Genomic DNA, 111,663 nt, shown 5'->3' with positions numbered 1-111,663 from the left:
GAATTTGTGTAATCAAACTCAAAGTAATCAAACTTTTTCAAATTCAAATTTAAATTCAAATTACTCACATTTTTTCAAATTTTAATTTGGTTTTTTCAAATTTTTTCAAATTATTAACGAAAATACTCGAAATTTTTTTTTTTAGGTAAACTACCCAGTATAGGTTAAGGGTGGATTTTATGACTTGCAAAGAGTGGGGGTGGGAAGGTCTAACAGAAGAGGCGACTGAACAAGTGCAAATTTTATACTTGCAAATCTACATAAAGGCGAATGTTGTAACTGCGAACTGACGAATCTACGTAAGAGTAAAGCACTTGCAAACACTGTATAAGTGTAAAGTGGCATAAATGCAAACTGGTATAAGTGCCTTTAAGTAGTTTGTTAACTTTGGCCTAAGTGGAAATCAATTGCAAAAACAGACATAAGTGCAAATTGGCATCAGTGTGAAATGACATAAGTGAGTCGAGTTTGCAAAGACTGACATAAGTGTGAACTTGCATATCTGCAAAACAGTTTTAAAAACAGGCATAAGTGCGATTCAGCATATGCGCACCGAATCTGAAGATTCACTCATAAAAAATTTAAATTTTTTTTTTTTTTAGGTTAATACGGAAAAAGATGAGACGAATTTACAAACCTTTAAAATCGAAATACAGAACGGGGGGGGGGGATGTAGAATAGGTTTCAAAGACTGGAAAAAAGTTTTTTAATTTGTTTAATTTTTAATATATTTGCAAGCGCAAATATAATCTAAGGGCTTTAAATCATTATTTTTTAATGGTCGTCATTCTTTCTAAGTGAATTGCAAGCATTTATATCTTTAAACAATACAACTTTGAGATCGAAGATTTATGAAATAACGAGTGAGAAAATAAAACTTATATGGGAATAGATTGAAAAAAACGTCGATGGACGGTTTAAACAAGTTAAAAAAGTTATTTCTGATTTTAAACAATATTTTTACATATAAATTTGACAAAAGGAACAAAAATGGAAAATTTTCCACATTTTTTATATAAAACCAATCACTGTCAGCGCATTGTATAATAATAGTTGATGAATTTCTATCTCTGTTGCTTAAAGAGGTTCCGGCTCATATGCTTGAAAATACTGTAGTTTGAAGGTTGGATAGACTTTGAGGACTGACAACCAACTTTCTTTTATTTCCTTTACCCGCTACCTCACCAAAATGAATTTTGACTTATTCTACAACCAAGACATCAGTTGTTTTATCCTAAAGAAGTTCCTTAGCATTCCTCTTTGCTTCACCCTCGTAAAACATTGCGGAAATTTTAACCTTTAGCAAGTTGTCTTTATAGTATACTAGCATTTGGACATTTTCTATATCAAGCTTTGTCCTTCTGTAGGTTATAATTGCACTTCCATATGAGAACACTCGCTCAGACTAGCAGACGATGTCTGAAAAATGAAACAAATTTAATATTTTCTCAAATGTTCAAACAAATTAAATAAAAATGGACTGGGAAAAATTTTCGAACGGCTAAAGTTCAAATTTAAATTTGATTAACCAAAGTTTAAAAATACGGTTTTAAAAAATCAAAGTATTTCAAAGTAAAACTTGTTTTATTTATAAAAAATATATCTTCAAAATAGTTTTTATTTTACCTGAATACAAAGGTATTTTCTGGTACACTTGGCAATAAGAGGATACTCCCAATGATGATTTCTCCACCCTTGTAGTACATCAACATCGGTTAGAGGAGGATCTGTTAAGTTGCGGTAACTGTTCTTTTTTAACTGCATGGGGCTAATGGCTGTCTCTAACAGTGACCGGGTGAGCTTGACCAGTGACCGGCTAAGAAGACCTCATCTTAGCTCTGAAAACAAAAAAAATTAAAAAAAGAATTTTTAACTTAAAATATTCGAATTTTAAATTTGACTAACTAATCTTTTCTTTAAGGCTATAGTCTTCCTCGTCTACTTCCTCAAACTCCGTGATTCAAGTCATGTACTAGCTCAACTTCATTCTCCTTGATCATCGACTCAATAATTTTCCTGTAATTTAAAATTTTATGTTGCACAAGTGTGAATCCTTTGTAAAATTAGTGGAGCATGGCTCCGTAAGTATCGAGCTTGTGTTTGGTCCCACACACAGAGAATCTCTTATCCAACTTTGACTGTGGGATTTTGCAGAATACTTTGGTCTCCTCGTTGATTGTTGGTTTATTGAGTTAAGAATTTAGATAATCATTGATAAAATAAATTTTTGATACCACATAGCAGATGGTTGGTTTTTGGTCAGAAGAAAAGAATAAAGACATCTCTTCAATCTTGGTGAGTCAATGATGGCAAAAATCTGAAAATAGAAAATTATTACAGTTATTGACAATTATTAACCAGGCCCCTATTCCTCCTAAAAATTGTGTAGGCAATATTTAAATTTTGAGGCGCTTTGGGACTAAAAAAAGGCTCTCAATTTCAATGTGAAGTCCAGTTTTAATGCCTACCAAACCCAAAAAGTCCTCTTTATCTCTGAGATAGGATCTAAACCTCAATAACTAAATACTCAAAGAAAAACTAATTTAAGAAACATTTTCAATGTTCGAAATTATCGGTAATGACGAATTTTAATAACTCGGAAAAAAATCAGACTCATTCACCTGTTTAAATCTCTGATCTAGGGATTTTTTCTCTTATCTGGGAATCAGTTCCCTTGCAGTTGGCCTTAACTTTAGAATGGATTCCACCATCATCAAGCAGGATAACCTGACCTGACATTACGGATAACCTGACGAAACCAGCGGTTTCATCAGGTTATCCTTAATGTCAGGTCAGGTTATCCTACTTATGTTATGCTACTGGTAACATGTAACTCAGTACAATCAGCTTCATGTCCTGCTCCCTTGTAGGATACGCTTTTTTAGGTAAAGGCTAGGAGATGCTAACTCCGACTTAAAACACCCCCTGCCTGGGGTCCTTTGGTTGAGTAAAGGCTGGAGATGGTGTCTCGATAAAAATACTCATCTTGGGCAAATATTAAATGTATCCGGCTGTCTTATAGAAAGCCTCCTAAGCAAAGACTTGAGGGGTAAACAGATTCTATCTGTGGACCAGCCTCGCACCCCTTCTTCATCTATTAGGCTGGCGCAGATGTATTTATAATACATTGTTTCCAGTTTAGGATGTTGAATGCTGGATCTTCTTGACTCAATGCATAAGTTTTGCTTGTGTCTTTGTTTTTATGACTAGGCAACTCATTCTATTATCTCCTAATGAGGGTACAGCTCTAAAACTCAGTTTTATGGTTCTGAGGCCGGCTGATAGTCAGGTTTCCCGAACTCTGTGTTAGCTCTCAGAGAGATTAATTCCATCAGCAGCTAAAAAATATCAAAGTATTAACAATGCCATGTTGCGTATGGATGGTGTCCCTGTTTGTACTTTTGGTGTGCATTGCGGAGGCCACATTTGAAGCCCTTTGTTACGGCTTAGGGTTTATTAATTGTAATGAGGCAATTGCTTGGGCTATTAAACAGTGTTCTGAGTACTATCTATGCTTTAAGTCAAGTTCTTCAATCTAATTTTAAAATGAATAAAGTACCAAAAACTATATCACACAAAAAACCATCATCATCACCAAGTTCTCTAAACCTATCATTCACTAATATTCGTGGTCTTCGAAGTAACTTCTCTTCTGTTGAGTCTTATCTCTTGCAAAGTTCACCAGACCTACTTGCTCTTTGTGAGACTAATTTGAGTTCAGCTGTCTCATCTTGCAATCTTAGTGTTGATGGTTATCTTCCTCTAATTAATAAAGACTCCAATAGTCAAATGTTTGGCCTGGGCATTTACATTCGTAAGAATTCACCCATTTGTCGTGAAACTAGGTTTGAATCCGCAGACTATTTTTTTATGTGGTTTCGTTTAGCACCGCTTTACTCTACTGCCTTTCTCTTTGTTTTATATAGCTCTCCTTCATCTCTGCACTCTTCTCGATATTATTTCTGCACTCTTCTCGATATTATTTCTGATCAAATTGACCAAGCCCTCTCTCTTTATCTATCTGCCAATATTGTGGTTGTTGGTGACGTTAATGCTCACCACTCTGAATGGCTTGGCTCTAGTGTCAGTGACTCTGCCTACAACTTTTGCCTTTCTCAATCCCTAACTCAAATAGTCAACTTTCCAACTCGCTTTCCAGACAAACCGAATCATTTACCTTCTCTACTCGACTTATGTCTTGTTTTTGATCCTAGTCAGTGCTCAGTTTCTCCACATTCACCCTTAGATGCTTCTGATCACAGCTTAATCTCTCTCTAAAACTATTATCTCATTCTTCTTCATCACCTGAATCCCCCTATTATCGTACCTCTTACAACTACCTTAAAGCTGACTGAGACTCTATCCGTGATTTTCTTCGTGATGGCCCTTGGGTAGAAATCTTTCGTCTTCCTATCAACAAATGTGCTTATTACATAACTTCTTACTTAACAGGCTGGCATGGAATCTTTTATTTCCTCTCGACGATTCCAGATCAAGCCTCACTCTCCTCCATGGTTTTCCTCACATTGTGCTGCTGTGATTGCCAATTGAAACCGTTATCTCCATATCTATCAGCAAAACAATTCTCCAGAAAACAGACGTCTGTTTATTACTGCCAGAAACCATTTTAAAAAAGTTTTGTCTAACGCCAAAGCCCGCTATTCTCAGGTCATGAAATCTCGTATCTCATCTTGAAAATTAGGCTCTCGTGAATTCTGGAGAATCTTTAATAGTATTAATAATAAGGGAAAATCTGTAATTCCACCTCTCTTGTATGGTTTAGACTTTGTCACCTCACCTAAAGACAAAGCTGATTTGTTTACTAAAAACTTTTCATCAATATAATCTCTTGATTCCACTAGTTGCTTTCTACCATTTATTGCCAACAAACATTTTGATCCATTGCTTGACATTCGTATCACTCTAGCTTCTGTATCGAAAGTGATTTCCTGCCTAGACTCTTTTACAGCTTGTGGCCCGGACAACATACCTTTTATTGTCTTGCAGAAGTGTTCTCCGGAGCTGTCATCTATACTCTCAAAACTATTCAACAAGTGCTTATCAGAGTCTTGTTTTCCAGCCTGCTGGAAAGCGGCATCTGTTATCCCGATTTTCAAAAATTCTGGAGAACGATCTGATTCGTATAACTACCGTCCCATTAGTCTTCCTATCATAAGCAAGGTTTTTGAATCTTTAATTAGCAAACACTTAATCTCTCATCTTGAATTTAATAACTTACTTTCTGACCATCAATATGGATTTCAATCTTCTCATTCTACAGCTGATTTGCTAACAGTAATAACCAATAGGTTTTATCGTACATTAGATAAAGGTAAAGAGGTTAAGGTCATCACTCTTGACATTTCAAAAGCTTTTGATAAAGTTTGGCATGCTGGTCTTCTCCATAAGCTTTCTTCTCATAGTGTATCTGGCAACATCTTTAAGATTATTGCATCTATCCTTTCCAATCGTAGTATAAAAATTGTCCTCGATGGACAGCACTCTTCTTCTTATTCCGTTACTTCAGGGGTTCCTCAAAGTTCTATCCTTGGCCCTATACTCTTTTTGATATACATTAACAATCTTCCAGATTTTCTCACATCTAAGGTGGCATTGTTTGCTGATGATACCATTTATTCTTGTCGTGATAAGAAAGCAACACTCTCTGATTGCTTGGAGGGGGCCTTTGAGCTTGAAAAGGATCTCACTTCTGCTATAGCATGGGGCTCACAGTGGCTAGTGAACTTTAATTCAGATAAAACTCAACTTTTTTCAGCCAATTGTTGTCGCAATAATTTAGATCTTCCTATGTTTATGACGGTGATGTACTCGATGAGTCATTTACCCTCCATCTTCTAGGATTAACTCTTACTTTTGATCTTTTTTGAAACCCATTTATCAAATCAGTTGCAAAGTTAGCATCTGCTAAAGTTGCATCTCTTTATTGAGCTCGACACTTTTTTACTCTGGATTCTATTCTATAAATCTCACCTCCGGCCTTGTATGGAATACTGTTGCCATATCTGGGGCGGATCTTTAAATGATGGCCTTTCTCTTTTAGACAAAGTGCAAAAACGCATTTTAAACATAGTTGGACCTGCTTTTGCAGCCAACCTCTAACCACTATCACATCGTAATGTTGCTTCTCTTTCTCTTTTCTACAAATATTATAATGGGCACTGCTCTAAAAAGCTAGCGTCTCTGGTGCCATCTACTAAAATTCGTTCTCGTGTAACTCGTCATTTAATTAAGTCTCATCTTTTTTCTGTGACTGTTCCTAAGTGCTCCAAAAACTCTTATTCCTCTAGTTTTTTTCTTCGAACATCAGTTCTTTGGACTTCGCTTCTTTCATCTTGCTTTCCTGATTCATATAATATGCAATTCTTTAAGTCGTCCGACAATCGCTATCTTGCTCTACAATCTTCATCTTTTCGTTTCCAGTAACTTCCAACTTTATTTAGTGGTTGTTTGCAGCCTTGTTGGAAGCAAAGATATTAAAAAAAAAAAAAAGTGCAATGATTTTGACAAATTCAACTAAAAGAAATACTGGAAAAATATGGTTTAAAACTAGTCAAACTAGGTTATACCAAACGCAACTTCTTTAAAACAGTGAAATTAATAGTCTTATACTATACAATATACAATAATATCAGCGCTGGATTAAGGGGGCCATGGGGGTAAAGCCCAAAGCTCCGCACATTTAGAGACCCTAACCTTTTTAGCTGCGCTTTTTTTTAATAGAATTTTTTAGTTTTCAAAGAGTGCAACTTTGCCATAAAAAGAGCCACTTTTTTAAAATAGCTCCGGACCAACAACAAAAGTCTTATTCCGGCATGTTACATCCAATTTTCATATAATAACTAAATACAAGCATAAATAAATGATATATAATATAATAATATATATATATATAATATATGTATAATCCAAACATAATATTGAAAAGTTTTAAAAGTTTTAAGAAATGAATTACCAGTTTCAATGTTTGAATTATCCTTACATTGATTATCCTGACACACTCTTTCTTGATTCTCTGTTGGTCAATGCTGCTTTTGTGAGTTCTGTATGACAATTTCCTAAATGCATTAACAGCATTCTTTACTTTGAGGATGCCGGGATCTTCAGTCACCACAAGATTAAGTATATTTGGGATGTCTGCTAGCATATTAGCACCATTATCACTATTGCTGGTCTTATGGACATTTTAAGGAAGGTCACCAATCTCACTAATTTCCTTGTCAAGAAGTTAAGCAATGTTTTAAGATGTATGTTTACCCTCTGCATTTCCACAATAAACCAGCAGCTTCTCTAGGGTCTAGTTCTTTGAGATATAGTAAAATGTCGATCCAAGGAATGGATTAAAGTTTCTAAACAAGAAAATAAATTTATTTTATATCAAATTTTATTACTAACAGGTCATACTATGTTAATCACAAGGCCAGATTTATCTACAGTCTGACTATGCCGCGGCCTCCACGAATTTCAAGATATTGTCATTTCTCGTTTTATATACAAAGTTATCAAAACTATTGTATGTTTAATAAATCAAAACATATCTAAATAAATTTAAAAAAATTTAATTACTATTTAAAATAAAAATAATTCAAGTTAATAAAACAGGCCCGTAGCAACCGGGTGGCACCAGGGTCATTTGCCCCCCCCCCCCCTAATAATTTCTCAACTAAATAATTTTGAAGAAATTGACTGAAAAAATGACTTAAAAAAAAAAAGGTCCTTAAAACTATTTCGGGGTAGTACTACCCCCCAGAATAATTTTTGTTCCTACGGCCCTGTAAAATAAAAAAATTGTAGTTTTATGTTTAAATTCATTCCTAAGAGGACGCACAAAAAAATATATAATGAAAAAAAATATTGAAAAAGTTACCAAAATCCTGTTTTATAACGTATTAATAGTTTTTTTCAAATGACTTACTTTGATGACCTAAAATCAGTTGTGAAAGCCACTCCAACGGCATTTTCTTTTAGATCTGTTACAATTTTGTTCGTCACTGCTTTTTTGACCACTAGGTTGAAAAAAGGAACTTTTGCTCTAACCATAGCTCTGACGGACTTCACGTGGAACCTTGCCTCATTGCTGTCTCATTGACATGGTTATAGGCAAGATTACGTATTTGATTATCGATTGATCAAATTTAAGTTGAACAGTTGACCTGACATTTTGCTTGACAATCCTCAGAAAGTATGGTGGTGTTTGAAGTATGTAGACTTCCAAAAAAAGTTTCTTTCTAGCTTGCTTTTTGTTGAGGTATATTGATATACTTATATAAAATAATTTAATGATAAAAAACATTAAATATTTAAATTTGATAACAAACTTAAAAAGCCTAATAAAAAAGTCTGTTTTTTGCCGAGTAAGACCTAGAAAAAAATTTATTTATTGTCTTGTTTATATTTTGATGTATAAAAGTTTCAAACTTGCAAAAGGTTCTGATGATAAGATCATTATGAATCATAATGATCTTGTCATCAGAACCTTTTGCAAGTTTAAAGCTTCTGGAAGAAGATCATAATATGAACTTCTTTTAGAAGCTTTGAAAAATAATTTAAAAAATGTAAGTTAAAATTAAGATATTGTTTCAAGAACGTCTTGAATAAATGCTTATAATATATTATTTTTAGTTCGTTTTTACAATATAATTTTCATAAATAAAAGTTAATACAGTTTATAAAGCTAACAAATACTACTAACATTTGAAAAACTAGGTACCTGAAAGTAGATCAGTTAGATCTTTATGGATGACAACACGGGTTTTGAAGTGGAGGGGCACATCGTCATATTATAAAAAAGGTCCTCTATATCTAGAAGTTTCTTAATAAAAAAAAGGCTCTTAAGTAAAAAAGCGGTAGAGCCAGTGCCCCCCTGGTCCCCTTCCTCTGGTGTTGTTGGCACTGGATCTTGATGTCAGAATCATATACTAGTGTAAACAAAATGATAGGTTATAAAGTAACTATAAGTATAACATAATAAAATAATATATGCATAAAATAAAATAATATATGCATGCACGTATTACTTTTAAACATAGGTGATAAAGTTTAATAATTATTTCCCTTAGACAAATAGTAATAATCCCTTACATAAATAGTATTTTCAAGTTTTTATAATATGAGAGAGTAAAAGATTTTTCAGCCTAATTTTAAAAAATAAAGCAGTTGGTCCAGATGATGTCAATGGGAATGTTATTATAAACTGTTTTGACGTTTTAAAAGACATACTTTTCCAAATTTTTAAATGCTCTATTAATCAGGGAGTTTTTCCTGATGATTTAAAAATAGCAAAAATTATTCCTATTTTTAAAGAAGGAGAAAAAACTAATGTTAAACACTATCGTCCAGTTTCTATCCTCTCTGTTTTTTCTAAAATTTTTGAAAGAATTTTGTACAACAGAATATACAATCACCTTCTTTCAAACAAATTATTATATAACATGCAATATGGATTTAAAAAAAAAAATTCAACAGAGCATGCAATTATTCAGCTTACAAGAAGTATATCAGACTCATTTAATAATTCTAAATTCACATGGGGAGTATTTATTGATTTAGCGAAAGAGTTTGATACCATTAATCATAAAATTATTGCTAAAAAATTAAAATGTTGTGGTATAACAGACAATGTTTTAAAATTGTTAAAATGTTATTTAACTAATCGCAAACAATTTGTTTACGCCAATGAAACATTATCATCAAATTTGTTAAATATTACATGTAGATATTACCTCTAGGATCCATGTTAGGACCTCTTCTTTTCCTTATTTATATTAATGATTTATACAAAGCCTCGGATTTAATAACAATTATTTTTGTTGATGACACCAATTTATTTACGTCACACAAAAGCATTCCTTCTTTTTTAGTTGCTTGAACATCGAGTTAATCAAAATATCTGACTGGTTTAAGACTAACAAATTATCTCTTAACATTGATAAAACTAAATGGGTTCTTTTCCATTCTCTTATCAAAAAACATAAACTGCCAATTGAAGAGCAGTTTTCCAAAACTGGTCCAGTCAAAAAATGAAAAAAATGAGATAACTCATTTTTCTGGAAATTCTCTCTGATGTCTATTTAATGAATAAAACCGTTTCATGCAAAACTTGTTATATGGCAATATAAAGTAAGTACAAAATATTGACATTTTTCCAAAACTTGGTAAGTCATGATACAAATTCTTTCCAAAACTCGTTAGGTCCATGCGCATGCGCAGTGAAAGCATTTTGTTGCAATGGTGTCGAACGACAATGTAGATGTATCGGAGCTCCTTGATGAATTCGCTTCCCCAGTAACACCCGGTAGAGGACGAAAAAGAATTAAAGAATGGCAGAAAACAAAAGATAAGAGTACAAAATATAAAAAGATCGATAAAATGCCAATACTAAGCTGCCAACATCGTAATGGCCAGTGTAGGGCTGGTGACCTAGTTTTGAAAGATTTACAAGGTTGGTCTCTTCTAATATTAGTAGATCTACTATTAGACAGTAGTCTAATAGTTATAGTTATAGTAATATAATCGAGTCTAGTTATTATTGAAAAAAATAACTTTTTGTTTTGAGGATTAAATCTATATATTTTATTATTAATATAGGCTATATTTTATTAGTTTTTAATAAAGTACTATTGTTTATTATAAAAATGGTTTTATATTTTAATGTTATTATTTAAATTTAATATAATAAATTTGTAATATAATTTATATTATATTTAATTATATTTTCTTTTGTTTTTAGGATTTTTTGATGCATTTTACCAACGTGGAGAAAAGATTGAGCAAGACAAGTTCATTCAAAGGCATGTGTCGAGTAAAATGCCATCTAGAACAAGACATCGTAAGGCATTGCAGACTAAAACACGCCGGCAAATACTTAACTACACTGTGCGCAACAGTGCAGGTGACCTAGTGCCTGTATGTTCTAAATCATTTAGATCGATTACTAGTTGTTCTGCAGCTTCGTTATCAAAGTTTACTCGAGTGTGCATTTCCAAATTCAACTTAGGCTTTGGAAATCCTAGAACTGATGTCTACTCTTTTTGTGAGACAACGAAAATGGAAATTAAGAGTGCAAGCACACCAGCTGCTAAGCAAAAGCTTATAACTGACTTGCGAGTCCACAAACTGCGTGCTTCAAAGTTTTTTGATCTGTTAAGAAATACTCAGCCTGATACAATCACTTTTTCCTTTGATATGCAGCAAAATCAACAACTTCCCAAGCTTAGTGTAGGTGAAGTTTTACATTTGTAAGGCAGGGTGCAAAACAAGACAAACAAAATGTGGACATATACACATGGCTTGAGACTCAAAGTGGACGCGGAAGCAATCAAGTAGCTTCTGCATTATTGAACTACTTAGATAAGATTGAAGATGAGTGCAGTCAAAATGAAGTGAGTCCTAAAATTATACGTTTTTTTTCAGATGCTTACTCATCGCAAAATAAAAACTCTGTTGTAATGAGCACTCTGATGAATTTCATTAAAAAAATTGAAGTTTTTACAAAAATTGAACATTTTTTCCCTATTCGAGGGCATAGCTATATGCCTCCAGATAGAGTGTTTGGAAGAATAGAGAAAATGCTTCGGAAAAGAGAAAATATTCTATCCCCAGAGGAATATTATGATATTTTTTCTGAATTTGGCACTTTACACGTATTTGGAATAAACTGGGAAATGGTTTATTTTCAGTTGGTAACAAAAAATATTTTAAAATCAAAGCTACAATTCTTAATGAGAGAACAGCGAGTGTTAACCTATACTAAAACTGCACTGTTTGTTCAGACAACCTACAATGCTGAACCAACAATGGTAACAGTTTTGGCTAAGGGTAAGAGAAAATTTAGGCGCTTGAAAAGGCTGTTAAATTAACCCCAGAAAACAAAGTTAAAGCTGATGATGTGCGAAAACTTATGTCATTTTTTACTATTCCAGCTAATGCAGTTTCATTTTATAATAATGTATTGGGAGTGAATGTTGAAGGAGAAGGAGAGGAAGTTCAGTTCTATGATGATATCACTGAATCTTTTTTGTAAAAGTTTCCTATAACTGATGTTCTATTATCAATATTTTTTGTTATATTTTTTTGAAATGTAATGTATTTTTATTTTCTGTTCATTGTATCATTTAAATTTGCTTCATTTGACATAATCCACATAATAATATTATCACTTCACTATTAAGACGTGTGTCTTGTCAACTACTATTACATGTAGATACTTTATATTTTATTGCAACTGTTAGTGTTCTTGTTTAGTGTATTTTGGAAAATTTTTCAATAAAAAGCCAAAAATAATATATTGGAGATTTAAATTATTGCATATTGTTGTCATTAATGTTATTCTGTAACAATGTTGTTTAAAGTTAAGTATTTTGTAATCATATTAAGCTTTCAACCACTGCATTTGAAGAATAAATGACTGTAAATAAATACAAATAAAAAGTTTAATGTGATTATCTTCAATTAAGATTATCATTAGGGGCTTTAGTCTAAGTTCAGTTATTTTTTAAAGACAATACTTACTTTATGTAAAACTAAAAGATGTTACAACACAACAACCAACAGTTATAGAAGAGTTTTTTACCTAGTACATTTTATAGTTCAACCAAAACTTGTTAAGTCACATGGACTTACACAGTTTTGGAAAAATCAACACATTTTAAAGGGCTAAAAAAGTGGCTTATAATAAACAAAGATTTACCAAAGCTTAATTATAAATGAAGTGTAAGTAATTTGAATGTTTTCAACTTATAAAAATTTACATGTGAGTTTTAGTTTTTTCATAAACAAAAAAACCTAAATATCTCAAAACTACAAAAATGGACTTAACAAGTTTTGGAAAACTGCTCTTCAATTAACATGCCTCATCTTATTATTGACAATATAAAAATTAAACAAGTAACAGTAACCAACTTTCTAGGTGTTTGTATAGATAAAAATCTTACATGGAAAAGTCACATTAAAAACTTATCAAGTAAAATTTCAAAAAGTATAGGAATATTGTACAAAACAAAAAATGTTTTGAATAAACGTACTTTAGTACAATTATATCACTCATTTATTCATTGTCACATAAACTATGGAAACATTGCTTGGGGTAGTGCAAAGAAAATTAAACTTAAACCTCTTTATTGTCAGCAGAAGCATGTAGCACGTCTCATATATTTTAAAGACCGTTATACTCATGCCAAGCCTCTATTATTTGAAATGAAAGTTTTTAATATATATGAACTTAACATTTTTAATATTCTTTGTTTTATGTTTAAATGTAAAACCAATTCATCCCCTATTTCTTTCCATAATTTGTATTCATCGAAAGATAAAAATAAATATATTTTGCGGAATGATAATTTTATTAAGCAGCCCATTTTTCAAACAAATCTTTTTAAATTTTGTATTGATTATCGCGGACCATTCTTATGGAATAAAATAGTTTTTAAAAATTTTACTAAGGATTTTATTCATTATAGTAACCACTTTTCTTTTAAACGAAAGCTTAAAGAACTCATTTTTACAATTGAAGATGTAACAATATACTTTCGATTTTTTTTTTAGTGATCTTCCTTTTTACCCCCTATTTAACAATTGATTTATAAAAATTATATATGCATCATTAACAACTGTAATATATAATAATGTGTCATGTATTTGTAACGGAATATTTTAAGCTTCTTACTTCGTTAACTTATTTTTTATCTTGTAAACATCTTATAAATTTTAACACGATCATTTCTTAGCAGTACACGACGACAAGACCGTATATATATATATATATATATATATATATATATATATATATATATATATATATATATATATATATATATATATATATATATATATATATGTTTTTATTATTATATATATTTGTATTTTAAATATTGTAACGAAATGCTTATTTATAATGCAATAATAAAAAAAAAACAATAAAAAAAGATACAAAGAAGTAGGCAGATCACAATTAAAATAATAGGACAAAACATTTTTATTCCAAAAATGGGGTGCACGATAAACACTGCAAAATTGGTTAAACTTTGTTTAACAAAAAGGCTCTTAGAGAAGGTTGGTATTTCTCAGAGAGTATTTATTGGTAGATTTCAAGGTAAATTAGATCATTAAAAACGAAAAAAGATTATTTTTACATATTTTTACATATATATACAGAGCATAAAATATCGAAAATATTGAGTTCGTAAATATTTCGTATTACCATTTCAGAAAAAAGTCGTTTAGAGAAAAATGATCAGCAAAATTAGTTACACATATTCCATGTTCCTAATGACGATAGAGAGATTGTAACTTACATTTTTCTGTGCTTGCCAAGAAACTTTTGCATAATTCATATAGCTATGAATAAATGCATAATAAAGTTGGGATAAAACTTAGTATTTTTGGAAACTTTAGTACCAACATAATCAATATGTTGTTTCCATGTGATGTTCTCATCAAGGAATAGACCTAAAAGTTTTGTGACGCAACCTCTTTTAATTTCAATTTGGTCAATGAAAATATCAATTAGAGCTGGGGGTAAATAACGTTTTTTAGTTATCAAATGAAAAAAAATCCATTTTATCTTGTTAATATTTAGGGTAAGTTTATTGCATTCAAATCAGCTAGAAATATTTTGAATTCTTCATTCGTAGTATTAAGAGTTTTTTAATACTGTTATTAGACTAAAAAAAAAAAAATTAGTATCATCCACAAACATAATACTTAAAAGATTAGAAGCTTTATGCAAATTAATGAAGATTAAAAAAAGAAGTGGTGCCAAAATTTATTCTTGTGGAACACCACATGAAATGCCCAAAATTGATTCTTGTGGAACACCACATGAAACACCCAAAATTGATTTTTTTAGAACACCACTGAAATATGGATGATTACATGCTCAGTAGAACTATTTCTTTTAAAAGCAAACTGATTTTTATATAAAAAAAATTTTTCCCTTAAAATAAGTATCTATGGTACCTAATTCCTAAATTTTTAAAAAAATCAATAAAATAGAGAAAGGTCGGTGATTACTATATTAGTTCTGTCTCCTTTTTTGTAGAATATGATAGTTTTAACTGATCAGGGAAAACTCCCTGATGTATTGACGCTTTGAAAACTTTAAAGAGAATATCTTTTAATTGTTCAAAGCATTCTAAGACTGTTTCCGTTTATTTCATCAGCTCCAGGAGCTTTTTTTTTTTTTTTTAATAGATTTGAATGACACTTGAAACCATTAAAACGATAACTTAAAGGATAATGAACACAACTTGGGTATTAGGAATTATATTTGCCAGTTTGGAGCCGATGTCAATAAAGAATTAGTTGAACTCGTGAGCCATTAATCTAGGTTCAAAAACATCTTTGTTATTCACTCTAACCACTTGCGGAAAGGAAACAAGTTTTTGTTTTACGCCAATTTCTCTAATATTTTCCAAGTGCGTTTAGAGTTATTCTCAACATTTTCGAATAATTTTGAGTAGTTATTCTTTTTTAAGTTTTTACAAAAAGATATTTGCAATCTTTGTATAGTTTTTCATTTAAAGGTCTCTTTGTTTTTTAGGTCATTTATATATAATTTTCGTTTGATCTTAGATAAATTTTCAAAGCCCTAAATTAGTTCGTAGAGACAGTTTTAAACTAATACATTATTTATAAGTTATTTTTCGAGACTATTAGACCGGCTTTGAAACACGGACCTTCTGAAGCCAGAACTCTTATTACTTCGCCGCGGTAAATATTTCTTTGCTAAAATTAAAACACGGTCTAATTAGTCTCAAAATGTTACTAATAAATATTTTAGTTCTTTTGAATGTCTCTTTAAAAACAAGTGAATTAAAAAAAAAATTGTAATAAACTGTAATAAAAAAACTAAAAATGAAATCACGTTTGTATGGGTAATAAGATCACCATAAAATTATAATTAAAATAATTTTAGATTATTAAAGAACTGGAATTAAAAAGAAATGAAAAACACATTTGTATTAGATTTAAAATAATTAATTCATATCGTAAACTCCGCGTATTATTTTGTACTTAATCCCTGGGCAATCTTGCACTCGACCACCACGGAACAAAACGACGCCATGTTCTTGAAGATTTGCTTTTTCACCAGGTATGTAGGCAGTTATCAGCTTACCGTCATTTAGTCGAAGAACAGCGCACTTTCTCTGAGCAGAGTTTGGTTTTCTCGGTGCCCTCACAACAACTTTAACACAAATACCTTTCCTCTGGGGTCCGTACAAAATTCGTCGACTGTCTGGAACTTTAGGTTTTGGTCTTTTCTTTTTTGTACGGGGTTTTTGAAAACGAATTTGATTTAAACTAGGTAAGTGACGTCTCTGAAACAAATTAAAACCAAAGTTTGTTTTCAAAAGTAAGTTTTTCTTTAAAGTCGCGTTTTGTGGGGGAAATAATGAAAAGTAGGTTTTAGATGCTGGCTGTTTCAATAAGACGAATGAATTTATTAGGCTTCTTGAAAAAGATTTAAGTAAGTTTGTCATTTTCAAACTAAAGAGAAAAAACATAACTAAAATAGATAATTATAACAAATGTAAAGCTCCAGCGGCGTATCCAAGGAGAAAAAAGACCTAAAACAACCACGTCCCCTAATTATAAGAATTGCTATGTTGTTAGGAGATAAATATACCCTTCCCTCCACCTCAAAGATTCAGGATACACACTTAATAATAAGGATAAGTACTAACAATAAAATTACTAAATATACGTTTGTGCTTGTGTAATTTATTACACAATTACAAAAAATTACTGAATATGTGTGTGTTTGTAAAATTGTAACATTTTTTTAATATAATGTAATAATAACATTGTGCGGAAACCTATATATATATATATACATATATATATATATATATATATATATATATATATATATATATATATATATATATATATATATATATATATATGTATATATATATATATATATATATTTAAACAACTTTATATATATATATATATATATATATATATATATATATATATATATATATATATATATATATATATATATATATATATTTAAACAACTTTAAAATGTATTTTACAAAATAACAAAATAGAGTGCTCAATGTTCTTAAAAGAACAGAGCAATTATAAATTAGTAGAAAATCACTTAACACACGCACACACACACACATATATATTAAATAAAAAAATATAAAAAAACATTTTAAAATATAAAAAAATATAATATAAAAATACATTGGATTTTCTTCTAAAAAATTTTATAGTAACATGTTTTTATATAATGTAATAAAAACATAAAATGAAATATATTTCATTTTTTAATCAAATTATTGTTTGAAACTATATAAAACCTTGGTTTTTGTAATTTCATACAACAAATAAAATTTTAATATAATTAAAACTTAATATAATTAGACTCGTATTGTAATTGGACTTGTAAAGTATTTTTCCTGCGCAAATACTTTGTAACTACAGCATTGTTGCAAAATTAACTTTTTTTTTTTTAATTTCTATACGTGTATAACGTTTTTCATACGCAATGACGGCAAAAATTATCACTAAAACAAAACCGTTTCTGTACTTGTAAGTACACGTATCAATTATTGTTGGAGTTTTCCATAACCACAACCTGTGCAATATAAACATTACTTTACAAAAAATTTGCAGTACTCGATGAGAAATTTCCCTAATAGCACGGTTTTTTCCCTAATAACTGTTGTATGAAGTTTAACTGAAGTAAAACCAAAGATTTTTGACGAAAAAAATAAAATGATCAAATAAAAAAAAAAGATAAAAAAATTAGATATTTAAATATAAAAATAAGTTAACTAAATAAAAAAAACAAGAGAACTAAATTATAAACTTCAAATAGTATAATAGCCATTAAAACAATCAAATTTAAAATATAAAAAATATTGTTAATATAATGAATATGAAATTTGAATAATGTTAAAATATGAAGTAAAATAAATATAAAAAATTCAAAAAAATCGAACTTATTTAAAATATATATTTTATACATTATTTTTGGAACCAATTACTGACAATAAATACTGATATCAAGACTTTTTTAAAGTTTATCATTTTTCTAGATTTACAAAATAAGTATAAAATATCATTTATTAATACTATTTAAAAAATAAATTACACAAAAATAAAGATTTTTCAAAAAATAATATTTACCAATAAAACAAAAATACCATGAACTTATAAAATATTTTAATATTGTTTTTATATAAAAATTTTCTTACATTGCTTATTTATAATCTCTTTTGCTCGCATAAAAAATTGTGAATAGGCAATGCCAGAAAACCAGCAATTGTAATTCCATTAATATTTGCAACATTAGCCATACTCATAGAAAACTCTCTGTAATCTTCCTCTACCTCTTGAAATATCAAGTAAAATGTATTTACATAAACAGTACCTCCTAACAAACCTTCAAATAAGATAACAATCAATGTGATCCAAAAAGATGGGATAAAAACATAATAAACTTCTAAGAGTAAAAACAAGAGAACTAACCACTGGCAAAGTGCAGGAAAAATCACCTTTTTTATTTGAAATAAGTTTACCGACGATCTTGATATAAACACACCAATCTGATAATCAACTTGAAACCAGCGGTATTGGCTGGCTTGACTTAACCATATTTTGTAATAAAGCAATTCAAATAAACCTTGGTTAATTGTATATTCTGCCAAATACACAAGAAAGAGTGGAACCATATACTTAATCAAAGGCTTTATTAGACGCACTTTTGCAATAAATGACATTTGTTTTGTTTTATCAAAACAACCTGGTTGTTTATCATGTGACATGTATTCATTCTTTGTTTTTATGTCATATGGAAATTTCAAAACTATCCAAAATGTAAATGCAAATAAAGCTGGCACAACAAGTAAAACAAGTAGTGTGTCATGGCTGGATAAACCTATCTGTCTCAAAAATGCATAAGATAAAGAACCACATACGCCAGCCATTCCTGTACCAGAAGACCAGGTAGAAACAGTTGTTTTCTTAAAATGAACAGATAAACTTAAAAACGTTATTTCTCCAGCACCTGAACTGATGCTGGCAAAAACAACGCCTAATAAACTTAGAAAACGACTTGTTGAAAAAGATACAGTAAGAAAGCTAGCAGTTAACAAAATTATAACTACTGCAACTCGAAGAGGATAACTAAATCGATTAATATAAAAAGGAGCAGTCCAGTTTATAATAAGCGATGGAATTATATCAGCAAGCAAAACAGCACCAGTGGATATGGGATTGCAATGAAATCCATCAGTAGAATATGATTTAGTTGTGTTTGTATGAGTTTGCTCTTGCAAAATATCATAGGCTGCACTCAACATAACAACATAACCAAAATTATTGCACAGACCCAGTAACCAGAATCCAATAAGGTTTCTAAGCAACTCTTTGTCATTATTCTTAATTAGTAGTTCTGTGTCATTGTTTTCTTCATTTTGGAAAATATCTTTAGAATTGATTGTTTTTGCATCATCCACCATTATTGAAAAATCTTTGTTTAGTTTGTTGTATTATTTGTTCAAGTACTTTAACCTTTTAAAAGAAATTAGAATGTTCAATGATAAAATCACCTTAAATATTAAATGAAATTATAATGGATATTAAATCTATTTCGTTTTGACAAAATATTGTGACAACATAATATAAAAAAACAATTCTATTTATTAAAGTATGTTTTCACAAAAAACAACAAAAAACCATCATATACATGCACAAAAAAATTGCTTATATACACATATGTTGTTTTACATTTTTAAACAACACTTATATTTATTGGAATTTTTTAATGTTTAAAATAAGTAAAAATTAAAGTCATTCATTATCTATTTTATCTTCGTCATCATCATTTTTAATTATTTTTAACAATTTCACACCATTCTTTAGCAAAGGTTTTCCATCATCAGCTTTCATCACCTGATATTTGATGGAGAGAGTTGAACTTTTTTTTGACGTGTTAAATGTTAAAGTTTCGCATTGCTTTCCCAAAACCAAACAGTCTAGCTGAATTATAAGATGGTGTCCACTATCTTCAACTACAAATATAAGTGGAAGGTAATAAAAGCAATGATCAATAAATAGCATAAGACCACGACTATAATAATTGAAAAAACAAAAACTTCCAACATGTTTTGGGACAACCAACAACTACAAGTGTCATAAATATTCATTTATGACACATGTATTTATGCAGATTAGGTAGTTTAAAGTTTGTAGTTTCTCACGGTATTATAAACGTGCGTATATGTGTCAGTGTATATATATATGTGTATGTGTGTGTGTGTGTGTATATATTGCCTGGCAAAAGTTTGCAGTCACATTAAATTTTAATAGTTTTTCATTTATAATAACTGATATTAAATTATAAAATTGTTTAAAAGTCTAATAATAAAAGTTTAAAAGTCATTTAATAATCCAATTAAAATGTACTAATGCGTTTTTAAAATGAATAATGAAAAATATGTTTTTCTTATCTTTGTATAAATTTGCTCAAAATTTGTAAAATTTAGTTGATTGCAAAATTTGTATTTTTCAAAAAAATCCAATTTAATTGATTTTTTTTTACCAGTAATATAATAAATTGAACCAATAAATGAGCTAGTATTTTTCAAAGATAAATTAAATTTAATATTAGTTTCATTGAACTTTTTCACGCATAACATAATAAACCGAATCAACAAATTTCAAATATCAACGATAAAAAAATACTAAACAAGTTTAGTATTTTTTTATTGATGAATCAAATTTAATATAATTTTTTAATTTCTTATTTATAAATATAAATTTTTATTAGGGCAGGCAAAAACCGAAAAATTTCAAAAAATCATTTTTTGGTTTTTTTAATCATAAAACACGGTAATCAGTTTTACACCAAATTTTTTATGATAAAGCAAATTTTTATTATTGCTTTATAAATCCAGTCTTCTCTGTTTAACCACTATTTTTGCACTCGCCTATATGCCCGCAAAAACTTTGGCAAGCACATAAAAAAGCGCTTGCCAAAAAAATAAAAGAGCAACAAACCTTTTTTGCTCATTTGTTCAACTTTTATGAAATGTGGCCTTTTTCTAAAATTAGTATTTATTCAAAGTATTCTTTTTGCTATTTTTATTTTAATTTAAATAGCAGAAAAAAATGAATTTTTTAAATAGCGCAGACTAACTTAAGTATGACCATCCATGTTACTTGTTAGCTTGTTAAATCAAGAAATCTTAAAACTATTTATCTATTTAGTGAAAGTATAATTAAAGACCAGTTTTGTATTATTTTTAGAAAAAAAAAAGTTTTCGCTTTCTAATTTTGATTATTTTTAGATGTAAAGTAAGAAAATATTATAAAATGTCAAAGAAAAACAATTTGTCACTGGAAACATGTTCTGCAATTGTCACTTTAGCAAATAATGGTCATTCTACCAGATATATTCAAAAATTGTTGAAAATACAGCAACCAACAGTGAGTAATACTATTTGTCGGTTGAAATGTACTGGTTCAAATAAAGATAGGAAAAAAAGTGGACATCCCTACTAGGGATGGCAATCCCGGGATCCCGAAATCCTGGGATTACAGACAAATTCATGATCCCGAAATCCCGGGATTAGTCTCTAAAATTTCCCGGGATTTCGGGATTGTAATAAACAATAAATAAAAACAAAAATTGATTAAACTTAATTAATTTATTTAAAATGTCTAAATTTTCGCTATAAAATTTGTTGAGCTGCTTATTCTCCATGCAATGTTTTCCTTTTATTTTTTAAATTCTTAACGTTGGCGTGATTGTCACAAGTTCTTTAACATTAAAAGTTATCAAATACGGAAGGTATATTAAATAAACTTTATTTATTAATTCGAAGTATAATTGTTTTCACATAAGTTCATTTTGAATTATGAATAAAGATAATTAGTCAATAAATAGCTTAAAATATAACTTTTTTTTTTCAATAAGATAGAAATTAGCCTAATATCATGACTAACTACGCTGAATTCAACAGCATAAATCTCATATGGAAACATTTTTTAAAAGGAGCAGATGAAACAGCCTTATGCAAAGTAATTACATGCAAAAAAATATTAAAAATTGCTGGTGGTTCAACGAAAGGTCTTCATACCCATTTACTTTCCATACATAAAATTAAATTAACATCGCAGGAATCAAGTTTATCCACGACACCTTCAACTTCAAAAGAATTATTAGAACCGAAAAATAAAAAACCGAAAATCACAAGTTATTTTACAACAACATCGAAAAAAGATGAATGCCTACCTGAAGTATTTGCCCGTATGGCAGCAAAAGATGGTATATCATTTAATACAATTTGCAACTCTTCTGATATACGAGCTGGGTTAGTTGCACGAGGCTTTAAAAATGTCCCAAAATCACGAAACACTATTCGAAAAATGGTGTTAGACTACTATGAACAGGTTAAAGAACTAGTTATAAAGGAAATAATTGATCAAATATCAAGAGGCTTCAAGTTTTCCTTAACGCTTGATGAGTGGACTTCTTTTGGAAACTGCAGATACATGAATGTGAACGTACACGAGTTGAAAAGTTATTGGAATTTAGGTTTGATTCGCATTTTAGGATCTATGCCAGCAGAAAAGTGCGTTTCACTTCTAAACGAAAGACTCAACAATTTTAAAATAAAACTTGAGGACGATATTATTGGTATTACCACGGATGGTGCAAGCGTCATGAAGAAACTTGGAAAAATTATAGAAAGTGATCAACAACTATGCTTTGCCCACGCTCTACAGCTGGCAGTAATATCAGTTCTTTATAAAAATGACCCCAATTACTTGGAAATCGATGAAATTTTAGATGATGAGCACACTACCTTTGCAAGTTTAGAGAACCACAATGATGAAGAAAAAGATAATGATTGTATTAATGACTATGCTTCTGAAGAGGAAGATTATATTCAAGATTCAAATAATTCATTTTTGTTTAATGAAACCTCTGAGGTTACTATTAAACACCAAGTTTTTGGACCTGTTATAACAAAGGTCAGGAAAATTGTAAAAATCTTTAAAAAGTCCCCAACCAAAAATGAAAATTATTTACAAAAGTACGTAAAAATTGAGTTTGGAAAAGTCATCCATTTGATTATGGATTGTAAAACCCGATGGAGCAGCTTATTGCTTATGCTTGAAAGATTTGACAAATTAAAATATTGTGTTAAAAAGGCATTTTTAGATTTAGAATTGGATTCCAAAATTGACGATTCAATTAAGATGGACGAAAATGAATATAAAATTGTATCTGATTTAGTAGCACTTTTGACTCCTGTTAAAGCCACTGTGGAAGCACTTTGTCGACGAGACGCAACTTTAATTACAGCTGACATTGCATTAGAGTTTATGTTGACCAAAATAAAACAATAAAAATCTGAAATCGGGAATAAACTGTATGCTGCTTTGAGTCACCGAATTAAAGAGAGGAGAACACCATTAAGTAGCTTAGTTTATTATCTTCATAATGGCCAGGTTACATCAACGAAAATCACAGATGTTTTTGTACCAAATACAAGTAATCAAAATAAAAAGATTATAGTAAGCATGATAAAGCGTTTTCATCCCGCAGATATAGCATCAGCAGCAGACAGCAGTTGTGATGTTCAGCTAAACCAGGTTTTAAGAAGCGACGAAGGTGATAAGAAAGTCAAAACAATTAGTGAACAATTAAACGAAGTTATGGAAAAAGGATTGATAGCTATACGAACAACACCTATAAGGGTAGAAAGTATAACTTCTAAGATTGAAAAAGAAATGTTTTTATTTGAAAGTGGTGGCACAAGAGGTGATCACATTCAAAAAGTGTATAACTATATTCTATCTATACGACCAACAAGTGTAGAGTCTGAACGAGCATTCTCAGCCGCTGGGTTTTTATGCTCTAAAAATCGAACACGATTAAACGATGAAATGATGGACGCTTTGAGTTTTTTAAGGTGGAGCTTTCAAAACGAATTATAACTCTTTTATATTAATGTATACTTATATTATTTTAAAACATTGTTATTTTGTGTTATCGTTTAAAGGTGTTATTTATAGTTTAAATTACTTTACTTCATCAGTTAAATAATTCATATAATAGTGTTTGATAATTAAAAGTTCTTCGCAGGCTTTATCTTCTATGATTGTAAGTTTTTCGTTCAATCCCGGGATTTCCCGGGGACAAATTTGTAATCCCGAAATCCCGGGATTGAGAATTTCCGGGATTTTTGCCATCCCTAATCCCTACAAAACATTAAAGGCTGAAGATAATCAGTATCCTTCATTAACAACTCATTTGTGGTCAATTTTACAACATGTGTGAAAAGATATTTCCCAATTTATTTAGATAAACTAATCAAACTTATGCCAAAACTTGTATGTGCAGCAATGAAAGGGTCAATTTTTTAAAATAATATCAAAATATATATAATGCAAAAAAAATAATCATTTTATAATAAACATTAAAATAAATTTTTTTTAACAAAATTTTTTATAGAATTTCCTTTTTTACATATTTAGTTAAAAATATCATTTTCTTTGCAGTAAAGTCTCAAATTATGCATTTTTTTTAAATAAATGATAATATATTGTTTCCTTAGCAGAAAAGTCTAAAATGATAATTATTATCTTTTCTGCAAAGGAAATGATATATTATCATTTCTTTACAAAATTATTATTATTAATATATATATATATATATATATATATATATATATATATATATATATATATATATATATATATATATATATATATATATATATATATATATATATATATATATATATATATACAGTGTGGAAAATACCAGCCAATCAATGACGCTTAAAATGACTGAAATTGCTATTTTAACCTCCTAAAATGAATTAAAAAACATTTGGTTTGACAAGGTTTGACAAATAATTATTTGTCAAACCATGTCAAACCAAATAATTTGGAAATGCACACCGCCAGATGGGGTAATATGGCCACATTTTGACCATTTTTTTAAAATAATTTGAAAAATACAAGAACTATAAACTTATAGATTTTATTCAATTACTCCTACAAGATGCACATTATATGTGAAAATCAGCAATATAGCTTTAAAACTTTAACCACAACTTATTAATAAAAATCAGTTTTGAAAAATTCAAAAATGGGGTGATTTGTCCACTTAACAAAAAACCTAATTTGAACAAGAAAACATTGCAATAATTGTTTAAGAAATTAATGAAAGTCAAAAAACTAGATTATCAAATAAAATACAAAAAAAATAATAAGAGCTATAAATTTGTGAAATTTAAGAATTACTCATACAAGATGCACATTATATGTGAAAATCAGTAACGTGGCTTTAAAACTTTAACTAAAGTTTATTTAGTAAAATTTAGTTTTGAAAAATCAGAATATAGTGTAGTTAGGCCATTTAACAAAAAAACCTAATTTTAAAATAAAATTTAAACAACAAAACATTGTAATACATGTTTATGAAATTAAAGGAAGTATGTTTTAAATCCTAAAACTAGATTTTTTAAAACAAAGTTCAAAATATAAATACAATAAAATCCTAAAAAACTGCAAAGGCATCTCAATCTTTATAATGGCCTTAATAGTCTGGTACAATCGCTCTATGGGGTAGTTACTGTGTGCATAACCTTTCTTTGGTTTGTATGTGTATGGCATTTTGCAACCGATTTTTAAAAAAAATTTGACAAATTTGATAAATTGATCAACCAAATCAATAAGTGCAATATTACCCAAAAATTTAAAAAAGCCCATTTACCCTATTTACCTTAAAGGTAAATGCTTTGAGCTTAAAAATGCATTTACCTAAGTAGCTTATAGAGGTCTGGAATAAATTTTGGCTAAATACTTGCTTAGCAATAGTTAGCATTTTTTAAATCTGAGAAAACATTTAAAAACTGACGTGCAAAACAGAGTATAATTATTTTAATTTTTTTGTAACAGACATTAAAATGTCAGATTAACATTTACTATAAAAAGTAGAGTGTAGAAGATGCAGTGTCATAAAACTACTTTAAAAGCTTTTTCAAAATTTAATTAGTTTAATGAAATTTTAGTATACCGTCAGATGGGGTAATATGGCTACCGTGGGGTAATATGCCCAGTTTAGCATATTTATCAGTTTTTTGGTAAAATATGCTAAAGTTTTAAAGATGCAGTGTCCCACTCTACATTTATAGAGTGGGACACTGCATCTTTAAAACTATAGCATATTTTAGCAAAAAACTGATAAATATGCTAAACTGGGCATATTACCCCATGGTAGCCATATTACCCCATCTGAGGGTATACTAAAATTTCATTAAACTAATTAAATTTTGAAAAAGCTTTTAAATAGTTTTATGATATGTTGATGAATATTATAAATGACGTAAACTACAGATATTAAATCTATTCATTTTTTGCTTCACTTATTTATATTACTTCATTTTACTAGTGGTGAAAATCAAATAAGAACATTATCATAAATGATAATGTTCTTATTTGATTACTACTTTCATAAAAATAGTAATTGTAATATATAATAATTGCTGTATTTAACTAAAGAACATTTTTTCTTTCAATTGCATTAACACTTAGCTGCTTCATACACTGAAGAGGAAGTACATTTATTAGCTTTCTCAAACTTTTCCCACCACCCCAAGCTTATTAAGACCTCCTTAATTACTAAATTTTACTTTTTATCAATAAAAAAAAATATATTTTAAAACTAAAAAAAAAATGTTTAGAATTGTCACTGATAGAAATAAAAACTTTCAGTGTAATCAGGCTTTAAAAATCGTCAATCTTTTTTAAAATCTCAATTTGTCAATAATGAGATTTATTTCTCTTACTATTTATGATGAAATTTCTGTTAAAAAATGCGCATTTGACAGCAAGCCACACTAGAATTAAAACTTTTTTATTCGCGTTCTGCAAAAATATCCACCCACCCTTTTATTTAGACCTCCCCATTTATTAGATATAAACTAAAATCCCCCACACCCTGTTTATTACCAACCACCCATTCCCTTGTATTAGGCACCCGAGAGTAGTCTCTTTTTTTTTCTAAATTTTTTAATTTATTTTCTTGTAAGTTTTTGGTGCAAACTGCAATTAATGAATGAATGATTTATAAATAAATTTAAAATTACTAATTGCACGTTTGCACTTTTTTTTCTTTAAGAATTATATATAGATTGTATTATTATAAATATAAAAGTAACATTATACAGGAACTATTAAAAAATAAATATATTTTGTAAAAATCTTGTTTTATGTAACATTAATAATTTTTTAAGTAGTGTTTCATAAAACGATTGTCTAATAAAACTAATTACTAGCAGTTTTTAAAATGTTTTTAACAAGCAAATAAGAATGTAAAATCATTTTTCTTCTTTAAAACTTAAATTGTTAAAACTTAAACCTTAAAAATTTGATGAGGTTATTTTATTAATTTTTGAAATTGCTATAATTAACTAAGAATTCTTCTCTTCCAACTGTACCTTTTTCAGAGCCATATAAGGCTCTGAAAAAAAGTAATAGTTACCTCTCGGGTTAAATGATATGACTTTCAAAGTACTTTTATTTGCCAACACCACAGAAACACTGCCTTCTGACTGAAACTGTAAATCTATCTCAGACATGTATGAGTGATTAAGAGATAGAATTCCCAAGTTGACCTCTCCATGATTATTCTTAATCTGGCAACAAAGTAAATCAGTTTTTAAAGGCTTCACATCTTCTGTAAAATTAACTCTTCTTCCTTCATTTAAAAAAAGTAATATAAAACTAATCGTATATTTCATAAAAAAAAAAATACAACTATATGTTTATAAATGAATATATGTTATGCATACTATGTGTATATAAATCGAAAATAATGATCAAAAAATGAGATTAGATATATTATTACATTAAGTGAAAAAACTTGAATGTTATTTATCTATCAATCTCTGTCTCTCTCTCTCTCTCTTTATATATATATATATATATATATATATATATATATATATATATATATATATATATATATATATATATATATATATATATATATATATAGAGAGAGAGAGAGAGAGAGAGAGAGAGAGAGAGAGAGAGAGAGAGAGAGAGAGTTTGAACGACAATTATATAAAAAACTATATACAAATGTAATAAGTTAAGAAAAAACAAAAAAACTTTTATTTTTATTAAACTAACTTTTCCATCAAAAATGTTTAACAAAAAGAAAAAAAAAGATGTTTTATGACACATAAAAAAAAAAAAATCATAAAAGAAATTTAATAAAAAAACTTTTCTTTTTCATCTTGCAAGTGCAAGAATATTTATTTAGACAATTTCTCATAACAAACAATAACAAAAGTAATTGTAAAATTTATAAAATATAAATAAAAAACAAAACAAAAAAATATTAGCTAAAAAACAGAACACATTAAATTTTATTTAATATTAGCGCCACTTTTGATATTTTAATTTTTTGTTTGTTTGTTTTGTTATGATTGATTTTATCAACAACAACAAAAAAGAAAAACCATTAATTATTACAAACTTTGAATGACATTTTATAAAGAGTTCATTTTTTTATAAATAAAAAAACTTCTACGGATGTAACTCTATTATTATTTTTTTTTTAATAATATTTTGAGAGAGTTTAGATATGCCTTGTTATCAAGAATAAATATACTTGATAATTTATCTTCATATATTATAACAAGGTTATCAAAACTCCCTTGATATTGTATTGAGAAATTAGTAACAGAGTTATATCAATAGTAGTTTTTTATTTAATTAATTATAGCATTTATTTAATTAATTATTTAGCTTTGCGATGTCTTTTTAATTCTTATTTTCTTGTTTACATTTATAAGAAAAATAATAGTTAAGAAAAATAAAACTTTATAAAATTTAAATCAGCTTTATATGATTTACAGATTGAGCAATATCAAAAAAGTGAAAACAGAGATATTTTTATAATTTAGAAAAACTTTGATAAAAAAGTTATTTAAAATTCTTGTAAACATGTTATAACACAGCATCAAAAAAGTTTATAAAGCACATGTTTAACCTTTTTGTCATAAGGCAAGTGAAAGCGCAACGGTATATATTTTTTAACAAATGGTACATAAAAACTTAAATCTTAGTTTGTCACACAAAAAAGTGCTGGTAAAGTAATTAACTTGAAACTTTTTTTTTTTTTTTTTTTGCAACAAGTAATATATTTTGTTTGTAATATTTTTATTTTTGTTTAACTTTCTAAAAGTAAAAAATTATTATTGTTTGCAAATATATATATATATATATATATATATATATATATATATATATGCATAAGGGGAGACTGAAGCTAATTGCAACAGGATAAGTTGCAACAATGTCCTTTAAAGGATGAGTTTTATATAATATTTCTAAATTTATTTACATAAATTTAAATAAATATAATTTAATAACTAAAATTTATGTAATATATAATATATATTACATCAAATAACTAATAATAACACATTGAATATAAAAACTTATAGTAATAAATTAAAAATTTCAAAAGATATTTATAAATTTTTTTTCTATATAAAATTCTAATTTTTTTAAAGTTTTTTTGGGTTTTACTGTATGCTATGAAGTATGTTACTAAAATAATACAAAAAGCTAATGTTGAATCACAATATAACTGCAGGTTTTATTGATTTTACACGCTTTTCTAAAAATATTTCAAAATAATGGACTTTTTTATTATAAAAATGAAAAGAAAATGAATCAATGAAAACCTTAGACAAATTCTAATAACTATTTTATAATAATAAAGATAAATTTATCTACTGGGTCATTCCATATAGTTGCGGTTGTTACATTACCCCTATGTAAAGTTAAAAATATGCATACCCAATAAACATAATTTTTATGTGTATCTTGTTCAAGTACTACTATATGGAAAATTGATGATAACTTTTATGCTATAGTTGCATCACTATGCCAAAATAGAATTAGTTGCAGTAGTGACAGCCACAAAAAATAAAGCACAACTTGTTTAAGATACTTTGTCAAAAACTTTCAGCAATATGAAAATATTTTAAATTCTCTTACTTTTTAGAACGAGTTTTACTAACTATATTATAATTATTTTATCATTTTTTGTTCATGTTTTACATTAAAAGATAGCTGCAAAAAGTCACACATATATATTATTAAAATTTTTATGAACTAGACAATTGTAGGTTTTAAGAGAAATGTTTGACATGATCTGTCTTTTATCGGTGATTTTGGTAAAGCCAATTGAACATGATTTACACCACAAACCTTCAAAGAATTTGAATGACAGACTTATTCAGTTTAACTAAAAGAAGTTCAGGAAATATTATTAATATATTGAGATCTGGGTTGAAAAAAAACAGGGTTTTTTTTTAAAAGAACTGAAAATCATGTTATTATTTGTTGTTGTTGTTGTTGGGGAGGGGGTGATATATTTTTTTTTCTATTTTATTTCTATTTTATTTCTATTTCTTTAAAAGAAGCTATATTTAGCTGAAGTTTCATTTAACTATAAGCAATGTGTATCTTGAGTAAATTATCTTCCTTAGTCATTAAAAATTTCAAGGTTAAACAGCTTGCTTCAAGTTGGAATGAAGTGTTATATCAATTTAAACATTTTTGTTCATAATTTAAATTCATATTTAAAAATTTTGAATCCCTGTTATAATCTGTGTCACAACTTATTATGTTCACTGTTTTGACGTTGGGTAAGTTGCAACATTTTTACTTATATCTAAGTTTTATATTATACTTATCAATGCTGGAATAATATGTTACCAAGATCTTTTTATCAACCTTGCAAAACTTTTTGAAAAAATTAAAATTATTAGAAATAAATATAGTTTTACAAATTGTGTTGCAACTAGCCCTGATCTCCCCTAAATAAATTTTTGAATTTATTTTAATATTTATATATAACTTACATAAAAGTGCATAATTAATATAAATACTTATATAAACTCGTGTATTAATAAATACTTATTATATTATTAATTATAAACATGACTTAAAATATATATTTAAGTTAAATATATGTTTAAATTAAATTTTTTTTTAAATAACAACGTATAAACCAATACTTACTTTCCATGTTGCAACAAAATGAACTTCTGCTTTATATATACTTCAGTTATTAACAGTATTAACTGTATATAAATATATCTCAAATTATAGTGACTGATGTTGTCTAAAACATCTTGAATCAAATAAAAAAAATTTAATGCACAAATACCTCGCCATAACCTATTATTTTGTTTTAATTTTTTTTTATTAATGGTTGTAGTTTGCTTGTTTTTTCCACTAAAATAAACTCAATGTTTAAAATATATCGCCTAAAATATACTATTAAAATATATCGTGATAAAAATGAATTTAAAGTCTAACACAAATGACTCCACATTTAATCGCATTTCCCGGCATTTACGCAGCTCACTATTTGATCTTCATAAATCACGCAAGTTTACAACAAAAAACTTTTTTATTGACTTATCCTCAGCTAAGAACCAAGAGGTGCTGTATAGACATAGAGCCTCTTGGTTCTCAGTTAAAGTCCACATTATGTGTTTTTTATATTTTCTATCAATAAATGTTCATCAACCAGTGGGGCATGTGTCGACTAAATCTAAAAGCAAAATTAATAGAACTTTAGAAAATATTTCATTAGAAAGTTTAAAAGTAGAAGAACTTTCGACCCTTTTCATACTAAAATCTAAACCTCAATTTTTTCGGAAACACAAAAAATGGACGTTTTACTTCCTGGTTCTCGACTGACATTTAAGGTCGTCTATAACGTACATAGGCCAAAAGTTTAGAAATTTGACCCCCTCTTGCCATGCTTACTGCGTTTCTTGGCGTACCGAGCAAACATTTTATAGCGGAATTTCAGTGGACCTATATAGGCATTTTGAGCGGACTACTGTAGTTATGCTCATCGGTTACTTAGTGGACCATTAGTGACTGCGGCTAAATGTGATTAGCCGATGACTAACCACTATTAACACACCCGAAAGTTATCGGCTGGCCATTTATGGCCCACTTAGTAACCGATGAGCAAAACTTTAATAAACCGCTTAAAAATGCCTATATAGGTCCACAGCAAATCCACAAAAAAAAAATGTTTGCTGGGTGCAGTACTTTTCTCCCCTGTTGCCATGAGTACAGTGAGTGCATCGTGTACGATAAGATAGGTGGACAAGAAATATTTTGTTCTGCGATTTGTTTTCTTGATTAGTTTTTTATTAGATTATTTTTTAAACATTTTTATGCTTTAGGGAATTTTAGTATTGAGAAAGTTAATCATGTAATAAATATATAAATAAATACTTAATCTCAACACTTAAATAAATACTTAATCTAATACTTAATCTCAACACTTAATAAATTACGTAATAAAAATTTTACGTAAAATAAAACAATTACAAACTAAGACATGTTACCAGAAAAAATCTGCGCGGATATTTTAAAGGATATTTATTTAACTATTGTATTTCGATATTGAATGTTATATATATTTTGAAAGTACATATATCATTATTTTTAAATTTCACTTAAGAAAGTTTGTGAAGTTTCGTACGTGAGAACACACGCACTCTGCATTTTACACTCGACATAAACTTTTGCACAGTCGTCGGCTGAACTTTCTTGGTAGCTTTAATCCATTTATTTTTGAAATCTTTAATGTTTTTGGCTTCTTTTACTTTGAACCTTAGTTTTCTTTTGATAAGAGCCCAATATCTTTTGATAGGACGTAGTTTGGGACAATTTGGTGGATTGCAGTGTTTTTCAACGAAATCTACTTTATGTTCTCTAAGCCAGTTTAAAGTTGTCCCAGAGTAGTGACATGATGCTAAATCAGGCCAAAATAAAGAGTCACCCGTGTGTTCTTAAAAACGGCAAAAGACGTTTCTTGAGGCATTCTTTTATGTATATTTTGGTGTTAATTGTTCCCTTAGTCACAAAACAAGAGCTTCTTTCACCACATTCCAAATTGCTTGACAAACTAACGAATTTCACCGTCAATAATCAAACAAGATTATTTGGCACATAATTTTTTATAAAACGGCTTTGAACATCGAATTGCGAGATTTTCTTGCTTTTTTTTACAAAGAGGAACTTTTTCTTTTTATAAGATTTATAGCCACAATTTCTCTTCACTCTTTGTATAGTGGAAGCACTTGTCTTAAATTTATTCGCTAAAGTTTGAACAGAAATCTCCGGTTTTCTGTCTAAGGTATATTTCATTTTTTTTTACAAGATTTCCTCAAACAAAATATTTTTTTCTTCCACTTCCTGATTTTCTTTTGATTGTACAAGTGTCCTTAAATCGTTTCACAACGCTATGCACTGTTCTCAAAGCAATCTGCAACTCTTTAGAAATTGTTTTGTTTAATACACCAGGATTTTCAACGAGAAAATGCAAAGCTTTTTCTCGCTTCTTATCTTGATTTGATGGCATTTAAACTAAAACTAATTATTTTAATTACAGAGTTGTTTAAATTTTGAATAACACTAATACAATGACATTTTATAACAATTAGCTATTTATAACGATGGACGGTTTCCGCAAACACCACATCAGAACACGCGCAGAACACATCAGAACACGCGCAGATTTTTTCTGGTACATGTCTTATACTAACTATATTGTAGCTGATAATGTAAAATAAACAAATTAAAGAAAAAAACAACATTTTTTAAAAAAATCTTATTTTTATTTCTTTAAAAGAAGCTATATTTAGTAAAAGTTTCAATTACATATAATCAATGAGTACTTTACTTGGGTAAATTATCTTCCTTAGTCATTTGAAAATAGCTTTCAAGGTGGTTTATTTACAATTTTTTTTATCTACACTTTTACATTTTACTTATTTACACAATTACGCTTCTTTACACAATTACACTTACTTACACAATTACACTTATTTAGACTTCAAACAGGTACTTTATTTACACTTTTTTAAGTTGGAGTAAAGTGTTATATCACCAATTTTTATACTTAAATACACCCCTACAACCTTACCTCATGAAATCATTTTTTGAATTGATAATTAATTAATTTTGAATCCCTGTTACAACCTATGTCATAACTTATCATGTTCAATAATGCAGCTTTGTTTTGACGTTAGGTAAGTTGCAACGTTTTTATTTATATTTCACTATTGTGATTCCCGTCCCCCAAACGTGAGAGCGACAAGTTAAAAAAATAGTTAGTTTTTAATTTTCTCAACTTAGTTTGTATTCATCTATAAATTTTGAATTCAGAAAATTTTTAGCGTTTAAAACTTATGACTATATATAGTTTGAACAATTTGAAGATGGTGGTGGTAGGGGGAGGGGGTTGTTCATGATTTAAAAAATTAAATTACGCAAAATTGTGGACTGATATGGTTGAATAAACAGAAAAACTTATAATTTTCATAATTAACACCTTAAGTTGTTAAAATCCGGGACTGTAATTGTAAAAACACCATTATTTAGTAGATATCTTGAACTAACTTTTGTCCACTTATCTTGTATAAAGCAATACACTGTGTTCTGCCCCTTCCTTCCTATATAGTACGTACGCTTTTTAAATACACCCCCGCAACCCTACCTCGTAATTTATTAGAATAGTAGTGGTGGTGGATTTAAGTTAAAATGTAAAATTCTTTGGTGAATAAAACTTTGTGTAGAATAAACGTTCTTGTCAGTTTACCTAGTACCAAAAATCCTTAATACTTTTTTCAAGTTTAAGACTTAAATTATTTTTTGTTAAAATTTTTGTTAATGTTAAAATAACTTTATATTTAGCAAAAAAAAAATTTGATAATTACAGAGGGTTTAGAAAAAATGTTGAAAATTTTCGATGCCAAATAAAACGGGCTGGGACATTACTTGCAGCTCAGAGCTTTTGAAACATTTTATAAAAAGACGTCTGAGTTTATATCTCATGCTTGGTAACATTAACTCAAAATAGGGGACGTTTTTAGTGATATCGCACAAGTTTCACTTTCTTTGGAGGTAGTCAAAGTTTTGATAAAGTCATCATTTATACACTTCCTCAAAGTATTTCATGTCACAAAATCGCACCCATCTTATCACAAATATAACCAAAGTGATCTTTTTAACAATTATAATAAACTAGGAAACCTGATAAAACTGGAAAATAAAAATTTTTGGAAGGCATTTTACTTAAAAAAACAACACAAGCAATCAATTTAGAGGTTTAAATTTTCGACTATGAAAGTAAAAGTAACTGTGTAGTATATTTTTTGCACTAGTTTGCAATGGTTAAGAAATCGATTGCAATCGTTTTGCCTTGCTTTCATTGTGCATTACAAATAAGAAAAATTAAAAAAGACTTTTCGAAATAATTATCGATTTTCAAAAAAATAAAATAAAAGACAAATAAATAAAACACAAATATAAGTTTTATGGTGTTCAAAAAATTGTTTGGTATTTTATAAACAAATTAATAGAGTCTTTATTATTCAACTTTTAATGTAAATTATGTCAAAATGTTAATGTTATCATGATCTTCTGTTTTATTTATTTTAAGGATCTTTTAAATTTAAAACATTTTTCTCACAAGTTCTTCATGGTTAAACAGAAAACTTTCTGATTACCAAGTTTTTTTTACCACACCTCAGCGTTTTTGCAAGCGATATCAACTAACCATAGATTTATAGTAACCAAGTTTCGAAGCTACAATATGTTTCTATGAAGTAATTGAAATGGCTGCCAAGCTTATATCTTGTTCGCTGTAAGCGAAAAAAATATAAGCTTGTTGGCAGCCATTTCAATCGTTCCATTGATTTTATAAACAGAACACAATTGCCATATTTTATTTAAAATCGAGATTGTATTTTAATAATGGATAATTGTCGGTTTCATTATCGATCTGATTTTTTGAAAATATTAAGTGAGAACAACATTTTGTATAAATTTCTCCCACCTTGTTCCCATAAACTTCCCATTGAAGAACTTTTCGGTGTTTTAAAAAGCAGCTATAAAAACATTAGCTCAAAATCCTGGACAAATAAAAAACAGAGTTTGAGATTTAATAAACAGGCGGCAATGGAATTTTATTAATTATTATGATAGCACTTCTCGTCTATTACCTAACGCGTTGGCAAAGAATGAGTTTATTTAATAAGTAAATTACTTGATTAGTTATTTATATTGTTCATTTTATTCATGAATTAAATATAATTTTTTTTCGCTATATTTTATATTTTTCTTATTTCAGACTTTAAGGGTTGAGCGGGGCATGTAGTGACATTTAAGAAACAAATGTTAGTTGCAGATAAACTAATCATCGTTAACACTCATTTTTATAAGTTTCCTAAATATCATTGGTATAAGAAAATGAAAAAACAAAAAAGATTTTAAATAAGTTACGACAACCAAAGTAACAAAACTCTAGACGAGCAAAACTTTTACATTTTACAAGTGAGTAGGGCTAAACGGGACAGTTTAAAAGCAGGAGTTATCTTTTCATGTAAAGCTTTAAAAATAATTAAAAATGAAGGCTATCTATCGTCTAAATATGTTCAGACATTAAACTCTCAAAAAACTAACATACCCATAGAAACTACACGCCCTTACACCCATACACCACAAAAAAGAAATAACATCTAAAATAATTTTGTATGTGTGTGTTTTATTATAAAATACCTCCGTTCTACTCTAACCTATACATTATTATATTGGTTACTACTACTAAATTTGAAATTAAACAAAAAAATTTTATAAATCACACAAAAAATATCCTGAAACTATTTGACAACATTTTTGATTAGCTGGCTTATTAGCAATATGCCAATGTAGAGAAAACTTAAATATGCCATATGTTTCAGCAGTTTTTCTAGATTTAAGTTTTTTTCCACTCGCAGCTAAAACTGCACTTCATCCCATTTTGGATGATTGATTTTTCTTAAATCATTTCTTACCTTCTTTGTTTACATTAATAACTATTAACAATCAAAGTTCAGTTATAAAAATAAGAATTTTTTTGACTTTATTAAAAATTAAAAAATTGTTGTTTTAAATGAGAAAAATAATATTTTTGATTTAAAACAAAGTCATTAAACTGTAATCAGCCTCACCAAACGGTAGTAATATATTCAATTATATAAATAACTTGTTGTCCCGATATGCCCCACAAAAGTCATTTTACTAAAATTAATACTATTCAAAAAGTTCAATTCCAAATATCTTTTTAAAACCAGATTCTAAAAGAGGATAAAAAATAATGTTTGAAAAATATAAACTTTTTATAAATAAAGCAAATTCGCAATAGTCTTTTGTCGTTGTATTGCTTAAAAAAATACGCATATTTTGTTTTTCTAAAATAATTTTTTTTACAATAATAAATTTTTTTTTAAATTTTAAAATTTAAAAAAAAAATTTAAAAATTTTTTTAAAATTTTTATAAAAATTTTTTTAAAAATACGCAAATTTTGTTTTTCTAAAATAATTTTTTTTTTACAATAATAAACTTTTTTTGGCACTCTGGCTTTTGCGGAAGAAAGACGTGTTATTTAATAGCGAAAAGTTTTTACATAAAAAAATGGATATTACGATGAAAAACATCGAAAAAATGATTTCTAGTAAGCTTGAAGAACATAAAAAAAGTATTCTCAAAGAAACGGAACGCTTATTTAAAGACCAGGAAAAATCATTTACCTCAATTATCAGTGCAAATCTCAAAATTATCACAGATAGATTAGACATGCTAGAGAATGACATTATTAACAACAAATGTAAAATATCAAATATAGAAAAAGACCTACGTGACATTAAAGACAGCCTAAATTTTCAAGAAAATAACATCTCGGAAAAAATATCACAAATAAAGAAATACTACGACAAAGAAATCAATTCATTATATAAAAAATCCATCGAAAAAGCTGTTAAAGAAATTTTCAAAACAAAACTGAAAATACAAAGCGAAGTAGTGGTTGAACGAGCTCATCGTATCGGACAATTTGAAGACAACAAACCAAGAACATTAGTTATAAAACTTTTAAACTTCCAAGACAAAAACAAAATTCTCAATGCTGTAAAGTATCTTAAAGGAACTGACCTATACATAAATGAAGACTTCGCTCAAGAAACAATATATCATCGAAGAAAGCTCTGGGAAGAAGTTAAAAAACTAAGAAGCGAAGGTAAATACGCCATTTTAAAATACGATAAAATATTTACACGATATTTAAAAAAATAGCGCAACACACTTTTGTTTTACTGAGTAAACGCGTTCTAAATTTTACATTCTAAAATAATGGCAATAAAAAATAAAACAATAGATTTTGAAACGATGCGCTTTAATGTCTTTGAAACCGCGAATAATATACTCAATGACGCTGATACGCAAATTTTTCAAAAGTACAATTTTAACTCTCGTTATTTTGAAACAGAAACTTTCAAAACTGAACTTGAAGCTTATAAAAGTAATTTTACGGTAATTCACATAAATATAAGAAGCATAAATAAAAATTTTGACAAACTTAAACATTTCCTAATTGATTGCAATTATTCATTCAGTATGATTTGCCTAACAGAAACATGGTGTTCTGGTGAATCAATCCAAAATAACTCTAACTTTCAAATTCCAAATTATAAATTATTATCTTCTGAAAGGAAAGCATACAAAAAAGGAGGAGGGATTGCAACTAATGTTCGGAATGATCAAGTGATAAAAGTGAGAAAAGATCACTCCATTTCTAACCCCGATAGTGAGGTCTTTACAATAGAGATCATCAACTCCAAATTTAAAAATATTATAGTCTCTACCTGTTATAGGCCACCTGAAGGTAATATTAAAAAATGTTCTAATTATCTAAAAGAAATTTTTCTTAAAATCAATAAAGAGCAAAAAAAGTTGTTCTGTATCGGGGACTTAAACATAGATTGTTTAAAATACAAAGAGTGTCCGATCACTAAATTATTTTTTGATAACATGTTTCAACATTGTATTTTACCAATTATTAATAAACCCACACGGGTAACCTCGAATACTATTTCTGCTATAGATAACATACTAACAAACTCATTTCTAGATACCTCCTTAAAAGCAGGAATAATAAAAATTGATATAACAGATCATTTTCCAATTTACTTTACAATAAAATATGATACAAAAATAAATAATAACTCGAAAAAAAAAATTTATAAAAGAAAAATAAATAAAAATTCTATTAAATGTTTTAAAGACGCACTATCGGCAGTAGATTGGGTTAAAGTGTATCAAGAATGTAACCTTGGGAACACAAACTCTGCATATAATACTTTTACAGATATTTTTCTAAAACACTATAATAATCATTTTCCAATCAAAGAAAAAGAAATAAAAGCAAAACATTTGAGCTGTCCATGGATCACCAGCGGAATCAAAAAATCTTCAAAAACTAAACAAAGACTATATGTTAAATATTTGAAAAACAGAAATGAAGAAAACCTATCTACTTATAAACAATATAAAAATCTTTTCGAAAAAATCAGAAAACATTCTAAAAAAGTTTATTATTCTAAATTACTTCAAAAAACAAATGGAGATACCAAAAAAACATGGAACATCATGAAAGAAATAATAGGAAAAAAGTATATAAAAACAAACAGCTTACCAGATAGAATTATTATAAATGAAATAAAACACAACGATAAGAACTCTATTGCCGAACAATTCAACAATTTCTTCGCAAATATTGACCCTAACATGGCGTCTAAAATTCAAACCGCAAATAACTCCTTTGAAAATTATTTTACTGATCTAAATAGCGAACTAACGTTCAACGGATTAAGCTATGAAGAACTCGAAAATGCAAAAAAACTCTTTAAAAATCAAAAAAGCACCAGGAATTGATGAAATTTGTAGCAATATTGTAATGAGTATCTTTCCGATAATAAATAAACCCCTCTTCGAAATATTTAAATCTTCAATTACAACAGGAACCGTTCCAGAGAAATTGAAAATTGCAAAAATTGTACCAATATATAAAACTGGAGAACCATACTTACTAAACAATCATAGACCAATCTCAATTCTTCCTGTATTCTCAAAACTCCTCGAACGAATAATTTATAATAAATTATACCAATATATAACAAACAACAGCATCTTAAATACAAAACAGTTCGGCTTTCAAAAGCAACATGTAACCGAACATGCAATCGTAGATCTTGTAAATAGCATCAACTACTCATTTGTTAATAAAGAATTTGTTTTAGGAATCTTTATAGATGTATCGAAAGCATTCGATACTGTTGATCATGCTAACCTGCTAAAAAAATTGGAAAAATATGGCGTAAAAAATGTTGCATTACTCGGGTTTAAAATTTTTTTGCTAAACAGACAGCAATGCGTTAATACTGATGAAAATATCTGTTCAAAATTGCTTAAGATTAAATGTGGCGTTCCCCAAGGTTCCATTCTAGCTCCCTTATTGTTCTTAATATACATTAACGATCAAAAACATTGGCGTGCTATACAAAGCTAGACCAATGTTATCCCAAGAAAATCTAAAACATCATTATTTCTCATTTATACAGACCTATTATACATATGGTAATATAGCATGAGCAAGTACCAATAAATCCAATTTGAAATCACTTTATCGACGTCAAAAACATGCCGTTAGAATTGTCTATAAAAAAGACAAATTCACTCATGCTGAACCTTTGTTAAAACTCCTTAATGCACTAAACGTCTATAGAATAAACATTTATCAAAACTTATTGTTTATGCTGAAATATAAACTCGGGTTTGTCCCATCACATTTCTCAAATGATTTCTTTAAAAGCAATAGAAATAGATATGACACTCGAGAAGTAGGAAACTTTAATATACCGTTTAGAAAAACAAAACTATCGCGTTTTACAATTTCATATCGCGGTCCCTATCTCTATAATAAACTGATATCCGGAAATGCCATAATTACAAAATTAGATAACCTAAATTGTTTGAAAATCTTACTAAAAAAGTTCGTTTTAAATATAAACAATTATATGAACTTACACTAAACTAATACTGAAACTAGAGCCAAAATTAACGTTGAAACGAAAATCCCAAAAAACTTCAATAACAAATATTAATATAAAAAATATTTAAATCAAAAATAACTTTATTTATGCCTAACCATATATTTATGTGTACAAAATCTAGCATTTATAAAATATTTGTTATCTTACATTTTATTATATGTGAATCCAATATAAAAGGAACTACCATTATATTTTGTGAAACTAGAAACATGTAAAAACAAAAATACAAAAAGTATTACTAGTACAAGCGGTTTCTTGATGACAAGACCATCTGGTCTTCTGCAAGTTTCCCGCGTTCTTTTAATAATAATGATACCCTGCAGTTATATTTTTTGTATTCTATAAAGTTGTGAGATTTTATTTTTTCTCTTATCATTATATATTTTATAAACATTGTAAATTTGTATCAGTTATATGGATAGAATCACAACATTGTAAAGATAAAAAAACAAAAAAAAAAAAATAAAGCACAATAATTTAAAATGTTTTATCAAAAAAAAAATTTAAAAAAAAAAATTTTTTTTAGCTGAGATACAAGACTTCAGACATAACTGTCCCGCTATACCCCACTGTCCCGATATGCCCCGCTTTACCCTAATTTGTTATAGGGTTATGCGAAAATATAAATTAAAATAAGAAAACCAAAATAAGAAAATATAAATAAGAAAATATGAAATTAAAATAAGAAATTTAAAAAAACCCTGTAATTTATTAAATAAACTGATTCCTTGAGTTTGAAATGGCTGCCAACAAGCTTATATTTTAACTCTTTGAAAAAAAATTTAAAAATTCTTTGTTTTCTTATTTTGAAAAAAAATTTTAAAAATTTATGTTTTCTTAGTTTGATTTTTTTATTTTAGTTTATATTTCCGCATAAAATAATTTATTTTCCTCCATAACCCTGTTATACCAGCATATACTGATATTATCTTAAAAATGATAATGTACAGGGTGATTTAATCAAAAGTATAAACTTTAAATTAACATAATTAATTTTTTGATTGCAAATACATTACATGCGATAGTACATTTTAAAGCTCATTAAAAAGGAAATTTAATGTTAATAATTTCAAAAAAATTAAAATAACAGCATAGCCATGAGATACGATATTCAAAAACGCATATTTTTAACAAAAAAAATGGTCGAGTTGAAGAGCGTAAGTCTGGTTCAGAGAGCTTATAGAAGTAAATTTAAGAACAGACCATGTCCAACGGCAACAGCTATCACAAAATTATCTAAAAAATTTGATACAACCGGAACAATAATTGATTTGCCACCAAAATCGAGGAATGAGCGAGACATTCGAATTAATGCCAGAAATAAGCTGAAAGTACTCTTCTTCGAAGATCTTACATTGTCGATCAGAAAAGCCTCAGTTGATGTTGAAATTTCATACAGCCTTTGCCGTGATATTCTTCTCAAAGATTTACAACTCAAACCGTATAAATACCAGAGTGCTCATCAACTATTGCTACTTGATTATGAAAAAAGGGTCATTTTTGCTCAATGGTGGCTGGACTTGGAAAAGGATGTTCACAAATGGTTGATCACTACAGATGAAGCCTATTTTTACCTTACTGAGTCGATCAACAAGCAAAATAACAGAATGTGGCTGAATGAGAGACCTGAGGATTGGATAGAGAAACCGTTGCACGATGCGAAAGTTTTGGTTTGGTGTGTCATTTCCTGCCGAAAAATCTACGGACCCTACTTTTTCGAAGGAATGGTAAATCAAAAATTTTTTCTGGCCTAAGCACTATAGAGTTGAGAGTCACAAAAAATACTACTTTCAACAAGGTGGGGCTACTCCGCATACGGCTAATATGGTTCAAGAGTGGTTACAAAGTAAATTTGGGGAGAAATTCATTACCAAGCAACAATGGCCTCCACGATCACCAGACCTCAATCCATGTGATTATTTACTATGGGTTTATCTTAAGTCTAAAGTTTATAAGCCATTACCGAAGACTTTGGATGATTTAAAAGCGAACATCGCGAGAGAAATCCAAAAAATAAACACTTCGGCTTTGGAATCAACGTTTTTAAATTTTACAAAAAGATGTTATTTATTAATTGAAAAAATGGAGGTCATATTGATAAAAAATAAAAAATAAATTCTTATCACTCAATTTCCTTTTAATTTATCTTTAAAATGGTGTATCGGACTTAATAATCCGATTTGATCTACAATTTTTATTCATTTTTAAAGTTTATACTTTTGATTAAATCACCCTGTATTTAGCAAAACTCATTTGACTTCAAAGTTTAATGAAAAGATTACAGAAAAAAAAACGTTCTATTTCTTGATGTCGACGTGGGCAGAATTGTTTTTAGTGGGATCAATCTTATTTAAAACTGATGTACTAATTACACTCGGATCAAATAGCTTAAACTCCTTATCCCGAAAATTTCTGAAAATGAATCCAAACCAATTTTTTTTGTCCGAAAAAAAAACAAACTTTATGAAACGGACTGCTGTAAACCTGCACCACAGTTGGCAGTGATTGCGCCCCATACCATAACTGCTAGACATTTCTTTACAAAAGAAAATCACAACTTTTGTGGAGCAAAGTTGATAAAAGTATTGTATAAAGCAAGAAATTAAATAAACCCTTTTTACCCTTTAAACCCTTTTTACCCATTGCCATATAAATTATGCATACACTTCCTGGGATAATACCCATATATCTTGTTACCAGTTTATCGTCAGCAGAAGCATGTTTCTCGTCTTTTTTTTTTTAGTTTTAAAGATAGAAGCCTCTCTTATTTGAAATGAAAATTCTTAATATTTATCAGCTGAATATTTTTAACATACTTTGTTTTATGTACAAATGTTGAACTAACGTATCTCCTATTTCTTTTCATAATCTATACCTTAAAATGTAAGTAAATACAACTTAAAAAATGATAATTTAATTCAACAACCTTTTTTTAAAACAAATTTTGGAAAGTCAAGTATTTCATTTCGAGGAGCTTTTCTTTGGAACAGAATAGTTTTCAAAAACCTTTTTGGTTTTTTCTTCGAATAGAACTACCCTTTATTCAAAAAACAAACTAAAACAAATAATTTTATCTATCGATGACACATTTTTTTATTTTTAACACTTTTATGTCAAATGTCAAATACTTAATACAAATATTATATAACATATAATAGCTGATCGGATTCTCACCTTATGTTTTTATAAAAATAGTATTTTAGAAAGTATTTTTAGATAAACTTAAACAAATTTTTTCTTTTTTTTTTTATATATATATTTTTATGAGATTTTGTTCTTGATATTTTTCTGGTACTTTATTATTTTTAAGATACTTTGTTATTTTCTAGATATTTTGTTATTTCTTGAAATTTTTCGCTGATCTCTGCAACAAGACCTAAAAAAAAAGAAAAAAAAAAGATGCATTGTATCGATTATTGAAGGGTGAGTTTGGTGTAGACCATCCAACTATTCGAGCTTTTCAACTATTCGAATATCAAATAGAAAAATCTGAAAATATTCGAGTAATCGAATACTCGAATAATTTATCAAAAAGTTAAAAGACATTAAAAAAATAAAAAATAATGATAATCTAATTAAAAAAGTGTTTTATATTTTATTTTGAACGAGTTTATTATTTTATATATGTATTATTTTTTTTCTAAAAACATATATTTTAAAAATAAAAGAGAATTGAATGTTTCAAAATTTAGACTTGTTCTTCTTTTCGTTTTAATTGCACCTGCTGATGAGAATACTCTTTCAGAAGCTGTTGAGGTAGGGCGTATTGTTATTAAACCGTTATACAAAACGTCCAGCGTTGTCGACCGTTTTTTAAAAGAATCCAGTTGACGAAATTCTTTCTTCAATTCAATATATTTATCAATTTCGCTGCGATTGCTAACATGACAGTTTTTTGGTTCTGTAATAGAACTTATTGCATTTTGGAGTTCTTTTTGCAATCCGTCTGCAACTGGTGATGTTAATTCTATTAAATCATCTGCATCAGATGAGGTAGAATCATTATTAATTTGCTCTTCTTCAAACATTTGTGGATATATAACATTTGTTCCATAACTTTAACAACGAATAATATTGCTGCATTTTTTGATGAATATTTAAAATGAGCGTTAGAACTTGGTATATTTCCACTCTGCAGATAAATGATCAATGTCATTAAAACTGAATCTCTTCTTTCATCCATCCTTATTTTGATCGCATGTATCAGTTTTTTTGCTATATTAGTTTGCATTGGTTGCAACTTTTCAAACAAAAATTTGTAAACTCCTTCAGCAGTTATGAGATTTGCATCATTTTTACTTAATTCAGTAACAGCAGTTTTAACTGGTGCCAGAACATCAACAAGGTTTTGTAGCGCAAAATTATCATTTTCTGGAATTGGATCAATATTCAATTCGACTCAATATTCAAATTGTAATCGTGTTGCACCTACCACATTTGGCTTCACCAATATTTTTTTCGTCTTTCTTAAAAAACCTTGGATTTTTTTGACATGGCTAAAAAAACCAGAGATGAATTATCTAAGAAAATCTAAAAAATTTTAACTTACCACTTCAAATTATGCAACCACAAATTGTATATTATATTATATTTATTTAATTGTATATTATATTTATTTATTCACAAAATATTAAAAATTATTATTATTGATTATTATTAAGATTTTTTTTTTATGGAACAAATATGTATTTATATTTTTAAGCAATCTAAATAAACGACTGTTTTCTAAAAGCAAACAAAAATAATGTCACACAAAATAAAAACCATACAAAAATGCAATTTAAGTTTTCCACTTCAAGGTTATATAAAAATGCTGAGAATTTTTTCCGTTTGCAAAAAGAGAAATATTTTTTTCGTTTGCAAAAAGAGAAATTAACAGTACTTTTTTAAAAGCTTTTTTAAAAGCCTTTACATTTTTGAAATTATTCGAATATTGGAGAAAATATTCGAATATCAAATAGTAAAAAAACACGCAAATATATTCGAATATCAAGTATTCGAATACTCAAATTGGATGGTCTAGTTTGGTGGCCGGAAAACATTGACTTTGAGGCGTCTTAAAACTAAAAGGCACTAAAATTCATAGTAGGTAGCAGTTGAGTAAGTATTTGTGAGATTGAAATCTGTATTTCTTTTACAGTAAAAGGCGTATTATGTTGTCAGCTTTTAGAGTGGTAGTTTTTGGTCTTCCACAGGATGTGCCTAAATTAATGCCACCTGACTTGATGCGCTGAATGATATCAAGCAAAGTTGTCTTCAAGCGTGCAGCAATAATTTATTTTGATTTCCCATCTTCCATTTAAAGTTGTGCTTATGCACGTTTTGCAGTTTTTTGGTATTGATAAACCACGGAATGCGTGATTGTTTATTCTGTTCCCAGCACGCAGATTTTGTATTTAAATGTAATTATCTGTAATAATTATGAGTTATCAAATCATTTTGGTCATAACTGCCCCCCCCCTCCCTAGCGAACTTAAGGATTCAAAGCATTACTAGTTTCTTGTATTGCTTTCACTTTCATTATTACGAAATCTCACGCGTTAAAAATTTAAAAAAATAAAATTTGGTTTTAACAAAAGTAATGATAGAATCAAAGGTACTTATTATTGGATCAGGTGGAAGGGAAGATGCTATTGCTTGGAAGATTTCACAATCAGATAATGTTTCAAAAATTTTTATATCTCCTGGAAATGCAGGAACACGTTTACGTGAAAAGGCAACAAACATACATCTGCCGTTAGATGAACACACTTTTCTTATTAACTGGTGCAAAGATATTGGAATAGATTTAGTTATAATTGGTCCTGAAGGTCCTTTAGCTGAAGGGTTAAGTGATCTTTTTACTTTAAATCAAATAGATTGTTTTGGACCATCTCAGCTTGCTGCTCGTATAGAAACAAGCAAAGAGTTTTCCAAATCATTCATGGATAGGCATGGTATACCAACACCAAGGTGGAAAAGCTTTAAAAATGTTAGTGAAGCTAATAATTACATTAACTTAATTTGTCCAGATGAGATTGTTATAAAAGCTAGTGGATTAGCTTCTGGAAAAGGTGTTGTTTTGACTTCATCTAAAAACGATGCAGTAGAGACTGTAAAGCAAATGCTTGAGGTAAAAACAGTTCTTTGTTAAATTAAATAATTAAAATAGAAATAAAAAAATAAAATTAACCAATTAGATAAAACTGATAAATGGATATAAGAGAAATAATAGATACATTCACTTTTTTTTAATTTCTTGGTTATATGTTTTTAAATTTTATGAGTTAAAATTTTGTTATTTTATATTTTTATCTTGAAATATTTTGTTTTTTAAATTTTTTTCTTTTATGTATTCTTAAAAATGCCTCTACTACAAAAATCTTATGCAAAATCTAGATAAAATGTGTAATTTTTTGTTAACAGCACATGCTATTTCAGATGTGCAGATAATTGCTACAAAAAATAAATAGTAAGATTTACTTTTTGTCTCAGCTTGTTATTATTACATGCAGATAATTTTTTTTCATCATTCTGCTTGTTAAAATAACACACAAATAAAGTTTTTATGTATAGTAATTTCACTTGAGGAAAAATTCTGTTCAATTTACTAATCTTTAAAAGCAATTTAAAAAGTAATCTGCTCATAAATAAAGAGTTAATAATAAGTTAACAAGTTCTTTCAAAATTTTGTTTATAAATTTTTTACCCAATTTTTAATAATCTAAAAAAATTGCAATTTATTAGAATCAGTCCCGGTCAAAAACATTATATTAAAAAACTGAATATTTAATTAAAAAATTATTTGCAAAAAAAACAACCTTAAATTATTTTTAAGCAGCAGATAGGATTTAAGTTTTATTAAAATTATAAAAATGACAATAAATAACTATTTGTTTAAGTGTCAAGCATTTGTTTGAATTGGCTCATTATTGAATTGTTTATTATTGTGTCATTAAATTTATTCCAAAGGTTAATGACATAATGATTAAAGAAAATACAGTTGTTCGGACTTCTTATTGATTTCACAAACAAACTGTTTTCTTTTACCACCTAAAAAGCTGCACCTAAGCTGTACAAGTCAAAAGTTTAGTACGCCAATTGATGATGGCTCAAAAATTTATGATTTATAACTTTTGAATCAAGTTTCCTTTCCTATTCTTTGTTTTTTTTTGTTTTTAAATATCTTCGCTTCTGACAAGGCAATGTAAGAGTGAACGGTAAGTTTTTGTAACTTATTTATTAGAGTATTAATTAAGCTGCTTGTGATTTCTGTTAGACTTACTAGCTCAGATCGGTTTGTTGTCTTTCATTGTTTGTAATCTATACAATAACCATCATCTTCATCAATATCTTCTTGAGGTTAGAACTCATTTTCAAGATAATGTCTTAATATAAAATCTTCTGGACACAAAGAGCAACAATGTATAATGCAGTTCTTGTTAGCCCTATTACAAACAAGCATATCAATAAGTTCATGATAAACCTTTGATAATTCAACTTCACTAATCATTAACATATTGATAGTAAGTATGCATACAGTATGTGTGTGATCACACACACAATGTATTTGTACCAGATGCTCACACTGTAATACACCATTTTGGACAATTTGAGCAAAAATGAGAAAAATAAGTCTTTATATCAGGATAACTGGTTTTAAACTTTCATACAGTAAATACACATATGTAAAAATGAGATGTTTCCTTTCCTTTTTTTTTCTTCATGGAAAGATAAAATTTCATTTTTCAGCAGCAGTTTGCGTGATATCTGCACCATATAATTAGTAACATTAAATTCTTTTTCTATACATTTGCTAGACCAAGGTATTGGAACCAGTAGTAATTGAATTTTCTGATTCCATTTGAAAGTTGAGATTTTCTCTTTAATTTTTCCTATAAGTATATCCAAATCATTTGCTTTACATTTAACTTCCTTAGATAATTTATTGAAGGAATCTTCTTGGGTTAACTGATCAGGAATTTTATTTAAAGTCCTTGCAATGCCTAACTTTACTATTTTTTGAACATGTAATGATTTCTTTTAACTGAGAGCAACTCTTGAGTGACTATTCACAACATGCGTTTTGAGTGGACTTATGTTCATGGGCGTCAAAAAAATTTGAGATTTAAGAAGTTCATTATCTCCATCTTCATAAATCAGCTGCAAGTCGGTTCTTCTAGTCCATCATCATTAAATGATATCAATTTAATTTTACATTATGGACATATCTTTTCTCTAGAAAAAACATTAATACCGATGTTTTTTAATTTCCCATTTAAGAATTTCATTATCTTCATCTTCATAAATCTGGCTGCAAGTCGTTTCTTCTGATCATCATCCTTAAATGACATCAATTTAATTATACATTATGGACATATCTTTTCACCAGGAAAAACATAAATACCAATATTTTTTAATTTCCCAGCATGTTGTTTATAAATTTCTTTAAATCCTTTTATAAACCCAAAAACACAAGTGATAATTACTACTTCAGTGAGTTTTTTGCAAAAAAAATCTAGTAAATATAATTACAATAAATTTAAAAAAAAGCTTTGTGGCTAAGTAATAATACCTTTTTTTCTTTTTCTATTGTGTGAATTAAATGGATCATAGAAAAATATGTGGGTTGTGGAGTAATGATTTAAGTAAACATATTCATGGAAGCAAACCATAGCATTTTTATCATTTTCAATGCCAGAACAACTAATTATCAAGTCTTTTTCAACATCATTGAGACTTGAAATTTTCTTGATATCATTGGATTTCACTTCATTTTTGATATTTTGATTTTCACATCTTTTTTGATATCATTGGATGTTTGTGACAATTTTCTTTCTTTATTAATCCAATTGAATATCTTTCTTTATCATTATCATTTTTATATTCTTTTTTTTGTTATGTACAAAATAATATTAAAATAATTATTTGAACAATCGTAAATAAAAAATCCTTTATTAAATATAAAGTTTGTTTAAAGTAAAGATCTTTAATGTGAAATGCAAACAAGTTTATATATTAGAACTGTATCTGAGATTCTAAAATCTTTTTAAAAAAGTGAAAAAAAAATGTATATAATTTTTTTCATTATTAAATAACAATTTTTCTTAATTTTTTTATAAAACTTTTAATGCAAATAAACCAGATTCAAAAAAGAAAACCCCTGCAGTTTTTTTTTAATAAGAAGTTTGTTATATATAGAACCATAGGAAAAATTTTCAGAATCGTGTCTTTTAGACATCTCAAGACTTCTTTTTCTACGGAGCATCAAAAAACTTATAAAATGTGTTACACCATTTTGAAATTGAATTTTCATAGAGAAGCTTTAATTTTTTAATGTTTTTGGGTATCATTTTTGAGTTCCTCTCCCTAAAAAATAGTTAGGTACAATTTTTCAACACCATTTTATGCAAGTATTTCATAAGTTAAAGCTAATTGTGTTATGTAATTACCTTGAAAAATAAATGGCGCTGAAGAAAAAAATCAAAAAGGAGATTGGGACTGAGTATCGACATCTCTGAAACCGTAAAGAGTCAGAAACTAAAATTTGAAGTTTTCTTTCATTAATATAAGCTTATATTCCAAAAATCATCAAAATCTGAGATGACATGGTGCCGAGCACAAATTGAATTGAGCTGGAATGACTCTTGGTAATATCTCAATAAATAAATTGTTTTGATAATTTTAGTAAACTCAAAACTTATTTGCTAATAATTTTTTGTTTACAAAATAAACATAACTAGTCTTGGCACTAGAGAATCTCTTTAAAACGTAAAAAAATGTAAAAATTAAAATAGTGATAAATAAAAAAAAAGAATATGAAATGTTTAAGATTGTTTTAAGAAATTTTTTTTAAATACCAAATTTAGATTCTATCAATAACTTTTAATTTATAAGTTTAAATGATTTTTAATGTGGTTTGAAATTAAATTTAATTACAATGCAGTACTTTAAAATACTTTAAAAGTATCAAGTTATCAGGCACCTGTAACAATAAGATCTTAATAATTACAAAACAATAAAGGGATCCCAAACCCCCAAGACATGTTGTGTTCATATTAAAGAGGATGATAAAAAAAAATGTTTGGGCTAGATTATTTTGATTAAATATAAATAACAAATGCATACCAAGAAAAACAAACTTTTTAATTTTAGTTGAAGCTCGCCTTCTTCGTTTTGTTATAGGCCAAGAAGGCAGCATAATATACGTTGCAATATACAGACTTGATAATTTATTCAAGTGCGTTTTATTCCTAAGAGTTTTAGTACATGACATCATTGATTTTTTTTGTTTGTGTAAAAGATCGATTATGTAAACAAACATTTTCTTTAATATGAACACAACATGTCTTGGAGGTTTGTGATCCCTTTAAAAGCAAAGGGTTTTTTAAATATTTGTAAATGGCTTCTTTTATATTTATCAAGACTTTGTTGTCATAAAAAAAAGCACCTATTTCTTTTATAAAATAAACGCTCAATTCAAGTGAAAAAACTGTTATCAATAGTTTACAATAATACTTTTATCTACGCAAATTATTTCTAGTCTATACTTAGACTTATAAGAAAAATTTATTTGAATATATGAGAACTGTACTAAATGCAAAAGTTTTTATAAAAAATTGCGACAAGCAACTCAAAACCTTGGTGGTCAACCAACATTAACAAACTGGTTACTTTCATTTGCCAACTGTACAATGTGTATTTATTCCCTGAATGGAAATCTGTTTGCGTTTCTGCTGTTGGTGTGAGCTAGGTTAATGGTTATGAGATGGCATAAGTCAGCAAGAATTCTTTTAAAGATATTAATACAAATCTTCAATAGTTTAATGTGGCAGTGGTGTAGTGGTAGAGCGTTTGCCTCATAGGTGAGAAGTTCCAAGTTTGATCCCCACTATGTCCCTGATAGTATCATGCTCAACTTGTTTCTCTACGCAGCGGCCTTGTTATTCAAAGTTTGTGTTTTGGAGTTATCGATTTAAGAGAGGGTTGTAACCATAATTAAAGTCACCTCCTCGACTGTAGTGGCCTTCATGGTCTTGGGGAGGTGAATTTAAATTAAAAAAAAAAAACTAGTAACAAGTCTAGTAACTCTTCAATGGTAAAACTAATATTGAGGGCACTCAAGTTTGTTATATCAATTCCAATAATGTTTAAGACATTTTTATGGAAGTATTAAATCTTTTTTTTGTATATCAGTGTGCTAATAGCATAATATCTGTAGGCTTGTAGAAGGTTAGCCTGAGTGTGTCCAAATTGCTTAAGACGTTTGAGTAGATATGGTACTGATTTTATATTATTGTGCACTTTTGTCCATTGGTCACCCCAAATTTCAAAATTCTCATTGAGCATGATTCCAAGGTATTAGTGGCTGTTGACTAATTTAAGATAAGGTATAGCTTGAATTTTAGATCAACTGGGATTAATTCTAATGGTTTTACATTTAGAACTATTATTTTCATTCCATTGACCGCAGACCATAGTGCAACACCATCTACAATGAATTGAGGTAAGTTGGCAGGAACTTTATTCTAGATTATATAAGTCAAGAAGTCATCAGCATACATAGGTGGTGTTAATGTCGAAAATATAAACAAAGGAACAAGATTGAATCAAGAAGGTTACCTTGAAATACATTAGTTTCATTACATTTCCAGTCAAATTTAATTCTTCGGCATTGCTTAGATAAGTAGGCTGCAATCCAGGAAGTGAGCCAGCTAGATAGAATGTTCATTAACTTTAGATTTAATTTGTCATGACTGACAAGATAAAATGCTTTTGCAAAACTTAAGAATATTGCAAAAATTGATTTGTTTTATCTTGTACAATGTCCTGGAAAAAAATCAAACTGTTAAAGGCCCATATGTGCTTGGTGTGATGGATAATGAGTTTGGTAATGTGTTCAAAAACATTGCATTATGTGGATGTAATGGCAATGGGACAATAGTCATTAAATGATAATGGGTTAAATATTTTTGGAATTGGTGTTATGTTCACTAACTCCCTTATGTCAGGTAGGTAACTGTTTTCTATGAGGCGATTAAATAGGATACAGAGTGATGGGGCAATTCAAAGCAAGCAGATTTGTGTAAAAGCAGAGAAAGATCATTGGGTCTTGACGATTCTATATTTAGTTTGTTGAGTTGGTTCAGAATGTTATTAAGGGTAAAAATGGGGGTTATTTCTTACTGATCCAAACACTTTGAAAATGATCAATTAATTAGTTTGCTAATGTTTCAGAGATAGAGATGTAATGGTATTGGTGCAGATGGTTGGTAAGTGAGTGGTGTTGATGTTAAAGCTAATTTGTTTAACATCAACACCACCTGTGTTGGTGAAGAGTAAAGACACTACAGATCTTGTCTATTGCAAATGCTCCAGTGAAAGGGTGCATCAGAGTTATCATTATGAATTTTATTATTAAGAGTGTTGCTGTCTTTGCGTAATTGATATTCAAGTTCTCTTTCAGCAGGTGATAAGTCAAGATTGACTCTGTAGTTCTTGAAAGTTTCATGTGTAGCAAGTTTGCTAGAGTTCATAAGAGCTTTTTAATTGGCAACGTTCTTAAATTCTATAACAATGGGGTAGCAGTTTGATGATTTTGATCTATTTTAATTCTGTACATCACTTTTAAATACAGTTTTAAAAAGTTTAAACAATTTACTTACATTTATTGTCTTCTTTTATATTTATTTTCATTCTCAAATTATAAATGTAAAAAAAAAAAAAATGCTTTATAGTATTAAATTTTCAACAAAACTTTTTCAACAGTTTCCACAATCCTCTTATAACTTTTTAAATATCTGAAATGACTTTTTTTATGATGACTAATGATAAAAGCACTATATATTGTATGAAATGTTTTTGAATATTTAAGTTTTTAAATGCAATAGTATTTTAAAACTAAAAGTTTTATTATACTTGAAAATTTTTTTTGAACTTTTTTACATAAATATTTGTCTTATGATTTTATATTATAGTTTTAGTCATTAAATAAATTTTAATGTGTAAATTTTAAATAAATTTATAGTGATTTAAAATTGCATCAAATATGATTTTTAAGGCTTTAAAAAACTTATTTAAATTGATAGCTTTTAAATGATCAAATTGTTTTCGATAGCTTTTTTTTTTAATCAGAAAGACTTGCTTGGCTTGCTAATTTTGGTCAAATAGAATATTAGTTAAAAGAACCTTTGATGCAATATGCTATTTTAAAATTAATTTAAATAAGCAACAAAGACCTTTAAAGGGCAGAGTGAGATTTGTTGACCGTGCGAGTGTATCAAGTAAATTTAGGCAGCGAATTTAAATATCTAGTATACTAGTAGTTTAAATAAAAAAATATATATTTAAATACATAAATTAATTTTTTTTTAATTTACAAGTACAAAAGTTACATAAATTTTGTATTTGTAAATTAAATAAATATATATTAGTTTTTGTATTTATAAATATTGTTTTTGTAAATTAAACTTTTCTATTTATAAATAAAATTAAAAATTATTATAAAAATTTATGTATATTTAATTATCTTCTTTTACGTTTTATGCAAATATAACATAAATAATACGTTTCTTTGCAAGATTCATTTATGATTTTTATATTGTTGAAACTTTTGGTGTACTATACCAGCGAATTTTGTTTACCAAAAGTAATTTTAATTCCTTTAGTATAAAAATGTTCTTAACTTATTTTAAAGTATATCATTTATTAAAATGCAAAGATCTTTGTAACTTTTCAAAATTAAGATAAACAGTAAAAATGTAAATAAAGAGTTTTTGAATTATAAGAATAAATGTTTGCTCTACAGCTGACTCGCCAACTTCTGTGAATGAAAGATTTTATCAAGCATTACATATCTAAGGCTTTCGACAAAGTTTGGCATGTTGATCTTCTCCATAAGCTTGTTTCATATGGTGTTTCTGTGAAAATTTTATTAAAGTCATCCTCGAAGGCCAACACTTTTCTATATTTCCAGTAACTTCTGGGGTACCTCAAGGTTCTATCTTTGGTCCTATTTTGTTTCTTATCTTTATTAATGATCTTCCCGACAACCTTACATCTAAAGTAGCTCTTTTTGCTGATGACTCAACTTAATACTCCTGTCTTGACAAAAATTCTTCTCTTTTCAATCGCCTTAGAACAGGCAGTCAATTTTGAATCTGATTTCACTTCTGTAACAGATTGGGGCTCACAGTGGCTATGATTTTAACTACAGCAAAACTCAGTTATTTACTGCAAACAACTATTGTGGTACTGTTGACATTTTCATATTAATGAATGGGAACCTTCTCACTGAGTCCTCTTCTTTACGTCTACTTTGATTATCATTTACTGACCTTTAATGGAAACCATATATATAATCAATTGCTAAATTAGCATCTGCTAAGGTTGCTTCTCTTTATTGTGCTCACCATTTTCTCTCTCCTGATTTCATTCTCTACCTCTACAAAACTTTTAGTCTCTGTGTGGAATACAGTTGTCATATTTTGGGCTGGTTCTAATGATACTCTTCCTTTTCTAGACAAGGTCCAAAAACCTATTGTAAATTTAGTTGGACCCAGTCTATCTGCTAAGCTTGAGCCTCTTTCCCATAGTAAAGTTGTATCTCTTTCTCATTTCTACAAACACTATCATGGTCGCTGCTCAAAGGAGCTATTATCTCTAGTTCCATCAACTAAAACTCGTTCTCGCTTGACTCGTCATTCATCAAAGTCTCATTCTTTTACTTTATGCTCCAAAAACTTTTATTTGTCTAGCTTTTTTCTCCACACTTCAACCCTTTGGAACTCTCTCCCATCTTCATGTTTTCCTGACTCATACAACCTTCAACTTTTAAAGTCTTCTGTCAACTGTTTCCTTGCTCCATAACTAGTAAGTGACCGGGGACCCGGCCCCGGCTAAAAACAAAGGTTTTTGCAAACCCGGCCCCGGCTAAACAAACACAATTTGCAGGGGTTACTAGCTGGGGCTGGATTTTTGTTGTTGTTGTTGCTGTTTTTTTTTACTTTGTTCAAATTAAAATTTGTTATGAAAGTTTAAGAAAATATAAGAAAAAGTCACAAAAATAATATATACAAATATAATGTAATTCATAAATCTTTACAATGATAAATAAGAAAGAACAAAGTAGATCAGATGGATATATGGTGTCTTTAAAAGATAGGAAAAGAAGCAATGACCTTAGAGAGAGAAAGAGAGATCAGAGAAAATGATAATGATGCCAATGATTAAGATGATGATGATGATTGTCATCATCATCATCATCATCATCATCATCATCATCATCATCATCATCATCATCATCATCATCATCATCATCATCATCATCATCATCATCATCATCATCATCATTATCATCATCATCATCAATATCACCGGATTGTCATTTGGGTTTAATTGATTCTCATTCGATATTAGTCTAATTGGGAATTGTTAATCAAGATTAACAAGTTCTTTTACTTCAGCAATTTTTCGTAATTTATTATAAACATCCACATCATCATTCGTACACAAAAATTCGTTAATTAGATCAGTAGATTTGAAGCTCAAACATGTAACAATATTTCGACATTTCTTGAGCAATTTTAAGACTTCGGAACATTTGTTTAGACCATCAGAAACCAGAAGTAAATTCAGCACATGAGCTAAGCAATGTTGTGGCTCTTCACAACCCAGTTGACTAGAAGTCTTCATCATATTTGCAGCACCATCGTAAACATTATGCAAATGTAACTCTCCATACTGCTTGCTAAACATATCTTTAATAACATTCTTCATAAAATCTGCAATATTTTCTGCTGTGTGGTTTTCCAGTGGTGTACAAGCTAAAGTAAAAATTTTTCTATCCCATTCACTGGTTATTACTGAACACTTTACACCTATATATCAGGGTGTTAGCCAGCCTGATGGCGCCGCGTATAACGCGGTTTCCTAATTGGTTTAAAATTCCCAAAGGAGTAAAAATTTTTCAAAAAACACAAAAAAACACAAATCTGCACCCTACATCACCAAATTTTTTGAAACTTGGCACAAATGTTTAGAGATATATATTAGCAAAGACTGTAAAATTTTTTCATAAAATTCCTATTCGTTTATAACTTAATGCAGCTTGAAGTTTTCTTGATTTTGACTGTAAAATGAGGGGGGAAAAGTGCCGAAAGTTATTCCATTTACTTTTACCCTTATAAGGTGCTTGTAGTAATGCTACAGTTCTGAAATTTTGTACCAAAAGAGTTTAAAACCTGTTTAATCCAAAAAATATAGGTTTTTATCTGTCAAAAGAAAACAATGTACTTTATTTTACCATCCATAAAATACACTCAATTATGCCGATACAAAAGGGCATTGACAATTATAGCTATAAAAAAAGTCTGACTGATAGAAAACAAATTTAATTTTGATTTTCTTAAAGATAAGATGAACATCTACTTTTCGAACCAATTTTATTTTGGCCTTACATTTACTTAAGGAATTATTGATGATTGATGTGGACACAAAACTTTGTGATATTTATTAAACCAGACACTCAATCCCAACCTTTTACCAATCAATCAAATCAGAAATTAACAGTTTAGTTACTTTTTTTATTTTTTTATTTTCATGTTATTTAAAATTGTAAAAAAATATAAAAAAGAAATACTCAATTTTAGTGATTTTATACATGCTTTACATTCACATTATTTACAAGTTGTACACATAAGCATAAGGTCTAAGTATGGATAAGACATAATAATCTCTATTTCCTTAGGAAAACAATTTTTTTAAAGTCGTCTTTGGCTAAATAGTAGCAAAGCCCTGTTTTTGTTATTGGTACCTCAACTTTGCAAATGATGTGGACATTTGGAATCCAGCATTGGCTATCTATTGGTGGCCATTTAAACAACCGTGCAGGACCATTCGGACACATCAATTTTACAAGCACGTCTTTTTCTTTCAGATTAATATCTTCAATGACTCCTATCCACCACTTTTGTTCATAGGAAACACAGGCAAAATCACCTGGTACTAGGTTTACAGTTGTTATCTGGACGTTTCCAAAGTCATGAATTAAAGCAAATTCTTCATCAACACTGCATAGCTTTGTGCCTACCTAGCAAAATAATAACATATGCATTTATTCATTTTTGTTAAAGATGTTTTATTAAATGCATTGAAAGGAAATTGCGAGCCCAAAATAAAATATAAATATTTTTGACAATGATCTGCTCAAATCAAAAATCTATTTGATCAACAAAAGTTATGCATGTTTTTTAAAAGATAGTAAAAGGTATATTAAACATATATTTTTTACCTTTTGATGGCCAAGTGGTACAAATTGATGGTAACTACGTGTTCCAGGTATTGTTGTTGCAGTATCCAATCGTTCTTTAAGAGTGTTTCTCACCAAAAATAAATCTTCTGATGAGATATATATGAAATGTACACCTTCAATGTTTTCATGGCAATATTTATACATTGCTTGTGGAGATAGAATATAATTACCCATATCTCTTTGCAAGCTTGCTAGTTTTGCTAAACGTTTGACTGTACCACCTATCCCATCACAAGGTTGTTTACCGTGGCTAGTTGCAAAAAAGTTCCATTTAGCAGATAATCCAAAATCTTCAAGATGGAAACAAAGATTTAAAATATTTTTGCAATTCTTATATTGACCTGCACACCCATCAGAAAAGTATTCAATATTTTTTATTTGAGGCAGATTTGTTTTTATATCATTGCTAACAACATCAATAATTTTATATACCATGTTCACATCATGGATCATATCATCCGAAATAATACAATAAGATTTGTGCTTGAGAATACCTTCTTTTTTGAAATAAATAATCACAGGATGAAGTGTACATTGTAAATTTGTCCAATGAAAGCTTTGCACTTCATCTTGAACTACAAATTTATAGTTTTCCGAAAAATCACCCAAAAATAATGCTGTTACCTCATTCATATTTTCTTTTCTTGATCTCAGGTATGATGCTTGACTTTTTGCTAAATAAGAATGTGGTGCGAGTTTTTCCATTTTTCTACATACTAATTCGATGTATTCAAACACTGGCTCTTTATTATGTGTCAAGTTTGACCTATCTGTTGTTGTCCACTGATCAAATTCTACCTCCTCATCATCTTCAAATTCTCCAAGTAAATCATAAAGTTTTTCAACCAATACATTCTTAGTTGCAGGGCATTTTTCACATTTCCGCATCATACAGTCTTTATTAGTTATATCACACACAATATAAGGTAATAATTCTTTGTATGTTAAACCAAGAGGATGTAAAAGCAGTTTCAAATTCTGATGAATAGCACAGACGCATACAGAATGTGTTCCTGAGGCACCAACAGTAATACACCATTTAGGTCGCAATGTGCAAAACCTTGAAAATCCTATTTTTATTTCTGGGTTCTTGGTTTTAAAGGCAACAAACAATTCCTTTAAATTGCATAATAGCAAACATTTTTGCGTGTGAACATTTTTCTTTATGCTTACATAATCCTTCTTACCAGGCATTATACGGCTATGTTCATCATCTTCATAAAAAGTCTTGACCAGTTGAACTGTTACATCAGGAAGAACTTTTCCTAATTTTGGATTAGGCATAGTTAAAATACCTTTTTCTAATGCCAACTTATGTGCAGTTCGAGCTACATAGTTTGTTACATGTAATGTTTCAGAAACCTTTTTTATTGACCAGTCTGTTGGAGCAAGTGTCGTCAGTTGTATTTTTTTAGATATTGCTGTAGACTCTGCAATTTTGTTAGTTAGTGATACCATCATGTTATCAAACAAGTTTGCGTTTTCAATATACTCGTTAACAAAATTTGACTGCTCTTCAAAACTTTCTTCTGATATATTAAGGGAAGTGGCTACCTTTTTTTTAATGGAGGTTGTTAATGCTGTCAATTTTCGTTTACCTTCTCTGATTTTACCTGACTTATGCAATCCTTTGACCTTAATAGGAGATACTCCAGCAAATGTAAAGTGTGTATCCACACCTTCTTTTTTATTTTGAATGGACGTTTCACTAACAATATCAAAATCTTCATCATTTTTATTTTCACTCGTACTTTTTGATAAACGTTTCATAACTTTACTTCGACAGGTTGGACACAATTTCTTTCCAGGTGTAAGATTTAAACCTATAGTTTCTGCTTCTAACACAGTATGCATTGTAATCACACGTAGTGATGCTGAAAAAAAAAGAGTAATTACATTACTTAAATAACGTTATTTATACTATGTAATTATATTACTATAAAATTAGTTATATTTTTAATTATGATAATTATTAAAAAAACTTATAAACAATTTATTAAGAATGATATTATTAATGAAATATAAATGTATAAATTTTTACCTCTACACACCTTTTGGTGAGTCAGAAATGGATTACAACAACTTTTCTGATTACCCTCATATCTTACAACTAACATATCATAATGATGTGTGCATATGCTAGTGATTTGTTCTTTTTTCATATTTGTTCGTTTTACAAGTAGTTTTTTAACATTGCTGTCAATATCTTCAATCAGATTTCTTACTTGGGTATATGACTGTTTATAACAAGCTCCATAATTGTTTACAAAGCAGCAATTTATTTTGTTATCCATATAAAACTATAATGAGTAATCTCAGTCTAAACACTTAAAAACAAGAAATCTTAAATACTATGTCCTACCAAGTAAATCACACTTAAACACAAACAATATGTCCACTATAAAAATTTAAGTTGTATTTATAAGGAACATATTGCTTGAAGAAATAGCTATTTGTTCTAACAGACATATTTTAAATGCCTAAGTACCTACTAATTATTGCCAATTCTCTACCAACTATTTACAAAAATTTTGTGTGAAATTAAAATATAACCAAATATAATTTTATTTAGCTATATAACTTAACATGGTTATATTTATTAGAAATTTGTATGTCATTTTATTACTTTTTTTTTTATTGATGAGATAATTACTATTTGATTACAATAAAACAATTAAGAATAAAAGGTTATATAATATTGTTTAACTTAATGACATAACTATTATGTAACAAAAATGAAATAACTATTATGTAATGAAAATAACAACTAACAAATTTATAAATTTACAAAATGTTGAACTATATTTTGTAATAACTTTGTAAATAATTTAATCATGTATACTGTTTTTTTTAATCAACTAACTCTAATAATTATAGTCAGTTGATTTAAAAAAACATAATTATATAATTAATTTATAGATTATGATTAATTAGACCAATTTAATTTAAAAATAAAAATAATTGTATTTAGTTCAATATCAAAATACATTTGCGAACTTTTTTTTTTTTACAAAATTTTTTTAGAAAAATTGAAAAACCAAAACATTAATAACTTCTCGACAAAACATAAGGCCAATAAAAATTTGGTTCGCAAAGTAGATATATGTCAAATATTTAAGAAAATTAAAACCAAAAGTTTTTTCCATCAGTCAGGTTTTTTCTAGAGCTATACTTGTAAATGTCCTTTTTTATTGTTGTTAGTAAGTGCGTTTTGTGGATCTAACAATAAACTATATTCTATTGTTTTGACAGATATGAGACTATGATTTTCAGATTCAGCTGATTTTAAACTCCTTTGGTACCAAATTTTAGATTCGCAACATTACCATAAGCTTGTTAAAAGGATAATAGTAAACTAACCTATTTCCAACACTTTTCCCCCCTCATTTTTCAGTTAAAAACTAACTAACTTCAAGTTGCTGTAACTCTTAAAGGGATGAGAATTTTTTGAAAAAAATTTACATTCTTCCCTAACTTATATTTTTAAACCTTTTTGCCAAATTTCAGCGAATTCTGTGATGTAGGGTGCAACCCCTTGCTTTTTGAAAAATTTTTACCCAAAGGTTTTTAAGATCATGGTAAAAAAAAAATGAAATCAGTCTCAGATTTAAATTGTTGTGCTAGACTAGTAAAAAACGCAATTAGTACGCGCGACAAGGAAATGAATTAAGTTAATCAATAAAGAATTAAGATTGATTTTTTAAAGTGAAAAAAAAAGTGTCGTCATTAACAAGCAAGATCATTCATTCAAAAGTTGAAAAAAAAATGTTTTTAATTTTTAATTGACGTCAGTTATTCTCCAGTTAAAATTATTCAATACGTTTAATAAATTCTTTTATTAATTTATTTTTGTTATTTAAAAACTCTTTATTTACATTCTTGCTTTTTATCTTAAGTTAGGAAAGGTACAAATAAAATTTGCATATTAATAAACATTATAATATAAAATAAGTTAATAACGTTTTTATATTAAAAGATTTATTAATAATTTCGGTAAAATAAGTTAGCTGGGAAAGTAAACCGAAAACAGACAAAAAAAATCAAAAATAAAACTTGCAATGAAATGTATTATATATGTTATATTTGCGTAAAACATAAAAGAAGATAATTAAATAATATTATAATATTATTAATTATTAACCAATGTTTACAATAATTACAATAATTAATTTTTTTAAATTTACAAATTCAAAATTTACTTAGATATTTAATGTATATTTATAAATTGAAAAAAATCGATCTGCCCCTTAAATGTCTTACTTACTCGGTGTAGTTAAGGTAATTTTAAAATACTATAGCGTCTGTATGATATTTTGTTGACTACTACATATTTCTGTTAAATGATCAGGTCTGTGAATCATAAAAAGACGGAAAAAATAAGATGATAAATTTTGCGATATCATAAAATATAAATATTTGAAGCGAAAAAACCCAGATTGTAGATTTTTTTTTTAAATCTTCTTAAAATCCTAATTCACTTGTCCAAATTCGTATAAGATTTTAGATAAATACGATTTTTAGGTAAAATGAACATCATAGATTTAAAACTTTTAACGTTTATTGGCGCTTTTTCTTGATTGCAAGTTCTTTTTTGGTCGGAATTCTTGTATTTTTTGTAAAAATTGATAGAAATATTGTATTTTGACAACTATATAAAGCTAATAGGTCAGAAACAATTAGAACTAGGATCTATAGTAAATTAAGGCACTTTTTCAAAAGATTTTAACTAAATTCATGTTAACGTCGATGAGCTAAAGTGATCTAAAAGCTCCAAAATGGTATTCTTTGTATTCACAATTAGGGGTAGTAAAAAGGATTAGAATATTATATAAAAAAGAGAAAAATTCTTCATATATTAAAAAAACCTGAAGCGAAAAAAAATATAACGTCTAAAGCTTTTGTTTGGACATAATACGCCTATAAAATCATGCCAATTTCAAATAAATAAATTCGAATAATTTGTAAATCGCCTTAACTACACCGAGTATTTAAATAAAAGTAGCATTATATTTGACGGAAATTAGCGAGCCAACCAATTTTTCAATAAAAGGTTATTAAAATTTCGGAAACTTTAATATAACTTTCACTTAAAAGCTATCGATTTAAATAAGTTTTTTACTATTTGAATTTATCTTATGATAAAAATTGTAATATAAAATATGATGAACAATAATACGATTACCTATGTTAGAAAGTTAAAATTTTTTTTTAACTATTTAAAAATTTTTCGTTTTAAAATACTAAGTATTTTAAATCTGATATATTCAAAATCTTTCCATATAATTAGGGTTGTCAAACGTCTGGATTTTACAAAAATTACAATTTTACACATTTTACAAACCTGTAATAATTTTTTTTTTAGTGTTTTCCTTCGTAAAAGCCGTAAAATTCTGGCATTCCAAAGTATAATGTATAGTTTTTTTATCGACTGTCATTAAAAAGTTGTTTTAGCAAGTTAAAAAGTTACAAGAGGATCTTGGAAATCGTCAAAAATGTTTTGTTCAAATTTAAATACTATTTAGCATTTTTTTTACATTTATAATTTAAAAATGAAAATAAAAATAAAAGAAGACAATATATGTAACTAATCGTTTAAACCTTTTAAAACTGTATTTAAAAGCGATTTACGCAATTAAAATAGATCAAAGTTTCAATAAATAAATTTATTAATTCATTCATTAAAACTGCAAATAATTGTCTTTTGTTCTAGTTTTCTCTCAACAATATTAAACAAAGGAGAGAAGCAATTTAAAAACGAAAACAGACGAAAATTGCTCAAAATGAAACAAGTTGAATAATTATAATTTAACATTTATAAAATATAAAAATGTTCCTGAAAAATAAAACAGAAAAATATTCCTATAAATAACCCAGCAAAAATAGAAAATTTTTATTGAAACTTAATTGTATCTTAAAAATTGTATCTACTTTTTTAAATATCAGAATGTAATGACCTTTTTTTTTTTTTTTAGCCGCACCTAAATTCCCAATTTCGCTAAAATGCTGTATGAATTTTTTTTCTGGCTAACACCCTGTATATGACAGTTTTTTGTATTTATCTGTCCAGCCATCAAAGAGTAAAGAAGCAGCAATGGAATATTTTAAAACATCTTTGACACTGCTTTTGACAGCTTTGAACATATCAATTAAAGCCCCGCATGCCAAAGATGAGCGTGATGGAGTGACTATACCTAAATTTTTTTCAAAAAAATTTATAAAACCAGTTCTTTTAACAAGATTAAAAGATAGCAAATCGGTACAAAACCAAAGTGCAATGTCACGAGTAATATCAAATTTTGCTTTCGATGATGAACTGCTAACGCTGCACCAATTTTTTAAGATGTTATTTTTTTCTTCAGTAGATACTTTATCAGTAATAATTTTGTGTACTAAAAACAAATGATTTTTCATGTTTCCACTTGATGTAGAACGTTTTACTGAATGAATTTTCGACAAATGGGCAGGCTTTTTATTATCTAACTTGGCTTTTTCAATTTCCAAACATGGTTTGCAATAATAATTGCTTTCATCAAGATTTTGACCATCTTCAGCTACTAATTCTCCATAATAATTCCAAACAAGTGAAGCACATTTTTTTTTAAAGGTGTTGCACAATCTTATCTTCAAATATTTTTTTGATGAGTTTTCATTTGGTTTGCGACAAGATAATGATGTATTATTTATTGATCTTTTCATATTAAATCTCTAATTACCAAAAAGTAAATGTACCTGGAAGAAAAGGGAAATTTCTTTTATATGCAGTTTGCTCCTAATGCGACGGTAAATAAGAAATATTTGTTATCAAATTATAAGCAAACCATGTCAAACCATGGAAGTAAAAATTATTATATTGCCATGGTCAAACGAAAAATGAAAAAAAAAGCGCAAAAATGAAAAAAAAAGTGCAAAAATGAAGTAAGCACAACAAAATTCATAAAAATCAGTAGTCAATCAATGGTTGTACTTCAGTAGTTCATCAATGGTTGTACTTCAGTAGTCCATCAATGGTTGTACTTCTGTAGTCCATCAATGGTTGTACTTGTAAATAAATTTGTTTCGTTGAATTACTGTCATCAAAGGAATGATGCCATTAAATCTCCCTTCAAATGGTTTTAGCCATCCCTGTTCATTTTTTTATTTCTGAGATATGATAATTTGGAATTCTGTTTGTTAAAGTTGGTGCTTTCAGCAGCGGTTTCCAAGACACGCTACAACTGCTAATTTTGAATTCTGCTATGAAGACTTTATCAATCAGTTTTTGAATAGTAGGCAAGGATACTTTATTTATTTTTTCTTGATAGACTGCAAAATAATTAGTTGTTCTACATTGAAATTTATGGTTTTGCCGTCTCTCCTGACTTGGACCCTTCCAAGCAGTCTTATTGCCTCCATACCAAGTAGCATTTGATATTCGGGAACAATGTCGGCGACCAGGCATTCCAGTTTGAGGGTGGTATCATTTATAGAAATGTCAACAACAATCTGGTGTTTTACTTAATTGACTTCCCATTCATTATGACAACCTTTTCTCTTGCTGGTTTGACATTTTTTATGTTTACAATATCACGACTTAAAATCGATTTGGAGTATTCAGTGTCTAACAATGCTTTTGTTTTTATTCCATTGACACATACGCAGAGAGTTTATGGTTTAAATTTTGTTGGAAGCTGCTTGCACAAATACGGGTGGCCTCCCTTACATGTTTTTTGAGTTTGTACACTTTTTATGGCAGTACTGGGCCAGGTGTCTTCTTTTCAGTTTCTTTGCTGCAGTTTTGACTGGTATGTCCATCCTTGCCGCAATGGTAGCATGTTATGGTCTTTTGGTCGCGTCCTTGAGAAGCCTGTCTTGGACTAATGGCAACATGATTCGCTTAACTAACAAAACACGATTCTTTGCTATGTAAGATTACCAAACTTCTTGATTTTTCAAGGACCTGCTACAGCGGTTGATATTGAGCATGCAGTTTTGCAACTGTTTTCTTGCTTCGTTAGGTAGTCTAAAAATAAATGTGCACCTTATCCACTCTTTGCTTACGTGGTTGATATTAGCTTGCTCAGCCTTGTTAATTCTGCTAGATATATGTTGACAGACTTGTTCTCGCTCCGCCAGAGGAAAATAAGGGGAGTACCTCATGCAACTCTCCAATTTTTTAAAGTTTTGCTACCAGTTCCCATTTCTGTATACATTCTGAAAATTCATTTTTTAGGTCTCTGTTTGGTCCAACTGAAGGTCCATTAACTGTACTATTTAAGTGATTTCAGAAACATTAGCCATCAATTAACAAAGATGCATATTGTACAGCAACTGATAAACTGTTTCAGGGTACGGTATTGAATAATATGCAACAAAAAATGCTTGTTTATTTACCAGGTACTAATATTGGGTGCTCTTGAAAAATAGCACACAAGGGGCGATTATCTTAAATTTTATCTATTTTATTTGAGATAATCCAAAAAACTTTGCACAACTGTTTTAATCATAGCAAAGATCAAAAATTTGAAAACTGAAATCTGTTACTTTGTTTTTTTGAATCATCCTAATTAGTACTTAATGTTATATAAAACTCCATTAAAGTAGAAAGTTATATAACACTCCATTAAAAGTAGAAAGATAAGTCATAATAAAACATAATAAATATAATAATAATTTAAAAAGTAAATAAGAAGTATTAATTGTTAATAAGTTATTAAAAAACACTTTTGTTAAAAATCCTTTAGGCTATACTCAACACCAACTTATATATGAGAAAAGAAAAGAAGAAAAAGAAAGAGTCCTTTCTGTTATAATACCTTATAGCAACAAAGGATGAAAAATATGGAGCATAATAAGTAAATAAAATTATTAAATTTAAATGAAGTTTAATAAATTATTAAAATTTAATAAATTAGTAAAAGTAAGAAGTAAGATATATAGTATAGTCTTTAGAATTGTAGCAACTATTATTCAATATACTGACATTTTTTTTTTGACATTTTCTGTTGAATAGAAAGAATAAAATAAAAATAAAAGTTTTGGAATTCAATTAAAGTTTAGAAATCGTTATTCATCTTAGGCTCTTAGGAAATTGTTATTCACCTGTAGGCTGTCATAATGCATATATAACTATAAATGTGTTTCGCAATGTAATTCGCTACAGCATCTATATTGCTATTGCTATTACTATCTTTATTTAAATTGTTTGCCTTTTTAAATAGTATTCCATAATTTTAGTCTAGAATGTGCTATTCTATATTCTGAAAACTTGCTTTTTTTCCCTTGACAATTTAAAAGGTTCTTTGGAACAACTAACTCTACTAATAAGTATAAATGGTGAATTGCACTTGTTGGATATGCTTTTTTACACTTGTCTTTAGGTGACACCAGTATAAAAGATAAGTGCAGTTGCTTGATAATTATTGATATTAAGCATTGGTGTATAAGAAAAGAATTGTTAACAGAATCTGAAATAGCTTAGTTAAATACATTTTCTGACTTGTTTACAAGCACTATGTATTATGAGAATAAATATTTTTATAAAAAAATAATTAATTTTCTATAAATAACTTATCACAACACATGCAAGGGTTTTGTTTAAAACTAATTTTTTCCAAATATTTTTTTTGGTTAAAAAAATTCATGGGGATTAGGATTATATAATTATAGATATGTTTATAAGCAGCATAAGTATATTTTTTAGACTCCAAAACATCAATATTAAGAGCACCTTTTTTACAACTCATCTCTTGGGACCAATTGCTTCCAAACTGTCCAAAACGATAGAGTTTGCTCGAGCTCTTTTCCTAAACACTCTGTTGGTTATGGTTACTTTCAAGTATATTCTACTTTCTCATTATTTTATTGTAAGCTATCATCAAGAAGCTTTCTTGATGATAACTTACAATAAGTATTGCATTTGTTGTTTCTTTTCCTTGCTTTAAACCAAACTTTATGCTATTGATAAATATGCTGCTTCCTATTTTATTGGCAATAGTTCTTTCTAAAATCTTCATTACCTAGTCACGCAATTTTTATTTATTTTGCATGAACCACATTCTTTACCAGCCAAATTTTCTTCCATTCATTTTATATTTTACCTTGTTTAACAAAATAAGCCATCTCGATTGTTTTTACCTCAACTTCATTCAAAAATATTTTCTATCTAGCCCTTTAATACTGCCGATTTAACCAACAGCATCCCTGTTTTAACTAACTACTTGCATTATAACACAGAACAATGTTTTTCATTTAAACCTAGCATCTCACCCATTATCTTCTGCTTATGAGATGGGGCAAATAAAACAAAGTTGAGAAAACACAATTAAAAGTTGAATGATCACAATTAAACAAAAGTTTAGACTGATAGTTCAAACTATTGAAAATGGTTGAACAAATGCAATTGAAACAAAGTCAAACAAAAGAAGTTAAAACAAAGAGTAGAGTTAAAAGTTATTTAAATCTATTTCTGCATTTATACAAGTTTGTTTTGGTTAACCCGTAAGAACAAAATGAGTTAAAAATGAAAAGGGGTATTTGGCGTTTATTGTTTTTGTTAATTGTTTTGATTTATTTTATAAAACAAACCATAAAAAATATTTTAAAAATTTGAAAAAAATCTTAAACCTCCTATAGATTTTTTGTATTTTAAATTTCAGCTTAAAAAGTTTGGCGATGCTGGTACAACTATACTTATTGAAGAAAAAATTGTTGGCGAGGAAATATCGGTAGTTGTTTTGATTTTAAAACTAAAACATATAATTGTTTTTGATTAGATTTTAACCTTGTTTAATTAGTTTAATTAACCTTGATGATAATGACAATGATGATGATGATGATGATGATGATGATGATGATGATGATGATGATAATGATGATGATGATGATGATGATGATGATGATGATGATGAAGATGACGATGATGATGATGATGATGATGATGATGATGATGATGATGTGATGATGATGATGATGATGATGATGATGATGATGATGATGATGATGATGATGATGATGATGATGATGATGATGATGATGATGATGATGTTAACAAAGATGATGATTTTGACAAATATGATTATATTAGTATCATTAGTAATAAATGTATGGCTAATATAGTATCAATAAGTTTTATAGTATCAATTAGTATTTTTTCAAAATTCTCAAAAGAATTTCAAAAGAAATAGATAGTATAATTTTTATAAATGTTCCCAAAAAGCGTTTCTTGCAAAGATTTTTATTAAAATGTAATAAGTTTAGAATCATTAAATAAAAATTATTAATTATATCTTAGCTTTGATCATTAATATTTGTTTTTCTTAAAGTTTTTATTTTTTTAAAAAAGGTTTTTGCATTCAGTGATGGAACTAATATTGCTTCATTTCCACCTGCTCAGGATTTCAAGCGTATTTATAATGGAGATTTAGGCCCTAATACTGGTGGAATGGGTGCATACTGTTCTGTGCCACATGTATGTGAGCAAATTTTTACCTTTTTATCCATATTTATTTTATATATGCTAGTTATACTAAATATGCTAACTATACTAAATAAAATATAAATTAGATTTCTAAAGAAATTCTTGACTTTGTGCACAATGAAATATTGCAAAAAACTGTTCAAAAATTGAATGAAGAAGGAACTCCCTTTGTTGGTCTTTTGTATGCCGGTATCATGTTAACTAAGGATGGTCCAAAAGTACTTGAGTTTAACTGCAGATTTGGTGATCCAGGTATTTGTTTTAATCGTTAAGTAAAGTATTAGCTTAAAATTATTTACAATTTCTCTAACCCTCATCAAGCAAACAAACATAGTTTTATTACATCATCTTTAGAAAACATATTTTTTATCTTGATGTGATAATGATTTTACATGTTTACCAATAATATTGCTGCCATAAACTGATAAAAAAAATTAATTATTTATGTAATATTATTGACAGATAATTGATTTTGTTGTTAGTAACTGTCAATCTTACTCTCAACATAACATTGATATTATTTTGTAAATTATCTTTGTAGTTTTGACAAACAAAGCAGAAAAAACATTTTAAATGTATACTAGCATGGACCTATATTTTTTGAAAATTAGTAACATTAAAAAGTTGTAATATTGTCATAAAATTTTAATGAAATATTATTTAAAAGATATCAATTAGCTTTGGTTCTGAAAGTGTCTACTTAAAGATTTATTGTTAATTTATGATTTAGAACTTTTTGTTATAATTTTTTGCTGGATTTATTTTTGACAGACTTCTTGAAACAACAAGAAAGTTTTTCTGCAATAACAATTACCAGTATTATGTAACATCATTAGGTGTGGATTTTAACTTTTTGCAAGTGTCGGTTTTTAGATCTGATGACATTTGATGTATCGGTCCTTTTTTTTATTTATTTAACTCCTTAGGGTTTGCTTTGTTTAATTCCATTTCATATAATTTCAATGTTACCCTAAAACTAAAAGATGTGATTAAAAAAAACTGCTACAAAATAATCTTAAATAGTTCTTATTAATTTTTAATTTTATTAAAAATAAAATTGCTTTTTTATATTTCATATATATATGAATTAACTTAATTAGTATTTAAATACAACATAAAAAAAGCATGTAAAAAAATGTATAGTGTGGTTTTTCTTATCTTTTGACTAAAATTCTTTAACAGCAAAAACACTAGAACTTAGTTTAATTTATACCTGCCGAATGGTGTTGTTGTTTACATTTAGTATTATGTGGATAAAAATAGTTATATTTCTTCATTTAACATGTGGCTACAGCATCTGTTTAAATAATTTAAAAAATAGTTAAACATGAATCAATGTTACCCACAAATGTTTCCATAGCAAAATGTTTATTTTAAATATATATTGTCTGCTTTCAGCATTTGTTTAATAACATTTTTTTTAAACGTGCGTATCACTTAAGAAATAAAGTAAATATTTTAAATATGGTCATATCTCGATTAAACTCTTCTACAGTTTGTGGTCCTGACAACAACAACATACCTGTCACTGTCTTACAAAATTGTTGTCCAGAACTCTCTTCAATTTTCTTTAAACTATTTAATAAGTGCTTGACAAAGTCTTGTTTTCCTGTTTGCTGGAAAATGGCTTCTGTTGTTCCAATTTTCAAAAACTCCGGTGAACATTCTGACCCCTCCAATTATTGTCCAATCAGTCTTCTTTCTGTTATTAGCAAGGTCTTAGAGTTTTTGATTAACAAATTTCTCACATCCCATCATAAGTCAAATAACTTGCCGTCAGCAAATCAATACAGTTTTCGATCCTCTCGCTCTACAGCTGACTCGCCAACTGCTGTGACTGAAAGATTTTATCATGCAGGGGCTATTCTAGGAAATTAATTTGGGAAGCGGTACCCTCCTACCCTGGCGATATTTACCGGAAATATTGCCGAATGTAGGTGCTTTTTTCGCAAAAAGAATGATTCCTATATTAATGAATAGAAACCCTCTCACTGAGTCCTCTTCTTTACATCTTCTTGGATTATCATTTACTACTGACTTTTCATGGATCATGAAACCATATATATAATTGATTGCTAAATTAGCATCTTCCAAGGTTGCTTCTCTTTATCGTGTTTGCCATTTTCTCTCTCCTGATTTCATTCTCTACCTCTACATCTCTTGTTTGTCCTTGTATGGAATACTGTTGTCATATTTGGGCTGATTCTTCTAAAGATGCTCTTTTTCTTCAAGGTCCAATAACGCATTGTAAACGTAGTTGAACTCGGTCTATCTGCTTAGATTGAGCCTCTTTCCCATCGTCGTAAAGTTGCATCTCTTTCTCTTTTCTACAAATACTATTATGGTCGCTGCTCAAAGGAGCTTTCATCTCTAGTTCCATCAACCAAAACTCATCCTTGCTTGACTTGTCATTCAGCAAATTCTCATTCTTTTACCGTATTTGTCCATGCATGCTCTAAAAACTTTTATTTGTCTAAATTTTTCCCCCGGGCTTCAACCCTTTGGAACTCTCTCCATCTTTATGTTTTTCTGACTCATACAACCTTCAACTTTTTAAGTCTTCTGTCAACTGTTTCCTTGCTCAATAGCTTTATTCTTTTTCTCTAGTAATTCCCATTTTAATAGTGGTTGCTTGCAGCCTTGTTGGAAGTGAATCAGAATTAAAAAAAAATATATGGTATAGTATGATGCTTTGAACTTATATATATATTTTTTTGTTATTCACCTCCTCAAGGCCAAGAAGGCCACTACAGATGAGGAGACTACTTAATAGTGGTTATAACCCTCTCTCAACTCTATAACTCCGAAACACAAACCTTGACAAACAAGGCCGCTGCGCGTAGAAACAAGTTGAGCGCGGTACTACCAGGGGCGTGGTGGGGATCGAACTCGGAACCTCTTGCTTATAAAGCAAGCGCTTTACCACTACACCACTACCGCATGAGTTTAGTTTAGTGAATGTAGTTTATCATATTTTTTTTTTTAAATCATACTTTAACAGGCTACAACAAGTCATTTACAAAGTTATAGTCCATCAAAAATCACAAAAATTTACTGTAAGCTCCAGATACTAAAAATTTTCAGATTTTCTTTATTGATTCAATCATAATTTTTGAACAGTTGGTCAATTCAGCCAAAATTTTTAAATATCAAGTTTTTTCATAAATTTGTAGGTGGTCAAAATTTGAAGGAAATCTGAGGTGATACTCTGGGATGCCTTCAAAAAATTAAGTGATTTCATATGGAATAACACACCATGCATTCAAAATTACTTTTAGACAGGAAAAGTTTCTAGGAGTAAATAGATTTTAAAATTTTATAAGATTCTTTAAAAGTGTCAAAACCTATTGAAATTGAGGTATATGAGATTAGTAGGGCTAACTCAATGATTTTATCCAATCATGGAGTGTTCACATGATTTTATTGAAATATTTTAATGAGCTAAAGACTAGTTTAAGTCTAGTTGTGAACAAGATAATTGCAAAATTCAAATGTGTCACAAAATAATAATGGCTTTATTTTTCATTATTTTTAATGGAGATTTTAAGATTTAAAGGACTGGAGAGCATATCTGGTCTCTCTGGTCTCTACCAGAGACCAGAGATTTAATGGATGGGATTTTTTAACTGATAAATTATTGTTAGTATTATAGTATATATAATATAACAATAATTTATATAAATTTAATATAGATAGTACATATAGTAAGCAAAATTAAGTTGCATTTCAAATTTTACATAAAAGAACTCTTTAATTTGCTAGATAATCATTTAAACTAAATTTGAAATTCAGTTAAAAAAGTTACTGTTGCAAATTTAGTATACTAGACGCCAAACTGAACTGTTAATATAAAATAAAATATCATAGCGCCTCTCTGTTAATGAAAATTGTCTAAATGATACTCTTTGCCTAATATAATAATATTCAATAAATGAAAATACCAAATACATTATTTCTGTATGCAGTGTGTTAGGTTGAAAAAAGCTTTTTTACATAACATTGGTATACATTTAAACATAAAGTATTTATGTTTAAATGTATAATATATCAATGTTATGAAAAAAATTTAAACTTTTTTAGATAACATTGAAATATTATACATTTAAACATTTTTATAGACTATATGGGTCGTCCTTTATTACTGCTCAATGAGCAGTATGTTGTATTTAATGCCATTTGCATGTTATATATTTAGATATATAACATAAACGAAACAAGTGATTACAAACAAATCTCTTTGCATAATTATGTTGTAGTTGAAAATTTCTTAATTTGTAGTCTTGAATACTTTAGATTGAATGGGCTCACAAAATGTGATCTTCAGATCCATGTTTGGGTATCAGTATTCTAAAATTTACTGAACCGAAAGTATCTGAAAATGTATGCAGTATTTGTTTTCTTGTTACTGATTGAGGCATTTCTCATCAGAGTACACAAGCTGCTGCTGTAGACAACTTGATTAACCACTGTTTACAATTAGGAAGAAATGCATAACAAATAGCCAGATCTATAATTAAAAAAAAGATGGAGAGCGAAGGTATAGAAAAGGGACAGTTTTTTAAACTAAAAACACAAAAAACACTTATCTCTATTAGAGTTAGAGCTCCCGATTTAAAGAGTAACAGATGTAGTAAACAATTTTCTTTTCAAACAGTCAGGGTATTGCAAGTCTCCCTTGAACTGACAATGCAACGAAAAAACTTTTTTTAACTATTAGAACTGGATTAAATGGAAACACGTTACACGTCACACGTTAGAACTGGATTAAATGGAAACACGTTACACGTCACACGTTAGAACTGGATTAAATGGAAAAAACTGTAATGTAGTTCAAAGACTAGATAATCGACAACTTGATGATTTTTATAGTTTAGAGGAACTTGAATTTGTTTCTAACCAGAATAAACCTATCATAAGAGATTTAGTTTATATTACAAAATCCCTCTGATTTAATCCTGCATATTGTTAAAGAAAGGGGTATAAATCCATGTGTAGGTATTGTGAGAGTTTCTTTAGATGGTAAAAGGAGGCTTCCTAAAAAATGTTGTGAATATTTTTGAGGGAGAATAAAAATTTGAAAATAAATTTCAAAATAGCCGAGTTCAAAAAGTCCTTATTATAGGCATTGGTGAAGATATTTCTGAAAAAAAAAATGAAAACCTTAGATTAGTGCTTGAGAAACTTAATCTTAATCTTAATATTGAAGATTTAAACTATTATATTGCTTTTGATTTTAAATCTGCATTATTTGGTCTTTTATCACAGGTAGGTAAAAATGTACACTTGATATAGGAACTCTTAGAATTATTGGCAACCTTGATTCTTGTTATGAAGCATGTATTAAGAATGGATCCATCAGATCTTCCATGAAGGAACTTGATACTATTGTGAACAAACATCTAGTATATTGTAACATGGATAAAAATACTTTGCTAGAAAATTTAGTTTCTCTACCTGAACTACATCTTATTGGAGTAATGGATAAGATAGGAGGATTTCTTTTAACTGAGTGGGATGGTTTTGAGTTGTGGTTAAAAAAACACTATATAATTAAAAGAGGATATCTTGGAATTGGATGGGATGGTAATAATGCAAATAAAATTTTCAAATTACTTGATTCACTTTAATTTGAAGTGCAACTTTAAGTACCATATCTACTTCCTGTAGTCCAAAACTTAAGAACTTTTAAATCTGTAAAAGAAGCTTGTTTTCGAGATATAAAAAAAAATCTATAAAAGAAGAAGCTTGTTTTGGAAAAGATCTTGGTTCTGAATCAGAACACAAAATATCATTGTTTAGATATGCTTTTCTATGCCTACAAGAAACAGCTTCATTGCTTGGAAAGACACTAACAGTTTCATGAAAAATCCACATTACACGTTGCCATTTTTTTCTTTTTGTAAAGTATGTAGGATGCAGAAAACTGCTGTATGAAGATAGATTGAAAACTGCTGTTGTTGATTTTGGAATTAAAAGGTTATAACACTTAATTTATATGGAAATTATATAAAACTGTCTTATAAAAAGTCATAAGGCTGGAGCAAATTTTTTTCAATAGGACAAATAAAACTCAAAAATTTAGACAACCCATGCCCACCCTAGTTTAATGTGTTTTTAAAAAAAAAATTTATACTAACATTAACTAAATCAAAAATAATCAATAGATTTCAAATTTCATTGAAAAATACTTTGGCATCTTGGAGCTGTGGCTATGTAAAATTAACAACCCGCTCATTTTTTAATTAGAGGGGGTTCAGAATTTCATGTTTTTTTTTTACTCTTAGTAAGTGAAGCTAATATTAGATATGATTAAGTCATGTTCGTATAATGGAAACAATGTTTTATTAGAAAAAAAATCCCAGGTGACACTCCATCACACCTAATATGCTCTCTGATCCACAGTGTGTTATATCTAAATTTAAATTTATTTCCCAGAAAGTAGATAAATTTCTTTTCATGGTTATTATTTTTTTTAATAATGTTGATAAAATGAATTTAAATTTTAAAAATTAAATTAAAGGTTTTTTTCTTTTATCGCACTATGCCTCAGACTGATCACAAAAAGGGCAAAAACTCAACAAATTTTGCCAAATATTGTAAATAAACATGAAATATGTTAAGATAATAGTTTTTTGGGTCAAAGAATTTAAATTTCTTAATATGAATATTTTTCATAAGCAGTTTTGTTGCACGCACACACATTTACACGCATGTTACGTTTGACTACACACTTAAGAAAAATTTTAGAATCTTCAAGTCAAAACAAATTATTTTGATACATTACTCTAATGAATATTTTTATAAAAATAGTTTTGAATGGATATTGATACATTTTAGTCTACATTGATTTAATTTGATATTATATTATTCAGCAATAATTTAATTTGCTAAAAATATAATGAAGCAGAATTTTAACAAAGTATTGGATAGTGTCGATATCAAGTTATTGGATGAAGAAGTTGTTGAAGAAGCCAATAATAACTTAAGGAAGTTGAAACATAAAGACAGAGTTTCCCGTTTCAACCTAAGATATGTGATCCTGATTAATTTCAGGGATACTAAAAGAGTTAAGACTATTTGAAGCAACTGGAGTTTAAACATCAAAAAAGCTTGATCCTACTCTCAACAACAACTCTACGTCAACATCCATCCAAAGGATGTTTTCTATTGCTGGTAACTTTTCCACTAAACTTCGAAGCCGAATGAGTTTTGAAATGTTTAATGCATTGATATTTTAAAATTAGTAATATTGGAGTAATTAAAATATTTTAAATTTGAATACTGCTATAATTTTTGAGTAATAAAATAAAATAATGAAAATTGATTGCTAAACGTTTTAACAGAGTTTTCAAACAATATTTTTTGTGATGATGATAATTTGGTTCATGTGTTGTCAAATGTTTTAAGATGTTCTCATAATGGTGGTTTTAGGATGTCATTATTTTTATCAATTTTTTTGCTGATGTTTACTTAAAATATTTGAGCTTTGCGCAAATCTATTTTAATAATAAAATGTGTTTTTTGATGAATAAATTTTTTTCTGATTTTTAAATATAGAAACTCAAGCCTTGCTACCTTTAATGAAAAGTGATTTGTATATAACCATGAAAATGTGTTGCCAAGGTAAATTAGATGAAGCCATGCCTTTATTTGACACTTTAACAAAATCAGTAACAGTAGTGCTTGCAAGTGGTGGGTATCCTGAATCATATGTGGTAGGGTTTCCTATTAAAGGTTTAGATGATGTCCAGGTAAAATATTTTTTAATTTTAAAAATCAGTTAAATTTTTTTTAATATTGAGAACAATCAAATTGTTTTATAATATGATCTATAGTAAAACAATATTTATTTGTTATTGACATTATTTAATATTTATTATAGCAAGCGGCATGTTGTCTCTAGGGGATGTCTGCTATGTCCTTAGACGTACCCAAAAAAATCAAATATAAGTTTTCCAACTTGAATATAATGTTGGCTAAAAAAAAGTTTTTCTATTATATATAACAATTAAAACCAAGCTAAAGCAATAAATAAATAAATTATGCATTATTAGTTATTTGAAATGATTAAAAAAAATAAAATCGCTGGAACGCATAATACTATTATGGTTTCATAATTTTGTGTCAAATTAAAGATTATTTAAAAAACAATTTAAATATTTGGGGTTTAACTTTTAAGTTTTAAGTTGCTTGAATTATCATCTTATTAAAATAAGAAACTTAAATTGACCTTATTTTATTTCGTTATATAAAATATTATTTTTTAGACATTATCTTTTATTAGTTTAATTAGTATTTTTTTTAATGTTAAAAAAAAGTTTAATGTTTAGTTTGAGCCTCATATTTCCTTCACCATTGCTCATATGCATATACATCATATGCTTCATATTTCTTATGCGTATATGTATATATTCATATACGTGACATATTAGTAAAAACAGTGCCAGAACAAAGTTTTATTTTAATGTTCAAGTTTTAATAATAGTTCAATATGAGCAAAAATATAAGTTTTAATATGAGTTTTGTACGTTTTGTCTTACAATCTTCAGCATATCATATGAAATAATAATTTACTGTGTCACATCATGCGTGACGATCATGACGTCATATAAAATTACATCAAAGTTCATTATAAGTCATATTTACTTAACTAAGACAACTTTTGTTAAGAATTTTGTTCTAATGTAACTAATGGTGGTAGTTTGTCACATAATTCAAAACCAATCACTATTTGGTTGTTCTCACATTCAGTACAAGGTCTATTTTGCACCAGTTCCACACACACACACACACACACACACACACGCACGCACGCACGCACGCACGCACGCAAGCACACACATATATATAAATATATATATATATATATTATATATATATATATTATATATATATATATAATATATAATATATATATATATAATATATATATATATATATATAATAAAATATAATATAATATATATATATATATATAAATTTCTATATGTGTGTATATATATGTATATACACACACACATATATAAATTTCTAATATTTTTCTGACTCTTTCATAGAAGTTGAATGAAGTTTTTGTGTTTCACGCTGGAACATCATTGTCTGAGAACACAATTGTAACATCAGGAGGTCGGGTACTGGCTTTAACTGGTTTAGGTGATTCATTTAAAGAAGCTCGTTCTAATGTTTATAAAGCTGTGGATAAGATTTATTTTGATGGAATGGTTTATCGAAAAGATATTGCTCTAAAAGTATTGAGGTATGAGTGTAACATGCAATCCATCTTATTTTTTGTATATACAGTTTCATAAAATTTAGCAAAATTTGTTTATTTGTTTTATGAAACTCTTGAAAATATTCTTTGTCATAAAATATATTTATAAGTCCTTAATTCATAAATATTCTTTGATATATTAATATTTAAGAAATTTTTAATTTAGACAGTAAAATCAAACTGGTCTAAAATATGTCATCTGCTAACGATGAAACAAAAAAAGTTTACATGATACATCTTATAATAACTTAATGTAGAATTGTATGTTTAATGAAATCAATACAAATGAAATAACAATAGCTTATAACAAATAGCTTGTTACTTATAAGCTTATAAATCTCTACAGCTTGTAGAGTCCTGACAAAAAGCTTGTAGGGTCCTGACAAAATTTTTTTGACAGTCTTACAAAAGTGTTTTCCAAAATTCTCTTTAGTACTCTCTTAACTATTCAACAAATGCTTAATGAAATCTTGGTTTCCTGCCTACTGGAAAATGGCATCTGCGGTTCCAATGGCATCTGTGGTTCTAATTTAAAAAAAACTCTGCTCTGACCGTTTTAACAATTTTCCATTCTAACTTTTATAAACAATGTCTTTGAATCTTTAATTAACAAACTTCTTATGTGTTATCTTGAATTTATCAATTTAATCTTTGACAATCTTTGATCATCTCATTCTGCTGCTGACTTGTTAACTGTAACAAGCTTTATTGTAATAATAGGCTCTATTGTGCATTATATTAAGCGGTGAGACAAAGGTTTTGGCTCTTGGCATATCAAATACTTTTGATAAAATCTGGAATGCTGATCTTGATAAAATCTGGAATGCTATTTATTTTCTGGGTAGGGTTTTAAAATCGTTGAATTATACCTTTCTAATTGCAGTATTAAAGCCAGCTTCTTTGTTTCCATTTGCCTATTCGGTATCACAAGGTTTTGTTTTTTGTTGCTGATTTTCAGCTATTTTAATGATCTTTCTGTTAACTTCACCTTAAGTGGATCTGTTTACTAATAATACAATAAGTGTTCATTTTGATAAAAAGTCATTACTTTGACTGCATAGAACATTGCATAGTGCATTGCAACTGATTTTAATCTTATTTCTCTACTGTGGCAGCTTGATGCTTGCAATGGCCAGCTTGATGCTTGCAGTGGCCAGTGAATTTTAATCTAAAAAAAGACTAATAATTAACTAATTAATCTAAAAATTAATAACTGCCACATTGCTGTTGATATTCTTATACTGATGAATGGGAACACTCTTACTGAGTCCTTTACATCTTCTCAGTACTTAACATCTTCTCAGATTATCTTTTACTAATGAATTTCTATGGAAACCATATATACAATCCCTTGCAAAGTTAGCATCTTCTAATGTTGCCTCTCTGTATTGTCATTTTTCTGATTCCATTCTCTATAAATCTCTTATTTGTTCTTTTATACTTCTAATAATGCTTTTATGCTTTTAGACAAAATTCAAAAACACATTGTAAAAGAAGATGAATCTGTTCTAGCTGTTAAACTTGAGCCTCTCTCTGATTGCACCTCTTGAGCCTCTCTCTGATTGAGCCTCTCTCTGATTGTCTTAAGATTGCACCTCTTGTTTTTTTCTGCAAATATTACCATGGCTGCTGCTCAAGTGAGGTATTATCACTTGTTCAATCACTATCATAACTTATTCTATCAACCAAACCTCAATCTTGCATGTTTGTCATTTAACTATGCTTAAAAACATATATTCATGTATTTTTTCCCTCTAAATTTGGTGCTTTGAAATTCTCTCTTGTCTTTTCCTGAATCATAAAATTTATGATTTTTATTTTACAAAATTACTTTTTTTTGTTCTATGGTAAAAGTTGAAAAAGAATCTTCATAAAACATTAAACCAGTTTTTTACAACATGCTCACTATAGGGTGTCCCAAAAAAACAACTTTTTTTGAAAATGGTGTTCTTACCCCTATATGTTCAGTTTGCTTACACTTTACTCACGGAAGATAAAACAAAACAAAAAAATTTTCTAAAATGTTGAACTATATGTATAAAAAAATATTTTATTTTTATATTTTATGTTTTTATCTCATATCTTTTGATTCTTTAGTTGTAAGGCTATACAAAGTTTGAAATTTAGAAATTTTAAAATTCTATTTAGGTATATTTAAAGTCTAAGTTTTATTTTAAATAAGTTTTATTTAAAAATTTTATGATCAAATTCTAAAAATTCTATATTTATAATCATTAAGTTATAATCTATTACCTTGGGAATGATATTTTTCAGAAAAGTGTTTTTCTTATTTTTTATCAATAAATCATCTTTTTGTATTGTTTTTTTTATACCAAGATATTTGCTCTTCATCATTTTTAAATAATTCAAAAAAGTTTCAATCTATAATTCTAAAAGTTTGATAACAGTACTGAAATAAATATTTAAATTTTATTCAAAATATTAAGAAATTTCTTTTTTTTTTTTATCAAAAAACAAGCAAAATATAAATATTAACAAACTATTATCAGGAAATGAAATACAAGCAAAACATAAATATTAACAAACTATTATCAGGAAATGAAATACAAGCAAAACATAAATATTAACAAACTATTATCAGGAAATGAAATACAAGCAAAACATAAATATTAACAAACTATTACCAGGAAATGAAATACAAGCAAAACATAAATATTAACAAATTATTATCAGGAAATGAAATACAAGCAAAACATAAATATTAACAAACTATTATCAGAAAATGAAATACAAGCAAAACATAAATATTAACAAACTATTATCAGGAAATGAAATGACATTCAAAAATTATTTTAACCAGGGTCGGCCAATTTAATTCAAGTGAGGTTTTCATCAAGGTTAATGATTTAAATCAAAAGAAATTTTTAGTTAAAGTTATATTAGTAACTAAAATAAAGTAATATAAATAATAAGTTAAATATAAGATATTATGTATTTATATAAAATCTAAATATAATGATACATAATATCAGTAAAAAAATGCAACTATTAATATTACCAGTACCAACATTTAGCACAACTAGAGCAGAAAAAACAGATTGAAGCTTTTGAATAAAATATTTTTTATGTTTAAATTTAACTATTTAATAGGCAACAGCAATAAAAGCAGGTTCAAAATATTGTGAGTTTAAAGCAAGTACAAATAAATACACGCTAAACAGCAATGTATACAGCTGTATACCTGTATATGTACAACTCTATTCCTGTTTTATCATTTGTTTCTAACCAGAATCTTCTCTCTGAATTGTTCCTGATTTTTCTTCTTCTTAAAAAACATTCACAATAATTTTTAGGAAGCCTCCTCTATTATCTATAGAAAACAAATCATTAAAATCAGGTTTTTAATTTATTTTAGGCTCTTTAATAAATAATTTTATGCTTTATCCTCCAAGCTCCAAATCCTGATCTTCTGCTGATCTTCTTATGCCTAAAGATTTTATGGTGCCCTGTTTCTGGTGTATCACAGATGCAAAGCAGAATTGACAAATTCTGGTCGATTCTGGTCTGGGTGTTTGACTAACTGAAATGCTAAATTAATTACAATAATCATTCTTGCAATCTGCTCGTCAAGTTTGATTCAAACTAGTATATTGATTTTGGCTTTCATTAATATTTTTCGGTGTTGTATACTGTTGCTATTCTGCTTTACTGTGAAAAATGTACTTAAAGAGCATGACACAATAAGCACGTAAATTTTGCCTCCAGAAAATTGCCTCTTAATATCAAAATTTCACTTTTTAACCAATTTATTACTATATATCACCTTGAAATCTACTGGAATGACATGGAAGAAATTCAGAAAAAATTCTAAAAAAATTTGATAATGTTCGAGAAAAATTGTTTAAATAGTCTTATAATTGTTTTTAAAAAAAAAATTCAGACTTATCTTTTTTTGGTTGATGTATAAATTTATACATCAACCAAAAAAAGAATACACAAACTAATAAAAAGTATTATAAATGACTTTAAATAAACTTTTTTTAAATTCTCCTAATATAAAAAATTTCAATTAAAACCAACATCAAACCAACGCAACAAACTGTATTTTTATCTTTTTTAAGACATGATTATTGCCTAACTTGGAACCTTCAATAGTTTAAAATATTTAATAATATGTAATTAGTTTTTTGATTGCTAAATGTTAAATGGCAAAAAAATATGCTTGATATTTGTATTGTGCTTGCTGTAATGTTCGTTTAGAACTAAAACAGTTTAGTTAAGAAAAATAATAAAATCTGTAAGAAATGCCTAAACACTTTACAACAAAATAAGTAAAAAAAAATAATAATGATGAAGAATCTATAAACAATGATTCAACTAATACCGGGAATCCTGATAGTGCATTTTCATTTCCAGTAAATGATTTAGCATTTTCAGCTTAATGTGTGATAGACAACAAAGATAATTCTAGAGTTAAAGAAACAACTTTGACAAAAAATGCAATCCTGATGATGAATCAATATTTTTAGTTTTTTTTCTTTATCATTATCTTTATCGTTATCTTTTTCGTTATCGATTGGTAGAGCTAATATAAAACTCAAAAAAAAAAAGAAAAGAAGAGGTTAAAAAAGAGGTTAAAAAGAGGAAAGAAAAAAAAAGAGGTTAAAAATCTTTTCAAAACAATGGGTAATTCTGTACTTTGCTTTTTTATCATTTCATGGATAAAACAACTTTGATTGAGTATAAATATCTCAGAATAACTGAATTTACAAGGGAGCAATTTATTGGATCCTTAATTTGATTAAAGTCGGTTACTTCAACAAGTCACTTACCTTTGATTTTATTCCAAACAATCTAAGCGTGAACCACATCCAAAGAAATGAATTATTAAAAAACAATAGCCTTATTGCTAAAGAGATTTTTCAATTAAGTGATGATCAATTTATATTAATAGCAGATGGAACTTACTGCTATTGTCAAAAGAGTAGCAATGGTAAACCTGGTAAAGCCATTTGTGATATGTTCTTTTGACGGGTATATCTTAGTTTATAGCCTTTTTGAAAGAACAGAAAATGACACAGCTATATTAAGTGAGATTCTAATCAAGGACCAAAGCTTATGTTCTTTAATTCAACCAAACTGTGTCATTATATTGGATCACATATTCCGTGATTGAATTGAAGAGCCTAAGAAAGATTATAAACTTGATCCAAAAATCCCAGTTTGCCTTGAAAAGACTAGAAACAGTTAACAATTTTGAAAGCAAATCAATCATGCTTTGTTACAAAGGCTTGATGGGTTATCGAAGTTATCATTAGCTTTCTTAAGCAATCGTTTCGATAAATAAGTGTTGCAACATAAACATCATTCATATGCTAGATTATTACTGGATTTCTGCAGCGTTGATTAATAAATATTTTGGAAGATCTCTCTCTTGACAACATGACAACAAAGTAGAAATCATTAGAATTATGAGAGTCTTAACAAAGTGAACTTACTCGAAACATTAGTTAAAGAAATAAAGCTTCAAGGTATAAGTGCCTATACTAAATTGGAATCCCAAGATACTAAAATTTTCCAGTACTTGATCAAACCACAATACAAACCTATATAACTATAGGTTCCTATCAACTTAGGCAAAGCCTTAGTTATATATTAGAGCATCTTAACAAAGGAAAATACGAGTTAAGACTTAATGGAACAATGAATTCAACCCAATGTTCTAAAATAATAAACGTAGATGTCTTGTCTAGGCACAGTAAAATGACTTAGTACATGATATACATTAAGTACTTACCCAACATCAATGATCAATTTGGCTTTTGGTTTTTGGTATTGTACCTGTAAAACAGGAATGCGTGCTGATGTTTGCTGTAGTCATATAGCAAGCGTTATTTTGTTTCTTTCAAGCGCCAAAAGGAGAATCAAAGGATTCAAAAGTCCAGCTGGTTCAATGTTGTCTGTTTTTCCAAAGTTGGCTGTATTGAAGAGAAGTGGCGATAGGAATGAAGATGATAAACAAGTCTGCGAAAAGAAAAATAAAAAAAAAATAGCAAAAGGTCAAAACTTGGTTGAGTGAGTCAGAAATAGATAAAGTTAAAAACTCTGACAAAGAGAATACTTTTCCAGATGATTTCTTACAGATACTGTCATTACCAAAGTAATTTAAAACTTTTCACCTAATAAAAACAACAACCTAGAATAGTTTTTCTCAAAAGTGCCTAAATGGGGATCCAAACGTACAATGTCTTCGTAGTAAGAAAAGTAAGTTTTAGAAAAAAACACAGTCAATAAATTGTTTTGACAAACATTTATGAGAATTAAGTCAAAGCCTCACAAATATTGACTTAACTTTAACAACTTTAAATTAAACACTTATTAATACAAAAAAATATTTTCCTAGAATTGAATTATCAAGATTTTTTACAAAAGAACAAATAAATTGTGAATGAATTTAATTATCATGTGTATTTTCAAAAAAACAAATAAATTATGAATGAATTTATTTATCAAGAGCAACCCTTAGAATTAGGGTCGGCATTCAGCAATGCCGACCTAACTTCTGACCTAAAAGTGTTTGAGGTCCGCAAAAAAATTGCTGACCTCGTTTCTATGTTTTATGGTAACCTCTTTGTGTCAAATTTTTTTTGCTGATCTCTAACAGTTTGAGGTTGGCAATTTATTGCCATCCTCAATTTTTCTAATTCCGAGGGTTGCAAAAGTGTTTTTAAAAGAACAAATGAGTTAAAAATTAATTTAGTGCATTGGTTTAGAAAATTCTGAAACTATTTACAAAGATCAACTTCTGGCTTTTCAAATATTAATAAATATTATACGGAATTTTTATCAATGAATTGCTAGTCAGAATCCGGAAGAAATAACAGATGTATAAATTTTTGTAAATAAAAAGTTAGTATTGAACATTATTTGCTATTAGCAGAATTTACTGTCCAGCTGTGAAATAGCAAAAAGATACAAAACGTCTTTTTATTTGTGCAAAAGTATTTTTACGTTTGCATTTGCATCACTGTTATCAGAGTTAAAATATTCAAATACAAAAAAAAAAAAAAATCAATAGAGTATTAAGATTGACAACACTCTGACAGAGCTTTAAGGCTTATTCTTGATGATAAAACTAGACTTTTTACTAATGTCTGGTAAGAAATTTTATGCTGACATTAACCTTGGAGCTGTCACTAATAAATATATACAAATAAAAAGTTTGAATTTGATTTGGCAAGTAATTAGTAGCTGTAGCAAAGAATTCAAAGCTTTTGTAATTTAAAAGATGATGAACCCTAAATTCTATAAGAAAAATGCCTGGATAAGTGTCTCTTGCCTTTTGGGATAAAGTTCTCTATAATATTGTGAAAAATATTATGGGCAAAAGTTTTTGTGCTGGTTATATGGTTTAAAGTTATATGCTTATCAAGTTATATGGTTTAAAGTTATATGCTGTATCAAGGTTATTGATGCTTAAAGAAAAGAGATTGAGTAGTTTAAACAAAAACATTCAAAATAAATGAGTGTTGTATAATATATAACATATAAAAACAAATATTTTATATAATATATGATGTAAAAATAAGTATTTTATATAAGATATAATGTAACAATAAGTTAATCAAGTATTTTTTGTGTTGTTGCTTAAAGCTCTTAAAGTTATATTAGTTTTCTTGTTGATATATGACAATGTGTTATTGCAAAGAAGGCAGCAGCTTGATAAGAAAACTTATCGTATTGGAGTACCTTAAAGGTAAAACACAAAAGCATACACAAGTTTACTATTTCGTTATAACAATTCACCCATCTTAATTTATTACTAATATATCTGATTCATCATAATAGTCAACAATTGTTATTTAAAAAAATTTATTTAGTTTGGATTAACTTATTAAAAAGTTTTTGTTTAGTGATCTAAGTTATCTTGATTCTGGTGTTAACATTGATGCTGGTTCCACACTGGTTGAATGTATTAGTCCTTTGGCTAAAAGTACTTCGCGAACTGGTTGTGTTGGTAGTCTAGGAGGTTTTGGTGCATTGTTTGATTTAAAAGCAATTGGTTTGTCTGATCCTATTTTAGTTTCGGGTACTGATGGTGTTGGAACAAAACTTATGGTAATAAAGTTACATGTTTTTTCAAATAGTTTCACACTTTTGTAGGGGTGGGATTTGCTACAATTTTGTTAATACCCTGAACTTTTTAATAGCATCATAATATATCACAGAAAAAAATTATTTAAAAAAAAGGGTTTCTTGAATTTACTAAAAATACTTAATGAAATTTTTACAAAGATCTTTTATTCGTTGCAATCAGTGTAAGAGCAACAATCCTTGGTCATCCTTGCTCTTAAATAAAATTTTATGTTTTGAAAATAACAACTTTTTAAATTAGTACTTAACAATTAATATTATTATTAGGTTACATTTCAAATAATTAATACTTAACTTGTGGTCGGTGAATTCATTGTTTTCATTTCATTCATTTTTATTTAATGTCTTAAGAATTTTTTGTGGAGTAAAACTTTTTTTCATTAACAAAAATAGTGCAAAAATTAAATTTTTGCATGTTTTTGTAATTTATTTTTTATTTTTTATAATTCACCTCCCCAAGGCCAAGAAGACCACTACAGATGAGGAGACTACTTGTGGTTATAACCCTCTCTCAACTCACTAACTCCGAAACACGAACCTTGACAAACAAGGCTGCTGCGTGGAGAAACAAGTTGAGCCCAGTACTACCAGGGACGTTGCGGGAATTATATCTACAATGTAGATTCTACATGCTTACTTACATGCATATATAATTACTATATCATAGTAACATGACTCAATGAGTCATGTTACTATGATATAGTAACATGTTCAATTTGCAAAAATTTTTGAATTAAAGAAGTTTGAATTAAAAGAGTTTAACTGTTAACTATTGCATAACAATTAATAAATAGTATTGAAAATGAAAGGTTTGCCACATAAACCATATCTTATTTTATACATCTGTAACTGTTAGTTGCCACATTTTGTTCTTAAGCTAAATCATTTTTTAAGGATGAAACTGTTTTAATAAATCTATTTTTTTAACTGCTTTTTTATAAATAATTTTAAAATGTCTTTTTTTTTTTGCTATTAGTAATGGTTTCAAACTGCATATAAATGTAGTCTAAAAAGCATACATAAAACTTTACTTTTTACCTAAAACATTTGTTACCTAAATTTATTTTTATTAATGATAATATGTGTGTTTATAAGGTATAAAAAACCGTTATGTCTGCCATGTTAAACAAAAAATAAAAATTTATAAGTTAAAATATGAGAAGTTTCTTGATCATTAAAACAATTTCCTCATGAAAAGTTAAAAATTCTGAGTTATTCAAAATTAGGATATTGCTAATATTTACTTGGATAAATTTTTATCTTAAACAACATTAGTTATTTTAATGTGTCACTTATTTTAAAATTTAAGAAAATGTATTAGATATTTTTTTTAAATAAAGCTCATAAAGTTGAGTAAATTTTCCTGTCCAATTTTTTTTCTTGTCCAATTTTATTACAATGTGTTATTGACAAACAAGATTCATAAATATGAAATAAATATGAAAAAGAAGAATATAATATTATTTTTATTACTCATGTTACATAATAAATAAATAAAAAATAAATGCTGAAAGTAAGTAAATTGAAACGATGTATCTACAATGATACTCATTGTAGATACATAATTGTAGATACTCATTGTAGATACATAATTTTAAACAATGCAAAAGATTTTTTACAAGTGGGCTCCTTCATCTAAAAATTGCACACAAGAAAATGGATTTTAACATGAAGTGTCCACATAAGGACATTGTAAAATAGAATTGTGCAAAGTAAAATCACATAAAATGTTCTGGAAATCGTGTTAAAGGTAGCAGCGGTGGATGGTTTCTCCATAAATGATATACAAAAAGTGGATTTATTGGAAAACCATATCTGAAAAAGGCATACTATTCTAAAAAATTCAATCCATGTTATGAATTTGATAAAAAAGCAATATGAATTACCCAAGCTAAATGTGTTTTGGAAACAACAGCAGAAATATCTAGGTGTTGATTTTCTCTATTATTAGATAAATATACATTTTTAAAAAATCAGCATTATTTAGATGAGGCTGCAAGCAAGCTCAAATTATTTAGATTTTAACAAAAAATAAAGAAAAAATCTAAATAAAAAGGAAAGTGATTGACAGAAGACTCTTAAAGAAAACTATAAAATGTATGTGCCAGGGAAAGGTCAAGATGGGAGGAAATTCTAAAAACGAGATAGTTAAAATATTTTTGAACATGATGGTACAGAAGGCTGAAAAGACTTATAGGTTGAGAATCAGAAGTATAAATATGACAAGCACATAAAAAGAAATTTAACAGATGCTAACTTTGTAATAGATTGTATACATGGTTTCCATGAGAGGTCAGTGTTTAATAATAGCCTGAGATGACGTATATTAGCCAACGCAGTAAGAGTTTTGCTACTTATCACAATAAAAAACATCAACAGTGCTGTGATTTAATAAACAACTAAGTACCCCAGTAGTTACTGGATATGAATAGTGTTATTCATCTATGACAACTTTGATACTGCAATTAGAAAGTGATGGTTAAATAATTACACCATTTAGTGCAAGCTAATGGAGTAGACCAGCATGCCAGAAATATTGAAAGCCTTTGATATATCAAAAACAGAAGAAGCCTTACTGTATCCATACAATGCACGATGCTTCCATACAAATGCACCTTTCTGTTAAAATGGTTAACAAGTCTACAATAGAATGAATTAATTAACATCTGTATTGATAGTCAAAAAAGTTGTTGAAGATATTAGATGTTTTTTAATTAAAGATCCAATTAATAAGCACTTTACTAGTAAAAAGATTGGACCAGAGTTAGAGAGGTTTCAGCAATCTCCAGAGTTTTAAAAAAATAGGACCACAGATGCCATTTTTAGTAGGCAGAAAACAAGGTTCTGTTAAGCACTTCTTAAATAATTAAGAGAGTAATAAACTGAGAACTGAAAGAGATAATAAGTGAGTACTGAGAACTGAGAGAAGGTCAGATTCGTGAAATGAGAACTGAGAGAGGATCAGATACATGTTTGAGAGGAGGAATGTTAGACTTTATCGATGGTATTGTTTCTCCACCTGTTTCTAACACCTAGCTTCTGAGATAAAGTATGATGATAAGTCTTCTGACAATAATGGACTTTAATGTAAGACAGTACATTTTTGCATCAATTTCTTGCAATAATAAAAAGATATTTGTTCCGAAGAGTTGTTCTAATGGAAAAAATTATAAAAAGTGATTATGATCATTGAGTCTAGCCTCATTTTATATCATGGTTTACTCCAAGAAGGAGTAAACCATGGGATAAAATGAGGCTAGACTCAAAACTAACTAGAAAAAATAAAATCTTCTATGTCTGGCTGAAACCAGGAGATTATAAAGAAGGCACAATATTAGACAGAGAAGCAAAAGACATTAGCCCAAGGACTATCACAAAAAAAAGAATATATGAAATTTACATTTATGAGCATGTGCAATATTTTGTTACTCTTTCAAGCTTGTAAAAAATTTTTTATCAGCAATGTTTGGAAACCCAAGAATGGATTTAATAAGTTGATCACTTTCTTTTGAAAAAATTGAAGAACACAGAAATACTAATTTAGTAAGTTTGGATGCGAGCAAAACTTCAGCAAATGTTGAAATATTTCATGTTTTCATAGTAAAAGCAGGATTTCAGAAGTTTATAATAATTGTTCATAAACAAATAAATAAAAACAGAGTTTTTATTTATTTATTTATGAATATCAAAAAAGAGTAAAATTATGACCCATGTGTCAATTCAAAAAGAAACTGAATTGAAAATTCGAAAAAAAACATATGCTTATGGCGAAAGTTAATCCATAAATTAACGGTTTATCAGGACGGTGCTCTACGCGATTATTTTATATATGATAATGGGCTGGAAAAAATAATAAATATTACAAAATAAAATAACTAAAATAAAATAAAAAATAAAATAAAAAACAAAATTATTAACTAATAAAAGTATAAATAAAAAAAAAAATATTAAAAAAGAATTAAAGCAATGCAAAAACAAAATAAAGACAAAGTACCTCAATATGCATATATATGTGTGTACATATATATGTGTACATATATATATGTGTGTACATATATATATGTGTGTACATATATATATGTGTGTACATATATATATGTGTGTACATATATATATGTGTGTACATATATATATGTGTGTACATATATATGTGTGTACATATATATATATATATATATATATATATATATATATATATATATATATATATATATATATATATATATATATATATAAAATTATTTATTAAATATTTATTACATTAATTATTTACTCAATTTGTTTCTTTTAAATTAGTATAAATTATAATTATTATTGCTCTTCTATTAGTCTTTATTTAGACAAACAAATTAGTTACGACAATTGTGTCAATCTGTTTAGAAATTGTTAAGTATTACATGCTGCTTGGGGTTTTGAAGAAGGTTTTGATCCAATTTAGATAATTGTCATTTATACCATGCATTTCAAGTTTTTGGCGGCATTCTAATATGCAAAACTTCATCAAATGCTTTCGCAAAGTTGAAAAAAAGTTAGACCAACTGGTTTTTTTTTGTGATTTGTGATAGAGTTTTCTTTACATGTGTACCATACCTAATAACAGTGGGTTACCTCCTATCATGAACTTAGAATAGTAACCTAAGAGGGTTTCCACCCTTAATAAAAGTAGATTACCTCTAATAATACCCTAGTTACACAGGAACTAAAAAGTTTTAAATATGTTTTTTATGGTTAAATAAAATAAAACAAAAATTTATTTAAAGAAATATTTAAAATATATATATATATATATGTATGTATGTATGTATGTATGTATGTATGTATGTATGTATGTATGTATGTATGTATGTATGTATGTATGTATGTATGTATGTATGTATGTATGTATGTATATATATATACATATATATATATATATATATATATATATTAAAAATCTTAAAACAAATTAAAAGTAATTCAAGTTAGTAGACATAATATAGTGAATGAAAATATATGAAAATTTATTTTATAATGAAAAGAATAATTATATGTTAAATTATTTTTAGGAAAAAATATAAGGTATAAAGTTTTGTAAGGCTTAGTATAAATAAAATTATTTGTAGATAGCTCAGAAATGCAGAGATCATGAAAGAGTTGGTATAGATCTTGTTGCCATGTGTGTTAATGACATTCTTGCACATGGAGCTGAGCCTTTATTTTTTTTGGATTATTATGCATGTGGAAAACTTATATGTGAAGATGCAGTTAAAGTTATTTCTGGAATTTCCGAAGGATGTAAACAAGCAGGATGTGCTCTTGTTGGAGGTTTTTAATTTTGATGTGCTTAAATTGTACTTAAATTTACAATTGTAAAATAAAAATATAATTGTAATGGAAAATATAAAAATATGAAATAATTAATAAATCTTATGGCAGTGTGATGAACTAATGGCTGTGTAACTGACTGTTAGTGGCTGTGTGTGTGTGTGTGTGTGTGTGTGTGTGTGTGTGTGTGTGTGTGTGTGTGTGTGTGTGTGTGATGATTGTACTTTTATTATGTACATCAACTTTTAGTTTTTTTAAAGTTTTACTTTTTATTTGCTCAATTTTATCTTTATATTTTATTAAAAGATTTGATTATAGTTTATTATAAAATAATTTTTACTCAACTTAAAAAAATAGAATAGTATGCATAATAAATAATATGCATAATATTCAAGGTGAAACAGCAGAAATGCCTGGTATGTATAAGAATGAAGAATATGATATAGCTGGTTTTGCTGTTGGAGTAGTTGAAAGAACAAAATTGTTGCCAAAAATAGAGAACATTAAAGTTGGCAATTCTGTTATTGGTTTATCATCATCAGGCATTCACAGCAATGGCTTTAGTCTTGTTAGAAAGATTGTTGATCTAAATGGACTCAATTTTATGGATAAATGTCCATTTTTGTCAGAAGATATTAGTTTAGGAAGAGCTCTTTTGACTCCAACTAAGATTTATATAAAAGCTGTTTTGCCTTTAATTAAACAAGAGCTTGTTCTTGCATTTGCTCATATCACAGGTTAGTTTTAAATACATATTAATGACGTGTGTCCATTTCACAGGTTGTTTTTAAGTAAATACAAATGACATATTATACTTTTTTAGGTGGTGGTCTTTTGGAAAATATTCCAAGAGTTCTTCCACCTGAAGTTTGTTGCAAGCTAGATGCAAGTTTGTGGCCTATTCCTCCGGTGTTTGGATGGCTATCTGAAATGAGCAAAATAGACAGCAATGAGATGATGCGTACATTTAACTGTGGTTTGGGTGCCATACTAATTGTTGAAAAAAAGTATGAGGATATTGTTTTAGCAAGTTTGAACAATGCTGGAGAATCTGCTTACCTAGTTGGTACACTATCAAATAGGGAAAAAAAGCAAGTTGAAGTTGAAGGTATATAAAGATTCCTAATATATAAATTGTAATAAATTTTGTATTATTGTTTTTAAATTTCTAATATAGTGTATAGGAGAGACTGGAGCTAGTTTCTTCTGCTTTTACTTATAATTCTATAAATATTAAATTGTAGTCTTGACGAGTACAAATTTTGGTAAAATTTTCAAATTGCATTCCTAATTAAAAAAACTTGTGCCAACTCACCCCTGGGTAAGTTTGTGCTAACTATAAGAAATACTATTTGAAATTTTTTTACTATTTGTTTTGGAAACATTTTTAAGTCAAAAATTTAAAATTACTTTAAAATTGAGTATTGATATTAATTAAAAATACTTAAAGTTAATAGCAAATGATATTTAGCATAATTAGCCAAAACAATTTTTTTCAAAAACCTTTTTTTCTAGGTATTCCCTAAATTGTAAAAAATAAATTATCTTAAAAAATTATCAAATTTAAAAATAAAAAAATAAAAAATTATTTCATAAAAATATTTTTAAATAAACAGCCTATAGATCCTAAAGAATGGCAAGTATTGAAAAAAAAAAGACTGCAAATTTTTTATACAATCTAATATTTTTCTTGTAAAAACAAAACAATGTTCCAAAAGTTATATTTTTGTCCAAAAAAAACATAAATTCCAATATCTTCTATGTGATCTTAATATCTAATATGTACAAGAGTGAATCCTTTCAATACTTTGGTAAAAAATGAAATCCTCAATTAGGTAGGTTCCGTGTAATTTTGGCAATTTTTGATGAAGATAAATGCAATTTATCAACTGTTAACTAGCCCCAGTCATCCCTATAGTATATTTAAAACCCTAAGCTAAGCTTCCAATTAAGAATATAATTTAATTTACTTTTTGACTCTCATATTGTAGAAACTCCTAAAGTACTTTTAAAGACTTATTTATTTATTTACTATATTTGTTATAAGTGTAATAATTGCTTGCAGTAAAATTGAATTTTGAGTTAAAATTCACAAGCCACTGCCAGCTTTAAGCTTCTCACAGAAGAGAGGTTTAAGATTGGCAGTCTGTTTTAAGTAATTCTTATGTAATCATAGTGTGATGACTTTTTATCAAGGCTTGAATATATAGTTGTGTTGTCAGCAAATAGAAAAAACTTAAGATGTAAGATTGTCAGGAAGTTCATTAATTTAGATGAGATAAAATATGGGATCAAGAATGAAATCTTATACCCCAGAAGTTACTGCACTAACACTGTTGTTAGATAAAAATGATTCAGTTGTCTCAAAAACTTTTCTAGATATGGAGCCACTCTATGGACTTCTCCATATCTAGAAATACACATAAGCTTAAGAAAAGCTTTTTTTTAGTTAAAAAAATGTCTGTCTTTCTAATCCGAAATTCTCAATTGATCTATGTACACTAAGGTAATGACTGAAAAAATTTGTGCAAAATTTATAAATTATTATTAGAGCTAATTCTAAATAAAAGTTCCTGCTCCAAGACACCTGACAGCATGGTAGGTGTCATATTTTACCGAAAATATTTTGTGATATATTTTGGGAGAAAAATATTTTGGGTAAAATATGATACCTACCGTGTTGTCGGTTGTCAAAAAAAGTGTTGGGTCTCAAAAAAAGTTTTAAGAGATTTCATAAATAACATTCTTTTTAAGTGTAACCTTCTTAAAAAAGATATTTTTAAAAAATGTTTTAAAAAGTGCCTTCTTTCAATTTTAGTTTTAATGATAGTATTTTTTACAATAAATTTGAAAAAATTGATTTAATTCAAAAGCTTTAAATTTGTAACTTTTGAAATTATGCTTCTTTTGAGACCCAACTTGATTTACTTTTGGAGAGAAATATTTTTGGTAATATATGTCCCCCTCCCCTATTAGTCAGGTGTCTTGCAGGAACTTTTTATGAATTGAACAAAATAAATGTGATTTTCTTAATCAGTATTAAAATGTTCATTTACTCCTACTACAGGCCAAAAAATTATTTTTTTGTCATGTACACTCTACTGCGCATTATGGCTAGATAAATCAGTTGTAATATGAACACAATGTAGCCCTTATATCAATATAAATCAGTTGTATTATGAACAATATGCTGCACTCTAATGGCTAGATAAATCTGTCAATAAAACAAAAATAAAAACAGTAAAAACAACCAATAACAAATAAAAGCAAAAACACATTTAATTGAGCTTTTATGTCAATTCAAGTCTTGCAGCCAACCATTGTCACAACATCATAATATTGCTTCTCTTTCTCTTTTCTACAAATACTATAATGAGCACTGCTCTAAAGAGCTAGCGTCTCTTGTGCTACCTACTAAAATTCATTCTCGTGTTACTCATCATTCAATTAAATCCTTTTACTGTGACTGTTCCTAAGTGTTCCTAAAATTCTTATTTATCTAGTTTTTTTCCTTGAATATCTGTTCTTTGGAATTTACTCCCTTCTTATTTTCCTGATTCATATAATTTGCAATCTTTTAAGTTGTCTGTTAATTGTTATATTGCTTAATAAACTTCATCTTTTCTCTTCCAGTAACTTTTAACTCTAATAGTGGTTGCTTGCAGCCTTGTTGGAAGTTAAAAAAAAGTTGTAAAAAAAAAAAATAGTAACACAATATTTTTTTCTCATACAACAATAAGTGTATTTATATAAGTTTTTTGCGCTGATTTCAAATCTGAAAACCATTTTGCTTTATCACATTGCAAAAAATGGCTCTTAAACATTTTTTCAAAATAATCCATTATCTATAGTATATTCTATGCCATAATTTTATTGATCTTTGTTTTCATACTTTGTTTTCATAATTAATATTATTGACATGGCTACTCAAAAATGTTTGAATTCTTCTGATTTGTTTTGCTACATTTGTGGATTTTTTACCAATGGTGACCACTGGAAAATGAAAACCTCTTTATTAAAAAAAGCTTATGAACTTTATTTTGACTCTAAAGTTGGTGATGCAGAAAAACAGTGGACCTAATATCATTTGCCCCATTTGTGCAAATACCAATTCGTACTCTTTTCAGTCAAATGAGATTTCTCAGAGTGACAATGACAATCAAGGTAGTCCAGAAATATTAGCGATTCTGGTGATGACTACATTTCTGAAAGCAATGCAATTCATTTAGTAAATAGCGCAGAGTTTTCTGATCTTATATGTTAACTCTCTTTGACAAAAGGACAGACAGAGCTTCTTGGATTCTGACTGAAACAGTAGAATTTGTTAACACCTGATGTTAAAATATGTTTCGCTTCAGGTACAAGTAGCTTATGCAGTACTTTACATCAGATGATAATATCTGCTACTGTAATGATATTGACAATCTCATGGCATGTCTTGGTCACGAGCATGAAGTCAAAAACTGGCGTCTCTTTATCGATGCATCAAAAACTAGTCTAAAGTTAGTGCTGCTACATTACGGCAATGTGTTGCCATCCATTCCAGTTGCATACTCCACACAATTAAAAGAGACTTGTGACAACATCAGTAATGTTTTAATAAAAATAAAATATAATGATTACAAATGGAGAGTGTGTGGAGATTTAAAAGTCATTGCAATCCTCATGGATCTACAACTTGGATACACAAAATTCTGCTGCTTCCTCTGTGAATGGAATAGCCGAGATAGAGATGCATGCTATAAAAAAAAAAGATTTGGCTCATTAAGAGTTGTATGGAACCCAGTCAAAAAAATGTTTTGCATGAACCACTGTTTTAAAAAAAAGACATATTACCACCTTTACACATCAAGTTGGATCTGATAAAAAATTTCGTAAAACTTTGGGTAAAATGAGTGATGCCTTCATATATCTTCGTTCCATGTTTTCATGAATAAGTGATGCAGATCAGAAAAGTAATAGGTGATCAACATTTTTAAGATCTACTAAGTGGAAAAGATCTTGAGGCATGGCTAGCTTTTAAATCTGTTGTTGCCAACTTTTTGTGAAATAATAAATCTAGTAATTACATAAAAGTGATTAAACAGTGCATAGATGACTTGCAGAACATGGGATGGAAGATGTCTCTCAAAATTCATCTTGTTGATTCACATCTCAACTTTTTTCCAAAATATCTTGGCGAAGCCAGTGATGAGCATGGAGAGCGTTTCCATCAGGAAATTGCTTTGATGGAAACACGATACCAAGGATGATGGAGTAGTGCCATGCTAGCAGACTACTGCTGGTTGCTCTAATGGGATGCCCCAGAAGTAAAATACCATCGAAAGTCAATATGCAAAAAATTTAAACCTACTCAATAAACTTAATATTTGTTTTGAATCAAATTGTTAATGAGCAATGACAAAACTTTCTATTTATTTCTTTTTTTTTTAATAAAATGATATATTTTAAATAATAAATTTTTTAAAATATTTTTATTGATAATATGATAATATATCAGTATATTAATTTATTAAAGTGATCAATATTTCAATTCAATTTTTCTTAAAATTTTGATGTGATAGAACAAATAGATCACATATTTGAAATTTTTATGTTAAAATTTACAAGAAAAACATCCATTCACTAAAGAAAGTAAAAAAAAATTTTTTTTGTATGTCAGTGTAAAAAAATGTGTTTTGTTTTTTTAAAAAAAAAAATTTAATTTAATTTGTTTCCTCAATTATTTTAATGATTTTTTATGATAATACAAAAAATGATAACTAAGATATTTACTTAATATTAATTTAAAAGCTGTTTTTTTTTACTCTTTGTGGCATACTTAAGCATAACTGCGTATATTATATTTGATCCATAACATTGATATTGAAATTTAAAAAATGTTTTATAAAAATGCTTTGATTTATAAATGTTTAAAAAAATATTTTTTTAATTTCATTTGAAGGATTTGAAGCAGCTCTTCAGGCTTCTGTTCTGCAGACATCTTTAAATAAAGAAATTTCTCGAAAAGAATTTGTAGATGGACAAAAGCATATGAAAGTGGCTTGTCTGATTTCTGGATCTGGAACTAATCTTCAAGCGTTATTGCATCATTCTATTAAACGAGCAAGTTGTGCAAAAATAGTACTTGTCATCTCAAATGTCCCTAATGCTGAGGGTTTGTATAAAGCTCAAAGGGCTGGAATAAAAACAATGGTATTAAATATGATCTGTTTAGTCAAATTTCAAAATAAATCATCGAGGTTTTTTAGTAATAAATTTTTTAAAATTGAATCGATCACGTTTTTTATCATAAATTTTTTCAAAAGTTAAAACTGAATTGTCATAGATTTAGAAAAACAAAAAAAAAACTAAATTTCTTTGTAGTTTTTTAAAATTATTTTTTATTTGAAAATTTTAAAAATAATCTCACCATATTTTATCTAACCATTTTTATATTCACCATATCTCACAATATCATCATATATAATCTCATATATAATCTCATCATTTAATCTCATCATTTAATCTCATATATAATCTCATCATATATAATGTTGTATATTTGTATCATTATAGTATTTTCTTAATATTTTGATGTCGTATTGTTTGTCAAATTAATGGTCATTGACTAATATTACTTTATGTTAAAGGTCATCGATCACAAGCTTTATAAGAAGAGGATTGATTTCGACAATGCTTTACTAGAAATATTGAAAAAAGAAAGTATTGAACTTGTTTGTTTGGCAGGTTTTATGCGCATTTTAACTGGTGAGTTTGTGCGTTATTGGAGTGGGCGTTTAATTAACATACATCCCTCGTTGTTGCCTTCTTTTAAAGGAATGGATGCTCATAAACAAGTATTAGAATCTGGTGTTAGAGTTACAGGGTGCACAGTACATTTTGTTGAAGTGAGTTGATTTTAAGTGCAACGATTTACCTTTTAGTACAGTTATACTACAGATTATTTGGGTGGTGGGGGGTATAGGTGTTTCTTCATTATGTTCTTTTTTTAACATTTTATATTTACTGATGTTTTGCTTTGTGTCATTAATTTATTAAATTTAAATAGTTATTTGTGTTATAATTCATTAAATTAAAATAGTTATTTTTTGCATTTTTAAATATATAAAATTGATAATTGATAATAGATAATCTACCTGTGAAATTATCTACCTCTAAGGTAGATTATCTACCTCTAAGATAGGTTATCTATTTCTGAGGTAGATTAATTTAAAAAATACACTGTTGTTTATTTAAAAAAACATTTTCTTATCTTTTTACTCTTCTGTTTCTCATTCTTTCAACTTTTCTTTTTATTTTTAACTTCTTTTTTAAATTTGAAAGATAAAAATATAAATTTTATTTGCCTGTTGTATTAATTTTGTTTTAAACGCTAATTTATATTCTATATGAATTCTTTAGGAAGAGGTTGATTGTGGTGGTATTATTTCTCAAGGTGTTGTGCCCGTTGAAATCGGTGATACTATTGAAATTCTTCAAGACCGGGTTAAACGCAAAGAGTGGGAAATATACCCACTTGCAATGGAGATGATAGCAAGTAAAAAGGTTCAGCTGGTTGAAGGAAAAGTGGTGTTCTTGTACTAAGTCAATCTTTATAATGAGCTGTAAAGTATAAAACAATATGATATATAGAGAAAACAATTATATCACCAAAACTATCAAAGTAGTAGTTTTTAAAAATATTTTGGCGCTAACTTATTCTTTATAAGTAGAAACACAGTTTAATGTAGAAACACTTTCTACAAGTAACAGTCCGTTAACAGGCTGTAACTACTCCATTAACGGAGTCTACACATCGACTAAGTAAGATTTAGGCGCGGTTGATTTTACTATCAACATAAAGAATCATCAACTGAGGGTTGTGGTTTGGTCAGATAGGGGAGACCGGGGCTAGTTGGCTCGGTTTTTACTCTATGAGCTCTGTAGCCCTAACAGTACATTTTTTTAAAAATATTAAAGTGTAGTCTTAAAGAGTATGGATTAGGGTATCTTATAAAATTTGCATTCATTCACAAAAAAAAATTCTTGGGGCCTTTCCGGGCCCTCAAAAAAAAAAAATTTGCGCCAACTTACCCCACCACGGGGTAAGTTGGCGCAAACTATAAAAATGATTATTAAGTGCAAAATTAATAGAAATATTTTTAAAATTAATTTTTGCAACAATTTTATCCCAAAATTTAGTATTACTTTTAGCTGGTACCAAATATTAGTTTTTTTCCATAGTAAATGCTATGAGCCAACTTTTTTTAATAAACAGTCTAAAGATCCGGTAATCATGTAAAACGGCAGCTTTGAAAAAAAAGTCTGACGGGATATAGTAAATCAATTGTGACTGGAACTTTTACAATAATTTTTTTTTCATACAACTAAATATTTTCTTTGTAAAGTAAAAAGGAAGCGATGTTCTAAAAGTTACGTTTTTGTCCAAAAAACGCATAAATCTCAATATCTCCTGTGCGCATGCGCAAATCCTGACAATACTACAGTGAATGATGAAATGGTCAATAAGGAAGTTTCTGAGTAATTTTTGTCACTTTCTGATGAAAGGCTCTAAAGATAAACGCAGTTCGTCAACTTATCCCTGAGGCCAACTAGCCCCGGTCTCCCCTACTCTTTTAATAAAAAGCAAGTCTTCTCTAGATTTTAAACTTAAAAAAAAAAAAGGTTGCGTTACAAAATTGGAGACCCAGCCTTCGTAAAAATAGTCATAAAATCACCTAATTTTATATATATATATATATATATATATATATATATATATATATATATATATATATATATATATATATATATATATATATATATATATATATAATTTTTATTTTCTTAGCAGTTATCAATTGGTGAATCAGTGTTTTTTCACTATCCGAAAACGCGGTCCCTAAATAATCGTCACAGAATTAAATTTTTAACCAGCTGTGGTATTACAGGTGGTACAATTAAGTTCAAAACATCCAAAGGTAATTTATCGGTTTTCTTATTTGAAAATTCTTTGTGTGAGTTGATAAAGGGATCTGTTACCAAAAGCATATATGTAAGTTATTTCGATGCTCGCGGAATCAACAAAATTTTTATGTTGATTCCGCGGCATGTTTTTATAACTTCCGTACTATGTACAAGTATTTTGAGCACAGCAACAAGCTGTTTAGGTTGTGTCAACAGGCATATAGCACCACAGATATAGATTAAGCTAAAGAGTTTTGATTTCAGTACAAAATTTTTCAAACTTATAATAGTTAATACCATAGCCATAGAAAAATGTTCGTAATAATAAACTTAAACTTTAAATGATATTGACGTGTAAACTGACGTGTAAACTGACGTGTAAACCCGTAATCTCACCACTTAACTCTGGCTTCATAAAAAACCTGCGAGCTGTGCTCTTATCATTTGTATTTCCAAAGCCAGGTTTTAGTTGTCTACAATAAGACTATTTTGGTTTTTAAATTTTTGTTCAATATTTTCTGAATGTTTTTGAACACTAGATTTATTTTCATTATTTCTAATTTGCCACTTCTATATATCTAAACAATAGCTAATGTATAAGATGCGCTCAAAAAAATGAGTCCACGTATGCAAAGTAGACAGACCAAAATCCATAATGTTCTTTTTTAACAACTAAGTCTTTTAGTTCACCGTTCATCCTTTTAAGAGTCGCACCACATATGTAACGTTTTTGTTAGGAACTTGTTTAAGTCAAGGCACAGCAAACTTTCCCATCTAATATTGAGAGTATCAGGTCGTGAGCAGCTGTAACGCAGTGGTTAGAGTTCTGGCTCAGAACCCAGAGGTCTGAGGTTCGCCTGCTTTAGCCCAATAAGCGACAATGGTATGGAAGGAGGCGTGAACTTCTTGTTAGATGCTCTCCCGTGCTGCTATGTGATAAGACCGTAAGGACTTCTGAGAGCACCTAAAATAACTATAGAAAAAAAAAGTGTTTAACAGCAATTTGAGATTCGTTGAGTCTTATAGAAGTTGGAATTAGTTGAGATTTTCAAAAGTTATTTCTAATAAGGTTAGTTTCTGTTGTAGTAAAAAGGCTTGTTTCTTTTGAAAAAATTAACTTAATTGGTCGGCAATAAAGAGTGGGTGAAGGATGCAGTTTTTGCCAAATAGTGTTTTGGTCGTCACTCAGTCTTAATGGAATAAATGAAGATAAAAACAGAAACTCATCAGTAGCATCAGAGTTTGTAAATCTCTGTTTATAAGTCCAATGACCGGAGCTCCCCATTTTTAACTAATGTGAATGGCGTTGTTTTTGCAAAATTTTTAAAAACTTTGCATTCTGCTTCAATTAGTCGTTTAGTAGTTTTATCAAGTACGGCTTGCAGGTTAACTTTGGCACGTGTTTTTGTAACAGAAATATGTTCATCTAATTGATAACATAATTTTTTCGTTTTGTAAAGTCTATAATAAGATGGAATTACTATATGCCATGCCTTTAAAGATAAAAATACTATATGCTCTGCCTTTAAAGTCCACTTTAGCGTTTGTTTATGAGAATGACTTGTACATTTAGATTTCATGTAACAAGCTAATGCCTCGTCACAATTCAACTGTCTGCCACCACAAAAAAGGCTTTTGATTGTATTTTTTCTGATGTTTCCAAACTTTTTCTGATGAAAGTAGCTTGAATTCTGTTTCCCGACAAACAACATGCAACTTCAACATCTGTGGTCAACTCAGTTGCGCTTTGCAATTTTACTAACCTTCCGTTTTTTGGTTTTAAAGGACGAGTTTTTAAAGTTTTTTTTAGGCCGTCCTCTATTTCTTCCAGATGATAGAAAAGGTTATCGCTGATATATACTTATTTCAAATTCAACATTTGCTCCCTCTAAAAAACTTTTTTCTTCAAAGACTCCATTTTTGAAAATAAGCAAAGATGATCTGAAAAAATTTAATTGCAAAAAATTGCGAATTAATTTAGTGAAAAATTTAACTCTGTTGTACCTTAGGAGTTCAACTATATGCTGTTAAAAAATTAGCTCGAATACATTCGGATACAAAAAGTTGTAAAAGTTAAAAATTAAAAACAAAAAATTTTAACAATTTTAACGCGGTTTTTCAAACCATAATATATCACATACTGCTTCCATTTTGAATAAAATGTTTAATGCAATTAAAAAGTACTTACCCTCTAAAGTAAATTTCACAGAGCTGGGCATCGTTACCAAATATTTAACATCGTTGAGATGTTGATATGATAAAAAGTGAGATTTTTGTTCAGCGTTTTACACTTTTTTAATACCATTGGGTAGGGAAAAGTTTACTTTTTGTGACCGTTACTCGTGAGTCCACTTTTAGTTTTAGTTACTTCAAAAATAATGAAAATTTTTTATAATTAAAAGTATTATCTTATAATAAAGTAAAAAAACAAACATTAAAATCCATTATTCTATTCATCCTCCAAAAGTTTTTTATTTAAAAGCTTCATGTTCCTCTTTACGAAACAACCTGTTCAAAATTGTGGGAGCCTAGTTATGACCTCTTAGGTCTGTGAACATCAGATCCATAGCTAAAGGTCCTCTGAACAGTTGCAAATGATAGCATAAAAGTGAGTCTAAATAAAGTTTGGCGAAAAATCTTACTTTTTAGTGTTGATCACGTGGAAGAAGTCCTTAATTATGGATCTTTTTACTTCATCAATTGTATCACCCACTGTGCTATATTCATGGCACGGGTACCTGATAACTAGCAGCTTTTAAAAGAGATGCACATAAGATGCCATTTAGGTCGTTATCTTTAAAGAGATAACCGAAGCTAAAATGAAACAATTCTTTTACTCAGATAAGATAATACATTTTATTCTTTTTATATCTATTATTTGCGCATTATTTTTATATTTGATTAGCATGCCTTTTTTCAATGTCAAATAGGAGAAACGCTACTGTTTGGTTATGAAGCAAGAGTTTCTTAAAAAGACGTACAAGCAAGTCCTTAAAATATAAGGCAAAAATGAATTTTTATGTATCAAGTGTACATTAAACAACGTCAGCGTATTTAAGATAGAAATGAATAAACGAGAAATGTAAAAGTTTTAAGTTCAGCTTTAGCAACCCCATGCTCTGCACATTGGAAAACAAAAGGACAAGAATGATTATGTGATAAATCTGGTTTACTTTCCTTAGTTTTACTAAGGTTGATAGGCATTCAAACGTATCATAGTTCAAATTCTGGCCTAGCATTTTCTGAGTATCCTTACAAGCAAGCAAGATCAATGCTTGAGATGCACTAGGGGGGTGTTTTAGAAGAATGTTATTATCAATGAAGGTGTAGAATTTTGTCCAACCAGGTGCCAACAATTTATTCATCATTGATACCAACAACCATGCTACCAACAATATTATCATCGTTTCACTAACATTAAACGTAACGAGTAGACCAGGTCAAGACTTTTCTTTGCTTTACCTTCTCCACTAAATCAAGCTGGTTGAAGGCACTAACATAGTTTGAACCACCGTCTGTAGGTGTTGCATGAGCATTATTTTTCAAGAAGAAATTCAAAATGCAAAGAACAGGAAATGCATTGCATTGTTAATTGTTATAATATATATCTAGGGGTTGTCCATAAACTACGTCACGCAATTTTAAACAGTTTTTGATCCCTTTCCCCTTGTCACAACATTTTAATTCTTTAGTTACAAGTCCCGAACGAGTCGTCATAAAACCACTAAACCCGACCCCTTCCCTACGTGTGACGTAATTTATGGACGATCTCCTATAATAAAAACTCTAGCTAATCTGTATTTGTATTTTTGTTTTTGTATGTTGTTGTTTAACGTAAAAAGTTTATTTGAATGAGATAATAAAAAAGTCTAGATTAACTCATAAGTAGGCACAATTTAGTTAATACATCGAGCTAGTTGCAGACATTCTATATAAAGCACACATTTTAAGTTATATAAAGCACACATTTCATCAAAATATTCAAATTGAATCCCACAAAGCTTGTGTTATTTAAATAACACATCAAAATTTTGATATTTTGAAAATTTTATTTTTCTTTCACTTCATTTTCAATAAAGAAAAAAAATAGAATAAAGAAAAAAAGCCTGTAATTTTAGCAATTTAAAAATGGTATTTCTAAATTTAAATGGTAACGGAGTATCGCTTTGGATATTTTTTTAGTAGCAATCTCAGTCCGCTTCCAAATTTTTTTATTAAAAGCGCTTTTGCAACTTCGCTAACAAATAAAAGTCGAAGTTGCTGACCAAATCGAACTACCGCCCAGCTCTGTTAAATGTGTTACAAGCGCTTTAGATTTGTAACTAAATTTTTGCAAAAATAAATTTACGTTTAAACGTCTTTTTAATTGCTCACGACTCATTGGTCATTGGAATGTTTTTCATAATTAACACTGCAAGGTATTACCAATGCAAGACTGTAATTGTGAAAATATTATCAATTAGTCGATTTTTATTTTTTATTTTTTTATTTTGTTTTTATTTTAAGTGTCCCAAGTTCTTACGGTCTTATCACAGAGCACCGAGGAGGAGCATTTGAAAGGAAGTTTCACGCTTCATTCCTTACCGATGTTATAATACTTGTCCAAAAGTGGTGTTGAAACACGGATCTCTAGCTTTTGAGGCAAACGCGCTTACCACTGCTCGGATTTCTTGAACTGACTTTTGTCCGCCTAGCTCGTCTTCTTTAACGAAGCACAGTTTATTGCTTGTAAAGCGATAAACTGTGCTTCGTTAAATAAGACGTTATCAAACGCGCTCTGGAATTTTTTTATCAAATATAAACTGGTAATGAAAAATTAGTAAAAATAATAATGTTACTAATTTTCTTAGCTATCTTCGCATAGGAAATAGGATTTTAAACTCACAAGCAATAATAAAATATCATTTGTAAGATACTTTCTTGCAAAGTGGTATTTAAATACGGTATTTAGATCAAAACGATTTGTGTATATTTTCTCCTTAAGTTAATATTACCAATAAAATGAACACAACAATTCGTAGATCATCGAAAAAACACACGGTTCTAGAGACTAAAAGTATAAGGCAATTTTAACTGTTTTACGAATGCCTCATTGAAATAGGTCCCAGATATGGAGGTTTTTCTACTGCGAATCACTAGGTATTTTTTTACATGATCTTTATACCTTTGAGAATCACTGGGAAAAAAAAAAAAGTTTCGGCTTTATGAATTTTTTTTTCCTTAACAAGTGATTTTTAAAGTTTTACTCCTAGCCTATAAACGGATGTGGTTTGTAATAAAGAGGTTACAGGCAGCAAAATATTTACATCTCACTCTTTGTCAAATACCGTTAAACTTAATGATTTTTTATATGATAAAAAAGAGAGATTACGGAAGAATTTAAGAAATATTTTGTGTCTATAGGATCAAATCTTGTCAAAGTAATTCAATTTAATAAACGACCTATGTTTCTCTAAACACTTAAATTCTTGTGAATTATCTTTTGAAGAGTTTTAAAATGCTTCCACAAATCTAACAAAGCAACAAGTCATACCAGTATTTAATAATGATGGCATTGAGAACACGAGTAGCTATCGTTCAATTTCCCTACTTTCTGTATTCTCTATAGGATTTTGCACTAAAAAAATAATGATAATCTTACTCTCAACAATTTATTATTTAGCAATCAATTTGTTTCCCAAAAAAAAAAAAAATTTTACTGAACATGTATTTCTTTGATTTACTATAAATATTTCTGACCTATTTGAAAATTCTCAATTTACTTTTAGTGTTTTCTTTGATTTGACAAAAGCTTTTAATACTATTAATTGTGAAATTCTTTTTAAAAAGTCAGAGTAATTTGTAACTATTAAAAAATATATTAATTTGGCTAAAAAGTTACTTAAATATTTACTAAATAATACTTAAATATAAATATTGTAGGTGTTTTATAGAAAACAAGAAGAGTTTTTAAAAAACGTAATATAATTGAATTATATTACTCCTTTTCGAGATAATTTTGACGAAAGAGTATTTAATTTTTTTTTTGGTAAAGTAATATTTTAAACATTTTTGCAAAGAGCAGCCGTGGCGCAGTGGTTAGAATTCCATCTCAGAACCACGAGGTCCTAGCTATGCATCGGCAATAGAAACATATAGCACAAGCATGAAGCACGCATTCCAAATATAATTCCACTAATCGTCCGCATCTTTTTATAACATAAGCTTACAAAGAAATAGAAATAAAAATATTCTAAGGAACAATAAGACATTAAAAAGTAATACTTACTTTTTAATGTCTCCAGTTTATATAGTTTACATATATGTATACCACACACATTAACAATGCTTTAAAAAAGTTTAGAATGCTGTTATGCGCATGTGCGCTTGACAGTTGGTTAAAATAATTAATTTAAAAATTCGTCGTTCATAATATAAAGTGCTGGTTATTAATCCATGCGTTTAAAATACGCAATTCCGTCGCACCACTAGGCTACTCGGGACATGTGGTTGTCGTTAAATGTATATATTAATAAACCATAAATAATGTAGTTGTAAGGAAACTCACAGAAAATTACGAGAAGTCTTATCATAGAGAACCTTTAAGATACAAAATAAACTAAAAAACTAAAAAGTAAATTTACAAAACACACATTACCCTTTTAAGGCTCACTGTTTAGTAATATTTTTCTGAATATAATTTCTAACTTTATCTATTATTTTTTTTTTTTTTAGTTTTAATTGTTATCAATATTATTTTAACATCTAATCTAATATTATTTATCTTTAACATTTAATATATATCGATAAAATTGGTTTCGTTAATTATGAGATCTTTTAGTTTTTCTTCAGGGCAATAAGATTATCCAATTTAATAAGTTCTATATTTTGTGGTATTATTGTTGGAACAAGTTCAAGTCATTTGAGCATAAATAAAATATTTTGGTAGATGTTGATTTGATAGATATTTAATGCATTCAATTTTTAAAAAAGGGATTAGTATGAGTGAATTTATTTTTATTATAAATCAATCTTGATGCGTGTTTCTGTTGTATATATAGAGAATTTAGTTTATATTTATTTGTACTTCCCCAGGCAATATTAGCATATGCTAGATACTTTGCATATAAGAAAATTAGAGAGTTTTTAGATTCTCTTGAGAAAGTATTGGTTTTACTTTGTTGAGTATGCTGCTTTTTCATACTTGTGTACTTTTTGTTTTTATATGGGCTTTCCAAGAATTCCTTTTGTCAATAATTCCAAGAAATTTAATTGTTTCAGTTCTTTTAATGTTTTCAATTTTTATTAAAAGAAGCATGCTTGGTATATTATATTTCTGCTGGCTGGAATAAAACAAGATTTACTTTGTTTTTTCTGTGTTTAAAGATAATTTATTTAATTTAAACGAGGTGTTTAGATTTTCAAGGTCATTGTTCACAGATTCAAAGAAGCCTTTAATTGATGCTAATGATCAACACTTCTTTATAGTATAAGTTACTGCCAAAATGCGAAAAAATGAAAGAAAAAAAAGACCTGGTCAAAGAACTACCAGTTGATACAACAAACAAACAAAAAAAAAACGCCTTTGTTAATCTTTCAAAATTAAGTAAAAAATAGTTATTTAAACCCTATTTTTATAATGTTGTACAATTAAATAGCATCTGGTTACATTTTAAGATAATTTAATTTTCTCCACTAAAAATTTATTAATAAATAGCTCAATATACTTTTTTAGTACAAATACTCTACAATAATATTTTTAAATATCAAAATTTTGAATATCAAAATTTTTAAATATCAAAATTCAAATTTTTCAAACTAGTAGCATTAAGGACACAGTGAAAGCGGTGTTTGATTTACTTTAGGGTTATTTGGGCTAAAGCCCTGGGCCCCGGTATTTAAGGGAGTCTGCATATATTATGGGAAAAGGGTTAAAGCCTGTGTACATGAATAATTAATATTTAAAATCTAGCTACTTATTTGTTAATCAATATTTAAAATGTTAAAAAAAATTATAATCAATATTTAAAATGTTAATAAAGAAAATAACTTATGTAAAAAATTTTTTGGTAATTATAAAAGAAAACAGATTCATAAAAGTTTTGTTTTGCTCTATCTTATTGATATAGTAAATATATATAACAAATAGTTATAAAGTTTGATTATGAAATTGCATGTAAGTTTCAACAAATTTGCTAAAAGTGGTTTAACTAAGAAGTTTATCGACAAAGCTGAAGTTGCTTTTGTAGATTATTTTTTTTGTAACTATTTTTTGTTTGTTTGTCTAATATCAAAATTTAGTATTTGCTGTGATTTTTATGTTTTTGTATTTATATTTTATTGTGTTTGAACTTTTCAAAAAAATATGACAGAAATGGATTGAAAATAACTGGCACAAAAAATATTTGATTGCTCGTTTAAGAACTCTAAATGAGCGGCTCCTTTAACTGTGGAGATGCACCTTCTGCTCAAATGTAACCTTAGAAATTTTGTGTTGCAAGCTTTGAAAACTTCATAACTTCATCTATTATTATATAAAAAGAATGGTGCGCAGGATGAGTTGTCTAGCGTTAAGATTGAGCTTTTTATTTACTTTGTGCTGGTGATAACAAACTGGTTGTTGGAAAGATTGTTATTTAAAATGAAAATAATCAAAAATAGGCTGCGTACCTCAAGGCTTGAAGAGTTCGTTAACCTTGCTCTTATGAGTATTGAATGTGATACCATGATGATATCATCAATTACTTTACAAACTTAAAAGCTGGGAATATAAAAATTTTTCATATAGTCCTGGTAACGAAACTGAAACTATTCCTATAGAAAGTTATACACTTTTGCTGGATGCACACTTTTTTCTGCATCATTTATTTATTTGATTTTAATGGTAATTTATTTGATGGTAAACTTAGATCGTTATTTAAATCACAAGATCGGGTCATTATCAGTTATCCTAATAGACAAAGATTCCTGGGCCACGACAATACTAAATATGGCCCTTGGGTGAAAGTGTTTATTATAAACCGAAAGTCTTGAATTTGCTGCCTAACCTATAATAACTCAAATTATGCAAGCAGCTCTTCAAAGTACTGTTTAGATCAATTAAGCAGCAATCTTTTCTTGTAAAAAAATGTTCAGATCAATTAAGCAAGAAAAAATCTTTTTTTGTTAGTGGATGACTGTTTTTCACTTATACCTTGACCAATGTTGATAAATTGTGACTGATAAAATCCGCGATGTGGTTGAAAACGTTGTGATTTTTGGGTGCGGCGCTTGCACCAGTTATCATTAAGTCATACCTTTTGAAATTTTCAGTTTTTTTAGTGAAATCTGGCTAAAGGATGAACCCAAAGCAAAACTTGACTACTAAATTGAAACTTTTTAATGCTTCATGTATGTGAACAATGTTCGGAACCATGTTTGTATCATCATGTATTTTTAATAGGTTTCCCGCATTTATTTACCTTTAACTGGCCTTCATGATTATGGCTCAGTTAAATGTGGAGGATAACTGGCCACCTAATAGATTTTATTCAAGCTGTTTTAAGAATCTTGAAAAGATGATTGACTTGTTCTAAATTAGAACTTCTAAAAGGAGATGCAACTTTATTGGTGGGATGATTGGTGAATGTCATTCAAAAAACAATCATCAGCGGGTTTGATTTAGGAATCAGAATATTCTCAAGCTAGATGACAATTGTTTTGTGAACGACACAGCCAAATAGCTTTGCGTTAGCAACAACCTACCAGATTGCTGAAAAGATTCAAGTCTAGATTTGATTGAGTCCAGCTTACTTAAGCTTGCAGACTTGACATGACATAAATATAAAAATAAATAACTATAAAAATCAAGGAAATAATTACTTAAATTACAAGAAAATATTATTCTTGAGTAATTCTTTCCACCGAAAAAATTATTTAAATGAATAATACTTATCACACATAAGGATAAAACTTCATTTGAAATCTCAAAAAATATTCGAAGTCAAATTATTTTTACTGCTGCTCAAAAAACTATTCTCCCCCTCATAACAACTTTTTCTCCCCCTCATAACAACTTTTTCTCCCCTTTATAACAACTTTTTCTCCCCTTCATAACAACTTTTTCTCCCCTTCATAACATCTTTTTCTCCCCTTCATAACAACTTTTTCTCGCCTTCATAACAACTTTTTCTCCCCTTCATAACAACTTTTTCTCCCCTTCATAACAACTTTTTCTCCCCTTTATAACAATTTTTTCTCCCCTTCATAACAACT

General features: G+C 28.3%; 5 protein-coding genes across 6 annotated transcripts; 2 read left to right on the top strand and 3 right to left on the bottom strand.

The window, feature by feature from the left end:
• Positions 1-18,084: 18,084 nt before the first annotated feature.
• LOC100211301 (battenin) lies at positions 18,085-19,588 on the bottom strand. The gene has a single exon (XM_065793985.1). The coding sequence runs from the start codon at positions 19,497-19,499 to the stop codon at positions 18,243-18,245; it is 1,257 nt and encodes a 418-aa protein (XP_065650057.1). The 5' UTR covers positions 19,500-19,588; the 3' UTR covers positions 18,085-18,242.
• A 19-nt stretch (positions 19,589-19,607) lies between these two features.
• LOC136078344 (uncharacterized) lies at positions 19,608-31,410 on the bottom strand. Of its 2 annotated transcripts, XM_065793987.1 has the most exons (4): positions 31,256-31,410; positions 31,108-31,169; positions 27,545-27,760; positions 19,608-20,051 (listed from the first exon to the last, which is right to left on the bottom strand). In XM_065793987.1, the coding sequence occupies exons 2-4, from the start codon at positions 31,112-31,114 to the stop codon at positions 19,831-19,833; spliced, it is 444 nt and encodes a 147-aa protein (XP_065650059.1). In that variant the 5' UTR covers positions 31,115-31,169; positions 31,256-31,410; the 3' UTR covers positions 19,608-19,830. The 2 variants fall into 2 exon arrangements, with proteins under 2 accessions (XP_065650059.1, XP_065650058.1); XM_065793986.1 differs by lacking the exon at positions 31,256-31,410 and having other exon boundaries at positions 31,108-31,249.
• Positions 31,411-37,525: 6,115 nt separating this feature from the next.
• LOC136078343 (V-type ATP synthase subunit E 2-like) lies at positions 37,526-44,499 on the top strand. Its single transcript, XM_065793984.1, has 2 exons — positions 37,526-38,174; positions 44,376-44,499. Exons 1-2 carry the CDS (start codon positions 37,574-37,576, stop codon positions 44,405-44,407), a joined length of 633 nt encoding a protein of 210 aa, XP_065650056.1. The 5' UTR covers positions 37,526-37,573; the 3' UTR covers positions 44,408-44,499.
• Positions 44,500-46,521: 2,022 nt separating this feature from the next.
• Positions 46,522-100,139, top strand: LOC100199281 (trifunctional purine biosynthetic protein adenosine-3). Its single transcript, XM_065793983.1, has 13 exons — positions 46,522-47,158; positions 68,971-69,039; positions 69,657-69,782; positions 69,878-70,043; positions 77,349-77,542; positions 78,848-79,047; positions 86,937-87,141; positions 92,280-92,481; positions 92,877-93,218; positions 93,305-93,589; positions 98,426-98,676; positions 99,114-99,371; positions 99,886-100,139. Exons 1-13 carry the CDS (start codon positions 46,628-46,630, stop codon positions 100,066-100,068), a joined length of 3,012 nt encoding a protein of 1,003 aa, XP_065650055.1. The 5' UTR covers positions 46,522-46,627; the 3' UTR covers positions 100,069-100,139.
• LOC136077844 (uncharacterized) lies at positions 56,458-60,630 on the bottom strand. The gene is made up of 5 exons (XM_065791996.1): positions 60,378-60,630; positions 58,316-60,210; positions 57,839-58,114; positions 57,251-57,266; positions 56,458-56,849 (listed from the first exon to the last, which is right to left on the bottom strand). Exons 1-5 carry the CDS (start codon positions 60,628-60,630, stop codon positions 56,458-56,460), a joined length of 2,832 nt encoding a protein of 943 aa, XP_065648068.1.
• Positions 100,140-111,663: the final 11,524 nt, after the last annotated feature.

Source organism: Hydra vulgaris, chromosome 03, assembly GCF_038396675.1.
Source record: "Hydra vulgaris chromosome 03, alternate assembly HydraT2T_AEP".
NCBI lineage: Eukaryota > Metazoa > Cnidaria > Hydrozoa > Anthoathecata > Hydridae > Hydra > Hydra vulgaris.
Note: the sequence above shows the minus strand (reverse complement) of the source record. Positions and strands in the feature narration are given on the sequence as shown.

What these genes read in the sequence shown, in the direction of transcription:
- LOC100211301 (XM_065793985.1), bottom strand. Translation starts at nt 19,499, where the DNA reads ATGGTGGATGATGCAAAAACAATCAATTCTAAAGATATTTTCCAAAAT.
- LOC136078344 (XM_065793987.1), bottom strand. An exon ending in CATATCATTTAACCCGAGAG is followed by an intron (nt 20,052 to 27,544) that starts GTAACTATTACT and finishes TTATATTTGTAG; the next exon opens with TTGAAGATAGTGGACACCAT.
- LOC136078343 (XM_065793984.1), top strand. Translation starts at nt 37,574, where the DNA reads ATGGATATTACGATGAAAAACATCGAAAAAATGATTTCTAGTAAGCTT. An exon ending in TAAAAAACTAAGAAGCGAAG is followed by an intron (nt 38,175 to 44,375) that starts GTAAATACGCCA and finishes GTTATTTTCTAG; the next exon opens with ATATTTTGTTATTTCTTGAA.
- LOC100199281 (XM_065793983.1), top strand. Translation starts at nt 46,628, where the DNA reads ATGATAGAATCAAAGGTACTTATTATTGGATCAGGTGGAAGGGAAGAT. An exon ending in TTGTTGGCGAGGAAATATCG is followed by an intron (nt 69,040 to 69,656) that starts GTAGTTGTTTTG and finishes TTTTTAAAAAAG; the next exon opens with GTTTTTGCATTCAGTGATGG. An exon ending in TGCATTTGCTCATATCACAG is followed by an intron (nt 93,219 to 93,304) that starts GTTAGTTTTAAA and finishes ATACTTTTTTAG; the next exon opens with GTGGTGGTCTTTTGGAAAAT.
- LOC136077844 (XM_065791996.1), bottom strand. Translation starts at nt 60,630, where the DNA reads ATGGATAACAAAATAAATTGCTGCTTTGTAAACAATTATGGAGCTTGT. An exon ending in TCACCAAAAGGTGTGTAGAG is followed by an intron (nt 60,211 to 60,377) that starts GTAAAAATTTAT and finishes TTTTTTTTTCAG; the next exon opens with CATCACTACGTGTGATTACA. An exon ending in TACCACTTGGCCATCAAAAG is followed by an intron (nt 58,115 to 58,315) that starts GTAAAAAATATA and finishes TTATTTTGCTAG; the next exon opens with GTAGGCACAAAGCTATGCAG.